This window comes from Quercus robur, chromosome 2, assembly GCF_932294415.1.
Source record: "Quercus robur chromosome 2, dhQueRobu3.1, whole genome shotgun sequence".
Taxonomy (NCBI): Eukaryota; Viridiplantae; Streptophyta; class Magnoliopsida; order Fagales; family Fagaceae; genus Quercus; species Quercus robur.
Genome location: NC_065535.1, coordinates 59,408,674 through 59,522,132, shown reverse-complemented (window position 1 = coordinate 59,522,132; position 113,459 = coordinate 59,408,674). Strand labels below are relative to the sequence as shown.

Below are 113,459 nucleotides of genomic sequence, written 5' to 3'. Positions count from 1 at the left end.
TATGTTCTAATATTACTAAAAGATTTTTTTGTATATAATTTTATCAGTTATGCTTGTATTTGTATATTGATTGATTGATTTTTTTGAGAACGCTCTTTAATTGTTGCTAAGTACTATATCTTGAATAGTTGAGTGTGAAATTGTATTTTAATGTCTTTTATAGCTCTATTATACAAATATTTAATATTTACATAGATGATGAAATAGACAATGATAATTAGAAATTTAGGACGGTAGTTATAAAAATCTTAGAATGGAAATAATTCGATATTCACTTCACCTTAATATTCATCTTGCTTTTAGTTTTCATATTGTAGTTAGCTAGTTTCCATTTGCTAACTTATTTTGAATTTCAACTTGGAACTTAAAACTTGAAAAATATTTTCCATATGTTTTGATAAATATTTTGGTATTTGGTTGTTAATTAAATATTTATTGAACTTTTTAGATGCATTGGGTCAAAACTTATATATATATATATATATATATATATTTGTTTTATTAGTATAAACTTAGCGATGTATGACATACAAATTACATCATATGATGCAAATCTAAATTTTTTTTATAAATAAATTTATAATTTACGTGATTATTCAACATATAAAGTCATTATCAATGTGTTTTTTGCTTTAAATTTGAAAATATGTTGGATCTTATGATTCACGATCCGATCCTATGATCTACAGTCTCACCTACCTTCAACGATCCTATGTAGGATTCCGATTTTGACAACCTTGAACTTGGGTCACTTTCAAGCTAAATCAAATATTTTAAAAAATCTGCAAGAACACGATCATTCCCCTAACATAATTCTGCTCTTCAGACATTAACAATTGTGATTGTAAATGTTCTTTCCAGTGAAAAAGAACTGACATTGTCAAAAGTGACGAACTACAGCAAAAAGGTCAACAAGATAGGCTATCATTTCTTCTTCCTACTGAGTGTAAATTTTTGTGTTTTGTATTGCCTAATAAATGATATTGATACAACGAGCAAAATCGTGCAATTCCTCACTCTTCTTCTTAGAATGGTACGATTAGTGAAGAGCTAAAGATCTGACTTGCTGCTCTTCAAATTCTTTGAACCTGCTGTCTTTTTTGCTTTCCACCACTGCCTAACCCGGTTGGAGACTTTGTATGCATGTTTCTTTAACGAGTCCCTCGCATGTGTGATTCCTGTGGTGATCTTCTGTTTCCAATCGCCTTTTGTACTCTCTTTCTGCCTCAGAACTTTGCCCTGTTTGAAAGGATTATTTTCAATGATGACAACAATATATTTTAGTAGAAACTATAATTAAAGATGAAATTTTCATAGTACCAAATTTGAGGGGAAATGTGCCTCCTCGTCATCATCTTCTTCTTCTTCATCATCACCACCAAAATTATTCATGTTCATCAAATCATCTCTCGAATACATTTTCATGCCAGGAGCTCCTGGCATACCCTGAAGCACAGAAAAGCAGAATGTGAGAACATATAAAGAAAGCACGTTGTCTTAAGCAATGATAAATAATCACCTCCATAGATTTCATTATCTTTTCCATCTCAGCCTCTTTGGATGACTTGGGCACAAAAGGTTCTCCAGGAGTCCTACCCTGGACAACAGAAAGAGGATAATTTAGCACAGTACAAAATTTAACCATCTAGTTCTTTGATCAATTATGTAAAGCCAATCATCTCATTAATGATGTCACACTATGTGATGGAAAAGCGGTTGAAATATGTAATCATAGGGAGAGATTTTTGATGTTCATGATGAGACATTGATGTATCCAAGCAATGTGAACGCTGGATACAATGAGCTTGTACATATGTGACACAGATAGGCAAATATGAAGAGGCTGAACAATTAAAATTTTTAATAACAAATGCACAAAAAATGATTAGCTATATGTTAATGCAAAGATATGCTCTGTCTATGGAGGACTTCATTTGGACTCTTGCATCATTTTCTGTTATCAAGTACAAACGCATTATTACTGGAAATTTTTTTACTAAAAAGCTATCCTCTTCTTTCAAAATAATACTAATGACCTGGTTAGACCACAGATTAATGATAAGGGTGTTAACGCATCTTGGAATTAGGATGGCAGTACTGTTGCTCCATACCATGCATTCATGAATATGTAGAAATTAAATAAATGGCACTACTGCCATGTCAAATATATTGGTGTAAAAATTGTGCAAGCAAACTTTCCTAAGTAGTAAGAATCAGAGTGTGCTGACTTAATTTAATATTATATACCATAGATTCCAAGATGATCTGCAATTTTCCAAAACCTCCAAGCCAACAAATCTTGAAGACATAAAATCATGACAGCAATAGAATAATGAAATCATGTGATTTGATGGAAAAGAAAAGCACAAAGATTGATCCATGTTGCATTATTTAACAGAGAATGCTCCTCAGAAAGGCATAAACAAATCACCTAATGTAGTTCAGAATGCAATTACCTTGGGAACTGGAGGTGGCTTGGTACTGCATGCTTTAGTGAGGTCTTTGCATAAAAAGTTAACCAATGAATCAATTTGAGGCTTAGATGTGTATAGATATTCGGCAACATCAGTATCAGAATACCCCATGACCTGCAAAATACCCAAGTAGCAATAATTATAACAAATCCAGAATTGGGGTTAGTCTAATAATTTGCAGGGGCTAAAAATCATAGATAATATTTATCTACGAGGTGACACAATCTAGAGGTATACAGTAAATTAAAAGATTGGTAAACATTGCTTTTAGTTTTGTTTGGAAGTATCTGACCCTGGGACCTAACCTAAACCCAACAGAAAACTCCAGTCTCCACTCCACCCTTGCACCACCTGAGCCATCATAGGGGCAAACAACTTGGTGCCAAAATTTCCATTAGTTTGACCATAGGATCTCCCTTGTACCATTCATAATTCTCTATCAATAGAAAAGGTTGAAATAGGATCAACAAAAAATGGAAAACAGGAGATATTTTCCATTTTGTCCATAATCTAGCTACTTCTTTAAATAAAAAAGAGGGGTAGAGAATAGAATTCATTGCGAATGACCAGTAACGAGTCACATAATTAGCAACCAGATTGCCAATACATCAAACAATGTACACACCAAGTGCAGTACTAAAATCTCACCTCTTGGCAAGCTCGCTCAATAGTCTTGCACTCTGAATTGCATTGTCCTTCCGATTCTTGTTCCACCAGCTTAAAAGAGACGAAAAAAAAAAGTTAGCAAGTCAAGGCATTGAAAATCAAAACGAAGTTTTTAGCCCACAAAAGTTAGTAGAATGCATCAATATAAACTTGAATTATCATCAAGAAATTACAAAACCATCTAAAATCCTACCAGGCAAACAAACCCCATTAGTTCCATTGATGAAAAACATACTCTTGCCAAACTAGGTGCACAAAGATCCGAAGCAATAACTAATAAATCCAAGTAAAAACACAAACTTTCAAATACCCAATTCATCAAACTGCTCTAAAAACAAACCCAGATAATAAATTATTCTTACCTTCAACTTATTCCCTTGCTCCACTATATCTATCAGTAAAATCCAATCCGCTTCAGCTTTCTTCAGATTACATACATTCTCCGTTATCTCAATTATTTGATACTCTGAGATCTGACCTCCCAAATACACAACAACACACCAAAACCACTAAATCAAATTCAATGCAATAACAAAAACCCACATACACGATTCTTAAAAATTAGCAACCCAGATGAAAAAATACAATAAAGTTACCTTCTTGGGATCGATCTCAGCTTGCTTCTTCTGAACCTGGTGGTACAACTGTGCTGCGAGCTTTTCACAGACCTGGCATTTGATGTACGGAATGTCTTCCTTTCTAGCACTCGCCACTACTTTCTTGGAACCATTGGAGACTGGTATCCATGCTGAGACTAGTAACATAGACACTACAATGAAAAACAGAGACTTTATTTTCCCCATCACACTCTTTCTCCGTCTCTGTGTCTCTTTAGAATTTGAAGAAAACAAGGCCTTTTATCAAACACTTGGCGAACAAAAATTTATATATGGATGCACCAAATTAATGCTGATCTGATCTTTATAGTTGTGAAATGTTCACCAAAGTTTACGTTTAGCTACTTATGTACAGAGTGAGGGACCCAAAAAAAAAAAATTTGCTGTTTGTTCAATTCTGATTGGCTGTTTAGAGCTGAGGGTAGTGGGTTCTCTGGTTTTAGCCAATAGGGTGCGAGAGAACACGTCTTGGGGCTTTTAAGAAATCTCGGTAGGCTTTCCCATTAAATACGTTGGAGAAAGTCCAAAGAGGTCTCCACTCCTTGTCCTCGTGACATTAACCTTTTTTTTTTTTTTTTTTTTTTTTTTTTTCTTCTTTCCTTAAAAAAGAATTGCATTTTGAATTTTATCATTTTTTTTTTTTAGAAAGAAACTTTCATTCAATTATAATAGTGAAGCATCAGTGTTGCACTTTAACCAAAAAAAAAAAAATAGTGAAGCATCATGATACAAGGCTACCAAGGCAGGTGGGGGTCCGAAGGAGAATCCTCCAATCAATATAAATCCTCATTTAAATTTCTAGCATATTGAGTAAGAACATGTGCCACTGTATTCCCTCCTCTCCTAATTTGATTAGGTATAGCCCAATATAACCCATGTATCAAATGACGAATATCATCCACCACATAGACAAGAATGGAATGGTTGGGCAAAGATGAAGAAATGGCTTGTTTGCCAAAAAGAAGAAATGGCTTGTATTATATTGACATTATCACCTTCAATTATCAAGCTTGTAAACCCAGCATCCACAACAAACTCCAAGGATCTTCTGCAGGCCAACAATTCTGCTTCTTCACTGTTTTCTGCACTCGGTCCAATAGCAAACATTGTCACCATAACCTCCCCCTTGCCATTACGAATTATAGCTCCTATCCCTGTTCTTTCCAGCCCCGAAAACACTGCAGCATCAAAGTTAAGTTTGTATATATCAGGCGGTGGAGGTTGCCACACTTTAGAACTGATTTGCTCGGTCTGAGAGACTGTCAACTACACCTGGGCTTGCTGAAATTCCTGAATGAACTCCTCTACTTGCTTGTTAAGGCATTTAGGATCCTTCAATTTTTCCCCATGCACCACACAATTTCTTTAGTTCCATATAATCCATGCCTGCACCTAAAACAGCTCTAACTCCTCAACCGATAATCTGTCCACTAGAAACTCCATTAGCTGAAGTGTATCACGAAAAACAGAGCACCCTTTCTGCAATTTCGAAATACTACCAGCCCATATGTCTTGCACGGCAACACACTCCCACAATGCATGAGTTGTTGTCTCCGACTCTCTAGTACACAATTGACATTTTTCCTTAGTTATGATCCTCCGACGTGACAGATTGTAGTATGTTGCTAATATGTCATGGCAAGCTCTTCACCCAAATACTTTAATTTTATTTGGAATTTTAAGCTTCCACAAAACCAGCCAAATTTTTTCCCAGCACAACCACTTGAAGCCTTGGCCCTATCTCCATGAAATTGAGTCCGTCTTGCAAGCTTATAGGCAAATTTAACAGAAAACTTACCATTCTTGTTGTGCAGCCAAATAATAGAATCTGGAACAGATCTTCGACTAAGAGGGATTCTACATATAGCTTCAGCATCTTCTTTGTGAAACATTGCCATAATCATATCACTTCTCCATGCATGCAACTCCGGGTCAATCAATTCTGAGACTGCTAAATCTCCAACCAACTCATGTCTTGGACAGATGATTTTATTTGTGGGCTGGTTAGGGATCCACCTATCCCCTACAACACTTATTGAAGACCCATTACCAACCCTCCAACAATAACCCAATCTCAGAGTTGGTAGGGCAACCATCAAACTTCTCCACACATAGGAACAACTAGGTGATTCTTTGGCATCAAGAAAAGAAGACCGAGGAAAATATCTTGCTTTAAAACACTTGTATAACAAAGAATCATTCCCTTGAAGCATTCTCCAACCTTGTTTAGCCAACATAGCTAAATTAGAATCTCTCAAATCCCGAAATCTTATACCACCCTCCATCTTTGAAGTTGACAAGTTATCCCACCTCTTCCAATGGATTTTTCTTTCATCACCTACTTGACCCCACCAAAATTTAGCACACATACTATCCAGTTCATCACATAGTTTCATAGGAAGTTGGAAAACACTCATAGTATATGTAGGTATAGATTGGGCCACTGCCTTTATCAAGATTTCCTTTCCAACTCTAGATAACAACATACCTTTACATCCTTGCAGCTTTTTCCAAATTCGGTCTTTTAAATAAGAAAAAGTATGATACTTGGCTCTTCCAGTCAATGTTGGCAACCCTAAGTAAGATTCAAATCTCTCCACCTCCTTCACCCCCAAGATCTGCAGAATCTGTTGCCTTTTTGACTGCTTGTTGTATTACTACTAAAATAAACTAAAGATTTCTCCAAATTTATACATTGCCCTGAAGCCTTTGCATATGTTTGAAGAATTTCCATTATAGCTTGCCCTTCATTCAGTATAGCTTGACAAAACAACAAAGAATCATCTGCAAACAATAGATTAGTAACTCTAGGTGCCCCTCTACAAATAGAAACCCCTTTAATCCTCCCTCCAAGTTTTGCTTTTGCCAACAGAGCAGTAAAGCCTTCTACACATAAAAGAAATAGATATGGTGATAATGGATCACCTTGTCGTATTCCTCTTGATGGGTGTATCATACCATAAGGTTTACCATTCACCAAAATAGAAAAAGTTGGAGTAGTGACACAACTCATCACCCTCTCTATCCACAGTGCTAAAAAGCCCATCTTTTCCGTAATCCCTTGAAGCAACTGCCACTCCACACAATCATAGGCTTTACTGACATCCAATTTCAATGCCAAAGTCCCTTTCTTTCCCTTCTTCCTAGCATGCATTGTATGTAGTGTTTCATAGGCCACAAGACATTATCTGTGATCAATCTCCCTGGTACAAAGGCACTTTGAGTAGGTGAGATAATATATGGAAGTACCTATTTCAATCTATTTGCCAAGACTTTTGACATAATCTTATAAATCACATTACATAAACTTATAGGTCTAAAGTTAGACATTTTTTGAGGATTTTCCACTTTAGGAATAAGAACTATGTTTGTGTGATTTATCTCAGGCAACATATTACCATTATTTAAAAAATCCAAAACAGCTATAACAACATCATCACCCACTATGTGCTAGAATTTTTTAAAGAAAAGGGTGTTCATACCATCAGGTCTTGGAGCTTTTGTAGGTCCCATTTGAAATAAAGCCACTTTAACTTCTTCTGTAGTAAACTCCCCAGACAAAGCCTCCTTCATTTCTTCAGTCACCATCTGTGAAATAGTAGCCAGGCACTCCTCCATCTGATCACATGCTCCTGCATGAAAAAGGCTTTCAAAATAATTAGAAGCTACTGCCACCACCTCCTCTAATTCTTCCACCCATTGCCCTTGGCCATTTTTAATACCCCGAATATGATTCTTTCTCTTTCTTTATGATGCCTTTGAGTGAAAGAACTTAGTATTTTTATCACCATGCTTCAACCATGAAATTCTAGACCTTTGAGCCTAGTAATTTCCTGTTTTTGGAGAAGCTCATCAATCTTTTTATTCAGCTCTAGGTATTCGGCCTTGCTATCAGTAATCATCTCCTCTTCATTTAATTTGTCCAACCTCTTTTGGATTTGTTTAATAGCTTCTTCATCCAGAGTTGTTCTTGTCGAGCCCCACTTCATTAATTCCGATCCGCAAGCTTGTATTTTCTTCAAGGTTGAAGCTAATCCCTGCTCAACAGCCAGCTCACCGCCCCAAGCCTCCTTTACCGTAGCTTCACAATCCTCCATAAGTATCCAAGACTCCTCAAATTTAAATCCTCTCTCACATCTTTGTGGAACAAAAGATTGAACATGTAAAAGAATTGGTAAATGATTCGAAGCATATGCTAATAGGTGTATAACTTTGCTCATTTGAAATTTCCCAATCCAATCTTTATTGGCCATGGCTTTATCCAATCTGATTTTAGTATTTGCCTCACCCAATCTCTTATTATTCCATGTAAAAGGATATCCTTTGTAACCTAGATCTTGAAGTTGACAAGACTCCAAAGCTTCCCTAAATGCATCAACCTGTGAAGATTGTGGTGGTCTTTTGCTTTTCTTCTCTGAAACATGTAAGAAAGCGTTAAAATTCCCTATAACCAGCCAAGGTCCCTCCACAAAGGTCTTCAAATATTCCAACAACCTCCATGATTTTTCATTTTTTGTGCCTCCAGCCATCCATAGAAACAAGTCAAAAACCATTTAAAACCATCTTCCTCCATAACCATAGCCAAAACATGGTTCACAGTATAGTTAATAACTTCCAATGTGATAGAATTTTTTCACAAAAGTGTTAACCCTCTACCCGAATTAGGATGCTTCACAATAATCTTATTCTGATATGGCAAATTACCATATAAATTTTCAAATCCATCTTTATCCAGTCTTGACTCCATCAGAAAACAAACTATGGGAGCTTGTTCCCTCACAATCTTGCGAAGGCTTCAACTTATCCAAAGGTTCCCAAGCCTTTGGCAGTTCTAGCTTAACAGCCTCATTGCTTCCGACAAGGGTGGCTGTCCACCCCCACCGATATTTCTTTTGAAAGTCCTTCCTCATTGATCACCTTCCCTCTCTTAGTCTCGTGCTCATCAATCTGCTCACCAACAGTATCCCTCGTGTCTCTCTTTCCAAGTGTTGGAAGTGTAATTACCCTGGCTAAACCATCAAGGCCAAAGTCCATCTTATTGATCCGAGTCCATGTAGTTTTGGGCTTAGAATTAGACAGCCCAGATCCAGCCATAGATAATTCATTAGTGAAAGGAACGTGCTCTTGAAAGCCATCTGACCTAATCTCTACTTACACCTCATCCATAGTAATATGTGCTAATTCCTTCTCAGTCCACATATTTAAATCAACCTTGCCATTTAAAGTTAGCTTAATATCCGGGCTTGGATTTACTGCCATAGAATTATACTCCTCCACGTTAGTATGGCCTGCACAAAAGACTCCATTAGCTTACATGGAATTCATGACAACTCCTAGATTCTCAACTTTAACCTTATCACTCACCCTAGGGTTTTCATTCCCTACCTCTCTTTTTACCACTACCGTTTGCATGGATTTAGCCACCGAAACTGGATCTTGTACTTGACCACTGCCTGCACCCTCCTCCGTAAAGGATTTTGGATTAGAATATTGATGGACTGGAACCCTTGCTCGACCACTTGTTGCCCTTAAGAAATTTCCATACTGATAGTCAATATTTCCACCATTCTTCTCCACCACATAGTGTGCTGCACAGTATTTTAAATCATGCCCTAATATCCCACAATAATGACAGAACATGGGAAGCCGTTCATACTTAAATGTCACCCAGGAACGCTCTCCATCCAACCTAGCTAGGAACCCTCCTCGTTTAAGAGGCTTTGATATTGTCAAAGCAACCCTAACACACATAAAAAAAAAATTAATATCATCCTTCCTTTTCTTCAATTCCACCTCTTCAACCACACCCAATCTACCCCTAACTTCTTTAGCAACCCAAGGTGAAAGCATATCAAAGGGAGCACCCCATATTTGAACCCATAACGAAGCTGTCTCCATGATTATATTACCCATCGTCATCCCTTTCTTCCATCGTTGGAGCATGAGAAGTTGGATATCAAACGACCAAGGACCACCCTTGAAAATTCGATTAATCTCAAACTCAGATTGAAACTTAAATTGGAACAAATTCGGCCCCACCTCTAGAATTTGCATTGTATCATCAACTCCCCAAGCCCTCCGTATTGTATTCTTGGCTGCCATCTTATTGAAGGGTTTGCATGTTAGGAATTTGCCAATCAAACTCAGATGACAACTCTCAAGAGCTTTTAGTCTTCCTTCATCCAAGATAGCTACGATTTCTTCTTCCTCTGATGTTAGCTTCATTTTTTCCATACTGTCAACGACCTCGTCAACCATGATTTTGTGAAAAAGCAAAAACAATACCCTTTGTACTAGGCCAAGGGAGGGAGGAACTTGTGCTACCACAAGAGAGAGAACTCCACGCACGGGATAGAACTATATGAATTTTATCATTTTAAAGTGTGAGTTTAAATTGGAAAAATTACATTCCATAAAAAAAATAATAAAAAAATAAAAATTTGCAAAATCATAGGATAAGGTCTTTTGTTGTCGAATGAAAATTTTCTATTTACAGTTTTACACCAAAAACCAATAAAACAAACATCGTAAATTGAAATTCTATCATATTCTACATATTAATTATTAAGACAATTTATGGTATATTAATTTCTATTACCTTTAGTTTACACTAACAAAAAACAATTAAAAATTTTATAAAAATAAAATTTTCTACTTCAACTAAAATTCTATTACTCTTCTTAAAAAAAATAAAAAATAAAAAATAAAAAACTAAAATTCTAACACCATGAATTTCAAGAAAAATATTTTCATTAATTATTGAGATGATTTACCTAGAGCAAATTATATTCTCATTAATTATCTATAATTTACTCTACATGAAACTTTATTACAAACTAGATGATGTCCTGTGCGATGCATGGACTATTTTACAATTTCTTTTGAATTCATTTATATATATATATATATAAATATATATATATATATATATATATATATATATATTAAGACCTACATATAGTACTTATTTTGTTATAAAATATTTATATTTGCTCATAATATTATTGAATACTTTAAAACTTGATTTTCTTAATTCATATTTTATTAAAAAATTTGTATAACACTATAAGACTATAACATATTATAATATTTACCGTTAAAATTAAGTAGATTTTATTTTTTAAACTAATTAAATGATTTTGAAATCTATAAATAAGAATTTAAAGCATAAAATATTTATATATTCTAAAATTACATAAATTTAGGCAACCTACCAAACACTTCCTCAACCACTCTATTCTCACAACAAAATATGGAGACCTCAATCGCAAACACCCAATTCATTATCTCAATGAAATTAAGGAAATCATTTTTAAGTATCGACATAAAGAGAATGTAATTAAATAAAGATAAATTAGCTAAAAACACATCAATTTATCAAAATTTAATTGTTTTTAGTTGGGCTCATGCATCCTTTAAAAAAAAGTGGAAAATACTTTGAAATCATCATCAATTTTTATTTTTATTACTATGGCTCATACCACACAAAACAACAGTAAAATAAAAAATAAAAACCTAATAAATAATCAATTAGAATTTTTTTGGCAAAAACCACATTTTAATCCCTACATTTTCAGGAGATTCCCATTTTAGTCCCTACATTTTATTTTTACCGCTTTTAGTCCCTATCTTGAAAAACGCTTCCCGTTTTGGTCCTTGCCGTTACTCATTTAACAGAAATATCCTACGTGGTAAACGGTCCAACAGTAAATGCTAAGGTGTCTATTAAAATAATATTAAAAAAATATTTGCATTTTTAAAAATGCCACGTCAGCAATTTAATTTTAAAAAAAAGCCAAATCAGATAAAAATAATATAAAAATTTCTAACCTAATTATTTTTTAAAAAAAAAGAAAAGAAATTAGCTAAACTCAGCCCAACAATTTCAACCCATCAAAGCCAGCAATCACAACCCCACTGCCAATGCAACCCACCAAATCCAGTAAAGCCACCGAAGCCAACAATCACAAACCTAAAAATTTCAACAATATTTACATACCCGCCGAACCACAAATAAGCATCGAGAAACCACAAACCCGAAAACGACCAACAAACAACCACCAAGAAACCCAAAAGTTTCAACAAAATTTACATACCCATCGAACCACAAACCCAGAAACGACCAAGAAACCACGACCCAAGTCCAAAAACAACCAAGAAACCATGACCCAAGTCCAACAACGACTAATCTTCGGTTGAAAGAGATGAGAACAGTAGCAGCAGCATCGATTCACCCACCCATAGCGATCTAAATCACAGCCACCCAAAGCCTCCACACCGATCTGCCAAGCCGATTTAAAGCCCAAAAGTCGATCTGCCACAATGATCTGCCACCACCAAACCCGGCCATCGATTCAACTCCACCACCGAAACACCACCACTAAACCCAGAAATCACCAATTCAACTCCACCACCAAAACGCCACCACTAAACCCAGAAATCACCGAAACGCCACAATGATCTGAAGAAGAGATAGTTTGATTCTTCATGTTCTTCCAAAAAAAAGGAAAAAAAATAATTTAACTAATTTCTTTTCTTTTTAAAAAAAAATAATTAGGTTAGAAATTTTTATATTATTTTTATCTAATGTGGCTTTTTAAAAAATTAAATTGCTGACGTGGCATTTTTAAAAATGCAAATATTTTTTTAATATTATTTTAATAGACACGTCAGCATTTACTGTTGACCGTTTCCCACGTAGGATATTTCTGTTAAATGAGTAACGGCAGGAGCCAAAACGGGAAGCGTTTTTCAAGATAGGGACTAAAAATGGTAAAAATAAAATGTAGGGACTAAAATGAGAATTGCCTGAAAATGTAGGGACTAAAATGTGTTTTTCGCCAAATCTTTTTTCTTTCTTTAGTTCTAAAACAAAATACATTTATAACTTTCCTAAACCAAAATCTCAAACACCCAAAGACTCAAAGTGAATCACAACCTTCACAAAATCCACAACATCCGACTTCAACATCAACCACTCTATTCTCACAACAAAATATGGAGACCTCAATCGTGAACACCCAATTCATTATCTCAATGAAATTAAGGAAATCATTTTTAATCAACATAAAGAGAACGTAATTAAATAAAAAGAAATTGGCTAAAAGCGCATCAATTTATCAAAATTTAATTGTTTTTAGTTGGGCTCCCGTATCCTTTAAAAAAAGGTGGAAAATACTTTGAAATCATCATCATCAATTTTTATTTTTATTACTATGGCTCATACCATACAAAATAATAGTTATAAAAAAATAAAAATAAAAAACCCTTCAAATTATGAGTTAGTTAACTTCATAAATAATTAATTAGAATTTTTTTTTCCCTTTTTCTTTAGTTCTAAAACAAAATACATTTATGACTTTCCCAAACCAAAATCTCAAACACCCAAAGACTCAAAGCGAATCACAACCTTCACAAAACCCACAACATCTGATTTTAACATCAAAACCATAAGCTACCATCACTGAATAAAAAATGCAATCCCCCTTCCTTGGTCATAGTCTACTCACACGAGTTAGAATTAAATGATACCACAATGTTGAAGTTATGTACGTGTCTTTAAAAGGCTGAAGGTAAATGACATCGTTTTTGTTTGAGTGTATTTGAGATAAGATAACATGAAGGGTTCTTGTGGGCATGTGTATATAAAGGAGTAGAAGTGAAAAGAGTGAATAGAAATGCAAAGAGTTTTTTATGTGAGAGAGAGAGGAAAAATCTTAAAACAATGAACCAAATAAAAGAAATAGTAGTCTTAAAACAATGAATAAAAAATGTAACAAAAAGTAGTCTTGAAACATTGAACCAAAGAAAATAAACAGTCCTTATTTTTAAATTTGTTCTTATTTCTAATATGGTTTAAGAATATTTCAATTCTCTTCATAGAGTATGCCACATGGCAGAACCTCATGCTTTCTCGCATGAGGTTTCTGCTTTTATATATATATATATACATATATATTGATATTGATGATTTCCAATACATTTTAATATGATAAAGATTACACATTATACATCATGCTTACACGAAATGGCATAATATATGTATGTATTATACACCATGAAATTAATATGTTTTTGTCATATGACTCTCTAACTATTTTATTATTATTTAATTGCATATAATTTTAATTTAAACCGTGCATTGCATGGTCAAAAGTTTGGTACTAAAAGTTGTTGTTGCGCCAATGGATTATCTTCTATATATTACAAGTGTAACTCTCATTAATTGTGAAATTGAATTATCTTATTAATTGTTGGGATAATTTACTAATTTTATTTTAATAATTTTTTTATTAATATAATAAAAGTTGTTTTGCATTTAGTGGCTCAATTTATGTTATATTTCGATAGTTAATTTAAAGTTTTGAGAGGCTTACTTATTATTATCCTAGTTTTGATAATGTTTTATAAAATATATATTTTTATGAGTCTGAATTTGGTAAGGATGGGGTGTTAACCCATATTTTACACAATCTAATAAGAAAATACCCATTAGCATTTTACTTAAAAATCAATACATCTAACCACACCTAATAATATATCAATGAACTCCCAGTTTAGTATGGGTATTAGAATTGATTGGGAATAGTTGTACTTATTCTTAAATATCTGATAAGATGATATGTCATGTTGGTATTGGAGGGGTAAAACATGAGTTTTACACTATGTCCTTACAGAATTTATTCTTATTTTATATTTTACATAAACTTTGTAATTAATCTATAATTTGCACAGTCAAAAGTTGAGGCCTAGAAACTATGGTTTCATTAAATGAATATATTAACTAATTTCCATTTATATTGCAATTTTTATGTTATCATAACACCACAACTAAAATACTTCTAAAAAGAAAAGTACTTAGGGTACGTTTGGTACACTGAATGGAGATTATAACATGAATTGTGATTTTTATTACTAGTAATAAAGTGTGTTGTAATGTAATAACTAAATATATTCTTTAGTTTGGTTGTGAGTTATAACATTAGAATGAAACTTAACATTTATTTTAGGAAATATCTTACTCATAAAATTATCTCCTTAAAAATTGTTATTTTTAAATTTAAGAAAGATATGTGTTATTTTTTATGATTTTTTATTTTTATAATTGTTAGATGTATATGGAAAGTTTTTTTATTTGGAAATATATTAAGTTTTAAAATTATTACACTTACGAAGGAATAGCTAATACAACATTTTAAAGAGGAATAGTTATTCCTCATTTTGAAGAATAGTTATTTATAAGTAATAACTATTCCTTGTAATAAAAACATGACCAAACTAAAGAATAGTTAAACCATAGGAATTACTATTACATTACAACGCCTATTACAGTCTACCAAACATGCCCTTAATTATCTACTACATGTATCTTTAAGTTACATTATTCTTAATCCACCCTAGTTCATATGAATTACGTCACTTTTAAACAAGTAGAATTCTAATAGTATTTATTGAAAAAAAAAAAAGAAAAAAGCAAGACTTAAGTACAATACTTAAGTGCTGTTTCTTAGGTTCCCTTTTTAAGATTCTGCCATGTAGATTTTTTCTCATGGAATGGAAGTGTATTTTTAAGTTAAGTAGCCACATGGTTGAGTCTTAAGAGGGGAACTTAAGGAACAACATCTAATGTACTGCATCTAAGTTTTGTCCTAAAAAAATATGTCCAAAATGATATCATATCACGTGCTAATATAATAAAATATTGGCCTTAGAAATTGTGATGGTGCCAAATGAATATACTAGTAGATTGCCTTGCAACTTTTACTATTAACTTAATAACTTTTACAATCAATATTTTATTAGCAGTTTTTTAGTAGATTGTTCTTTTATTCTTATCATATTTTTTTTAATTGAATTATCTTTATGAGTTTTTGAGGTAAAAATAGTTTTATATTTTGGTGATTGCTTCGGCTTAAAGGACTAGCATTAGTGAATACTTGAAAATTGTCACATATATGATATATTATAAAAACATGAATCATTAACATATATAAACTTTTACTTTTACATGTGATTTTATAGTTGAAATAAGATTTTCAATTTATTTTAGGGGAAATTGCACTTTACCCACCTGTGGTTTGGCCTGTTTTAAAAGTATCCACTCGTGGTTTAAAAGTTATTACTTAACCCACTTGAGGTGGCCTCCGTTAGACCCCCATTACCCACCTCTGTCATTTCCGTTAGAAAATCCCTTTTACTATATAAGCCAAAATTAGAACCCAAATAGAACCCTAAAAAGAAGAACAAGCTCTCTCCCTCTCTCTACTTTAGAATCCCTAAAATCTCCAAACCCATAATCCCTTTCTCTCTTTACTTAGATTGCCAAAGTGAAATCTGAACATTTGCAAGCAAGGAGGAGGTGTACTGAAGCTTGGGTTTTCCTCTATATCAGGATCCCTAAAAATCCCCAAACCCATTTCTTTTCATACTATGATTGCCAAAGTGAAATCTGAACATGTCTTCTTCAAGTTATTACTCTGGTTCCAGTCACCATTCATGTTCTGCTGACCGTTGTCAGCTACGGACTGCTTTGACCTTGAAAAATTTTGGGAGAAAGTTTAGTGGGTGCTGCTACTATGATGTGGTGAGTAACAATTGGTTTTCAAATTTTTTTTTTTTTTTTTTTTGGTTTTGTTGGTTTTCTAGTTTTGTTGGTTTTATGAATAACCCTAATTTGATTTTTTTTTTTTGGTAGGATGATGAACCTACTTGTAAATACTTTAGGTGGTTGGATGGTAAAACATGTAAGCTGGGTTTGAAGTTGCACCCATTGTCCTTGCAAGATTCAGTATGTACAAGAATCAAGGAAGAGTTGCACAAGAAAAGGAAAAGGAGGCTAGTGATAGTGAAAAGGCATTTATTGAGAGGGAAAAAGTAGCCAAAGAAAGGGAAGAAAAAGCTAGGGTGAGAGAGAGGATAGTTAAAGAGAAGTTACAGGAATACAAATTTGCACTTGTTATGTCATGGGGGTTTTTTGCTATTTTTTTTTTTATGTTTTCTAGTAGGATGGGAGAATTTGGAACAAAGCCATTGAGTCTGCCCTGAAGGCAAGTTGTTGTAATTATTGTATAATTTTGGGTACTACCACTTTTGACAAGTGTATTCCATGTATTTAGCACTATGTAATGTTGTTGTTTATTTGAATAGAGTATGCAATGTATTCTTTCTGAATGTGTTTTTGTTTGTGTAATGCTGCCTTGTAATGTGTTATTTATGTAATGTATTCTTGTAATTTGAATAGAGTATGTAATCTGCTGTTCATTATATAAGGGGAAATTGCACATGCACCCCACAAGATTCTGTTTACATCAAATGAAGAAGCATAAAGAAGTATGTTTTAATAAAGAAGTATAAAAAAGCATAAAGAATTACCGTTACGTACATCAAATGAAGAAGCATAAAGAAGCATAAAGAAGTATCATTCCATACATATATAATAACATATACAAAACATTGTTCAAAACAAGTGGACTCCACCTAATAGTAATGGCTAAACAATGCCAAAGTACTTCAATAATAAGTGTTTCTATCCCCACTAAGACAATCACAAAATAACTTTACAGTAGAAAGTTATGCACAATAACAAAAAAGTGGTGACATGCTACTATCAGACATGCATAACAACAAAAAAGTAAAGTAAATTTTATGCAAACACATTCTCCAATCTTCATTTCCCAAAGACCTTGCCCTTGCCCTTGCCCCTGCCATTAGACGTGGCAAAACGTGCGGGTCGGGTCGAGTCAATCAGGTTTGTGGGTCAAACGGGTCACGGGTCAAAATGGGTCATTTTTAAACGGGTTAATCGGGTTGCGGGTTGGGTCAAGTTGACCCATATTTTTCAAAAAAAAAATTTCAATTACAAAAACAAATCAATGACAACCTGTTTAGAGAAAATGAATAAAATCAATTAAGCAAATGAATTGCACTTAATGTCACTTGTTAATATCCTTCCAATTCTGATAGTTTTGAGCATGACAAAAATTATTTATAGTTATAAATTCATGATGGAAAAAGTCTTCAATGTTAATAATTCACTGTCAAAATGCATATAATTACAAGTTTACATCTTTAAAAAGAGATAGATTATAAAACAAATAAAACAAGTAAGTCAGCAAAGTAACAAGTTATCGATCTTCTTAAGTGCACATGTTCTTATTGCATTTAAAATAATAGTAAAGTTAGATTACTTAGAAAGATAAACTAAACAAAAAAAGATTAAAAAATAAACATAACATATTAAGTAAAGAAGAATAAGTAAATATTTTATAAAAATTACACATCAATCTCAATCTACTCAACATTGGTAGCAGATTTAGCACTGCAAATATTCATACTTGCAAATTGTAGCACAAGTTGGCCAATTTCATCAGCATCTTCATCTACAATACAATATTTTAATATAACTTAATATACCATGAAAGAAAATCAATAAAGAATTAAAATTGTATAATTATGACTATAAAAAAATTAAATTACCTTCAAATCCATATAGCCAACTTTTAGTATACAACGTAGCTTCCACATTCTCAGGTAAAAGACGTGATTGATACGGAGTAAGAATTTTTTTCCCAGTGCTAAAACTTGATTCAGAAGCAACAGTGGTTATCGGAATGCTCATGAGATCCTGTGCATTAAAGAGAGCTCTAGAAACCGATTGTAATGCTCTTTCCACCAAGAGAGAACTTCCAACTTTGAATTTTGCTTTTTGATAAGTCTAGGCTCTCCAATTGAGATTTTTTTGTTTTTGGCACCACGACCACTTTCATAATGATCAAATTCCTAATCATTAAAAAAAATTGCAATGAAAAATAATACCACACAACATTACAATCTTTATTATTAAAAAATATAGCACAACATATACCAAGCAAAATGCAATTCACTTACATCATCTTCGTTATCTTCATCATCATCAGGATCATCCATAGCACCGCTAGTATGACTAGAACTTTCAACACAAGATGAAACATTTGTAGTGGCCATAGGCTTGGGGCATTCATATTCTGAAAAAAGCTTATACAATGTAGTCTCAATGCGCTCCACCTTCATTTCAGCAATGTGCTCAATTGGCTCCATTTTCTTGAAAATAAAGTCCACATAATCCAACTTATACCTTGGATCAAGAACAATGGCACAAGCTAGCACCACACTATAACAATCCCAATATTTGTCAAATTTACCTTTCATCTGTTCTTCCATATTACTGATAAATGAATCTTGGCTCTCCATTTCTTCAAGTAAGAGCAATTCAATTTGAGACACTCCTTGAAAATATAGATTTACTATAGGGTAATCAGTTCCAGAAAATAGAGTTGTAATGTCATTGAAAGGTTTCAAAAATCGAGTCATCCCTTCAACTCTGTTCCATTCATCCCTTGATGGACAATGCTTGAAATTAGCATCTTCCTCTACTAAACGGTTCAACACAGAACAATATCTCATAGCACTGTCAATCATGCCATATGTTGCATTCCATCTTGTACACACATCTAAACGTAAACCCTTTGTTCTCTTCATACGAAGTATCTTGGCACATTCATCAAATCTACATATCCTACTCTCTGATCCGTTAAGATATTTCATAGTTTCTCGGATCTTAATCACCGAGTCATCTATTACTTTCAATCCTTCTTAAACAATAAGATTCAATATATGAGCACCGCAACGCACATGAAAAAAGATACCATCACATAACAATGAACCCCCCTCATTAAGCTTTTTCTTTGTGTGAAACTAAAAAGGTGTGGAATGTGTGAAGAAGGGCAGAGGCCAGACGCGTAAGAGAAAGAGTAGAGAAACTAAACTGAGGAAAGGAAGCTTTGTGGTTTGGTTTGTCAGGTTTGTCGTTTATGCATTGTTCATTTGTTTATGCCTTTGGCTTTAGACAATGGACTACAGCTCAGCTAGTATTGAATGAGATTTTTTTTTTTTTTTTTTTAATTTTTTATGGTTGTTTTGACTTTTGACAGCCTTGTGTAACGTGTTGTCTTGTCTCATGTCAAGTACTAAAGCTAGCTCTTATTGGTTGTGATGAATCAAATAGTCATTTTCTCATGTCATGTCATGTCTTAACAATAGTTTTAATTGTTTATAACTTTATATCTATAATATATTGATTATTAGTTTTCGTACTTTGTGCTTTATGCACCTAGTATCAGAACGTAATTTAAATATTTTTTTAGCGAATTTTTTTTAACGGGCCAGGTCACGGGTCAACTTGTTTTTGCTTTGGGTCAAAAAAATTGGGTTCGAGTCAGGTATTTTTCAGGTTGGATCGAGTCAGAAAATTCTAACCCGTATTGCCATGTCTACCTGCTATTGCCCTTGTCCTTATCCTTGCCTTGCATACTATCCCATGTTGAGAACATTGCATTAGATGTCTCAGCTCTTAATCCACCTCTTCCATATGAGAATAGATGACTTCTCCCAAGTACCCTTGGTGGTACCAACCTCCTTGGGGGCTGCAAAATATACAACAACTCCATATCAAGATCTAATCCAATGTTTTATGTAAGTATAAAGGGTGGTGTTTGTGTATATACCTGAGATAGAGGTTTTCTTGTGTCTTATATTTCCTTAAGAGTATGAGAGATAGGCTAGTTGCATGAGAACCATTGAGCTGTGGGTGCTTTACTTGGTGGTGGTCTGCTTGAATTTGCTACAAATGGTGATGGTCTACTTAAAGCTGAAGCAGATATTTCAGTTGGCTGTGTGTAAGGTTTGCCTATTAGCTGCCTCAATGGCTGCTTTTATGGCCCATTGACTAGTTGACTTGCTTGATGGATGGTTGGCTTTCTTGTTGGATGACTAATTACCCCACTTGTTACTTGACTGGTTATCTACTTGGCTGCATTGTTTACTGGTCCAGGTGGGTGCCTTGCTTGTTGGTTAGCTACCTTGTTTACTGGTCCAGATGGGTGCTTTGCTTGTTGATTGGTTGCCTTGTTTGCAGATCTAGGTGGCTACCTTGTTTGCTGGTTGGTTGCCTAGTTGGCTGCCTTGTTTGTAAATCTAAGTGACTGTCTTGTTTGCTGATTGGTTGCTTGGTTGGCTGCCTTGTTTGCAAATCTAGGTGGCTGCCTTGCAAACTTCCTTGGTGGTTGCCTAGGTAGCTGACTTACTGGCTGGCTAGTTGGTTGGTTGTCTGGTTTGCAAACCAGGGTGGCTGCCTTGCAAACTTCCTGGGTGGTTGCCTAGGTGGCTAGCTTGCTGGCTGGCTGGCTGGCTGAGGTATTGAAGTTGCAACCTGACTTGGTTGGTCAGCTTGCTCCTTCTCCTTCTTGTCCTTACAAAAAGAATTGCCTTGCATTAGAAATAGATTTGTAATATAATTGTCATTGTGAACACCTTCTTGCTTTACTTACAATTTTTTTTTTAGCTCTCAAGTCTCTGTCTCCTTTGCCATGGTGTCTCACCAGTTATTCCAGCCTTACACCTCCTTGAAATATGCCCCTTCTTATGGAAAAACCCACATTTTATAGTCTATTTGACCTAGAAACTTTGTATGGGTTGTTTGGCTCATCTACATCTTTCTTCCTTTTCATTGATGGCCTACCTAGAGGCTTGTACACAATTGGAGCAATAGGGGCAAGTTGGTTGGTTTCAATTATTAATCTTGGCTAAGTAGTGGGGTAATCATCTCCTTGTATGCAGTCACATAGACATCCTTTCTATAGCATGCATGCACATAATCCTCAGGCCTCCCCAGATTCTTATAGATTGCTGCAACCCCATATTTACATGGGATTCTTGTCAAATCCCAAACTTTACAACCACAACATTTTCTTGTAAGGTTAACCACATGCCTCTCAAACTCATTATTAACCTCATATATAAAGTAACTTGATGGAATAGTAGAAAATGACTTAGAATCAACTTTCAACTGCTCAAGCTTCTGCACTATGTTTGGACATATGTCGCTAGTGAACTTTTCAATCCTAGTCCTTTTACTGTACATTCTAGTCATCAACCTAACCCTAATCCATTCTAGCATGGTAATGATAGGCTTATCCCTAGCATCTAGTATCATAGAATTAAATGACTCTAAGATTGTTCACATAACAATCAAAGATGGCCCTTGGAGTGAAATGTGACTTGGTCCATTGAGTTGGATGAATGTCTGCTAGATACTCCCATGCTTCTTTGTCCAAGTCCTTCATATCTTGCATCCTCTTCTCAAACTCCGTAACTGTTGTTGCTACAGCACACATCCATAATGTAGCCTTCAATTCTAAACCCTTGAAGTTTAACTTAAAGTTGTTATAAATATGTTTCACACAAAACCTATGTTCAACTATTGGGAACAACATCTCCATGACATGTATCAATCCCTGGTTATCATAAAAAAAATCAAAAAACATCCAAATGACAAAAATGAACACCATCTGCCTAAGAACAAAAACAGAACTTTCAAAAAGCAGAAATGTAATGACTAAGAACAAACAGAAATCTCAAAAAACAAGTGAGTATTACCTTCTGCCTATCTTAAATGAACACCAAATTCAGCTCATTTGGCCTCCCAATGTCATCTGCAAATGTTTGTAAAAACCACAATCAAGAATCCTTATTTTCTTGCTCAACTACACCTAATGCAACAGGAAATATATTGTCATTCCCACCCTTTGCAATTGTTGATAATATATGTCTGCCAAACTTGTCATTCAAATGGCAACCATCTAATCCTACAAGTGGCATCCACCCCCCCTCCCCACAAGAATCCAACTTTTTGTGTATTGTATCTCACATATATCCTCTTGAACTTAGGTTGTGTGTTAGGTTCAATAATCTCAGTTTGCAGAATCACCTTACTCCCCACATCAGTTACTCTTATCATCTTAGCATAGTCCCTAAACTTCCCATACTGCAACCTCTCATTACCTAGTATGAACTCTCTAGCTTTCCTTTTAGCTCTGTACACTTGATTTATGCTCAAGTCCACAGACATACCTTGCATAACTCAGTGCTTCACACCAAAAATTGCCCAATCAGGGTTTTTGTTGAAATCATTCAAGTACTTCCTAGCCACATATGTAGAAGTGACCTGACTATGCTTGAATGTCCTCCCACATGTACAAGTTGGAACCATGGTCTTTATCTGGAAGGTTAACTCTCTTGAAATCTGTGATGCATGTACCTTCCAACCACATTCATAACCTTGGTCTTTTCATTAAGCTTGAACTTAATGTCCACAGGCTTTTGCACTGCATATTCCTTCAAGGCAACCCTAAACACCTTCCCATCTGGAAACTTCATACCCTTGCATAATTGAGGGTTACTCATGCCAGTCTTCTCATTGAACTCTAGACATCTCACCCTTTCATCCTCATTCTCAGAACTGTTAATGCTCCCAGTGTCATCATCATCAAGAGCTTTTTCAGCCCAATCATTATCATCAACAGCTTGATCACTGGCAACAGCTTCTGGTTTCTTCCCATTATCTGTAACTTGCTCCTTCAAATGCTTTCTCTCATTTACCTTTTCAGTATCTCTTTGATACTCTCTCATATTAGACACCTCATTGTTCTGAGCACCAAATATATCATCAAGATAATCTGGTCCTTCATACCCTTCATCTAGCCAATTAGGTTCATCCACATGAACATCTTCACTACTAACAGTTTGTCCATGCGTAGCATTGTCATCCACATGCACAGCATTGTCATCCACATGCACTTCTCCACAACCAACAAGTTGCCCACCCCCAGCATTATCATCCATAGCTCCACCAACACTACCATCCTTTAAACCCTCAACAGGTTCTTCACTAGCATCATTTTGGTCAATCACAGATGATCTAGGAGAGACAATATTGTCATTGCCCATATTGTGTTCACCCACTACTAAAGTTAACTCCTCACAATCAGTATCATCATCTTTATCATTCATTTCCCATGGTTGGTCTACTGCAATTGGTTGATCTGGTTTAACCATAGGTTATTCAATAGCAATTGGTTTAGCTTCAGGTTCTACATAAAGTGTGATTTCATTTATTGGCCATTTAGCATGTAGTTCACACATGTAGGTCACATCATCATCTAAAGTAATTAACCTTAACCCTTGCTCTAAGTCACCACCAAGTATTAAATAATAAATCCTACTTTTAATGGGTCCCCTAGCTTCAGTACAAATGTCTTGTATCTCAAAATTACTTAGTAGATCTGGATCAACATTACCCATTACAGATACCTCACCACCTACATACTCTAAACCAAGGTTCCACTCAAAATTCTCACTATGGTGAATAGTAAAATTAAAACGAATTTCAGTAGCCATCTGCAGGAGTTAAAACACATGCACAAACAACAGTAATTAAATACATAACCAACACATGCACAGAGAGCACCAATCATTGACAAAAGCAAAATAATTTCATACAACATAAAATACCATTTAACGTGAGGTTAGGGGAGACAAGAAACACAACCAACTAAGCAATTTGTCTCCATGGGACCACAGACAACCTAAAGATGCATCTACTCAAAATATTCTTAGGAACCACAGTCATCAATGTCAACTATAAAAGCAAGAAATTATTTAACAGAAAACCACTAATTTTATGACAAAAAACCTTTAATCTGAATCACCTTCATCAATTGTTACACATTGAAAAAGAACAAACACAACAATGGTAAACCCTACAAAGTAATTTCATACCTGATATAGGGAAAAACCCAAGCTTTAGTAAACCTCTTCCTTGCTTGCAAATGTTCATATTTCACTTTGGCAATCTAAGTAAAGAGAGAAATGGATTATGGGTTTGGGGATTTTAGGGATTCTAAGGTAGAGAGAGGAAGAGAGCTCATTCTTCTTTTTAGGGTTCTATTTGGGTTCTAATTTTGGCTTATATAGTAAAATGAATTTTCTAACAGAAAGGACAGAGGTAGATAACGGGGGTCTAACGGAGGCCACCCTAGGTGGGTTAAGTGATAACTTTTAAACCAATGGTGGGCCCTGTTAAAATGGACCAAACCACAGGTGGTTAAAGTACAATTTCTCATTTATTTTATAATCTATATTAATTAAGCAGTATATCGCACATGCATAATTATAGTTATTAAAGAAGTTAGGCTTTAATTTTTTTTTTTTTTTGGTGGTAAAAGACAGATAAAATAGCATTAGAAACAAAGGGTACGAATACAAAATAGCTCTCTTTTTTTTCATAAGTTTCAAAATAGCTTAAGATTTTCAAAGGCTAGCACTTGAGAAACTGTGTGTTTTTTGCTAGTTATTTTTTACACTTATATTTGTAGTTCTGAAATAGTACTAATACATACACTTGATTGTTATTTCACAAATGTTTAAACTGCTTCAAACAACACTCAAGTTTTTGTTCATTTGACCAATTTTAGTGCTTTATTATTAGATATCCAGCCTTAAGAGATGTAGTTCAATGTACTATAGTATGTAGAGAAAGCAATTCCTTACTAAAAAGTTTACTTGTACAAATATATAAATGATATCAGTGATTTGCCCAGGAAAAAAAAAAAACATATAATTGCGTTTTTAAAACACGGCTGTAGGTTGAGGACCTATAGCCGCGTTTATTAAACGCAGCTAATGTAAACCTTATAGCTGCGTTTTAAAAACGTGGCTAAAATAACTCCTATAGCCGTGTTTGAGAAAACACAGCTAGGTCTATTGTCACGGTGTATAGGCCACTCTTAAAAACGTGGCTATAGAAAACACGGTTATAGACCAAGTGGACCTATAGTCATGTTTTTAGGAGCTATAGTTGCATTTTAAAAACACGGCTGTAGACCAATTTTTTTGTAGTACAGTGTTTGCACCACATACAATTATGGTGGATTATCATACAAAATAAAATTAGTGACTAGTTGTGCACCCATCTTATTTAAGGAGTCACATATTATTTAGTCTCACAATAAATGTGATCTAGTTTGTGGTTGCTAAAATTTGTTGAAACTCTTCAATAGATTCTTGCAATAAGAGAGGACGAGTTTTCTTCACCATGTTATAACAAAAGTTTCCACCCATAAGATGCGTCAAATTTGACATGGAGGTTTACAAAACCAAACTCTAAAGCTAAAAGGAGTCCATAATTAAATTTTTAAAAAAAAAAATCCTATAACTTTATATCTTGGCCAGATTAAATCCTATAATTATAATGGTGCCCATTTAAATCTTACTTTTTCATTGTAGAGGCAATCAAAACCCTTGTATTTATAATTGTATCCATTTAAGTCTTACATTTTCATTATGGTGGCAATCAACGCCCTTGTATCAGTCCTTCAATTATGTTTATAGGTGAGAAATTCAACACCAATAAACAAAAATGCACTGATTTATTCAACCCGTATATATGGTAGCTCATTGTTCGAAAATTCACCCAAAAGACAAAAACTTTATACTTACGTGGCAAAATCTGGAAGATTCGTACGGCTCTTAAACCCTAAACAATTTTCTCCTAAACCTGACTTCTGTGCTTATTAGGGTTTTTGCTATTAGCCCTTCTTTTTTCTGATCTCTCTCTGAAATTCATCATTTTCAACAACTACAATGGCTCTAGCTCTAATGGAACCCACAAATTCCACAGCCCCACAAAACTTTAAACCCCTTGTAGGCAAAAACTACGAGTTCAAGCTAAACCAATCAATCCAAGACCTTTTAGCTGAAATCCACAAAGAAACCCCCAATTTCTCTCCTTTCATTCACATATTCCACGAATTAATGCAAGCTAAGCTTGACCCACCTCTCGAATCCATCTGGGTCTACGCCGGATTAACCTTTCGTAGCCGAAATTTACAGAAAGATGACATTTTGGATCGGGTTATTGTCTCGAAGGACTTGTTTCAATTGGTATCGGCGTGTTCGGGCTCATGTAGTTCTTCGAAGAGCATAGCATTGCTCGCTCCGGTGGTATTCGAGGTGTTCAAAGTGGTTGTGGAGTTGCTTGGGAAGGACTTGGCTTCAAAGAGAGAGAGGAAAGCAATGAGGGAGGCTAAGTCTTTGGTGGGAGTGATTCTTGGGTATGCAAATGTGTGTTGTTGTAAGGATTCTAGTGAGGAATCCATTGGTTCGAATTTGATTACGCCTTTCGTGGATTTAGTTCGTGTTTGGATGGATTCTGATGATGGAATAGACTCTTTCTTGCCGCTTGTAAGTGGCGAAATTCGTGAAAGGTTTAGTGTAGGAGGTTGTGTTGATGTTGTTTACCTGGCGGGAGTTGTTCTTGCAGAGCTGTTTCTGTTGGAGCTTTGCTTGAAATTCACAGCTGGGATTGCGAGGGAGGAGTTGGAGAAGGAGTTGAAGATTTGGACTGTTGGTTCAATTTCTGGCTTTCAGAGCTTTTACTTTTTTGGTTAGTAAGAATTCACATTTTGGCTTGATATTTGGAAATTGCATTACAAATTTACAATATTCTTTATTTTTTTGTGTTGTTTAACTTGTCTATAAGACAGATATGAATCTAATTGAAAGCATGAACATAGTCGTAGAACTTGAATGACAAAAGAGTACTTGTGCTCCAAATGGTTAAGACTGATACTAAGGCTTATTAGGTCTACATATTGTGTCTATCTGACTGTGTATGTCTGTATGTTAACATTTATGATGATTCTTTTACTGGATTTCAACTTTGATGTGCTTACATCCTAATTTATTTGGCAACCAGAGACCCTCATCCGGATGCTGCAGGAGGAGATTTTGCCTGTGACTTCCCTCTTGGTCAGTATGTCTTTCTTAGAATGTTTAATACTTTAATTTGTTGATATGTATTCCTTATAGGGTGGTAAAATGTAATTTCTCCATTTACTTGCTTCGTAGGTGTGTCAGCATTCCACTAATCATATTATTTGTGCACACAGCGCATTCATGTATGGTTCTGCAATCTAAACTAACAGAAACATCTTAGTCACTCTTTCTCTCTCTAACTCTCACGGTTTACAAATGCACATGCAGGACTTATATAGTGTGGTCTATAAAGAAATCTGTTACCAAACAATTGCCTTCATATATTTAAGCCATTATGTGTTGCTACATGGTGAAGTCAAGAGATTTTTTGCTTGATGGTTTTCACCCTTTTAATTTCCTTGATACTTTAGACATGGACAGGAAATTTAAGTAAATGTGGACCATTAATCTTTTTTTTTTTCTTTTTTTCCCCTTTGTGGGGAGGGTTTGTCATACATATGTTGGGGACGGGGACATAAAAAAGAGGAAGTCACGTACTCTTATTTTCTATGCTACACAACCCACCCTGTCTTTAAACGGATCTGTTCTTGAAAGTGCTGGTGTAATAAGTGTGTTAAACAGGATTTTGGGATGACACTGTTTACTTATCCTCAGAGCATAGCCCACCATTTCCTTAGGATTTATCATAAATTTAGTCATTAACCATGTATTTGCTATTGGGTTGAAGAAATCAACTTTGAAACAATCATTTATGTCATGATTTTTATTTTGAGCTCCTATAGGTTTTCTTTCCATAAAATTTAAAAGTTACCAATTATTTCTTAGGTGTATACTTCTTAGAATATTGAGCTATTAGTTTTGGGATATATTTATTAATCAAAAGTTTCTCAATTCATCATGGATGTAAGAATCTGTATATCCTCCTGGGCATGAGGATAAACTGCTTAGCTCTTGGATTACCTGATAAGTGGTTCTGGTGGCTGGGGTCAGTTGCACATAGGAGTTTGATTAACAGCGAGGATTGTTGTACAATCTGCTCTATAACATGCAACTAATCTGAGTGAAGTTTTCTTACGTCATAAAAAATAAAAAATAAAGTGATGATTCCTAATTCTAAAAACTAATATCATGGAAATATATCTGTGCAGAGATCTGAAGATGAAGTTTTGTTAAGAAAAGTCCTCTATGATGCTGTTATATTGGTTGAGTATTCTTTTCTTAATACTGAGAGAGTGATTAATGTACCTACTGAGCACATGAAATGTCTTGCCATGGCAAGACTGATCATTACACATGAGGCCGTAGAATTTTTCAGGTATTAAAGAATGAGCGATCTTGTTGGAATTCTATTGAAACCTGTACTGCTAAGTCTTATCATTTTGCTTGCTGCAGGGAAGGTGGGAATCAAATGAGAGCTATCTCTTACAACAATGCCTTCTCCAGTTCTCGTCTACCTTCCCAAATTATTAAATGGGTCACTAGCCAGATTGGTTTGGAGGAAAAAGCAAATAGATCATATGGATCCTCACCTAAAGCTCTTATCAGTAAGTAGCTCTAATATTTTTTTGTCCCTTGTATTTAACAAATGCACTCTGTAGTTAATGACCAAATTGTCTATCTAATTTTTAAATCTTAATGATCTCATTCTCCAGAGTGGCTGCTAAACCTTGAAAATCAGGGAATAAAAGTATTTGATGACAGCATTTCAAGACGTCGTACCAAAATAGTACTAGATATTTCCAAAGCAGACTTTGAGCAACCAGCATCTAAGTTGGAGGACATAAGAGTGGATGATGATATTCTCTTTTGTATTGATAATAAGGGTGAAGACAAAGATACAGATGAGGAGAAGATGATCACATCCATGAGTTCTACATTTGTCTCTGCAGCCCACACAATGAAGTCAACAGAAAATGAAGGAAGAAAACGGAAAGAAGGGTTAAGTGCTGAAAAGAAGAAGATCAAATTTGTCAAGTATGATCTGGGTCAAAATTCTGATTCAACCAGAACAAGGTCCGCAGTTGTCAGTGATGATGGTGTCAGTAGTGAGAGTGAAGTTGACAATCCAATCTCCGACGATGATACAGATACGAAGGAGTAGTTAGGTTCTTTGCAGGAGAAAGACCTCAATCAGGCTATTTTTAGCAACCTCACTTTTTGTTGGGTTCATACTGTTTCTCAACGGGAGTTTATAAGAATGTCAATCAATTTTGTAACAAAAGTATGTGCAACTACCCTGTTTTTTTATTAGGCAGATGCGATTTTTAGGTTGAGGGAGATGCCAATGAGAAACAGAGAAGCGACCTTAGCATCTTGTCAGTTTTGCTGATGTTATATATTTATATATAATCAGTTTCCAGACCACCAGTTAGTCTAATTTATGGCAATATTATGAGGAGATTATGTTTCTGAACCAATCTATGGTGTTTGCTGCATGACTATTTGTCCATGCAAATTGCCAAAGATAACTGTCACTTGTATTGGAGCCATTTATAAAGACCAGCCAGTTGTTGAATTTACCTAAGCTGAGCCATCTTCCTCTGGCCACTTTCACCATCGGACAGGCAGGCTCAAGTTCCTCAATGTATGCGTGTTGGGTTGGATTTGTTCAAAAAATTGGAAAGCATTCAACGCGATTTTCTCGATTATTTTTTCTGCTACAATGCTGGTGATGTTGATCACAAACATGCTTTTTTCTCTTGTACGTAAAAATTTTATGTCGAGGAGGGTTACCACTATGATGTCTTGAACAGTAGAAAATTGGAAATCAACCAAAAGCATTTTCTGACTTCAAGCATTGCTCTAGGCCTTTTTCTAGGCAAAATTTGCTGAATAGTACTTTTTAAGGAAAATTTTTGGTGGATAACACGATGGCGAAGTTATTTAGTTATGTAGACTCTTTCTAGAACTCGAGTTTGTCAAACTCGAGTTCCAACCCAAAATCGAGTTTATCAAACTCAAGTTTCAATTAGTTTAGATTGCGTGGCAGTCTAACGTTGAATAACAAATTGAAACTCAATTTTGGGTTGGAACTCGAGTTTGTCAAACTCGAGTTTCAAAGAGAGTCTACATAACTAAATAACTTTAGTCACATGTTATTCTCCTAAAAGTTTCCTTAAAAAATACTATTCAGCAAATTTTGCTCCTTTTTCTCTGTTCATTGTCTATCACATCTAGATGGCAGAATATTTACTTCCAAAATACGTCACTACATCTCATTACATATAAACCTCCAGAATGAACAATCACCAAGCTGCTGCTCAACCATAAATAATACAATGAAAACTAACTTTATTTATATAGAAGCAAGTAGCAACTGGTAATAGCACATTTCATAGAAGCAGGGTACTAGTACTACTACTACCCTCTTAGTAAGGAAGGGTCAGACAAGGACCTGGAGTTGAAAATAATGTAATCTGGACCTTGTGTCTTTATATGTTCACTCAACTCAACAAATCCTCAACCCCGTCTAAAGCTAAAACCAAAAAAATAAAAAAATAAAAATCTTATGAAAACTTCAATTTCAGATGCTGCTACGTGAGAGAATCAAAATCTCAGCCTTCCAAATGTGGAATAGGATTGTTCCATATATCAAAGACAGAAACAGTGGAAGACAGGAGGAACAGGGAGGGATGAAGCAAGAATTCATCAATGTGTCTGGAGGTCCACTCATTGAACACAGATCGAGGTACCCTATAAAATGCTGAACAAGACAAAATTACTTTCTTTGATTGTTGTTACATCAAGACGCTAAGATCAGATGAAGTGGGAATGAGCATGGATGACTATATCGAAGCAAGAATGCATACAAATCTTGGATGCCCTACTGACATTTAATCAACCTGCGCTCCTTGATTGCAAGACAGGAACCCAACAGGGGAAATGTGATACTAAACCAAGTCATCTGCACTCCTGCAAATAGTATTAGTTGCCCACAAGCATAATGAGACTTTGACATCAAATGAAAAATGATGCACACCTCAGGGCGGTGTCATGTTACCATTGAAAATTTGTATCCATCAAATTCTGGACAGAACATACCCACAAATAATGGTCTTGCAAGATCCACATACAACTTTCAAACTTCAAATGGTATAGAAGCCAGGCCAGGAAGTTTCCAGTTCAGTCAGCACAACCACAGTTTTCTTCTTTTACTCAACAGCAGTTCTTGTAAGTTGTCCCAGTGTGCTGTCTTCTCTCTCGGTTCATATTGCCCATCTATTACATATCAAATGTTAGAGAGGTTTCTCAATCCATGTAAAGTTCTGTTTAACTACAGAAAAAAATGCAACTTACTCTCCAATACACATGGTTCAAGAAGCCTTTATCTGGACAAAGATTTGCCAAACACATCCGTACTTCTAAGAAAATGCAAATACATAAGTCCTGGCTCCTGTTGTGGATTAACAATGGCAAAATGGCACAAGTAAATCTAATCATGGTAAATATGCATTAATTATTCATGATTAAATTAACTTAAAATGAAAATCAAGTGTTACCTTGGTTCTGAGAACAAAAATTGCACCAAAAGAATCTAAAACAGCAGCAGCAGCAGCCTGCAGAAATATCAATAAAATTACATCAAGAAAGGGAAAGAACATCTCAGACCCTAAAAGCAAAAAAAAAAAAAAAAAAAAAAAGAAGAAGAAGAAGAAGGGTAAGAACTTACATTCTTAAGGCATTCAAATCTCTGTATAACTGGCGGCACTTGTACCTTTCAGTTTACTCCATCAATCCAACTAAAAGATGGCCTCCATAAAGACAGGGCATTACTGGGAATTTGCACCAAGGGGGAGCAACTACACTGGCATTCCAATATTCATCTTTGCTTAACATAGAAGCTCCATTTGGATTTAGCACCTGGATAGAATATTTGGAAATGAATCACTGACAAATACTACAAGTTCACACTTCACCTTGGTGTATTGTATGTTTCTTGGTGTTTCTAATATTAATTCATCAAGGAAACATAACCTTGCTTGTAAGTTTCTTTCCCTGAATAGTAACCCTTGGGACATGGTTACTTCACTAGTAAGGATTAGACTGAAATTTGAATGCAGATCAACAAGCTAAATGCCTCTGGAGCCAAATCACCAATAATCCTGACAGGAGCAAGTGCCATTCTTAAAATGGTGGAAGCGTTTAATGTCACGAACAACTATTTCCCGATTTGTGATGTCTGAGAGGAACTTCATAACATCATGGCAGTCTTCACAGATGCGTAGGTTTTTGAAAATTCTAATTGTTTTGACAGGGTTGGTGCTTATAAGGGCAAAAGCAAGAGCCAATCTTTCACTATGATGATTAAGATATTCCTCTCTCTCTTTGTCAGTGACATTATGAAGCACATGTTCCGTTTTTGGAATATAACCTACTGAAGAGAGTTTTTGGCTGAGCTCCTCTAACTTTATATATATTTCCCTGATTTTGGGATGTGAACCATCTTGAGACACAAATGTGTGGACTTGACCATTGATCTCTACCCAGCTACATCCAGGTTCCTTCTTAACACCCTGACTGGACATCAATGTCCTGACCTTTCTGACATCATCCCACCTACCTTTGGCTGCAAAAATATTAGACAGCAATATATAATTTGAGTCTATCTCAGGTTGAAGCTCAAAAAGTTTCTCTGCAGCTTTTTCTCCAAATTCCAAATTTCCATGCATTTTACAAGCTCCAAGAACAGTCTCCCAAATCAACGCATGTGGCTCTAGCTTCCTATTCTCGATAAAGCATTTGACCTCATCAAACTTTCCAGCCCGACCAAGAATATCAACCATACAAGCATAATGCTCAATTGTAGGCGTAATCCCAAAAATTTCACTCAGTGCATTAAACTGTTTTTTCCCTTCTTCAACTAAACCCATGTGGCTACATGCAGAAAGAACACCTAGGAAGGTAACCTCATCTGGCATGGTGCCTTCATCTGACATTGTCCAAAAAGTTTCAAGAGCTTTCAGTCCTTGCCCATTTTGCGAGTATCCGCATATCATTGTGTTCCATGAGACAGCATCCCGTAGAACCAAGCCCTCAAAAATAGCCTCAGCATCTTCTAAGCATCCCGACTTTGCATACATATCAACAAGTGCACTTGAAACAAATATATCACTATGCCCACCCTTAATTGCCATAGAATGAAGCTGCTGCCCAGTTTCCAGAGCAGTTAGATGGGAGCAACCACTTAAACAGCTGGCAAGAGTAAACTCATTGGGCTTTACACCTTCTTGTAGCATCAAACTGAAGCACTTAACAGCCCTCTCTGCTTGATCAGTTTGTGCATAGCAAGTAATGATGACTGTCCAAGTAAAGAGATCACGTTTAATCAACCTATTGAAAACTACATCAGCATCTTCCAAGCACCTGCTCTTGGCATACATGTCAATAAGAGCTGTCCCAACAAAATCATTACCATCAAGGGAGTTTTTTATAACATGGGCATGTACTTGCTTTCCAAAGCGTAGATCCAAGAGGCTAGAACAAGACCTTAAAACACTGATATACGAGTACATATTAGGTATGAAACCTTCCAGAAGCATCTGATAGAAGATTCTTGGCCCTAGATTGCAGATTTCATAGCCATGGCATCCAGACAAAAGGGCATTCCACGAAACCAAGTCGTGATCTCCCATTGCCTCAAACACTCGGGTACCAGCCTGTGGAAATCCATTTTTCATGTACATAGTGATTAAGGCATTGTTGACTAACATATCATTTTCAAATCCATACTTGCATATACAAGCATGGATGCTTTCACCATACTGCAGGTCTCCCAAAACAGCGGCAACACTAACAAGACTTGAAAAGCTAAATTCATTTGGTGGGACACCTGCATATCTCATCATGTGAAATAGCTGAGCAGCTTCTTGGCTATGACCTTGCTGATCAAGGCAGGTGATGATTGCACTCCAGGCTACTACATCAGGATCTTTGATTGTCTTAAACACTTTTAGTGCATCATATGCCAGCCCGCACTTAGAGTACATATCCACAAGACTACAACCCAAAAACTCATCTATTTCACACCCAATTTTGATTGCCACAGAATGCACGGCCTGGCCTTCTCTCAAATTCCCTGAGGTGGCACAACCCTTGAGGACAGTAGACAAGGTGAACTTGCTGAACTTCATCTCTGATTCTCTCATTCTACCAAACAGTCTCAATACTTCTTTTCCACCACCCACCTGAGCGTAACCATTAAGCAAGGCAGTCCATGAGACATCATTCTGCTCAGGCATGCAACAGAAAACTCTATCCGCAAGCTCCATCTCACCACATTTTGCATAAAGGTCAACAAGAACAGACCCAACAAACAAATCCAAAAAGCACCCAACTTTGATTGCTTCTGCATGCACCTGCTTCCCAAAACTCAAATTCATGCACAGAGCACAAGCTTTCAACCCAGTTGCCAACGTGAACTCATTCGGTCTCACACCTTCCCTCTTCATCTCACAAAACAAACTAACACCATCACTACCGCATCCTTCAGCAACAAACCCTTGTATCAATGCAGTCCAAGACACAACATCCCTTTCAGGCATTTGATCAAGCACACGACGCGCACACACAGAACTCCCACATTTAGCATAAGCATTAACCAATGAAACCCACAAATGAGAATCCGGGTCAATCCCGCTCTTAATCACTTGCCCATGAATGGCCCTCCCCTCATTCAAACGCCTTTTTGAAGCACAATCACGCAGCATCCCAGAATAACGCCTTAACCTCTCCTTCCTATCCAAATTCACAGGCCTACTTCTCACATTTTCATCAATCTTCTCATTCATAGACACTGAATTAGGCCAATTACGACTCATTTCCTTTCTGGGTGTTCTCTTAAACCCTTCATGAACCTGAGTTGGCGAGTTTCGAGTATCAGATAGATCCAAATCATTGGTGGGGTTCGACTCTACAACACTGAGAGCAGCACAAGACGAAGATTTTGATCGAATAGGAACTATCAGTGATCTAGAACTGGTAGTATGAAGCTTATTGGGGAACTGAAATCGAAAACCAAGCGGCGGGCTACGCATTCTCAGAGAAAGCAATTCGCACTCCATTAATTTTAATCCCAAAGCTTCGGTTCTGATTCTAAAACAGCTTTTGATTCTCAAAAGCATCGAATACACAACCAACACCGCATTCACAGCAACAGAGAGAGCATCAGAGACTGACTGAGAGTTTCAGTCTTAAAAAAAACAATAACAACAATAATGAAAGAACGAAACATAAATGTGTTGGTTGAGCTCTCGATATTTCAGTTTCTTTAAGCTCGATACGGATTCTCGGAAATCGAACAGAGTATGTACAAAGAAAGTAAATAGATAGAATTAGAAAACTGCTTAAAAGTTGGAACCTTGTTACCATGAAAACGAAAACGGCGAGAGAGAGAGAGCGACACAGAGTTGTGGAGTTGTGGTCTGTGGCTCTCAAGAAGCGCCAATATGAATGAATATGTGAATCTTTCGAGGGCTTTTTCGTCTCTATGAGCCAGGTGTGAGTGTGAGTGAAAAATCTGCTGCCACGCTGGCCTAGTTGGGGGACCTACTGATGACATGGGAGTCCTCCATTTGATGTGATATGGATAGGTTTGTTTTTATTTTCTTTGTTTATTATTATTATTATTATTATTTTTTGGAACTCAGTTACAAATTGACATGCATAATAAAAAAATAATAATAAAAAGGCAAAAACTATACTAATTAAAACTTTTTTTTTTGGGGGTCTTAACATTGATTAAATCTAATATGGGTTGTGTTGAAATTATACTTAGTGTAACTCTAAAAATGTTATGCCACTCAATAATTTGTTATTGAATTTATATTTTGAAAATCTTATCATTAGATTACATATTGTATATGTTTTTAACATACACATCATTTGTTTTGAAAATTTGTTATTGAATTCGTGCTAATCGGATGTTAATACTATTTAGTCCTCACACACACATATGTGTATATATATATATATATATGATAATTCAATGGTTACAAGTTTAGAGGGAGGGGGAGTAGGCCTGTAAAGCCCTAATTTATGAAAGTAAATTTTTATTATTATTATCATTTGACAGAGTCTAATTTTTAAAATATTTTATTATTTTTATAGTTTTGCTGACTTTGAACTAAATTTCTAAATATTCATATGGAATGGTGACAAAAAGATATTGAGAAAGAGATTATGACTGTTTTTATCATTTATCACAAGCATTAACAACAATAACAATAAAATTTTACCAAGAAACTTGTGACATAATGTCATTACTCAATTTTTTATGCAAAACAACCCTAACCCCCCCCCCCCCTCCCAAAAAAAAAAGGGATCATCAACAAAATAATCAAAATCGTTCTCTTGTATCATTCTTTGTCATTTTATCATATCAAAAATCATACCTTTTGTCTTTTCCTTAATTAAAGTGTAATTCCTTTACTACTTCTAGTATTATTTTATACCTTCATCTACTTCTTTTCATTCCCTTTACTCAAATTAAATCTCTTAGTTACTAGTACATCAATCAATTACCTTTGCACAGTCCCATTTCAACTATTTTCATTTTATTAACATATTCTTAATACCCCAACATTGAGTACCATAGTACCATATAGCCTAACTAGCTTTATTGTAGCAATATTGTAATCTATTTTTAGTGTCCATTTCAGAATTACTTATTTCGGTAGTTTATTTTCACAAAATTTATCAAAAGATATAATTTTTAGTAACTTTTATGTTAAATATGTTACAAAAAATTAAAAGCTAGTTTATTTATATAAAAAAATTAAAATAAAATAAAAGTTAGATTATTTATAAAAAATACTAAGACTAAAAAGTAAAAAAGTTAACTTTTTTTAAGAATTCCCAAACGCGAAACATTTTTTAAGGATTTCCAAGCACACACTAAAAGTCATACAAACTAACGAAGATATAAGCATCCATTTGTTTCTAGTCTTGTCTAATATTTTTTAGGTATGGCCGGTAAGGAAACTAGGTCAAGGCACTAACATGAACATAATTGGAAAAGTATTATAATTTATTGTTGAATCATTGATGGGGGTATGCCAAAAAAATTTAGAACCACAATCTTTTATGTTGCAATTTGCCACAACTTTTATGTGACAGACTATAAGTGGTAAGTTTATGTGAGAGTAACAAGTAACCTGTCAAAATCTGTGAATAGTTGTGAAAAAAGGTGTGGTAAATTTTGTGATCCTATAATAGTTTGGGTATGCTAGAGAATCTGTAGCTTACAGCTTAAAGAAAGTTATCACATCTACAAAGCTCATCTCCTGTCACTCAACATTAGCCAGCATTATGCGCTCGCTCACTGCACATATGAAAAAATTTTGGTGGCATTTCCACGATAAGAGTGCCACTTCAAAGTAGGGACACTGTTTTCCTCAAATGATCTTATGGAACGTATCAAGCCAATTTTTTTTTTTGCCCAGCTTAGCTTTTTCTTTATCTTCGCATCATAATCCAATAATGTGTCGCTACTTATAATTATATACCAAAAGTATGTGTTATCCATTGTTCCTAACTATCAGGACCAACAAGCTTGCATATGATTTTAACAGAATGTGCCAACACTATGACTCCCTGCCCCATCCCAATGAATCCTGAGTTTTCTGCACTGAACTATCATCAGATCATACGTGATTTACATGTCTAATATGACAAAGGCATAAAGCAATGCTTCTCTTCTTGAAATTATTGTTAGAAAGCTATTATCTTTTGTTGGGCATATAACCCTCCATCATCTCCTATTCAATCCTTAGCCTATACTCAGACTCAGTTCTTCCCCTTGAACATTTTGATTGCGGATCTGCTTATTTTAGGTAGATGTATGGATCTCTGTAGTGATGGCATTGGACAGGCCAAGAGCAGCCAACTCCTCAGGTTGCAACTTCTTTACCAACTCAACCAATTCACGGAGATGAACGTCTTTCCAGGTGGCACAACCCATGAAATGTGCTCAATTCTCATAGAAAGTCTTCAATCTGCAGTCAATTTTCACCGTGATAGCCCCTCCAACAGTACACAGATTTCCCTGATCTTTGGATGTGAAAGATCTTGAGCAAAGAACGTTTGGGCTTCACCATCAATCTCCAGGCAGCTGCAACCTGGTTCTTTATGGATTCCTTGTTTGGACATCAATGCCCTAACCTTCACAACATCATCCCACTTGCCTTTGGCAGCATAAATTTCAGATAACATTACATAATTATAGTCCACACGAGGTTCAAGTTCAAATAATTTCTTTGCAGCTCTTTCACCAATTCCCACATTTCCATGTACTTTAGAAGCCCACAAAATTGTCTCCCAAATCAATGGATTGTTGGTAAGCTTCCACTTCTCAATAAATCTTTCAATCTCAATAAATTTGCCTGCCCGACTAAGGATATTGACCATACAAGCATAGTGCTCAATGGTAGGAGTGATTCCATAGTACCTGCTTAAAGAGTTAAAATATGTTTCCCCTTCTTCAATCAAACCCACGTGGCTGCATGCAGAAAGAACTCCTATAAAGGTAATCTCATCAGGCAGGAACCCTTCATCTAACATAATCCTGAAAGCCTGGAGAGCCTCATTTCCTTGCCCATTTAGTGAGTATCCACATATGATTGTGTTCCATGAGGATGCATTCTGTGAAGCCATGCCCTTAAAAACAGCCTCAGCATCTTCTATGCACCGACATTGCCCATACATATCAACAAGTGCAGTAGCAACATACATGTTGCATGAAAGTCCAGATTTTATGGTCAAGGAATGGAGCTGCCGCCCACAGTCTAGCAATATTAAACTGGAGCAACCACTTAAACAGCTGGAGAAAGTGAATTCGTTGGGTTTCAAGCCTTCTTGTTGCATCTGAATGAAGCACTTAACAGCCTTCTGCCCTTGATTGCTTTGTGCATAATTAGATATAATGGCTGTCCAAGTCAAGAGGTCTCTTTCAGTAAGTTCATTCAAAATTACATCAGCATCTTCTAAGCACCTGCATTTGGCATACATGTCAAGCAGAGCAGTTCCTACATGACCATTACTGCTAAGGTCATCTTTTATGATATGGGCATGTACTTGCTTCCCAAAACCTATGTCCAAGATGAAGGAACAAGATTTTAAAATGCTAATAAATGTGAAAATGTCAGGTTCTAAACCTATCACAAGCATCTCTCTAAAGATTTTTGGTCCCAGATGACAAGCTTTGTTATCATGAAATCCAGATAAAAGTGCATTTAATGAAGCTGTATCCCGAATACTCATTGCATTAAAAACCTTCCAACCATTATTTACAAATCCAGTTTTCATGTACATTGTAACAAGTGCATTGCTGATGAAATTATCAGATTGAAAACCATATTTATATGTACAGGCATGAATACTTTCACTGTACTTCCAGTAACCTAGACTAGTAGCAGCACTGATCAGGCTAGCAAGAGTAAACTCATTTGGTGACACACCTGAATGTCTCATCATACAAAACATTTCAGCTGCTTCTTGGCTCTGGCCTTGTTGATGAAGACAGTGGATCATTGCACTCCAGGCCACTATTTTGGGACTTCTTATCCTCTGAAAAACTTTGAGTGCATATTCTGGAAACTCACACTTGGAATACATATTAAGAAGGCAACAACTCAGAAATTTATCAAGCTCACTACCAATCTTGATAGCCTGAGCATGCACTGCCTTCCCTCCTCTCAAATTTCCCAAGTGTGCACAACTCTTAAGAACAGTCAATAAGGTGAACTTACCATGCTTCAATTCTAATTCTCTTATTTCACAAAACAAGTTCAGAATCTCTTCCCAGTCACCCATTAGAGCATATCCATCAATCAAGGCATTCCATGACACAACACTTTTCTTAGAAATGTAAAAGAATGCCATACTCGCAAGCTCCATCAAACCACATTTTGAATAAATTTCAACAAAAGCAGACCCAACTAAAAACTTTGAAAAGAGCCCCATTTTAATGACTTCTGCATGCAACTGTAACCCAAATTCTAGTTCCAAGCACCCTAAACAAGCTTTCAACACACTTACCAAAGTCTCTCCGTTTGGTCTAATACCATCTTTCCTCATTTCACCATACAATCTAACACCATCACGGCTATATCCTTCATCTACCAACCCCTTAATTAGCACAGTCCAAGACACAACATCCCGTTCAGGCATCTCATCAAGCACCTGACGTGCGCATTGCAAACTCCCACATTTAACATACAAACTCACCAACAAATCCCAAAAATCCAAATCTGGGTCCATCCCATTTTTGATCACCTGCCCATGAACTGCCTTACCCTCATTCAAACACCCTTTTGAAGCACAACTACGCAGCACCCCGGAAAACAATTTTAGCCTCACATTGCTATCCAAACTCACATCAGCTATTGAAGGCACCGTTTTATACACATTATGCTTTGATAACTTATTGAGTATGTTCTGAAAGTGCCCATCAAAGCAAGACTCCAACTTTTCTTGTGTATCACTGAAAGACGAACTGTGCTGTGAAAAAGAGCGAAGTTTCTCTATGGATTGGCGTGTTGGTATTGGGCTAAACTTTCGCAATAAACGACCTTGAAAATAAGTTGCTGGGCTACGCATTGCATTCTATTTGAACTGAAAGGAACAGACAAAAGAAAAATGAAGCTTCAATTCTGAACCAGTTCGTCTCGCCTCAGACGGAAAAGCCGGCGTGAAGTCGATGACTTTGAAATGTATGCTATAGTGTAAGAGCTGTTACAACGAATAATTATCGTGTTTACAAGCTCTAAATTTCGTCTTAATAACTAAAAGGGCTTTTTCAAAATTTAGCTTTTAAAATGGGCCGAATTATGTAATTTACCATCCTTAGTCCTTTATTTATTTTGTCTAAATCATAATTTAGTTCATAAATTTTCAGTCGCTATATTTGACACATTAAGATTTGGACTAAAATGAAGTTAAGAATCATCTAAAATATGGTTTATGATTTCAATTTTTAATCCAAACTTTAGAACAAATATGACAATTGAAAAGTTTGTAGAGCGAAATTGGGATACGGCTAGTATTAGAAAATTGATGCAAACATAAAATACAAAAATAATGTTTCTTCATGTAACTTTCTTGGATTAATTTCACTAACAAATAAATAGGATTGTTATAAGTGTTTTACAATTACTTTTACAATAGCGTCTGTTAAAAGAACAAAAACACAACATCCACAGCCTAAACACTTCAATGAGAGAGAGAGAGATTATGTTTATGTGTTATTCTTAAAAATTTATTGCATATAAAATAATAATTACCTTCGTTTTTATTATATAGACAACCAAAAGGTATGTCCAAAAGATAAAAAAAAAGATACAACTCTTTAGTAATTGGCACAATTTTTAATAATAGATTGGATTAGCCCCACTATTAGGCAAATTCTATTTGGATTTGGATTAGCCCAATATTTCTAACATCTCGCAAACACTCTATTTTCTAACATCTTGCGAACACTTTATTTGGGGTTGGGCTCATGGTGAGTTTTATTTATTTGCTAAGAATATTTTAACTACAAAATTTGAGATTTTGATTCTCTCAAAAAAATTATAGAGTAATTACACTTTCTTCCCTTAAGATTTGAAGAAATGACACTCAACTCCAAACCTGAATGGAAAAAACCTCCCATCTTTTAAAACTTGAAAAAATTAACACTCCTCCCCCCCCCCCCCCCTCCCCCCCCTCTCCTCTCTTTGTTTATATTAGTAACGAAATATTCTAATTTTCTATAAGAATTTCTTTACAAAAGTTTAACCATGGTTAATAAATAAAAAAAATTGATAAATTTAGAATAAAAATGAAAAATTTATCAAGCATCAAAACACTTGCAACAGCAAATCTCTCCATAACTCATTAAAAAAAAAAAGTATACTTAATATTTTGAAATGGAGGATAATTCTTGAAACTTGCCCTTAAACAAAGGACAAGTTCTACATAATATTTTTAATATTAATTTAACAAAGTTTGGTCAATCAAATGTCAAGAAGGGAAAATGTTTTTTTTTTTTTTCCTTTAAGTTTGGGGTAGAGTGTAATTTCCCTAAATCTCAAAAGAGGGGAGTGTTATCATCCCAAATATTATTTTGACATTTTGGATTTAAGGTTTACCATCAAAGAATTTTTTTTTTTTTTTTTTTTGTTAAGCAAAAAAAAAAAAAAAAAAGGAAAAATCCAGACATAATTTTGGCGTAAATGCACTTTTAGTCCCTAAATTTTGACTTTTTTCCATTTTGGTCCCTACATTTTAATTTTACAATTTTTAGTCCCTAAACCAATTAACGCATGTTATTTTCGTCTTTTCCGTCAGTCAATTGATGGAAATATCTAAGGTAGTTGCCGAAGGAATTAAAATATTATAAAAAATGCCACATTAGCATCTAATTTTTTTTAAAATAATTTATCAATTTTAACTAAATAAAAAAAGAAAAAACAGAATTAAAAACAATAAAATACATAAATTTAGATCTAATTCATTTTGAACAAAAACACACAAGAACATAAGAGCACAAACCCATAACCAAGCACAAACTCAAATTTAAAAACATAAAAAACACAATAACAAACATAAACTATTTACTCTCAAAATAAATGTCAAGTCAAATCCAGAAAATCATACACACTAAGTCTGAGCATCCACACCACCACAGGCAGTGGTCCGACCCTAAGTCTTAAAATAACTCTCACTGAGCCCTCTATCTCCCACTCTAAACTCGAGCTCTCTCTCTAATCTCTGAATCTCTCATGGCCAAAGCTCAAGCTTCCACCATCGTTGATCCTCATCACCACCACAAATGGTGGTTTCACGTCTTAAACGCCTTAGACCTAAACCCGATCTAGGCCTATTCTTTCTTTCTACTCCTCAATTTCAACGATGTAAAGGAATCGAAACTTCCAAGCTCCACCATGACACCCACAGACTGCCACCACTTCGAGGATGCTCATCCCCTCTCTACATCTCAGTCTAACCCGAGACCAACATACACATCTGTTCTAAACCCAAATCAAGATCTTGCCGATACTCTCTTTATGTTTGTTATTGTGTTCTTTGTGTTTTTAAATTTGAGTTTGTGTTTGGTTCTGGGTTTGTGCTCTTATATTCTTGTGTTGATGTTTAAATCTATGATCATGTTCTTGTGTGCTCTTGTTCAAAATGAATTAGATTTAAATATATATTTTTTTAATTCTTTTTTTTCTTTAGTTAAAATTGATAAATTTTTTTTTTTTTTTTAAATTAGATGCTAATGTGGCATTTTTATAATATTTTAATTCCTCCAGCAATCACCTCAGATATTTCCGTCGGTTGACTGATGGAAATGATGAAAATAACACGCGTTAATTAGTTTAGGGACTAAAAGTGATAAATTTAAAATGTAGGGATCAAAAAAAAAAAAAACCTAAAACGTAGGGACTAAAAGTGCATTTACGCCTAATTTTAACTTCTAAAATTTTGGTGAACAACAATGCACTCTCTAAAGTCTAAACCAAACAAAATGACAAACGATGCAAACTAATGATTGGCAAATTGGATTGATCATCCTAATTTTTATGGCTTGTCCTAGTCAATACGAAGTCCTATAACTCTTTCTCTTTTGAAATTTTTACTTTCCAATACTCCAAACTCCAAGAGTAAAAGAATGATTCCCTTGCTGCAGCACAAACACTTGCAAGTTGTATCCTCCATTTGAGACACATTTTAACAGGAAGCATATCCCCAAACTCCAATAAAGAATTAGGATCTTGCAATGCAAATTTGACTTTATACCTCATGTGGATCACTATGACTTATATCTATGCCAACATTGATGGTTCCGGATTTTCATGTTGCTGGAAGTTCGGGAACTGATCAAATTATAGCAGAAGATATGGTCTTAACTCTTGGCAGATCAGATGCATGTGATTTTGATTATGAAGTCAAAGAGTTTTACTAGTTGTCCGAGACGAATTAGATGATGCTCTGACCTCTTTAAATATTATTCTTTCATTTTTTTTTTTCTACAACTATAGTTTTAATATTAAACTTGGACCAACGACCAAGACACATGATACTTAAGAGTCAAGATTACACTTGCTTAATTACTAAAGTTTAAAACCTATTAGAACATAGTCCCCCTTTATGTTAAAAAGAAAAAAAGTATGCTATCTAATCTTTAACCCACCAATTTGGATAGTGGTTCAGCGCAAGAATTGGCAAGTAGGGTTGGTATTCTTTCATTATTTAGTGAGATTTACACATTATTAAACTTTCATCTTGTCTTTTTCAAAGCCGTGGGCTAACCATCTTCGGTTTACCGTTGCCATATACATAAGTTACATTAAACATTAGAAGAAGAAAAAACCCTCAAACAGAGAAGAATATAACACGTTATGACCTATCAACTTTGCGACAAGCTTTAACAAAAACAAATTGTGCATTGTGCAAATCAATCGGGTGACTTGTATGAAACATTGAAACATGTGCTAAAATCATTAATATGATATGGAACTATTAGACCATTGAACCTACAACAAACCCATGGAGCTATCTAACTTATATGACTGAAAGCTATGTGAATTTAGCTTCACATAATTAAAAGATAACTTAGAAGGTGGTTAGTAAGTACAGGCGTGCAGTGGTGCCTCATTCACTTTCCAAGAGAGTTATATATATTTTTAATTCTGAACAATGAAGTTGTAATTAAGCTTCCCAAGTTCGTGGCTCCGGAAAGATCTTTGTGCTTCACAAATCACAAGAGTTGCTGCACTTGCTACTAATTTTGCCCTCCAATAGTCCAATTATCATATTTATCCATTTTAGAATATTTTGAAGTTACTGTTAATTTAGTCCATACTGTTAACTTACAACTTTTCTTGCACATTCTTGGAAATTAAACACAACAACAAAAATCAAATTTTCCAATCTCCAATGGTCATTGATATTACAAATTTTGAATAAAAAAACTTCATTATTAGATTTGTATCCAAAAAAGTGAGAAAAATGGATTTTAAATATATATATATATATATAAAAAGTATCATATAAAGAGTTGAATATATATTATTTACTTATTTTATATAAGAAAATTATTTTAAGGTATTTTCTTAGGCCTTAAATTGTAATGAACCCGTCATAGTTGAGGTTTTTGTTAACATGTGCCTTGTGGACTTGATAAGGAGACTCTAAAAGGGTCTCACTTGTATTGAGATATAACAAAAAGTAGTAAAAATATAAAATTTAAATTGAAAGTAAATTGATCGTATTATAAAATTCTACCAAAGCACACGTTTATATCACCCTTGAATAAATTTGCAAACATTTCTCCGGTGTGGCATGCATAGTATTCAGAGGACAAAGTAACATGCATAATTAGATTAAGAAAAAAGTCAACGAATGCCTTAAAATTATTTGTTAGCAAACTACTTTAAGAAAGTTTTTTTTATAAATAAAGAGAAAAACAATTAATATTTTGATAGCATTTTCTATTTCTAATATTTCTTAATGATTCATTAATAAATACCTTAAGGACATTTATTAACCGAACTTTTACATTAAATGCATAGATAATATACTGGGATTTGCAAAATTTTGAGTCCACGCCAGCAATTCGAATCTGTCGTTACTTGTTATCAATAATTCAATATAAAACTAAGCCAGTAAGCCATGTGAACAGTGAACTTGTGGTTAGCTGGATTCAAAAAAGAATAAAAAGGAATTCATAGCTGGGAACTTAAGTAGTAGGCCAAGCCAGCTGAAGAATTTTAGTCAACTTTATCCATTTGATTTCCTTTATTTAATTTTTAAAATAAGTTTGCAACCGAATTGATTATCATTTTTTTTTTTAAATTATGCCCCTGAGACAATAATGGCACAAGCCTTTGTTTTGATTTCTCAGTTCAAATATGAAATTATAAGGCCAAGAATGAATACTATCGAATGCTCATACGTGTCTTTCTTTTTTTATGAACAAAAAATAAGTAGGTGAGCGACTTAAGTTGACATTTTCTATTTAAGCGTGATCATAGATCATAGTGAATTGTTTAAGATCAATTTCAAGGTGCTTATATTGAAGAGCTACAAATTAATGCTCTCATCAATTGATAAAATGTGTTAAAAAAATTAATTGATTTCCTTAGCGATTATAGACCAAATTTTGTTATTGAGCAACCACTTTCTAATTAATAATATATAAAATTATGATTTTTCTCTAAAAATTAAAAGCAAGACATTAAGTTGGTAGTTGTTTTGTTCCTTTTCCCCCATAAATAAACGACATTAATTTGGTAGTTAAATGAACTATTAGTAAATTTGGCATCAAAATGAGACCCACCAAGTCTAAAAATTAGATTTCAGAATCTCCTTTATATGCTATTTTATTGAGTCTTAATCATTACCCATTAAACATAAAATGAATTCTTCCATGTTTTTTATTTTCAATTTTTTTGGGTACTACTTTCTAAAAAAAAAATAAATAAATAAAGAATTTGGGTACTAAGCTGGTACATTTAGTGGTAGGTGAAGATGTGGGGAGAGAATTCCACAAAGGAAGAAGCATACCTACACATTTGCCAAAATGAGATCAACACTATATATCAGCATGATTAAGATGTTATGTATGATTAATCATTGAGTCAAATGAAAGGCAAGCAACCCACAATTTGTAACTTCTAAGGCCTTCTTTCTTTCAAAACATGCCAATTTCTCAAAAGAAAAAAAGTGGGATCCCACATGGGGACCCTCCAAAAAGGGGCATCCAATGACAGGTGTACACATCACTAAGACACCACCATACACTCACAGTCAAAGAAACCAAAAATGATAGGGCCATGCCACCCCACCACATCAAAAAAAGTTGAACCGTAACTAAAAACTTGAAGAACCTTTTTACAAAAACCACACAATAAAGCAAACCATTTGTGGAATAGTCCATATTTGAGTCGACGTCATTTTGCCTTTATAAGATACATGATAATGAAATGAATCCCATCTTTGCAATTTCCACATTTTGCTTTAAAATGGACAAACTTAGTAGGTGTATCAGTATCACATGATCGTGAAAAGAAAAATGCAAATACCCCGAAATTGTTATTTTCTCAGTTAAATCTAACAAATTTTTTGAAGAAATTATTAGTTGTACACTATAAGGAAGAGAAAAAGTTGAAAATTGCACTATTATTTTCTTAGATTGCATTTGTAATCATTGTAATTGTATTGGATTTAACTGAAAAAGTAACGGATTGAAGGTATTTGTTCATTTTCTAAACATAGAGGGAGAAATTGGTTGGTTTCAAAGATAAAGGGGGAAATTGTGAACTACCCCTTATATAGAGGGGAAAAAATGCTTTTTCCCAAAAAATAAAAAATGTATAATATGATGAATAATTCTAGTGACACAACTTTGTCTACAACTTTTTCTTAAACTTGATAAGTTTACAAGTTGTGAGCAGTGAAATTCAAAAGTAATGTAATTGGTAGGTTTACATGAACAAGATTGTTCACCAATCATAAATTATCATCTCTACGAATTGTAAAAAAAGTTATGTCAATGGTAAAGTCATAATAATATAACTAGTGAGCCACCCCACCTTCTAAATAAAAACCACCCACCACTAGCAAGTGTGGCTCAGCAATAGGAAACCCTCGAAAGTCCCATTTACTCAAAGGTTCAAGTCCCAGCTCATGCAACTTTGGGTTGTGGGCTGCTTTGGCATTTGACCCAAGCTAGCTCAACGGTATAAAACGTAGGTGCGAGTAGTGGTATGCCCTGTTATGTGCTGGTGGTATCCTTGGGTTTACCCAAATTGTACTTTGGGGCATGGGACAATGATTACATACGTGAGCCCTCTTTGTTTTTGTTCCTCAAAAATATTAAAAAAAAAAAAAAAAAAAAAAAAACCCACCAAACCAATTGCAACTTCCTTAATAAAAAAAAAAAATAAATAAAATAACAACCATATCAACAAATAATTCACCTTTGCCAAATAACAAACTTTTTATTTATTATTATTATTTTTTTTATGGTTGTTACATCTTGGCTACATTAGTTGAGTACTTGACTACTTGGGTTCCCATTGAACACAGAAGAGATAAGCCTATAATTAGAATGCAAAATTTTTATGTTTTAGCCAAAAGAACTCAAGTTTTATTATGTTACATTATTAATGAAATTTTCTACTAAGAATTTAAGAAAATACCTATTTTTCAATGAATTGTTTGGGTCTTAAATTCCTTTGCATTAACTTGAACTCCACCCTTTCATTGCTATACAGAAAATAGAAAATCAACTTTGCTAGAATATAGTTGCAAAATACAAATTTAAATGAGAAAGAAAAAAAAAATGTACCAACTGCTCATGTGAGAATTCTGTCAATGAATTTTCTGGTCCTTAAAGTTTCTTAAATTCCTTTGCAATTACTTAAACTTCACCATCTCATCGCTATACAGAAAATAGAGAATCAATTATGTTAGAATATAATTGAAAATACAAAGTAAAATGAGAAGGGAAAAAAAAAAAAAAAAACCAACTGTTTATATGATGATTATGTAAGCAATTGTTATATACGTAAATTTTGAAAAAGAAAAATGATACTGGGGATGTTTTCTTTAAAGATAAAATTATAAAATCAGAAAAATGATATTGGGGAAGTTATCTTTAAAGATAAAATTATAAAATCTTGTAGGAAACTACTTCTAAATAATAGACTAACTTTTAGGGGTAAAAACCTAATTTTTTTTTTCTCTTTTCTTTAAAGAAAAAAAATTATAAAATCATGGAGAAAATTGCTTCTAAATAAGAGGCAAACTTTTAAAAATAAAAATACCTAAAACATGGTTTTTTTTAAAAAAAAATTTAAGACGGTGTTTTTGGCAAGCTATTAGTAGAGGATTCTAAAATCCTAAAATTTAGACTTTTTTTGCTTGAAATTGTAAAATAAAATAAAATTGTGGTCCTATTTTGTAGGAAATATTTTAGTAAGAGTTAGAAGTGTATTTTTATTGGACTATCCTTTAGTTTTACCCCTACTTAAACATAAAGTGTAGGGGTATTTTGGAACAAAAAAAAAATCGGTCCAAACAGAAGAAGTCCCTTAAATAGTAGTATAGATATACTCATTTTTGTCCCAAATTGTTAATTTTGTCAACAAAAATTTAACTTTTTAAGGAAACATAATTTAAATATATCAATAATTTCAAATGAAGTCACAATAAAAATATGGTTTTCATGTAAACTTTTACTATACTTCTTGTATGTTTGGGTATTTTATTTATGATCATTGTATATCTTTCAAATTTTTATTTTATTTTTATTGTCTATCATTTCTTCACAATGATAACTCTTTACCATCAAATTAAGACATGAATTGATGTTTAGTGTAAGAAAAAATTTGAACTTTATCCCCTATTCGAGAGTAAAAGAATTTACCAATTGAGCTCTCGAAATCACCATATTAAAATAATTAAAATAAATGATTTTAATCATAATGGGAACAATATTGAAAAAGTAATAATAGAGCTCATTTTTGTCCATCTGAAAGCGCATAATATGTCATGTTATTAAAAACCTTATTAAATCAAATAAACAATGTACTTATTTCTAAATAACGCGATTCTATATTTAAAATTTTTAACTTCTAGATATTTATTAGAAAATAAAAAGTCAAAAGCCTTATAATTTAACAGATACTTCTAAATGTTCCCAACGAAAACACAAAAAAAAAAAAAAAAAAAAAAAAAAATTAAAAATGAGAAAGAATTCTTTTCCCATTTAAAATAGTAATAACACTAAAAATAGATGAACTAATTTTAAACGAGCAGACATTATTTACTATTTCTTAGGTGAAACGAGCAAATTGGGATTGTATCGTATCAAGACTCAAATTCAAGTTAAGCTCTTCTAAAAAACTAAAAAATAAAAAAGTTAAGGTAAAAACGGCAGCGTATTGGGGTTGGATGGTAGTGAAAATAACAGACAGCCTAGGCTACGTAGTGGCTACTGGGAAATATATATATAATCTACGGTAAAAAAGAATATTGACCAAAGGTCACAGTAATTCAGTTGGTACGGAAGGTCTTACATAGCATCGGTGGTGCTTAACCGTAGGATAGTTTTTTTTTTTTTCTTTTTTAGTCAGAGAGAGAGAGAGAGAGAGAGAGAGAGAGAGAGAATCGCTTGGTATATAAGCCAGCGAAGCAAAAGGCCTATGCTCTCTCAAAAAACACAGAGATAGAGAGAGAGAGGGAGAGGGGGAGGGAGAGAGTTTTTTTAGAGAGAGAAAGCCTGTGAGGGGCTTTGAGACAGAGAGAGAGAGAGAGAGAGAGAGCTAAAGCCATGGCTGATTCAAACGAATTCGTTTCCATTGATGTGGAGAAGATCCATCTTGGTGGGAAGGTTCGTTTTTTTCTCTCTTTTTGTTTTTGCATTGTCTAAAATTTAATCTTTTATTTCTTTTTCTTTTCTGGGTTTCTTGTGCTTTGTTTTGCTATGCTGTGCTGCATTTGAATGAGTTTGTGATTAGAGGAAATATGTTGGAAATGAAATGGGAACTGATATTTGTGAATGTTTCTTCTGTTTTCTTTTTGGCTTTTTGTCCTTGCAAAATTATGGTTTTTTTTTTTTTTTTCTATAGAAAGATTTGATTTTGGGGTATTGCAGGTTTGGAAATGTTACATTCAAAATCTGGGAAATCATTATTCACTAGATTTGTTTTTGCTGCCATTATGGTAATATTGATTGATTCTTTTATCCATTTATGGACCCTGTTGTATTTTTATGATTTAAATGCTCCTAATTTTGCAATCTCATAAACCCATTCTTCTGGTGAAGCTGTTGTTGCAGTTTCCTTTTTTTTTTTTTTTTAAAAAAGAAAAAAGATTTATGGTAAATGGTATATCCTTTAATATGTTCATTTTGTACCTTTTAATGTATTGAATATTTTTGGAAAAATGGTTTGTGAACCTTCCTTTGATTTTTTTTATGGTATCAATGAATTGGGTTATGGGGATTTTTATCTTTCTCCTTTTTATCTGTTGATGTTGATAGAATTTTCTTTTTTGGGCTGAGATTCTTTTCTTCTTGTATGATGCTTGTTAGGGTCATAGAAATTTGATGCTTTGAGGAATGCATTCCTTGGATCAATTTGTGATTACAGTTAATTGAAGAAACCTAAGCCTAGCTTTCCTTGTCTTACTTCTTTGTATTATATGGAGAAATCTAGCTGGTTCTTTGTGTTTCGGTCCCTTTTACTATTTTTTATTGGAACTTTGATCAGTCTAAAGTCAAGTCAATGTCTTCTTTAAGATATGAGATTCCGTGCCTCCCTTTTTAACTGTCACCACATTTTTTAATTTAAAAAAAAAAGATACAGTGATTGAATATCAGGTATTACTCGTTTGTTTCATCTGTCTTGTATCAATATGATGTGGCAGGTTAGTTCTGGGGTAGCCTGAAAAAGGTTAAATGCACATGGGGAAGCGCTTTTAGGGAATTAAATTCTCTGGATAAGGCTGCTGTTTTACTCTTACTTGTAGGGTTTATATACAAAACAAATGATTCTTCTTAATGAACTGAAAGCTTTTTGTTTTTTTCCTTCACAAACACCTACCAAAGTCTGAAGATATCATGGTGATAAAACAGTTTTAAAGTGTATCTGTTTGATGATTTCTTGGAATTGTACCTCTACCTGTTGATTTGCATGTATGCAGTAGCTCTGTGCTTACTTCTCTGTTTATAACACATTTAATTGAATTCCTCATCTGCAGGAACATATTATACGGACTGGCTGTGGTTCTGTGTCTGTCATAGTCTATGGAGACCAAGACAAGCCAGCGCTAATCACTTATCCAGATTTAGCTTTAAATCGTAAGTGCATTGTGGTCGGTTGATGTGGCCTTGTAGTTGACCCTTTAATTGAAATTAGTACTTAACATATAATTGAGTTTTTGTGAGTTTGTTTCCTTATCTACTCAAACGCTTTTGTTCTAATTAGCAATATTTTTTAGCAGATGTGTCTTGTTTCCAAGGATTATTTTTCTGCCCCGAAGCAGCTTCTTTGTTACTCCACAACTTCTGCATTTATCATATCAGTCCCCCAGGGCATGAGGTCTGTAATTGGTTGACTTGACTGCATCTTTTGATAATTTGGCTGATTTTTTATCTGGAAAATATATTGCATGCACTAAAACTGATAATTCACATAGTTTCTCTTCTGGAACTTTCACAAGAGTTCTTGCAGTTAGGAGCAGCTGCAATTTGTCCTGAAGATCCTGTGCCTTCTGTTGATGATTTAGCAGATCAGATCATTGAGGTTCTCAACTTTTTTGGGTAACTATTGTTCTAAATTATTTGTGATGGTTTGCTGTTAACTTATGATATTTAAAACTCTTAATTTCAAGGCTTAAGTAGTATGCAAGATGATATTCTCATTGTGCCTGTGTTAGTGCTGCTTGTTAACAAGACAAGGTATAGAAGGGGGCTTTTGCATAGAATGTCTTCACTGTTGTTTTCCCAGACAAGATCCTGTCTTTGTAATTTGGTTTCTGATTACATGATTACATGCTTGTTCAGGCTTGGTGCAGTTATGTGCATGGGGGTAACGGCGGGTGCCTACATCCTAACCTTATTTGCAGTATGTATCCTTCTGAATGGTGTGACCAGTTTGTTTTCAAACATTTCTATTATTTGGTCCACTGATCAGAGTTTCATGTTACAGTTAAAATATAGGGAACGTGTCCTTGGTTTGATTCTCGTGTCCCCTTTATGCAAAGCACCCTCTTGGTCTGAATGGTTTTATAATAAGGTTCTTCTTTCATACCTTACTGTTACTCTTACAATTAAACATGCATAAATTTCAATGTTATATATAAGGTTGCTTATTATCTGTAGGTGATATCAAATTTGCTATACTTCTATGGCATGTGTGGTTTACTGAAAGAGTGTTTGCTTCAGCGATACTTCAGCAAGGTATTCCACTGCTTCAACTGTGACCATATGTAATTTATTTGCTCATACTATGTGGTTTTGTTGGGCTGGGTAATTATTGATGTTGCTCTAAATTATAACAGGAAGTTCGTGGTAGTGCAGGAGTTCCAGAATCAGATATAGTTCAAGCATGCAGAAGAGTCAGTGTTATTGCTAATTTTCAAATTCATTTACTCAAAACTATACATTTTTTTTTCTGGAATTTGATAGCCTTTATTTCTTCCATCCCATTTCCTTTTTTTTTTTTTTTTTTTTTTTTTAATCAATGGAGTTTTAAAAGATGACACTTGTTTAATTCCCATGCCTTATTTGTTTCTTCAGTTGCTGGATGAGAGGCAGAGTATAAATGTTTTTCGGTTTCTTCAAGCAATCAATAGGTAAAAACTATGCCATAGCTGCTTCTCTACTGGTACTTCTTTGCGTGCATGTTATAAAATCTTCTAAGATAAAATTGACTGTATATGTTTATGTTCTGCAATTTTGTTTTGCCAACCTGCAGGCGACCAGACATTACCGAAGGGCTGAAGAGTCTAAAATGCCGTACACTAATTTTTGTTGGGGATAGCTCTCCTTTCCATTCTGAGGCTCTCCACATGACCTCAAAGCTGGACCGGAGATTTAGTGCCTTAGTTGAGGTATGCAGCACGAAGTATTATCTAGGAATATTAGTATGATGTAATATTAACAACATCTGAGACTTTTTTACTGATTGATCAGTCTTTTGCAAACTAATTATGATATCTTTTACTGCTGGGAATTTAATATACGATTTTTTTTTGGTTCAGAATATACCAGAGTTCCACATTATTCACAATATCCAAATCCAATGCTTAGCATGAATCTGCAAAGGCTGTGTATATTAAAGGATGTGTTGTTTATGCAGGTCCAGGCTTGTGGGTCAATGGTGACAGAAGAGCAGCCGCATGCAATGTTGATACCCATGGAATTCTTCTTGATGGGATACGGTTTGTATAGGCCAAGCTACTTCAGTGACAGCCCAAGGAGCCCTCTCAGTCCATCTTGCATCTCTCCAGAACTCCTTTCTCCAGAAAGCATGGGTTTGAAGCTAAAACCAATAAAGACCCGTGTTTCCCTCGAGGTTTAAAGCAGGAGTGAGGTAGAGTTGGACATAATATGAGTCGTATGATTCAAAAGATGTTCAATTTTTTCGTTCGTTTTTGGTTTTTGGATTCAATTATAGTGGGTAGATTGGTTGGAGAGGTTGTAGATAGAGAAGGAAGAATATTACAGAACATATATATAGGGAGAGTCTTGCATTCATTCATTTGTAGTAAAAAAGAAATCATTGAGCTGTGTCTGTAAATTCTGTAATGGACTGAGATTATTTATGATGACGAGCAATCAATAACAGAGAGGAACTCCCCGATTATTATTTAAGGTCTCAAGTCTATCACGAAGCAAACGTGTATGTTAATGCCCTTGCAACGAAATAACAACCTTCAGTTCCCAAACAAGTCTATTACACATCCAAAATTTATGTTCTATGCAATTGACTGCCTTCCGTTTCAAGCAGTAACAATAATAATAAGTTACGAGCTTTACGGCTTAGTTGTATTGTCCATTTTTTCCTACTTGTTATAGAATTTGAGTTTCGGATCCGTTTATTTTGCTGAAACTAAAAACTTTTTGCTGAAAGTATTAGGTTACTGCTTTTATTTTATTTATTTTTTTTTTTATTTCATATGTTAGCATAGTTAGGAGTTAGGGGTTTGTTGTAATGGGGGTTGGTTTAGATGATTAGGGAAAGTTCTTTGTTTCGATGAAAGTCCAGTTAGGGGAATTTTGACTTTAGTGTGTGTTTGGTTCTTTGTGCTATAGACTAGAAAGCAAGATAGTGTTCTTTGGTTTCTGGCTAATTTAATTCTTTTTCTCTATTGCTTGGATTGGATTGGAGATGATGGTGGATTGGGGAATTTGTGGATTTCTGAACTGGCTCCTCTGATAAAGGTAAAACTTAGCTGAAAACTTAGCTAAAATAGTACAGTGAGACCTAAGAATAGTACAAAAAAATGCAGGAGAATTCATGAATAGTAACAAAAATAAGCTGAATAATAAAATAAGCTAACAAAAATAATCTTTTCCTAATAGCGTTTCCCTCTTTGCATTTGGCATTTAAAAGGTAGGTCTCACAACAATTGTGCACTTGTTAGCCAACTCCACTTTAAACGTAGATTATATATTTTGCTGGGACCCACATGGTACTATTTATATTTAAAAATTATTTTGCTACAGTGTTTTCAGCAATAAGTTTTCAGTTTTCAGTTTTCAGCAAATAAGCGGTATCCAAATAGACCCTGAATCTTCCCTTTTCCACTTAGTGTAAGTAAAAAAAGCTAAAAAAAGAATGATAAAAAAATGGCTCAATAAAAAAAAGAATTATGAAAAATAAAAACATGGTTCATGGTTCACTTGGTTCTTATCAAAGATGAGTTTAGGCTGGACCTTGGTTCTGAGCTTAGGATAGATAAAATGACGTTTGTTTCAATAGAAAATGGATTTTTTTTTTTTTGGGAAAAACGACTCATTTTCTGTTATGATTTTAATGTTTCACACGAATTAAATGTAAACTTAATCACGTGTATATAGGCTTTTGGGTACCCTCCCCTTGCAAGTCAATTTTCACGAATGAGTTTTACTGAGTATGAGATCAAACAACTTGTGGCTTTGTGGTTATATCTCAGAAGGGTGACTTAGAGACTAGGTGAACCTTCGTGGAAACAGCCCTCTTTGAAGATGGTCATAGCAGCACTTCTTTTAGTATATACTGTGTCATAATAATTGAACAAAGCAATTATAATTACAAGATTGCATCACAAACAAGTGGACTTGCGAGATTACCACAAGGCACTTTTTAAATGGCCCTCTTGTTTTGGTTGTGGCATTAAGTATAAAAGATGATGATAGTAACTCCCCTTCTGTCTATTTTATCAAAATTTTCGTATCATGGAACAGAAGATTTGATTTGTTTTGCTGCTTGTGTAGGATCAAATGAATAAAGTTTGGATGTTATTATTATTATTATTTTTTCATAAATAAAATATCAAGAAGCAACAAGCAATGTTCAATATGGAGAAGTGAGGATTAGGGGGTGTAGCCAACCCACCAACCTGCTAAAACCGACCCAACCCAACCTGTCATTGGGTTGGTTTTTAGTGGTCAGTGGGTTGGATTGGGTTATGAAAATTTTTTTAATGGCGGGTCAGGTTGGGTGCGAGTCATAACAATCACAAACTCGCTTAGCCCAAACCGACCCACCTATATATTTAAAATTTAAATCATATATTTAGAAATATATTATATAATTAATAATGTTTTCTCATATTCGGCTTTTCCTATCTAAAACCCAATTACCTTGCAAACCCTAACAATCTTATTTCTCTCTCTACTACCTCTCACTCCCACTCTCCCATTCCACTTCTATTTATTTATAACTGAGTTGGAATATTAGTTCATGTATATTTTGTTTATAAACTCAGTTGGATATGTTTTGTTTATAACTAAGAATACTAGTTTATGAATATTTTATTTATCAATTCAGGTGGCAGGTAGGATATGTATTTTTCTTGCTCAAGTTAATAATAATAGTAATAAATAAAATAAAAAATAAAAAAAAACTGTCCAACCCATGGGTTCAACCCGATCCAACCCAATTCGTGTGAGTTGGGTTGGGTTGGGTTGTATCCCTGTGATGGGTTGGGTTGGGTTGGATTTTTTTTAACCCACCATAGTGAGTTGGGTTGAAAAATCCTCTCAACCCGACCCATGCACACCCCTAGTGAGGATTGTAGTACACTATCAACAACATATGGTGTACTAGACACGAGAAAGTATCTCATAAGACCTATGTCTCAATGACATGTGGGTCCTAGAGTATCATATATATACATATATATATATATATTTAAAAATTGAGGCATAACATTTATTGTTCCTATACTCTTGTTAAGACACTTCATCTGTCACGTCATTAACCACATCATTATTCTTTTTCTTATTTATTTTTTATTCCTTAAAATTTCATTTTATTACTTTTTATAGATTTTTAAACTTTCTCATTTATATCTTCTCAAATTCTATCATTTCACTTTATTCAAAATTTCATCTACTTCCACCCTTCCTCTTCCATCTTAATTTTCATATAAATTTCTTATCACTTCATTTCCACCTCTCTCCCCTATTCATTCCAAGTTGTTCATGACAAAAAAGGTCAAACTTCTCTCTCTCTCTCTCTCTCTCTCTCTCTCTCTCTCTCATTCATTTTGTTTCTCTTTTGGTAGATTTATTTTATTGTTTCTAATGCAATTCATTTTTAAAGCCAGCTGTTACTAGTGCTTATGTTGTATGATAAGTAGTTCTCTTTACTTTTAATAGCATTTATCACTTGTAATAGAAAGTTAGTTAGCTCATAGGTTGTTAGTGACAAGTGCAATAACCTATTAGTTACTTAGAGAAGTTTGTTAGGTTTTGGCCAATCAAATGACAGCCACATGGTGAGTTCTTATAACTAACTCAGCAGCTTGCTTATGTAACTATAAATAAGCAAGGCTATCTTCATTGTAACTAGTTGATTTTGAATCCAAGAAATCTCTACTTATGAGGTATTATTCCAAGAGTATGACTCTTGAAAAGCAAATTCATTCTTTCTTTTCTCTAAGCAACTTAACTTTCTAAAACATCTTTCCTTTTCACCATTTTTCCTCCATTAGTTTCAACTTTCAACCACTCTTTTTTCCACCAATGATAATTTTTATTATTGATGATTTAATTGTCACATCATTTTTTTTTTTTTTTTGCATATTTATATTGAATTTTGTGTATATTTAGGTATTTTGGTTCCAATTCCTAATCACAAGTTCTTTTTCTTTAATTCATTGGTTTCAAACCTTGGGCAGCTCTGCTCAAGGGAAAATTATTGAATACTCCGGAAGTACCACAAATGCGTACTCTCCCTTCTCACATGAATTGTGGGTTCCACTATAAATTTAATTAGTGGGACCCACAATTATATGAGAGGGAGGAGTATGTGTTTATGGTACTTCGAGAGTACCCAATAATTACCCCTGCTCAAGGGGCCTTACTTTGTACACTTCTTTTAATCAATATAATTTCTATCTTTAACCTCCAAAAAAAAAAAAAAAAAATGGTAAACTCTACCTTGCCATGACACTCTGCCCCCCGTTTCTTCTATTTAAAATGAAAAGTTGATACATTCCAATCAGTGATCTATCGGTGTTCAATGTTCATATAGCTATCGTGGTAGCTCTATTTTAAATCTCTTAGTGATCACTTTGTAATGTCTCAAACAAAAGATGACAAGATACTACATAATTGCGCAAACTAAATGGCTCTTTGTAATTGTAATAAAATCCGAGGCTATTTGGTGGATTCTTGCAACCAATATGTAAGAAAGATGTTAGGGCTGTAGAAGAGTTGGTTGCCGAAGTCTATTTCTCCAGTGCAGAATCTAGCATTCAATGTTTGTGGAGAATATCTTCGGAGTTATTTTCTATAATCTCCAAAGAAAATTATTAATTTTTCAATTAATAAATAAAAGGTTTAATTACCTAGGACATTGATAATTTGATACAGCAATTAGTTTAGTGCTGCACCTTTTGGTTTTCTCTAGTTTCGCAAAAGATATTTTTATAGACTTTCAATATATGACGTATGTTTCCGATGATTGTGTTCTCTATTATCAGATCAAGACACCAATATTTTGGTGTAGACAGGAGATTGAATCTCAAATTTCTTATTCAATCATTAGAGATTTTGTCAGTTAAGTCACTATACCTTTCTCTCAAATGAGATTTCTCTCAATGGTGCTTTCCTTTAGCTTTAGGAAATTAAAATATGGCTGGTTCATTTATTTAGATAAATGCAGCAGAGGAACTATGGGAAATTATTATGTACTCCCAGAATACCATAAATGTGTAGTCCCTCCTTTCACATGAATGGTGGGTCCCATTAATTAAATTCATAGTGAGACCCACCATTCATGTGAGAGGATGGACTACGCATTTATGATACTTCGAAAATACCTAATAATTTTCTAGGAACTATAGTGAAAAAGACATGTTAGGAAATTTGGACAATTACTTGGGATTGACAATATGGAAGGTTTACACTTTTTCTACCCTTATTTAACTGGACAATATCTCCAACATTATATTGGATATGAAATAGAACTTATCTTTTGCTGGATAATTGGCATCTTGAGGGTCCACTATTGCTTAACTATGGACCTTGAATCATTAATAAGTTAGTCCGTTTTGTAAATGCAAAGGTCTCGAGAGCTCTCAGTACAGGAAACTGAAGTTGGCAACCAGCAAGATATGCGATCAAGTTTCGTATTCAAGACAAGTCCGCTGAGGTGAACATTGAATAAGATGTAGAGGACAATGTAAAAAATTTGGGAATTTCGAATTTGAGGCAACAAGGAATGCTATTAAAGTTACTCTACATAAATTTGAGTGGTGTTAGAGTATTCACATCAATCTCCTCAAACTTTTAGTTAAACTAACTCAAAAAACTCAACTTTTTCTAGTTTAGCTATCCATGTTTTTTATAAATATACATCAACTTCAATATTCTATCACTATTCCAATTAAATATTATTTCTTTCTTTCTTTTATTTATTCACATTCACGATCCAAAAAAAAATATTCACAACCGACCCCAACCACCTATCAAATCTCTTTAACCATGTCTTATATCACCAACAAATAATTTTACATAATTTATATTTCAAATCAAATAGTATCACCTTTATTTTTCCTTTGCAATTTCAATTAATGTATACAAACAAAACAAAACAAGGATAAGACATTAAAATTAGTTTATAAAACTTGCAAAGTCTAACAAGTTCTCCACACTTTTAACCTTCATTTTCTTGATCTCCACAAGTTCTTGATACTTCATTTTCTTAATCGAGTTCTTACAAGAATGGTTACAACCATTCTCACCCAACAGAACTCTTGCAGTAATTAAGGCTTTACTTCCAAATTTCAGACTAAAATATAATAAACTTCAGGCCCTTCAATTATTAAAGAAGAACTTCAAGCCCTTCAATTATTAAAGAAGGGGTATAATCTGACAATGAGGGCCGATGCTCAAAAATCCAAAAAATTCTTGTGGCACAACATTGGCCACAACTTGCTCATGTGGCGAGTTGTGGCCAATGTTATGCTACTTTATGTGACACAAGAATTACTCCAAAAATCCATTATATTTGTTTGTATTGGTGACATAAGCATGACATGCTTTGAGCATCTACCCCCATAAACAAATTGGAGTTATGCTAGTGCCACAACTGTCGAGTTGTGCCAGAAGTTGTGGCACTAGCATAATTCAACAAATTGTCTTAATCTTAACAACTTGTCATGTCATATGAATCACTGCAAATCAAATACTGTCATGGCAGAGAAAGGTTAAGAAAAACAAATACTTTTTCATTTTTTAGTCTGGCGAGGAAGAATGAGTTGCCAATTGTGGTGAGGGCACTGCACAAAGTTAAAATTTAGGATAAAATATTGAGATTGATGCGTGATTATTATTATTTTTAAAAAATTTTAGCTATATACTTGCTAAAATATTAAAATAGCCAATGCTCTTAGCTTATCTAATTTTCTAAATCTATTCCCAAGCATAATTTCATAATTTCATAATGTGGCACATTCTATGAAGAGAATTAAAATACTCTTAATCCTCATCAGAGATAAGAACAAATTTAAAAATAGGGATTTTTAATTTCCTTTGGTTAAATGTTTCAAGACTACTTTTTTGTTATATTTTTTATTCAATGTTTTAAGACTACTATTTGTTTCATTTGTTTCAATGTTTCAAGACTTTTCCTCTTTCTCTCTCACACATAAAAATATATTTGTATTTCCATTCACCCTTTTCACTTCTACTCCTTTATATACAAATGCCCACAACACTTCATGCCATTCCATCTCAAATACACCCACAGACCAAAATCGATGCCATTTATCTTCAATATTTTAACGACACTTACATAACTCCAACATTACAGTACAATTTAATCCTAACCCGTATGAGTAGACTATGACCAAGTAAGGGGGCTTGTGTTTTTTATTATTTAGTGACAGTATGTAGCTTACGGTTTTGTTGTTAAAATTGGACATTGTGCATTTTGTTAAGGTTATGACTTGCTTTCAGTCTTTGGGTGTTTGGGATTATGGTTTAAGAAAGTCATAAATGTATTTTGTTTTAGAATTAAAGAAAAAGAAAAAGAAAAATTCTAATTGATTATTTATAAAGTTAGCTTCTTCTTTTTTTGGGTGCTAGAACTCATAATTTGTAGGGTTTTTTTATGCTATTTTGTGCGGTATGAATTATAATGAAAAAATAAAAATTGATAATGATTTCAAAGTATTTTTCACTTAAAAAAAAAATTATACGGAATCCCAATTAAATACAATTAAATTATGATAAATTGATGTGTTTTTAGCCAATTTCTCTTTGTTTATTCATGTTCTCTTTATGTTGATACTTACGAATAATTTCATTGAGATAATGAATTAGGTGTTTGCGATTGAGGTATCCATATTTAGTTGTAAGAATAGAGTGGTTGAGAAAATGTTTGGGAGGTAACTTAAATTTATGTAATTTTAGGATATAAAATAATGGACAAAGTTTAGCTACAAAATTGGTTGTAGCCTAAGGTTACAACCTTACTCAATATCATTCACATTACTGCATATTTTAAAAATCTAACCGTTGAATTGCATGTTCTTTATGTTCTTAATACACATATTAAATTTTGTGCCAATTAAATATTATTTATTATATGATCTATAAGCTTACATTTTATGCATAATTTTAAACTATAAAAACTTGCAATTTAAACAATTTATTAATGACATAGTTACTAATCTTTAATTTTATAGAAATTTTGCAAGTATAGAGGATATAAGAAGAAAATGTAATCCAACAGTGGATTTGTTAAAATTCACCTCCAATAAAAAGATATTAAGTAAGGTTGTAGCCTTAAACTACAACCAATTTTGTAGCTAAACTTTATCCTAAAATTATTTTATACTTTAAATTCTTATTTATAGATTTTGAAATCATTTAATCAATTTAAAAAATAAAATATAATTTTAACAGTAAATATTATAATATGTTATAGTCTTATAGTGTTATACAATTTTTTTTTATTATAAAATATGAATTAAGAAAATAAAGTTTCAATGTATTCAACAATATTGTGGGCAAACATAAATATTATACAAATGGTGCTTTAACAAATAAAGTAATTGGAGCTTATTAATGTAAATTATGCTGAAATTATTTCTAACAAATGAACTCTACTCATTATTTCGTTGATATCTTTCAGAATATTTTTTATTTGTGAGTGAGGTTAATTTTTTCAGAAACTAGGCATTTAGGGCTTCAAGTTGAGTACAAAAATGAGGCAATTCCGATCATAATTAAGGAAGATATGATTTTTCAAAGTTAGCTCTAAAAATTGTTATAGGAGTTACGGGAAAAACCAAGGTTTTAGACATTTGGCTTACTTATCACTCCCACCAACCTTCAAATTTAATGCATCAGTTTTCTCTAAATATTGAAATAGCGTCTAGATTCATGATTCTCTTTGATCCTTTGTCAACTCTCATTAAATTTCATTCCATTTATATTTTCTCCACCACTACTGTATAAACTCTCCCTCTCCTTCATTCCAAAGCACAAAGAAACACCTTCTCTTCTCTCCTCTTGAGTTCTATTGTAGTAGAGTAGTCTTGTCATATCTTTGTCTTCCTAAGACTCAAGATATTGAGTGAGACTCCCTCTCCCTCTCCTATTTTTTCTTTTCTACTAAACCAAGAGTCTCCTCCTCCACCATGTGGATCTTGCATGCAAGTATAATCCATTTCCCTAACTTGATTTTTATATTGCTATGATGAGAATATAAGATTAAAGGATGCTAGTGATTATTTAAATTTATTGAATATGTTTGAATGTTCTTAAATGTTTATATGTGTTCTTCACATGTTCTTGGTTGTTCATCACATGTTCATGCATGACACTAGTTTTGATTTTAAATCCACATCCAAAATATGAAGAAAAAAAAATGTTAGTTTCATAATTCTCTCAAATTCTTGAATCTAGGACATCACCATCCACACACATTCATTAGAATTTATTTTTTCAATCAAAATGCAATGATTAATAAGTGGAAGTAAGGTTTATCACATGTACACACATTAAATTCAACATGCAAATTAATTGATAACATATTGGATCATATGATATAAATGTTGGCCACCATAGTCTAGAAGACCATTGTCACCTAGAAAAGTGAGTGCCTAACACCTTCTCACCTTGTAACATATCCTCCAAACTTAGAACAAGGGTTGATAGATCAGTGCTTAGCTATATAATTTTCAATTTTTAGATTGTAATTAGGAAACAAAGCCATGTACTTTATATTAGATTGTATCTATGACCAAATTCATGTAGATTTCTTATGATTAATGTAAATTTAGTTTCAAATTAATAAAATGATGAACTTTTCAATTATGGTTTACTTATTTTTTCCATTAATTAAATAAGTAGAGACGTCATTGTAAAACCATTAATTTAATGGGAAAAATATAACCAGTCGAACCTCCATTTTAAAAGGCAATAACACGACTCCACCCATTTAAGTTGGTTTGGCCCAATTCCAAAACGGGCTGGGGGCTCGGTCTCTCACACTCGAGTTTGCTAACATCAAGTTCCAGTGTGTAAAGTTATGTATTTCTCATGTTCAGTTTTGTTGGTTTTAATTCCGTGCCAATTTGATAGTAATTCTTTCAATTATTTACATGTACTTAAGTGGGGTTTATTGTATTGGCATGGATTTAGAATTCAAGTTGGTGAAGAATTGCTAAAGTCAGGACTAGCAATTGGCTAACGATTGGGTCAACTCACCAAATGAAGAATTGCTCAAGTCAGAAGCTCTGGCTACTAGCTGGTGACTAGTTCAACCCACCAAATGACATGTGAGGACCACATGAGACACATGGGGTTCGAAAGTTTGTTATGGCAGGTGGTTGGCGATTGACTCGCGGATAGGCCAACTCTCCAGTGAGTCACCAGACTCTCTGACAGTCGTTTTCTTGAGTGTCTCCTATGTTCCTTCATCCACACTACATATACCCTCATTATCCATAAAATTTACAAAGAGAGTTTCAAAGAGAAAACTCTAGAAATCCATTTGAGAGTTAGAGATATATTGACATCCTTCAATCATCTACACAATTTTCTTAGTTTTCTTCACTCTCTTTCCTCTCAATTTCCATATCCTATGAGAGGAACTTAGCCTAAACACAATCCATACACATTCTTAGTTTTCTGGGGTTAAGTATTAATTAAGACTTATTTTAGAATATATATATTTTTTATTTTTCAAGTTTTGCGGAGCCTTTCAATTGGCCTCCAAATCTGTAAACGTTTTGGACTATTATTTCAAATTTATATAAAACAAAGGTTTTCTCAATTTTCACTAGTGAATTTTAGACCTATCACCTTGCGAATTCAAGGGACACATCATGAATTAGAGTTTTACTATCAGAAATTATCAGTTTAGTTTATGTTCTATAAAAAAGTGCATCATGTATGTTTTCTTCAGGCTTCCGTGACATTAGTTGGTATCAGAATCTTGAATTACCCTGGTCTAATGGCTAATCAACAAGATGGTAACTATCACAACATTGACGACAAAGTTGAAGACCTGGTCCTTAGCCATGTATGGGATTTAGGATACATGCAATTAGCATTTTTTTTTGCCTATATGCTAATTGAATTTGAATATCGTTTTTTTTTTTTTTTTTTTAGCATTTGTGGACAACAACAAATGGTTGTGTAACATGTTATTAAGTGGATACATTGACACTTATTGTTATTGACACTAACACACAGAATGATACTAATGATATTATATGCTACATTATGGTGTTTAGGAGTTAAAGACTTTTGCTGAGGTAATTCCAAAACTTTTCAACTTGGTGAATAAAATGATGAATAGGTTTATGTATGAAGATGTTTTATGAAATGTATGGTAGCTGATTTGATTTGAGCAAAAAATTGGACTTTTTATGTATGATGTATGGACAGTTGGACAATGAATAGGTTGCTTGCTCATTGATAGCATGATTATAGATATTTTTTACACAAGTTGGCAAAATGGCAATTGGCAATTTGGCAGGTTAATTGAAATAAAATTTAAAAAAGTTGGCAGGTTGATGAAATCAAATTAGATATTGGGCTTGAAAAAAGCCCAAAATTAAAATAATTTTTTTTTTTAATTTCTAACCCAATTAAAAAATGTTTCAAACTAATTAAACCAATTGAATTAATTGTGAAAAACCGCACCACTATGGGTTGGAAAACTGACCCTTGCGATGTGCAGTGGCTCTAATTGTGGAGAAAACTATCCCAATAGTTCGGTGACAAATTTGAAAAAAAAAAATTCGAATCAAATGAATCATGAACACTCCTAACTTTGGGAAAAGATTTTTCAGTAATATTTATTGTAAAAACTAAATATTTGAAATAATAATAATAATAAAAGCCCATATATCTTAAAGCATTCGCATCAGTCAGTGGAAAAATTTCTATCTATTTTAGCATAAAAACCTAATTTTTCTATTTTATATACTCACTTTTCAAAACACCCCATCTGAGATTATCTATTTTATTATACTATATTTCATTAAAATATCAAATTTTCTTAATTTTTTAAATTTTTTTTCTTTTTTCACACACAACAACCACAATTCACTTTCTTTTTTTATTCTCAAGATACGAAAGAAATAATAAACTAAATACAAAATAAATAGTGCCAATGTAAATTTACACTATTATTGTAGCAAATTTATAAATTTACACAATTATACATGAATGATGTAAGTTATTTTTAGATAAAATTGTGTAAATTTTACAACTTTTTCTATTATACGCAGATTGATGTGAATGCTCGTAGACTTTTAGTACACCCACCAAAATTTCACCTAATCAGCAAAGAAAACCTAGTGCATACAGTATTAGATGCCGATGTTTCCTATTCCATTAACTAAATTCTTCACAAAAATATTTTTTGTCAAGATTCTAGGACCCCACAACCACGAGTTTTAAGGGATGTTTGGTAGAGTAGTTTGAGAAAGGTTGTTTGTAGTTTTTTGAAATATGTGTGGGTGAAAAAGTGTGTGAAAAAGTGTGTAATGTTGTTTAAAATGTAAAAATGTGAGTTTGAGATGGGGGTAACAAACAGGCCCTATTTTCCTTGAATGACATTCCTAAAACCAAAAGACACGGAGAAAAATGCTAATAAGTGTAGGGTCCAGTTAATGAGCTTTACTTTTCTTTGAATGAATGACACTTCCCTAAAACCAAAAGACTAACGGAGAGCATTCACACCTTTTGTATGATAAATACTAAAAAGCTATTTTAGCAACAAAATCACCAAAATCCAAGCAACAACAAAGATGTTATAGTTTAAAAAAAAAATAGCAATAGAGCTCTAGTAAGTTATTATCTTTGACAACAAGCATTCATAGTAAGATATCTAAAAAATATGGTTTATGTATGAAGATGTTTTATGAAATGTATGGTAGCTCATTTGATTTGAGCAAAAAAATGGACTTTTTATGTATGATGTATGGACAGTTGGACATTGAATAGGTTGCTTGCTCACTGATAGCATGATTATATTTTTTTTTACACAAGTTGGCAGAATGGCAATTGGCAATTTGGCAGGTTAATTGAGATCAAATTTTAAAAAGTTGGCAGGTTGATGAAATCAAATTAGATATTGGGCTTGAAAAAAGCCCAAAATTAAATTAATTTTTTTTATAAAAAATTTCTAACCCAATCCAAAAATGTTTCAAACTAATTAAACCAATTGAATTAATTGTGAAAAACCGCACCGCTATGAGTTGGAAAACCAACCCTTGTGATGTGTAGTGGTTCTAATTGTGGAGAAAACTATCCCAATAGTTTGGTGACAAATTTGAAAAAAAAAATTTGAATCAAATGAATCATGAACACTCCTAGCTTTAGGAAAAGATTTTTAAGTAATATTTATTGTAAAAACTAAATATTTGAAATAATAATAATAAAATCCCATATATCTTAAAGCATTAGCATTCGCATTAGTCAGTGGAAAAATTTCTATCTATTTTAACATAAAAACCTACTTTTTCTATTTTATATACTCACTTTTCAAAACATCCCATATGAGATTATCTATTTTATTATACTATATTTCATTAAAATATCAAATTTTCTTAATTTTTAAATTTTTTTTTCTTTTTTCACACACAACAACCACAATTCACTTTCTTTCTTTATTCTCAAGATACAAAAGAAATAATAAACAATTAAGTACAAAATAAATAGTGCCAGTGTAAATTTACACTATTATTGTAGCAAATTTATAAATTTATACAATTATACATGAATGATGTAAGTTGTTTTTAGATAAAATTGTGTAAATTTTACAACTTTTTCTATTATACGCAGATTGAGGTGAATGCTCATAGACTTTTAGTACACCCACCAAAATTTCACCTAATCAGCAAAGAAAACTTAGTGCATACGGTATTAGATGTCGATGTTTCCTATTCCATTAAATAAATTCTTCACAAAAATATTTTTTGTCAAGATTCTGGGACCCCACGACCACAAGTTTTATTTTCCTTGAATGACATTCCTAAAACCAAAAGACATGGAGAAAAATGATAATAAGTGTAGGGTCCAGTTAATGAGCTTTACTTTTCTTTGAATGAATGACACTTCCCTAAAACCAAAAGACTAACGGAGAGCATTCACACCTTTTGTGTGATAAATACTAAAAAGCTATTTTAGCAACAAAATCACCAAAATCCAAGCAACAACAAAAATGTTATAGTTTAAAAAAAAAAAATAGCAATAGAGCTCTAGTAAGTTATTATCTTTGACAACAAGCATTCATAGTAAGATATCTAAAAAATATGGTTTATGTATGAAGATGTTTTATGAAATGTATGGTAGCTCATTTGATTTGAGCAAAAAAATGGACTTTTTATGTATGATGTATGGACAGTTGGACATTGAATAGGTTGCTTGCTCACTGATAGCATGATTATATATTTTTTTACACAAGTTCGCAGAATGGCAATTGGCAATTTGGCAGGTTAATTGAGATCAAATTTTAAAAAGTTGGCAGGTTGATGAAATCAAATTAGATATTGGGCTTGAAAATAGCCCAAAATTAAATTAATTTTTTTTTATAAAAAATTTCTAACCCAATCCAAAAATGTTTCAAACTAATTAAACCAATTGAATTAATTGTGAAAAACCGCACCACTATGGGTTGGAAAACCAACCCTTGCGATGTGTAGTGGTTCTAATTGTGGAGAAAACTATCCCAATAGTTTGGTGACAAATTTGAAAAAAAAAAAAAAATTGAATCAAATGAATCATGAACACTCCTAGCTTTAGGAAAAGATTTTTAAGTAATATTTATTGTAAAAACTAAATATTGAAATAATAATAATAAAATCCCATATATCTTAAAGCATTCGCATTAGTCAGTGGAAAATTTTCTATCTATTTTAGCATAAAAACCTACTTTTTCTATTTTATATACTCACTTTTCAAAACATCCCATATGAGATTATCTATTTTATTATACTATATTTCATTAAAATATCAAATTTTCTTAATTTTTAAATTTTTTTTTCTTTTTTCACACACAACAACCACAATTCACTTTCTTTCTTTATTCTCAAGATACGAAAGAAATAATAAACAATTAAATACAAAATAAATAGTGCCAGTGTAAATTTACATTATTATTGTAGCAAATTTATAAATTTATACAATTATACATGAATGATGTAAGTTGTTTTTAGATAAAATTGTGTAAATTTTACAACTTTTTCTATTATACGCAGATTGATGTGAATGCTCGTAGACTTTTAGTACACCCACCAAAATTTCACCTAATCAGCAAAGAAAACTTAGTGCATACGGTATTAGATGTCGATGTTTCCTATTCCATTAAATAAATTCTTCACAAAAATATTTTTTGTCAAGATTCTGGGACCCCACGACCACGAGTTTTATTTTCCTTGAATGACATTCCTAAAACCAAAAGACACGGAGAAAAATGATAGTAAGTGTAGGGTCCAGTTAATGAGCTTTACTTTTCTTTGAATGACACTTCCCTAAAACCAAAAGACTAATGGAAAGCATTCACACCTTTTGTGTGATAAATACTAAAAAGCTATTTTAGGCTGCGTTTGGTTCAATGTAAATCGAATTCCGAGTGTAAAATGAATGCAGGGGAAAGTGAATTCCCGTAAGGAAAATGAAATCCGGGTGTTTGGTTCTGCAATGGAAAATAGTCCAAAAAATGATTTCCGATGTTTGGTAACGTTATGAATATGCTATTTTCCTACAATTTTTTCACATTTTCTCAACCATTTTCTTAACTCCCAAACAAATTTTATAACAGAAAAATTCAAAATATACACTTAACATAACCAAAAATTAAAATAAAAACATCTTTTATTCACAAACTCAGTGAGAGGAGGAAGAAAGAGTGAGAGATTGAGGGAAAGAGAGATAGATCGAGAAAGAGAGGATCGGAGTGGATGGAGGCGGCAGCGGCTAGTGGGGGTTTGAGAAATGGGTTTGCGGAATGGGTTCGTTGGAGTGGTGGGTTCGTCGTAGTGGGTTTAAGGAATGGGTTTTGTGTGGGTTGAGGATGAGATCGGTTTGAGAAATGGGTTTGCGAAATGGGTTCGTCGGAGTGGTGGGTTTGTCGGAGTGGAGGGTTTGACGAATGGGTTCGTCGGAGTGGGTTTGAGGAATCGGCCTTGGGTGGGTTGAGGACGAGATCAGTTTTGGGTGGATCGGTCTTGGGTAGTGACGATCTAGATGGTGGCATCGATGAGCTTCCAGCGACGACTATGGGTGCAATCTCGCCGATGCTGGGTGCGATGACACTGGTGCTTCTGGTGCGATCTCCTTGCTGTTTCTCTCTCTTTCTTCTATTTTCCTGGGGTGTAATTCATTTGAAGGTAAAATAAAACCTGAAATGGTTTTACACCCTTCAAGCCTTATTTTACAGTCAACACAGAAAACCAATTTCGTTTGACCCAATTTTTTGTACCTACCAAACACATATGCTGGTGTAAAAGCATTTCCGGAAATGGTTTGAAGCCAAAACAAACACAGCCTTAGCAACAAAATCATTGAAATCCAAGCAACAACAAAGATGTTATAGTTTTAAAAAAAAATAGCAATAGAGTTCTAGTAAGTTATTATCTTTGACAACGATCATTCATAGTAAGATAGCTAAAAAATATAGTTTTTAGTAACTCAAAATACTATTTTATCTATTTTAACACTATACTTTATAATATACCCAACATCAAAGGTTTTATTTTGACATTCAATACATTAAAATAATACATCCAACACAATAAATAACAATCACAACCATCAACACATTAAAATACTATTTTTTTAACACCACACACTATTTTTTTTTTTTTTTTAAGTTTTAAGCTACAGTGAGCAGCAATTTATAGCAGCTCATTGTAGCTAATACTCAAATTATTTTGAGTTTTGCTTCTTTGCTGTACAAGACATTTTGAGAGTATTGGTTACTAAATTGACTTTTTAGTCAATTTAGCAACCTTATTGGGATGTCCTTACAGTAGCACAAAATTAAAAATAAAACTAATATTTTATTCCATAAAAGTTAAACAAGCAAATTTGGTAGTTATGGTTGTTGTTTATTATGTTGGATATATTATTTTATTGTGTTAAATGCTAAAATAAAACCATTGATATTGTATGTTTTGTAAAGTGTGGTGTTAAAATAGATAAAGTAGTATTTTAAGTTACTAAGCATTGGCATTGGGTCTTGCAAATGGTATATGTTGGTGAATTTTAGCATTAAAGCACAAAAGAAGCCCATTACCCGGTCTTTTTACAATAGTGCTATAGTACCCTCAAAAATTTATGATGGTACTGTAGTCTCTTTCACTCTTTGCATCTCTTTCACTCTCTAGGAAAATAAAATTTGTGTTGTATATTTGTGTAAATATATTATTTTAATGTATTGTTTAGTAAAATAAAAGTTAGGACGTTGGGTGTGTTATAAAATGGTATAGTATAATTGATAAAATAGTTTTTGCAATGGTAAAATAGAATAGTTTGAAGATAACAAATATGAATGCTTAGCATTCACAATGAGGTTGTTAAAATGACTAAAGAGTCATTTTAGCAACCCAAACACTAAAAACACACTTACAGCAAAGTTGTTATTTTGACTCATTGCTATAATTTTTTAACTCATTACTACAGTGGGTTGCTATCTCTAGCAACCCACTGTAGCTGAGAGTTATTTGCTACAAATAATATTTTATTAGTCTCCCACACGCTCAACCTCTCTCACAGGAAAGAATATTTTAGATGAAAAGTAATAAAACAGGAAAACAGGAATTAAAAAAGTAATAAAAAATAATATTTAAATGAAAAGCTAAAATTTTTAGATGCTTTAATTTTTGTTATATTGTAAAATGAGTTGTTAAAATAGATAAAGTAGTTTTTTGAGTTGCTAAAAGTTATAATGTTTAGCAACTTTACAGTGAGTGTTGTAAAAACTATATTTTTTTTAGCAATCTTAGAGCATTCACATCAAGGGTTTTAAAAAATTTAGCATTTAGCATCTAAAAAACCAAATTTATAACATTTAACACATCACTTTACAATATACCCAACATCAAAACTTCTATTTTTTTTTTTACCACTTCATTTAAATATTCTTTATTTATTATTTTTTTATACTTCCTCTCTCTCCCTTTGTCTTTCTCTCTTTCTCAACCCACCACCCATGCCACAACCACTACAAACCTACCACCCATGCCACAACCAACAATAACCCACCACCACCTCCACCAGCCACATCCACCCACCACTACAAACCACAAAAAAAAAAAAAAAAAAAGCCTCCACCATCACCTCTACTAGTCACATCCACCGTGTCTCTCTTTCTCTGAAGCAACCCCACCACTTCTCAATCCAAGCAGACCCACACCCACACCCACCCCTAGCCACCGCTAACCCAACCAACAAAAAAAAAAAAAAAAAGCAAAAACCACCAGCCAACAGCCACCACAGCTACAACAACTACCACTATCACCACCACCCACAACCCCTAACCTCCAAAATCACAACCAAATCACAAACGCACAACCTCATCACCATCAACAACCGGAAAAAGAAAAAGAAAACACAACCCATTATCTGTGCCTCTCTCTTCTTTGAAGCAACCCAACCAATAAACTCACCTATTTCTTCTCAACCCAACAAAACCCACATCCACACACCCACTGCTAGCCACCACCACCGGGGAAAAAAAAAAAAAAAAAAAAAAACAACAACAACAACCAACCAACCAACCAACCAACCACCACAACCCACTAACCACAAAACCCACTCAACCACAGCCACTGTCACCACCACCCACAACCTCAACCCCCAACCACCAAAATCACAACCAAATCTCAAACCCAAACCCACAACCGCATCACTAACAACTAGTGGCGGAGTGATAACGCCTAAAAATGTATACTTGTTATATATTTATGTGGGCGTTATCTCCTTATTACTATGCTTAATTTGTATAATTAATCCATGATTTGCATTAGTCTCTATTATTTATCTTTACATAATTTCTTGAATAAGATGCTATTCATTGTGTGTAATTTTCTACTTTTAGGAAATCATGTGAGAAAGATGAGTTTACAGGAATTTGTGAGAGAATAGAGGCCAAACTAGAATTAAAGAGGAGCTAAAGGACTATGCTTAAATGTCTAAGGAGGTGCAGCTGGAGTGCTTGGATCGTCTACCATGATTGGAAGCTTCAAATAAGGAAAGAAATCAAAGAGGCCGAATCTGAAAAGGAAAAATCTAATTTGAGCACTGATCAGTATTTTGGGTATATCTCTCTCCTCAAAATTCCAATTGACACAAGGCTAGATGGGTTGGAACCATGACTTAAATATCTACAACTTTTCAGTTTTGAGTTTTTTCGTAATTCTCAATTTTTGAAGGCCGAAACCAACTCACAAGTTACTGCTGTAAACTTGGACAGAAGTTAAAATAGTAAATGTTTTATTTTCTTTGGACACTTTTTACATTAGGGTTTTGGAAGGGAGGCTGCGTAGAATGAATTTTGGAGAGAAAACTTTGTATTTTCCTTTCTCTAATGGCAGCCTAAACTCTTTGCTAGGGCTAGGGGTTATGTTTCTTCTATACGGTATGAATATTTAATGTGATTCTTTCTAGGATTTTATCAACGACATATTTGATTGTTCAATTAGATTTCTTTTGATGTATTAGTTCTTCCATGCTTTCAATAAGTTCAATCATATTTTTCTTATTGTTTAGATGAATTTCTAATAATTTCAAATAGAAATCAGGTTTTAAAGTGAATGTGTTTTTCTAAAAAAATTTCTAACCACATTATCAATCGAGATTATCATGCGTTCTTGAATTGTCTCAGTTCAACTGAATCATAAGTGTTTAATTGTATAAGAACAATCAATTATGAAATATATATTTTCTTAGATCACAAGGAATTTCATATCGATATAGGGAAACACCTCGATGCCCTAGTATTTACATTATTGATTTGAATCAATTTTTATTATTATTCTTGTTAACAATCACCAAAGAAAAGTATTTTTCTTCTTCACCCAAATTATTGTTTAAATATATTGTCTTTGAATTTACCCCGCTCCTTGTGGTTCGACCTCGGTACTCCGAGAATTATATTGCTACGATCTCCTGCACTTGGGAGTGAGCAAGCACGAAGCCAGGATTTTGGTTCAGAGGAGGCAAAATTAAAAGACAACATTTAAAGTGAAATTAATCTAAAAAATATTAATCGATAATAATAACAAAATAAATAAACAATTATAAGAAAATAAATATATTTCATATCATTAAAATAAATAAACAAAATTAACCAATTCATAGTTACTACAAAATCTACAAAAAAAAGTTTACAAACTGATGTGATAAAAATGTTATTAGTATTATTTAAACAATATAATGAATAGATGTTTGTGATTATTTTTTGTGATTGGTGAGATGTCAATTTGTAAGATATAAATAGTAAAATTTGCAATATCTCTAGCATCCCTTAACAATAAAATACTGCAAAAAGTATCATTAATAGTGAAAATAATGATAGAAATTAACAAAGAAAAAAAATTGTGAAATAGGTGTCAAACGCGGAACAAGACAAAAGCTTACAAGAACAGTAAAATAGGTAAAAAGGGGATATGATTTGATGTTTGAGAAAACTTTTTTTTTTACTTTCTTTTTCTTGTGTCAGATTCACTTTCAAGTTTCAACCTATGGGAGTCATTTTTTCCTTTCTTTTTCCTGTGTTAGAGTCCCTTAAGATTACAATTACATATACAAGGAAATTTTAAGTGGAGTCAGAGAAGGGGGGGACCCTCGCCCCCCTCTGGCTTCGCCACTGCTAACAATAATAAAAAAAACAAAAACAAAAACAAAAGCCAATCAGAGATCAAACCACCGTCGAAAATCAGAGAGAGAGATGTGGGTCGATTTGGGTTTCTAGAGTCGACAATCTCACTATATGTGGGTCGGATTGATGGAAGTGGTGACTTGATGGAGTGTGTGGTGAAGAAATGGTGGCTGAGAGAGAGAATTGTGGGTCGGGTTTTGAAGGAGAGAGGTGGCTGAGAGGGAGAGAGTGAGAGAGAAATTTGAGAGAGAGAAGAGAGTGTGTGAGCAGGGCTGTAAACGAGCCAAGATTTGTCGAGTAGTGTGTGTTTGAGCTTGGCTCGTTTATAAAAATCAAACACTCAAGCTTGGCTTGAGCTTGGGACAAGCCTAAAAACAATGTTTGAACTTGAGCTCGTGAGAGTGCCTAAAAGCTTGAGCTCGGCTTGCTCAAGTCAAGCTTTTTAGCTTGGGATCCAAAAAAATTGCATCATCAAATGCTTATATCACCAAAAATCAAGTAAACAAATATATATATATATATATATATATATATATATAATATACTCATTTTATCATGCTTCTAACACTCGTGATTAGAAATTGTTTAAATTACAACTTTACATAGTTAAATCCATCCATCATCATTCATTGTCTATAGCTTGAGTAATTGTTCAAAATACAATTTTTACATCCACATTTGTCATTCGTGCAACTATAATCTTTGCAAATCTAAATAAATTAACATTCCAAAACATATATGAATAAACAAGCTACAAATTAATATTCCAAAGCATATGTGTAATGTCATAATAATGAGTTTATTTAGTAAACATGTATCAAGCTATAAATGAGCCTAAACTCGGCATGTTTTGTATCGAGCCCTATTGTTCACAAGCTTGGTCATGAATAATTTTTTTTGCTTGAGCTCGACTTGTTTATCAAACAAGCCTAAAGCTAAGGCTCAAGCTTAGCTTATTTGTAAACAAACGAACATGAACAAGTTTTTTATTGAGCCAAACTCGAGTTGTTCATGAACGGCTTGGTTCATTTACACCCGTAAGTGTGAGATTTGAGAGGAGAGAGAGAAAGGGAATAAAAAATAATAAAAAATGAGTAGCAACTTGCTACAGTAAGGTGTTAGTAATAACATCTTATTGTAGCAAAGTGCTAAAAATTTAAAGTTTAGCACCATTGATGTAGGGTTTTTTTAGTGGTTTTGTTGCTAAAAATAGCTTTTAGCATTTATCACACCTTTCGTGTGAATGCTCTTAGAGGTGAATGCTCAAAGAGGCGTAAGGTCCAGTTAATGCGTATATAGGTGTGGAAGGAAAAAAAATTGGTTTTTTTTTTTTTTAGAATACTAAGTATTTTTAACACAAACGGAAAGAGAGAAAAAAGTTTTTTTAAAGAAATTTACAATGGTATATATCCAAAATAGTCTTGAAAAAGCTAGGCCTCCTACCTTGTTTGATACGAAGAGTCGAAGACCGTCCAAGAAAGTGGAAAGTGAAAGGACTCAAGTTGCTGAAGTAATAATGTAATATTGACTTCAGGTCTCCGACTGCGATAGTCTTTGGTATCCAAAGGACTTGCAAGTTGCTGAAGTAATAATGTAATATTGACTTCAGGTCTCCGACTGCGACAGTCTTTGGTATCCAAAGGACTTGCAAGTTGCTGAAGTAATAATGTAATATTGACTTCAGGTCTCCGACTACGACAATCTTTGGTATCCAATACATATTGGGTCCGTTTGGATTGAGCTTATTGTTACTAAAATTGAAAACTGAAAACTGAAAACATTGTAGCAAAATAATTTTTAAATGTGTAAATAGTATCGTGAGACCCATTTTTAATATTTTTTTAATACGTGAATAGTGTCAGCACAGTGCGTAAACAGTGAATTCACTGTTCATAACAGTAAAATTTGTCTCCCAAAGTCAACAAATGCGGGCCAAAAAAAAAAAAAAAGGAGAAAACGTGAACTGGAGAAAATGCGGACGCACAGATGCGGAGCCCAAACGCCTTCATTATAGAATATAGACATTAGTACATTGAGAAAAACCTATTGACTCAATGTAAAATTAGTGTGAACGGGAATAGATTTGGAACTAGTAAGAAGCTGCTTTTTTGAGAAGTGCTTTATGGAGAAAGACTTCTCCCACAAGGCCCTTACAAAATCGAGGGTCCTACTTAGAATACTTCAGCCAATGCTTGACTCCTGTGCAAAGTCGGAGATAATGTGTTGTAGAAACTAATCAATACAAGACTCTCATCAGTCTTCTATAAATCACCATCCAATTAGTATCATTTTCGTGGGTTGCTGCTATTTTACATAATCTTTTAGTTTAGCAACTGATCATGGACGGTTCCTTAGGATCCATTAGACTCCTTTTCCTTGGCTTGCTCGTTATTGCAAGTATTCATCCCAACTTCTTCTGCAGCGGAGATTATGAGGTTCATTGCATCGAAAGCGAGCGACATGCCCTTCTCAAGTTCAAGCAACATCTTAAAGATCCCTTAAACCGGCTCGCCTCTTGGGCTGGTGATGGGGATTGTTGTCAATGGGCGGGTGTTGTCTGCCACAATGTTACTGCTCATGTCCATGAACTCCATCTTAGAAGCTTTCCTCCTTCGCGTGATTTTCTAACTGATGAGGGCCAACACGAAGTACAATATGAAGCTTACGTGCAGTCAATGTTTGGTGGTAAGATAAATCCTTCTCTACTTGATTTGAAGCATTTAAATTACTTGGACCTGAGCAACAATGATTTCAGTGGTACTCAAATTCCCAAATTCCTCGGCTCAATGGGGAGTTTAAGATATCTTAATCTCTCTAATACGAGATTTGAGGGTGTGATACCTCATCAACTAGGAAATCTCTCATATTTGTGCTATCTCGATCTTCAAGGTTATGGTTTATATGCCAATAACCTTCAATGGCTTTCTGGTCTTCCTTCACTACAGCATCTTGATATGAGTCATGTAAATCTTAGAAAAGCCTCTGATTGGTTACAAGTGACAAGCAAACTCATGTCCTTGTTAGAGTTAAGGTTGTCGGATTGCGAACTTCGTTTCATTCCATCCACACCCAATGGTAACTTTTCATTTCTTGTCTCCCTTGATCTTTCAGGGAACTTTTTTGAGAACACTTTTATTCCATTATGGATCTTCAGTCTTCCAAATCTAGTTTCTTTTGATCTATCTGACAATGGCTTTCAAGGTCCAATCCCTGATGAACTCCAAAACATGACCTCTCTTAAACACCTCCATCTATCGGGGAACCATTTCAACCATCCAATTCCCATTTGGTTGTATAGTTTTAGTCATCTTAAGTTTCTTGACCTTCACTCCAATAATTTGCAAGGTACAATCTCTAGTGCCATTGAAAACCTAACATCTGCTATTAGTATTGATTTTTCATACAATGAACTAGGAGGAAAGGTACCAAGATCGTTGGGTAATCTTTGTAACTTAAGGGAAATCAAATTGTCATCCAACAAATGGAGTCAAAAGATATCTGAAATCTTAGAAAGTTTATCAGGGTGTCTTTCCGAGAAACTAGAGATCTTAGAATTGACTGATGCTCAACTTCCTGGTCATTTGACAGGTGAACTTGGGATGTTTAAAAATCTAGTCAAACTTACTTTTGTGTATAATTCAATTTCAGGACCAATTCCAATGTCTCTAGGAAATCTCTCATCTTTAAAATTCCTAGATCTTTCAAATAATCAATTCAATGGAATTCTTCATCAAAACTTTTGGCAATTGAAAAATCTAGTCAAAGTTACATTTTCGAAGAATTCAATTTCAGGTCCAATTCCAGTGCCTTCAGGGAACCTTTCATCTTTGACATTCTTGGATTTTTCACATAATCAATTCAATGGAACTCTCCACCAAAATTTTGGGCAATTTAAAAATCTTGTCAGACTTTCTATTTGGAATAATTCAGTTTCGGGTCCAATTCCAGTTTCTTTAGGGAATCTTTCATCTTTGAGAGTTCTGGATCTTGCAAATAATCAATTCAAAGGATCTCTCCCTCAAAATTTTGGACAACTTTCTAAACTAGAGACTTTATTTATTGAATCAAATATGTTGGAAGGTGTTGTGTCCGAAGTTCATTTTTCCAATTTGACAAGATTGACTGAACTTTTTGCATTTGGAAACCGACTGACTTTAAAAGTAAGTCATGATTGGATTCCTCCTTTTCAGCTTGAGAAATTAAACCTGCAATCATGGAATTTAGGGCCAAAATTTCCTCAATGGCTTTGTTCACAAAGATATCTTCTTCATTTGGACATATCCAACACAAGAGTTTTAGATGTGGTTCCTCTTTCATTTTGGGACTCATCTTCTCAGTTTGAATATCTAAATCTTGCAAACAATCTATTCCATGGAGAGATTCCAAATTGTCCCATGATTTTGTCTACTTCTTCAGTGATTGATTTCAGTTCAAACCACTTCAACGGTCCATTACCTTGTGTATCCTCTAATGTGATTGTGCTAGATCTTTCTAACAATTCATTTTCTGGATCTATTTCACACCTTTTGTGTTTCAAGGTGAATGAGTCCAAACAATTAGGATTTCTCAATCTTGAAAAAAATCACTTATCAGGAAAAATACCTGATTGTTGGACAAAGTGGAAGAAGTTAGAGTTCTTAAATTTGGGGAACAACAATTTTACTAGTAGCATTCCAGCATCCATTGGATCCTTGGCTCTTCTAAAGTCTTTGCGCCTACACAACAACAAACTCTCAGGAAAATTACAATCATCTTTGAAAAATTGTGAAAAGTTGGAGTATATTGATGTTGCTGAAAATGAGTTTTTTGGAAGCATACCTTCATGGATAGGACATAAATGTTCAAGCTTGATGATTCTCAACCTTCGCTCAAATAATTTCCATGGTCACATACCAGAAGAACTTTGTGCTCTAACTTCACTCCAGATTTTGGACCTGTCACATAATAAGCTATCTGGAAGCATGCCTACATGTGTTAAAAATTTCAGTGCTATGGCCACAAAAAATAGTTCAAATCATGACATGAGTTTTCGCTTCACATCTTCTTATGATGACATTCTCCCTCGTGAAAGTGCATTGCTTGTGATAAAGGGAAGACTTTTTGAGTATAGCACCATTCTCCAGCAAGTCAAAAGTATAGATATTTCTAGTAATTGTTTATCAGGAGAGATCCCCAAAGAAGTGACCAATCTCCAAGGATTACAATCATTGAATCTATCAAATAATCTCTTAATTGGAAGAATTCCAGAGAATATAGGTAATATGGGATCATTGGAATCAATCGATTTCTCCACAAACCAACTTTCTGGTCAAATTCCCTCAAGCATATCAAGTTTGACATTTTTAAATCATTTGAACTTGTCAAACAACAATTTGATAGGGAAAATTCCTTTAAGCACTCAACTACAAACCTTCAATGCATCCAGTTTTATTGGAAACAAACTTTGTGGACCACCACTTACTAATAATTGTACTATAAGTGGTGTACAACCCAACAATGGATACATAGGGGTTAAAGATAGGGGTGGACTTGTAGTAGATTGGTTCTATGTGAGCCCGTTACTCGGTTTTGTGGTTGGGTTTTGGGTTGTATGTGGTCCTTTACTATACAAAAAGCAATGGAGAATGATGTACTTCCAATTTCTGGATCAGATGTGGTACAAGCTCAAGGATGTTGTTTCATTGTAAGTATATGTTTAAGATTATTAATATTTTGTGCAAATGTCATGCGATGATGTTAATCAATATTTTAATGATTTTTATATAACAAATGTGCTAGTTAACTTATATTATTAGTTAATTCACTTCATTGGCATATATAAATATATGGTGTTTTTTCCCATGAACGTTGAAGGCAATATTTGTACTTTCATTTAATCCCTATAGATTTATATTGTAAAATGAAATTTCAGTTCATACAAATAATTGATTCGTTGCAATCACATTTTTAAAGAAAAGATATATTCCCATAGGCGAGCTCTGTGTTCATCCCGCTATCATGGTATCTCTCTTTAGAAACACTGATCATTTTGTGAAGTCTCAATGAAAGACAACCAAATCAATATATATATATATATATATATATATATATATATATATATTTATATATATATAAGCAAAGACCTCACGTGAGAGAGTATGAAGCTCTACCATATTGATATGGTGCTTTTTCTTACTTTCCAACTTCCATTCATGTAATGAAACCATACGGGGCTGAATAATGACTATCCTGGGTTAAAAACTCATTTCAACTGCTGCTATGCATTAGCCACCTACTGTCACTACGGTGCTCAAAGGCCCTATAGGGAATTTTTGGTTTAACTATATATTCTTGCTAGATATCAACATAACACTATCGTGCACATTTTAATTTAGTCTTCTTTTTCTTTTGATTTTAACTAGCTCTCAATCAATGTTCATTCTTTGTTGTTAATTAGTGATTCCATAAAACATTTGGATATTAATGTTTTTATTCTTGATCAATTTTGAGTGTTATTTGGATGTAGTTAAGCATCAATGCAGTAGACCTCGTGTTAGTTTATGTGCTGCTTAATGTACTTTGTGCAAGAAGGTGAATTAAAAGGTCTGAGTTTACATGTGCAGGAGATGAACTTTATGCAATCTTCTGTAGGAAGTGGATTATTCAGACAATGACACAATAAAACATTAAAGAATGTAAATTCCATTCATGTTTTCCCACTAGAAGGAACTTTGCTTTTATATTTAATAATAATTTATAGTTCTAAGGCATGGAAATGCTTATATGTGGCAGTTTGCTATGTAAATTTATGAAGTTTTCTATGTATGATGAAGAATTTTAGAATTGAAAGCTTTAAGGGGGCATCCAAAAATATATGTTCTTGGAATTACTTTTTAACCATTGTTGTCTGTGACTTTTAAATGACTGCATATTGCAAATGGTTATGTTGACATTAGTTTGAGATACTTACAAAAAATAACATAGAATGTTGCCAAATCTAAATTTGATGGATTTGACTAACTACGACTCACTAGAATCTTTAATTTTAATATTGAGCTTTAATAGGATTTGATTAAAAATTGATGTTAAAATAGGAGTACGTTTTTATATTTTATTTTATGTTGATGTCTATGATTAATTAAACATTTCAAATATATTTGTCTCCTTACCCTTCTATTAGTACTATTCATGAAAAAGGATATCAGGGCTTGGAATCAATAATATGACTAGGACTAGGGTTTGGTTTGAATTTAGTTTTATGATTAAAAGTTTGTAAATTAATCATGACTAACAATAATAATATTGATGAACCCAAAAGGTTATAAGATATTTTTTTGATAAAATATTTCAAAATGCACCTTGGGATATTGGCTAGTTGTGTATAATTGTCCAAGGCTATCGGTAGGATCCCTTCCAAGTAGTTTCTAAGTTGAAAGCTTAAGCTACAATACAAATTAGTGGGTCTCTAAAATCGACTTCTCATTCCCAAATTTGGCATTAAATATCTAAGGAGAATATCTTAGGGCTATTTTCTGTAAATCTTTAAGAAATAAATAAAATTAACTTGGATCTTGATTTTAAAAAATTTTCACTTTTTTTTTTGAATGTTAATTGTAAGGACTGAAATTGTATTGGCCCCAAAACCGGATTGGGTTCAAACGCTAACGGCCCAAACAATAAATTTGTAGAGCGTGGGCAGAAGAACTAGATCTATCCTAGAAGAAAAATGATTAGATTTAACGTTTCAAGACGATTTTACACAAGTATATCATCAGAAATCTATCTTCGCCATATCTTAAGTAGTTTGTTTCATATGGTTTTCTTCAAAATAAAATTGTACAAGAGTTTCCCCTTTCCTCTTTCAGTGCATTTTTCTACGTTATATACTGCAGTCCTGGTGTCATCCTTACCACACACGTGTAGGTTAGATTCGAGGGATTCCTCCCAGTCCCATCCAACACTTCCTAGAACCATCATCCAGTAGCTGTAAGGCTGCTTGATCACTGTTTAAACATTACTTCCACATTAATGCGGCTAGAGAGTTGGTTGAGACGCAATTAATGCGGAGGTAGCAACTTTTGAAGATATTTATCTACCTTCTTATTCTTATCCCTGGTCCAATGTCCTACCCTTAGTTATGATGTAACCCCGAAGTAAGTCTGCGATGATAAAGCACTCAGATTCACCTCGGACACATGTTACCGAGAAGGTTTTTATCCTCGGACAGTTATTGGGCCCTATCTCACATTGTCTCTACTCCTCCCTCCATTTCATTCCCCTTATGACCTTATTTGGGTCTCCTCGGATGGTCTAACATCCTCGGATTAGGCCATAGACCCAATTAATACTACTTTAACAATACTTCCTAATTATCTGTTCCCCACATTAATTAAATGTACAGAATTTTTTGATGCAATAGTAAATTTACTGCTATGCTTTTGTTTTCTCAAGTTTTTCAAATGACAGTTAATTTTATGACATTTACACTAAATATTAAAACTAGATGGTTCATTTATTTAAAATGTCTCTCAACTGTGCTTTCTTTTAGTTTAGGATTTTTAAAACTAGATGGTTTAATTATTTAGAGAAATATCATTTATTTTATGTCATGTTGTGCAGGTGGAGGAGCAATAGAGAGAATATTGTAAGGGTCTGACTTACCATAATGTGAATCACATCAAAATTACATCACTGTAATGTAAACATTTCAGTGTTTGATTCATTTTATTATTTACAAGATTACAGTAATCTAAGATTATAAAATTCTTCACGTTACGCAAATCTCATTACCTTATTAAATAGGGTAATCTTATATTAAAAATTAGTGAGGAATATATAATTTGTTCAATTGACAAAATTGACGACACTAATAAATTTTATTAACAAAATTGTCCTAATATATAATTTTTTTTCTATCTCTCTCTATGGACCAGATCCTAGCCCCTCTCTCGTAGTAGGAGCCCTAGCCGCCAGAAAACCAAGGCTCGTTCGCCGAACTAGTCGAGTGAACTCACTGGAACCCTAGACGTTTGATCGTTCTCAAACCTAAAGCTATCATACTACAAACCAAGTCGACCACTTAGCTTAAGACCAGAAAATCCAAACCAAAGAGCAAGATCGGTGCCATTCGTGGTTCTCCGACGGAGGCTTTGACTTGGTAGCGAGATTTTTCAGGTCGGAGAGATGTGGAGTTGGGATCTAAGTTGAGTCAGATCAATGAGTCGAGACTAGGCTAGTTGGGAATTGATGTAGGTGATCTGAATTTGGTGCTACACAACGGATCTAATTTGAATTTGCTTTTGTGGATTCAAGTTGTAGTGTGTATTCATGGAGCTTTAGTGATCGAAAGGTTCAGAATTTTGTTTATTTTTGGTAAAACCAAGTGTTTGGATGGTGAGAAAATGGAAGAAAGTTGTCTTGTTTTAGGTGTATTTGAGTTGTTTAGTTGATGAGAAAGTGAACGAAAGTAAAAAATAAAAAATTATTTTGTGGTTTTTTATTTAAAAAATTTTAATAATTTCAAAGGTACATTTTTGGAAATTCATTGTAAAGAACACAATCACATTCTTAAAATGTTATGGGAATATATTAGTGAAACAAACATTGTAATGTTATATTGTCGTAATGTAATTCTAAGGATATTAAGGATACTTGAATATGGACCTTGAATCATTGATGAGACTGTCAATGCAAAGGTCTCACCAGCTCTCAATGGAGGCAAGGGCGGAGGCCGGAGGTGGGGGTCGAGAGGGGGCACTAATAGTTATCTCTGTTTTTCTTTTTTAGCTAAAGGCACTAATAAGTATTGTACATTTGGCACTGCCTAATGATAGTTTGATTTTCTCGTTTTCTGTTGGAGAAAGTAATAGAACCCAAATATTTGTTGGCCAACCTGAATTTTCCCAAACTGAGAGTGTAAGAGTGGTGTTGTGAGATAGGGGGCAGGTTATATTGTCAATTTTAAATTTCCTTAAGAGAGCAGCTCTAGTTGGGAGGATAACCCAAGCAATTTTCTAAATCAGAATTTTGTGTCTCTCATTTAGTTTTAATCACCATAACTTGATCCACTCAGATTTTTGGTGAGGGACAATGAACTGAGGAAGTAGAGACGACTGTGGTGGTAATAGGGGATGGCGGTGGCAACAGATTTGATAAGGCAGTGCGGGCATCCTGTGACAAGTGTGGGTAGCTAATTGATGCGGTTAGAATGGCCATGGGGTGGAATGGAACTCCGATCTTGCCCCAGTTACGATGATCTGTCCTTCCTCGGTTCTTTTATCATTACCATTGATACCAGAGTTCCACATTATTCACAATATCCAAATCCAATGCTTAGCATTACATCTAAAGTAATTGAATAAATGCGCATGAATCTGCAAAGGCTGTGTATATCAAAGGATGTGTTGTTTATGTAGGTCCAGGCTTGTGGGTCAATGGTGACAGAAGAGCAGCCGCATGCAATGTTGATACCCATGGAATTCTTCTTGATGGGATATACGGTTTGTATAGGCCAAGCTACTTCAGTGATAGCCCAAGGAGCCCTCTCAGTCCATCTTGCATCTCTCCAGAACTCCTTTCTCCAGAAAGCATGGGTTTGAAGCTAAAACCAATAAAGACTCGTGTTTCCCTCGAGGTTTAAAGCAGGAGTGAGGTAGAGTTGGACATAATATGAGTCGTATGATTCGAAAGATGTTCAATTTTTTCGTTCGTTTTTGGTTTTTGGATTCAATTATAGTGGGTAGATTGGTTGGAGAGGTTGTAGATAGAGAAGGAAGAATATTACAGAACATATATATAGGGAGAGTCTTGCATTCATTCATTCGTAGTAAAAAAGAAATCATTGAGCTGTGTCTGTAAATTCTGTAATGGACTGAGATTATTTATGATGACGAGCAATCAATAACAGAGAGGAACTCCCCGATTATTATTTAAGGTCTCAACTCTCAAGTCTATCACGAAGAAAATGTGTATGTTAATGCTTTTGCAACGAAATAATAACCTTCAGTTCCCAAACAAGTCTATTACATGTACAAAATTTATGTTCCATGCAATTGACTGCCTTCCCTTTCAAGTAGTACGTAGAGAGGGAAAATTCCCGACCTATCACAAGCTGACACGTCACATTACCAAGTCCACAAAATACAGCCAATTACAAAGCACAACGTATTGCTGCTAGGTTTTGCTATCGCTATTCAAAAGCTAACGGAAATTTGCCAAGTGTCATGCAAAAACCAATCACGCATCAGCATACGTGTAAGCAATGACACAAGAAGTCTCGCACGTGTAAGTGATGACACAAGTAGTCTAACACGTGTAAGCGATGACATAAGCGGACCAATCAGGCTGTGATATGTGTCACCAATCAAACTCCGCCACGTGTTGCTCACCCACCTCCAAACTCCTATAAATAGAAGCCTTCCTAAGACATTTAGGGAGACCAAGATTCAGAAGTGAAAAAGCTCTGCTGGAATCAAGCCCTGAAGCCTCCAGGAACTTCAAGAACTTCAACCCCAAAATCGGAGAACATTCGAAGCAGAATCATCCAAACCATCTACCTAGATCCAAAAGTTTGCGGGAATCAAGCTCAAAGGTCCGAAAACATCAACAAATCACAAATCAGTGAAGCTCTACAGATTCAAGCCTCCAAAGCCCCGAAGAACTTCCACCACAAACCTTCAAATACAAAGAACATTCGAAGAGGAATCATCCAAATCATCTTCTTAGATCTCAAAGTTCACTGGAATCAAACTCAAAAGCCTCCAGAAACCTCAAGAAATCACAAATCAGTGAAGTTCAACGGATTCAAGCCTCTAAAGCCCTGAAGAACTCCACCACAAACCTTCGAAGACGAAGAACACACGAAGAACATGAAGAACGTGAAGAACAAAGGATTTCCAACAAGCTCATAGCCAGAGATTCATTGTAATTCTGTTCCAAAGATCTTCAATCCATTCTTCAACCAAATTGAGGTACATTGAGTGTTCGAATCAAAATCACATTACTACAAATCCAATCAACAAGTCTTTTAAGGAGATCGAATCAGATGATAACTCTTTTGTAATTACAGAAAATTGTACCACACAATCATCAATACAAATTCGCATTTGTGAAACAATTTCACTTGTTTGACTTATTTCCAACTGAGAAATTTAGTCGCCTACATAGCAACAACAACAATAATAAGTTAAGAGCTTTGTTTGTATTCTCCAGTTTTCATCTTCTATCTCCCACTTATTGCAAGTAAAAAAGGCTGAAAAATAATAATAACAATGGCTCAATCTAAATCTAAATCTAAATAATTATTAAAAATAAAAACATGGTTCATGGTTCACTTGGTTCTTATCTTCCATATAAGTTTTGAAACCACATAACATCACTATTCTCATTAATTAATTTATATAATATATATACACACACACGTCAGAAGCTTTGTAACTCAATTGACACATCCTGAATCCCTAATGTTTCTAATGAAAATAATCATGATTCAAATCCCCTCCGTTATTGTATCTATCAAATTTATCATAAAGAAAAAGCAATCCATATACCAACACAATCTTAATAAATGACTATTAATAAATTACTTATTCGTAATAAATTACTATTAATAAAAATCATAATTATCAAATTTTATATTTAAACAAAAATAATAATATAAAGAGAAAATTCTTATTACATTAAATAATGCATGAGTTACCGATTAGTTAAAGGTGAGTTTAAGTTGGACATTGTTTTTGAGTTTAATAGAAAATGTTTGTTTGTTTGTTTGTTTGGTTTTTTTTTTTTTTTTAATTCTCTATTTCTAAAAACATTCTTTTAGAAAATAGACTTGTTTTCTTTTCTTGGACTATATCTAATTTAGCATTAACAAAATTATTTATGTGAGTATGCACACTGGACTTATTTTGGGATGTTCAACTTATCTTATCAAACATTAGAAAATATGAAAAATAATTGCATTTTTTTTTTGGGACAGAATAATAATAATTAAAACACTGGAATTTTGATTTATTTTATAATTCAATATTTGGGAATAGAGGATTTGGATCTTAGATGTAAGGACTCAATTTGTAACGGTCCCAAATTGGTATTGGGTTCGAATGTTAAAGGCCCAAACAATAAATTTGTAGAGAGTTGGCTAAAAGGCTAGAGCTTGGTCATCGGACAGTAATTAGTCATGGTATTCATGATGATTGCATAGAGGTAAACTGAGTTTGTCCAAGAAGACTTTTTCTCTGGCACGGCCTAAGTGGCTCCGGTCATTGGACCTCGTCCGAGGAGCTTAATGTTCTTATTATTCTTTTTACCTTAGGTTACAATGGTCCAAGAGTCGATACATAATGCTCTTGTTTTTCTCTCCCCCCCCACCCCCCTTTCCCGTGGACGAATTCTTACATTATATAGCCCCTCTCAGTTGATCCTGACCTTCTATCTGTTAATCAGGCAGGTAACTACTCGAGTGCTTGTCTCATTAGCCGCCTTCCTCCACTTTCTGTTAGTTGCAATAACCGAAACCACACTATTTAGGGGTCTTTTCCCATTAATGTGGTCAGGACGTTTGTTGGCGCATTTAATGCGAATGTGACAGTTTTTCCTTGAACCGCTCCCACACTATACCCCCGTGCGAGTCTTATTGTACTCGTCCTTTCTTCTAGGAGCGCTTTGGGGGCTGCCTTTGATGGCGTGTCGTTCTTCCCTTCTAGGTTTTGGGATGCCGAGGACAGGATTGTCCTCGGCTACATTTCTAGGCCATTTGGACTTTCTCTGCATGTCCTTGGCAACGTCTCTCCTTGACGCGAGCCTTGGGCCCTGGGGTAAAGTGAGCCGGGGTCACAAATTCTCTGACCCCACATTAGATATCTCTGTTGTAAACACAATACTAAATGTACTCTTACCTATTAAATTTTAGAAAGGACTAAAAAGAAAGACATTCTTGTCAAGTTGTTTGACGTTGTTCTTTGGGTTTTGTTTTGTTTTTTGTTTGTTAAGCTAATTTTGCAAACATATTAATTACATGGCCAAAATTGAAACATATTAGTTATGTAATCACTTTTGGAACTTGAGTTCCAATGTGAAGAATTCAAGTTTCTAAAACTTGAGTTCTATTAGAAATTAAAATATATATATATATATATATCATCTCATAATTTTCTTCAAAAGTGTCAAGTTTTAAAGGTGAAAAGTGGCCACATAACTAATATTATGGTAAATTATAACTTATCCACATGTGGTTTAGCCGAAATTTAAGTTATCTACCTGTGATTTGAAATTTGATACTTTACCCATCTAAGATTTTATTGAAATTTAAGTTGTCCACATGTGGTTTTGAATCTCATGATGCAAGTGTTTCGCTAGATTGTTTTTTATCCTATTTGATCTTGTATTTTTATGTTTTTAGAAATGAGAGATATAAATGTGGAGTAAAATTACATATTTAAATTTTGATCAAACTACCCAAAAAAAAGTGGTCAAACTACCGATGGATTCTATAAATAAATAAAAATACAGGTAGATAAATTGTAATTTGCCTCTAATATTACTATGTTTCAATTTTAGTGACATGACTAATATTTTTGCAAAATTAGCTTAATGAACAAAAAAAAAAAAAAACCATCAATCAAATCCAACGGCTCATATAACTTACAACACACTGTTATCAAACCAATACATCCAACTACCAAATTTCAAAAAAAAAAAAAACAAAAAAAAAAAAACCTACCAAATCTCATAGCAAAAAGTCAAACAGTGAAGATAAGCTAAAACCCGCTCTTTTTATCTGGTAGCGGGAAAATCCAACTCCGGCGCTCGGGATGGCGGGAGATACAGTTGTGGTGTTTGACTTTGACCATACGATCATCGACGGTGACAGTGACAATCGGGTGATCACGGAGATGGGTCTCACTGGCCTCTTCAATAAGCTTCGCTCCAACTTGCCTTGGAACTCTCTCATGGTTTCTCTACTTTTCACTCTTTTCATTCTTTTTCAAGTTTCTTCGTTCCATTTATCATAAACCCATCTGGGTTTTGTTAATTTTTGTTTTGTTTTTTGAGATGCATGAATGAATTTCATAGCCTATGAAATGAAAAAAGAAAAAAAAGAAGTGGGTTTGTTCCATTAATCATAGACGTACATGGGTAGAACATAGCCATGATACAGTGTGAAAATTATGTTGTTAGGCTAAGGTTCTTAATGGCTGCATATTTGTTATTAAGCATTGTGTATTACAATGAATTCATACCAGAGAATTTATTTACAGAAGATGGGAACATTTGAATTAGCTTTTTCGAAAATTTCTCTAAAACTTACTTCTTATATTTTATGCAACTACTTTTCAAAAACACCACCATTATATTATCTATTTTACATTACATTTCATTAAAATAGTATTTCTTTATCAATTTTTTATTACTCTCAATATGAGTATTATTAAAAATAGATTTGGATGTGAATAGTATGTGTATATTTATGCTGTTACTGTAGTAACAATCCATATTTACACAAGTTTATATGAACGGATGTGGGTATATTTTGGAGTTGTATGTGCAAAATTTACCCATGATGCTTTTATACATTGGCTGATGTGAGTGTTCTAACTAATTAGTGTTGTGTATTACAATGAATCCACAAAGGGTATTTATAGGCGACTAAACTCTAGGCGAATAGGTTTATAAAAAAACTCTAGGCTAATAGGTTTACATGATTGGCAATACAAGTAGAATTAAGATTTCTTCACTTGCACACCAAGTTAGACTAGGATTTCTTTGGTTGCACACCAGGTTGAATTGGACTTAGGTGTTAACTAGGAATTGGGCTTTGATATCTTTAACATTCCCTCAAACTCGAGTTGGAGACTTGAAGACAACTTGAATTTGAAAAAAGAAAAAAGAAAAACTAAGACCTTGATGAAATTCATGACCAAATTTGAGGTAGACCAAATGAAGTGTTGATAACAAGCTAGGAAGGCCAGATGCGCGCCATGATTAAGGCTTGAATGATGAGTACAATGCATGTGATACATGTGGAGGCTAATGATCAGAGGCATGATTGCCTGAAGATGATAGAGACGCATGATAGAAAGTAGCCAGTAAAGATACTGATCAGAGGTGTGGTCTGAGTAACGTGGCCTAAAGATGATAGAGACGCATGATAGAAAGTAGCCAGTAAAGATACTGATCACAGGTGTGGTCTGAGTATTGTGGCCTAAAGATGATAAAGACACATGATCAGAGCGAAAGCTGATAAAAGAGGCTACCAATCAGTGTGGCTTGTGATACTTAGCCAAGATATTGCGGATGCTTGATCAGAAGCAATGCTGAAAACCAGGTGCAAAAGAAAGATGCACGTGCACATTTAATATAGTTGAAACTACCAAGATTGCCTTGTGAGAGAATATCATATTTCAAAAGATTGTTTGAATGTCCACGGTAGGTAAGAAATTAGGATGATCTGCAGAGTGGCCAGTAGTGTCATAGCAATGGTGAAAGAGAGAACCTTGATATAATGGTTTAAAGATGTGAACTAATAGAGTGTTGTACTATTGTACTAGAGTTCTTAAATACTTGAAAAGATGCTCAGAAGGCAAAGATCCAAGAGGAGTAGTGCTTAAACAACTATAGGATTACCATTGGAGGAGACACTGCTGGGAAGGAAGGCTGAAGAAGTATAGATACAATTGCGTTGCATGGAAGAAGAGATTGTTATACTTGAAGATAAATGGGTGTGCTCATTGGCTTTTAATATTGTTTCGCTCCAATGTTGCGTGGGCTCAAAGTCAACTTGGCTTTTAAAAAGGTTTGATTTTGTATGATTTTAAATGCAAGCATCCACATATATAGTTTTACTAACCACATGAACTTTTGTCAAACTGAAAGTGGATTGGCGACAATTAACTTGAAAAACTGTGGTAGATATTTACATTCACCGTCACCATCATTGTACAATGCAGTGCAGACCAGTGTGTGAGCTCCAAGTTCCTTCAGATCACACTTTACAAGGAAATCATAATGACCTCCTAGGCATATCAATTCAATAGGTGATTTCCATGTATCCAAAAGCAAGATCCTCTGCCTCTTCATTTGAATTTCAGCCTTGATTATAATGTCCTTAACTTCCCAGTTGAAGCTATTTTTAATGCTAACATAGGCTATTTAGCTCTTCCACCACAAATCATGTGCCACCAAAGAACTTGCAAAAAAGAACCACACAGCAATGCATTGCTTGGACATGTCAAGAAGAAAGTTGTTCATTGTAAGATGTATGAACAAGCTGCTTGATGCCAAGAACTTTGGAGACATTAATGCAGCAACACTTAGGTTAGAGGATGATGGTATTGCTTGCAAAAAAATTGGATTGTGAATTAGGGTAGATGATCAAATTTTGGATTTGATATTGTGTTAGAAAAGATAGAAAATACAACATAACTATGATATCATGTGAAAGTAGAAAGAAGGAAATAAAATAATGTAGCAAGCTAAAGCATAAGAAAGAGAAAAAAAGAGAATTTATATGGTTCAGCCCAACGGCCTACATTCATAGCAAAAAACCCTTGATGGCTATACTTCAACTATTAAGCATTGTGTATTACAATAAACCCATATCAAGGTATTTATAGGAGGCTAAACCCTAAACTAATAGGATTACACGACTTGCAATACAAGTATAAGGATTTCTTTGCTTGAACCCAAGTTGGATTAGGATTTTTTTTTGCTACACCAGAAGGATTGGACTTGGACCTTGACTAGGTATTGAGCTTTAATATCTTAAACAGATAATTTTTTTTTTTAATAATTCAATGAATTTATTAGCAGTAAAAAGAAGTGGGTTTGTTTAATTATCATTAACTCATTGATTTATTTAATTATCATTAACTCATTGATTTATTTTGTTGTTTTTGGTTAATTATTTGTAGGATAGGATGTTGGAGGAGCTTCATTCACAAGGCAAAACCGTCGAGGACATAGCAGAGTGCCTGAAAGGAACTCCATTGGATCAGCATATAATTGCTGCTATTAAAGCAGCTCATGCTCTTGGGTAAAGTTTTCTTGACCAGCTTGTAGCTTATTTGTTGTTATTAATGAATTGCTATTTGTTGCTGATTGATAAAATGGTTGTGGGTGGCAAATAATGTATTTGTTTCAGATGTGAGTTGAGGATAATTAGTGACGCCAATTTGTTTTACATTGAGACAATCTTGGAACATCATGGTGTGTGGGGTTGCTTTTCTCGGATAGATACCAATCCGAGTTTTGTTAATGAGGAGGGACGGCTTAGAATCTTACCTTTTCATGATTTAAATTCAACTCCTCATGGTTGCAAATTGTGCCCCCCAACTATGTGCAAGGTATTATAACAATGTTGGTTATAGCTAGAAGAAGTGTTTTATTTTAGATACTTGATTGAAAATGGAGAATTACATTCTGTCACTGTGTTGCCAAGTTTATTGACCATGTGATTTGTTGGCTGTTGTAATTGAAGCTTGTTTGATAAAACATAACAAGGGTGAGTTTGTGTCTGTACTGCTGAGAAACTATGGAGAAAGGGCTCTCGTTGACATGGAGAGTCCAATATGGCTGATCTAGTTAAGAAATACTTTCAATCATGGTTCTTTCCACATAGAGGGATTTATTTTAATCAAACCTGCATATGCCTCCGAGGAATGAACCCCTTTTTCCTTGCTATTTCTCTTTTTAACTTGAATTAATTCTTTTTGGTGTAGTAATTGTGGACCAAATGGCATAAAGGTGAGGTTATGGGTACAATTCATTATAGTAGCTTGTGTTATATTTACTTTTCAAAAGTTTTTTTGGTAAAAGATTAGGATGCATAGGAGGCCAATGGAATTGTGGCCATTAAATTTTGTTTTCAGTGGCATTTGAATACCCAAAAATTCATACATTCTGACTGAATATCATCTATTTGTATAAAGTCCATTCCTAAAAGAAATAGGCCTGCAGTGGGTTGACATCATTTCTATCGTCTCTCTGGCAAGTAGTTTACTATCCACAGTTGAAAAATAATGTCATATGATGTTACATTTAGGCTAAGTTCTACTTTTAGTCCTCATTGTTGCCACCCAGATTCTTATTTCCTTTTCTTTTGGTGCTGGGGGGTTGGGAGTAGGGGCTTTATTTTATGATCATAGTATCTTTATTTCATTCATACTGTTTTTGATTGTGGCCTACACTACTATAGGGTCTGGTGATTGACCAAATCCAAGCTTCTGTTTCTGATTGTGGGAAGAAGAGAATCATCTACCTTGGAGATGGAAAGGGTGATTACTGCCCAACTTTGAAGCTAGGGGAAAATGATTTTGTGATGCCAAGGAAGAACTATCCTCTGTGGAAGCACATTCATGGCAAACCAAAGCTAATCAAGGCAAAAGTCCATGAATGGAGCACTGGAGAGGAGCTGGAGAGAATCCTACTACACCTTATTGATACAGTTCCCATTCAAGATAAAATCAGTAGTAGTAACACCAGTCGATCTAACTGATTCGATTGCTAGTTCATCCAGGACGCATTCCCTCAAATTCTCTGTATTCATCACTATCAATTGGACTTCTGAATTTTGTCAATGGCAGTCAAAGGCCATTTAGTAGTAGGAGACCGTTTATCCTGTTTAACTCCATTGTTCGATGATTAAATCACAGAAAGAAGTTATAATGTCATTTATTGAACTTGTTAAGACTTCAGGATTGTCTTTATAACAGCCTATTGTTACACTATTCATAAGAAGATGTTTACAGAAAATATATGCTAAAGCAAAACAAAGCTCTAGAGGCCACTCTTTTCACCTTAACTTGTGTCAAAGAGGAGTTGAAATAGCTGTAGAAGCAAAGAGTGGTACTTATTTCCTTTGTTAGTTTTTTAAAAAAAAGTTTTGCAATTGTTACGAAATCTCTTGTTAAAGAGATTTGGTTCTTTGGTGTTTGGTACCACATTTTTCTGGAGAATCTGATAATGCCAACGAACTAGTTGAGTAGGTTGACAAGTCCTACCTTAGCCTCTTTGGCAGAATTTTTGGAAAGTCCTGGCTTCTGTAAGTTTTGATTTGTTGAAAAACTTATTTGATTATTTGTTGAAAGTTGGCAAGAATACAGTTGTTAGGGGATTTTTTTTTTTTTTTTTTTTGAGGTTTTTTAAAGAAACTAGTGGGTTAATGGAAAAAATCTAATGCAAATGCACTATTAATTTTTTAATGTCATTGTCAAAGCATTTACATTAGTTCGTGTATAATAGAAAAATGTATAAAATTTACACAATTTTGCCTAAAAATGACAAATATCACCATGAATAATTGTGTAAATTTACAAATTTGCTATAATAATAGTGTAAATTTACACTGATACTATTTCTTTTGATTTATTTATTTTATTTTATTTTTTTACATATATTGAGAATGAAGGAAGAGAGTAGATGATAGTTGTGTGTGAAGAAAGAGAAACAATTAAAAAAATCAAGAAAAATTGATATTTTAATGAAATGTAATGTAAAATAGATAATTTGATGTATGGTGTTTTGAAAATAGAGTATGTAAAGTAGAAAAAGTAGGTTCTTATGTTAAAATAAACAAAAAAATTTGCACAAGCTACGAATGCTCTTATCATCTCCGTTGAATATTAAAGTCTTTTTGGTGTGAAGATTTTACTTTACATGCACATTAAAATTTGAAAGGTTAAATATCATCTACATTTCTAAATTTTTAAAAAGTAAAATTTTTAGGATGAAATGATTCATTTTCATCTTAAAGGAGATGATGTATTTATTTATTATTTTTGTTTACAATAAGTAGGGAAGAAAGATTGAAAGACTTGCGTGTTTGGTTAAAAGTAATCAATTTTTATTTTTGTCTCACATTTAATAAATAAATTAATAAAAATATGAGATACCAAAGGAATCCGAATTTTTTTTTGAGAACAAGGGAATCCGAATTGGATAAAACCTAACTACGGAACTTTTTTTCTTGATAGAAACCTAATTACGGAACTTATTAGGTTCTTTTTGCCAATAGAGAATTGGATAATACCGACTGACCTCAAGATTCTTGACTTTTGTTTGAGCCAAAAAATTCTATTGTGATTGCTACAACTACATAGCACTTGTTACTTATACGAAAGGAATTTTGCGACAACACATGCTTTATTGGAGGAACCCAATCAGCACAAAATGTTCAAGGGTCCCAATTTTCTTTTTAATAATTCAATTAGTAAATTATTTCTGTCAAATAAGAAATTTTGGGGTGAAGCTTGTTGGATGATAATAAACTATTACTAGATCAACTATGATGTAACAAAGCAAAAGCAGTAAAAAAAGATGGACGGCTGAGATTGTTAGATCCTTCACTGATTCCAATCAAGGAGGCCACTATAATTGTAGGCAAAAATTAGAATAGGAACAAAAAAACCTTAACAACCAATGAGTTGTCTAAAAAAATAAAATAAAAAGAGTTGTCATATTTTGACGCAAAATAAAATAATGTAGGAAGCCGTGGTGTGCTGCTCTGAAAAACTGAACTTAAACTAAAAACTTTGTCAGATGTCCAAAACATATAAAAACCACAACTTTTCACACGCCTTATCTTACAGATACGTTTCATCAATCCTTCTTTTCCGATCCTCTGTTTACTGCCACTGTTCTAAACTCTCTCTCTCTCTCTCTGTGTCTGCCATAAACAATAATTGGTGAATGGAGAAGAAGAGAGAAGAAAGAGAGATGGGTATGTTCTTTGATGGGGTTATAGAGGCCATGCCTGTGTTTGCAAAGGAGCTAGTTGCTGGTGGGGTTGCTGGTGGAATTGCCAAGAGTGTGGTTGCACCTCTCGAGCGTGTCAAGATTTTGTTTCAGGTTTGTACTTAATTGACTTCAACTTTTTTTTCTTCTCTTTGGCAATGGGTTTCATTATGATTCTTTATTATCTTGTGTTGTGTATGGGCTGTTAATAATGTTTATTTTGCTTATTGGGAATTTGGTTTTCTTGTTTTTCTTTATATATATTTGGTTTTCTTTGATGGGTTTTTGTCTGAATTTCTGACTCATGTTTGACTATGAATATGAGTAGGTTTGACTGGAGTTGAATTGAGCTAATGGAAACCGGGGGATTCAATAAGTTAAGAAGATGGATTATGTAGGGGGTTTGTTGAAATTAACTGATGGTGTGTAATTGAGGTAGTAATTTTTTTTTTTTGGAATAATCTGATTCTCTTTTCAAATATATATATATATATATATATATATATATATATTTTTTATTGAAACGATTACAAGGGGGCAACTACATTGTGAGCATTAACTAGAATCAAGCAGAGAAAAATGCAAAAACAAAACAATCCAACTTTACAGCCTGGCTGGATTTTTTTTGGGGGGGGGGGGGGGGTGGGGGGATTATGTACTTTCTTTGTAATAAAATAGAGGCTGATATGCAAAATTTACTTTTTAAGGATTGTCTATGCATGAGCTGCTCAATGAAGTCCTGGAGACTGTAATTCAAACCATATAAGTAAAATGTGCTTTACTAGTTTTAAAGCTTAATCGGGCATCTCTCTCTCTCTCCCTCTACCTACTTCACCCATCTTCTGATAGATATCAGGATTCTTTCATTGATTCTTCCTTTTGGGGAATGTTGGATCCGGTGATAGATAGATAATCCTTGAAAGTGAAAAAGAACTTATTCATTGACCCTTTTTCAGACCAGAAGGGAAGAATTCCAAAGCATAGGGCTTTTTGGTTCCTTTAAAAAGATTGCAAAGACGGAAGGGGTTAGGGGTTTCTACAGGTGGATCTCTGAGTCATTGTCATTTTGTTGTGGAGGGTGTTTTCTGAATTGCTTTGTTTTGAACAAATTCTTTTGTGGTATTTATCTACAGAGGGAATGGGGCTAGTGTTGCTCGAATTGTTCCCTATGCGGCGCTGCATTACATGACTTATGAGCAATACCGCAGATGGATAATAGTCACTTTTCCTGACATAGGGAGAGGCCCTGTGCTTGATCTCGTGGCAGGATCATTTGCTGGAGGAACTGCTGTGCTTTTTACCTATCCCCTTGATTTAGTTCGGACTAAATTGGCTTATCAGGTAAGTAATATAATTAAAAATAAAAACTAAACTCTCTCTCTCTCTCTCATGCATGCATGCACATGTGCACTCTTGGAAATTGACTCAATTGACCTTAAATGACTTGGAGGTCACTGGAGAGGTGCCAAAATCCTTTAGCACAAGTTCTGGGACTTAAAATTGCTGCAACAGATAACCACTGTGTTTGGCTCCTCTCATGTGTATTTTGGTCAGAAGGACAACTGGATTATATAAGGAATTAGTTGCTCTTTACACTCATTGTGAAAAGAAGTCAACCATGTTGTATTTGATGATGTAGGTTGTTGGTTCATCGAAGTTGAATGCTCAAATGTCAATTAAAAATGAACTAGTTTATAAAGGAATTCTTGATTGTTTCTCAAAGACATATAAAGAGGCTGGGATCAGAGGTCTATATCGTGGTGTGGGTATGCATTTCTAAACAGCTTGAATTAAGTTATAATGCCATTTTCCATTTCTCAGCTTAATTAACATCCTTAGGAGGTTTTTACATTTAACATGTGAACTGCATTGTCAGCTCCATCACTTTATGGAATCTTTCCATATGCTGGTTTGAAATTTTACTTCTATGAGGAGATGAAACGCCATGTCCCTGTGGAGCAAAAGAAAAATATTATGGTGAAGCTTGTATGTGGATCTGTTGCAGGTTTATTGGGTCAGACCTTCACATACCCCCTTGATGTTGTCAGGAGACAAATGCAGGTTAATCACTTCAATGCTCTTTTGAATTATATCTGAAAGTGGGACATAAATACTAACTATTGAACAATCATTATAACAGGTTCAACGGCTCTCGGCATCAAAGAGTGCTGAGATGAAAGGAACAATAGAAACCCTTGTTATGATTGCTCAAAAACAAGGATGGAAGCATTTATTTTCAGGGCTGAGCATCAACTACTTGAAGGTGGGAAACCTTGTCTTTGTGTCTTCTCTATCATATCATGTCTCTCAGGATACTTAAGTTTTGGTATTCTCTTCAGGTTGTACCATCTGTGGCAATTGGATTTACTGTTTATGATCTTATGAAAGCATACCTGAGAGTTCCATCACGAGATGATGTAATTGAAGTGGTTTCCAATAAAAGAACTAGCCGATCATCATCACTTCACTCGTGATAACATTCTTAGCCATTTTAAACTTGAGACCAGTCTTTCTCACACAGGTTATCAGGAGCTTCATAGGTCATTTTTCATCCATACATCCCATTCTTTGAAGATGTATAATATCATATAATGTGGATTAATCCCTCAAAATAGACCTCCTTCAAGGTCTATTTTCACAGATTATATGAGGGTATGATCCTTAAGGTAGCTAACATGATTAGAATTCAGATTACCTCAGGTCTATTTTCACAGATTATATGAGGGTATGATCCTTAAGGTAGCTAACATGATTAGAATTCAGATTACCTCATGCACTGTTTCCATAAAGCATGATGTATTTTTCAATAACAGAATCACTATACGGTGTACATATTAGAAGATCAATAAAAAATCAACTCTGATGTAGTGCTATAAATGAATAATGATAATTCTCTTGAGAAGTTTATTTCTATTCAGTAATGTTTCTTTTTCAGTCATTAGTCTATTGAAACCAACGGATTCAATTGCCTGTATGACTTTTATCTATTTATTTTTTTGGCCAAATGTATTAACCGCTATCTTTTAGCAATAAAAATCAACTGTTGCATCCTTGGTGCTGGAAAATTGACAGATACTGGAGGCAATCATTTGAAGGGGTAATTGAAATCTAGGAGGATGATGTTTAATTGTTTATGTTCATTTGAAGGGACAGCAAAGAACATACCTTCTGATTTCAGTACCCTTGGAACTCCATAGGGAACATTTATGATTTCAGTACACATATAACTCTAATTGATCAACTGTAATTACTGCCAGTATGAATGGTACCGTCCCACTGATGAAATATGGATTACTGAACAATCATAAAGAGCCAACATTGGACCAGATGATGGTGAATGCCCAGTCTGAATCTTATTAAAAAGTCTGATAGCACCATCTCAATTATCTGCCATCCTAAAATATCAGGTGGATAAATAGGGTGGAGCAGAACAAAGGAAAACAGGATTCATAAACGTTAATATATGGCATGCAAAGACATGCTACTGCAAAGTTAACATGTGACAGATTGGTCAATTCGAACTTGGTTCTAGTTACAAGGCAATTGAATCTCAATACAAACATAATGTACAATGAAAAAAAATGCATTACATTTACAAGCAAGTCTCCTATCAAAATTTTCTCCAATTTTCTCGCTGCAGCAATGAGCTTTACAAGGAACTTCAATTGTGTGTTGAAGGAAAACCTGGTAGCCAACCCATGAGATGAGCGCTGACATCAAGGTGTTAATAACTTTACCAGTAATCCCCACAAGAGCACTTGCCATCCTTGAAATGATGGAACCGCTTGTTATCCCTAACAATCAACTCCCTCCCAACAATTCTTGACATAATTTTTATTGCATTGTGGCAGTCACCACAGATCCTTAGGTTCTTAATGATCCTAAGAGTTGTCCGTGGCGGTGTACTAATCAGACCATAAGCAATTGCCAAACGCTCACTATGATATTGCAAGGCCTGCTCTTTTGCCTCCTCATCAATGTCATGAAGTACATATCTTGTATCTGGCACATAACCTGCTTCCCTCATCTGCCCATTCAGACCTTTCAATTTCTCATATCCCTCTCCTTTGTAAGAGCCAGTACTCCGATGCTCACTCACCCTATTCTTCTCCTCAAGCATATTAGTTGCAGAATGCTTCTTCCTAGGGGGGATTCGGATCTTATCAGCAATGGCCTTAGAAGGATCAAGACTAACCAACAACTCATCCACGTGGTCTTCAAGTTCTATATCTCCATGAATTCTTGCATAATTCCTAAGAGCCTCCCAAACTTCAGCTGTAGGTTCAAATGGCATCTTCCCAATGAACTCTTCTGCTTCATTCAAATGACCAGAAGTCCCAAAAACATCAATAACCCCTAAATAATGTTCAATCCCTGGAACAATTCCATACTCATTCTTCATCAAATTAAAGTACATCAACCCTTCTTCCACAACTTCTACACTAGCACAAGCCGCCAATAAGAACACAAAGGTCTTGCCATTGGGCTGCAACCCCGCCTTTCTCATCTCCTCGAACAACAACAATCCATAATTACCCCGCCCATTCACTGCATATCCATTAATCATCAAATGCCATGAACACATATTCCGCTCGCACATTCTATCAAACACTCGGCGTGCATCTCTCATACTCCCACATCTCCCGTACATCCCAATCAATTTGTTATTCAATTCGACATCACCACGAAACGGAGACCTTTTCAAGAACTCATTCACCCTCTTCCCAACTTGAAGCGACTTCGAATCCCCACATGAATCCAACAACGCACAGAAAACACCATAATCAGCACAAACACCTTGACCCATATACTCCACAACTCGTTCAACCTTTCCCTCCTCGCACAAACCCATCAAATCAACATTTGGTGGGTCACCGCGCAATGGGTCACTCTCATTTTCATCGTTAAGCTTATCACCGTTCATTTTTTGCTCATTCGAGTGGCTCTTCTTCCTGTTACTCTGTGACTGTAAAGAAGGTTCAGGGGGGGATTTGTACTGAGTGTTGGTGCTTTGGCGGTGAGAGACGCCACCACTGTTGCGGCGATAGGCCTTTGAGTTGTTGGCATTGGGTAGTGCGTAGGTGCAGAGAGGTTTGGATGGTGTGGGGTTGAGAGAGAGCTGAGCCAATGGTTGTGGTGCTATTCGAGGTCTCAAGTGGGAAGCGATAATGGAGTTTCCAGAGCCCTGAAGAGATATCAGAGAAGCCATCGATTTGCAAAGTTTGAAAATGGAAGAGATATCAGGAAAGAGAGAGAAGGCGTTGGAAATGTAAAGTGGATAGTTTCTGGAACAGAGCTTGTGCAGATATATTGCTTGATATCAACTCTCAGTCATAACTGTCTCAGTCATAGGTCAGGATCTTGAAATTTTGAGTAAACGACAGGTCGCTCATTGGGATGTATATATATATATATATATATATCTTCTTTGTTTTTAGTTGTTGTGCAACTAGACTATTATATAATCTCTATTTATGAGATATCCTGAAAATCCCATAATTTGATAACGTATGGGACGAAACTCGGGATCTTTGAATTTATGACACGTCTTTCAAGTTCATTGAACCTATTATTCAAGTATTTACGAAGGAACAAAAGCTTACAAATTTTTAATGTTGCATGTAGTTTATAGATAACATCATAAAATATAGAAAACAATTTTCATGAAACCATTCCTTACAGGATTTATTTTCAGAAAAGTTGTTCTTGAAAACATGTTTTGACTTTTGATGATGATTCTTCATGCATTCGAGAATAGTTTAGATACAATTTCAGGAAATGTCTTATTAGATGTCGTCTATTGTTTAAATAAAAATTTTGACTAAAAATTTGATGCCTTAATTAACCATTCAAAAGGGAAAAAATTATGGATGGCGTTTCTGCAAGTCAGTATCACACCAGTAGATAGATGAATGATAAACCCATCACTCATCTAAGAAGCCTGTATTTCAATACAAAAGATTTTTGAAGCTCACCAAAAAGCCTGCCTCTTTCACAACTCAGCCAGCAAAATGTAGTGGGGTTCAAATAAAAAAAACTACTCATGGAACTACATAACAGCTTAACTAGAACAAAGCCACAAATTATGTAATCTGAGCACTCAGAAATAAAAGAGGTGTGATCCATGGACTCTTCAGGCACATCCTCATGCTTTCCTCCCACCAGCCTTGCCGGGTTCCCCTGGTGGCATGTCAATCAGCGCCAACCCGGCCCCAATCTATGTGCCAGTGCTAGTGGCCGCCGTGATTCTGTCCACGGCTTTTGAGCCTAAACAGTACATACTACATACATAAACAAAATCTGTACTAAAGAATCAGATTATTATAATCACACACATTATTAAAGAAAAAGAAAGATTTTAAAAAATCATCATTTGCTTGATGTCATAGAAAACTATGATTTGGATTTTAAAACAAACCTACAAAGAAAGAAGAGGTATCTTCTATTCTGCACTAAACTAACAAAAAAACCACATACTCTCTTGTTTTGCTTCAAAAGCAAAATCAACATATAACTGAGTTTTCTCTTCTACATTCCCAATCAATAACCAGTATATATATCTGACTAAATTTATTTTCTACCAAGAGATTTCCTCATTATAAAAGGTAGTTATCATTGTAAATGATTATTTAATTTTTTAAAGATGGACAGTAATTTATAATTAAAAACCTGTTTTAATTTATTTTTATAATTGGATAATTACAACAATAAGAAGGAAGATTTGAAACCCCATTAATTCCTTATATGATACAAAAATTACTTCTTTATAAGCCAAAATGGAAAAAAGCTCTCTCAGGGGATGAACAGGAGGAATTGGCACGTAGTAAGAAGAAAGTGAAGGATGTTAATCATGCAAGTTTTTAGGAAGGGCAGGATTTGGGTCCATCATCACCCAGCAATGGGTATGGGCAGTGGAACAGAATGGATTCCTTCAAGGACAAACTTGTTGGTGAGATACCAAGTGCCTATATGCAGGCCTTTAGTTTTGGAGATCCCATGAAGGATGGGGAGGATTCAGATGAGGAAGTAGAGGCACTGCGTGAAGGATTAGTTGCGGTTAAGTTATCCAAAGATTTTAAACAGCACATTCGCACTCCATGGCTAAAGCTATCATTGTGAAGGTCTATGGCAAGTCGATTGGATTCAACTTTCTCCATAATAGGCTCCTATCCTTGTGGAAACCTGCGAGCAGATTGGGCTATGTGGCTTTGGGGCATGGTTTCTTTCTAGTTTGGCTTTCACTAAAAGAAGACTATGAAGCTGTTCTCATGAATGGACCTTGGTTTATTGAAGAGCACTTCCTCCATTGCAGTGTAAGTAAGGCTCAATGAACTCCCGATTGAATACTATAATGCTGAAGTGCTTCTGCATATAGGAAAAGCCATTGGAAACGTGTTAAGAGTTGACACCCATACAGCCTCTGAATCTAGAGGAAGGTTTCAGGGCCGGCCCTAGGCCTAGGCCACTTAGGCAACCGCCTAGGCCCCCTATTAGAGGAAGGCCCCAAATTTTGGGGCAAAAATTGATATATTTAAAAAAAAAAATGGAGATATAGGGAAAAAAAAATAGTTTGATCATTTTTCTCTACTTTGCAGCAGTCTCAAAATATTGAGGAATGTTAGAGACAATACCACTTTAAATACATGGGTCTTACAAATAGAGTAATGCTATAGTTTTACAAACTATTTTACAATATTTTTACAAACGGTTGTTATAGCCAACTTTTTACTGGTTTTCATCTGGACCCATCAATAAAATCACTTTTTTATTTATCTATAATCATTCTTCACATCATCAATTTGTAAAAGTTTTTGTAAAAGAATTTGTATCTCAAGCATTTTCCCTTACAAATATTTGTGTCACTAATTGCAAGAAATAATTCAGATAGAAAAATGCTAGAAATATTATTAATTTTACTTGAAAATTTTATAAATTGATGTGGCAATTAAAATGATATGTGGACGTCAATAACCTATTAAATGCATCTTTGAATTATTTTTTGTGATTAATGATACATCTTTGCAAGCCTCATGTTGTAAAATTTATAATATCCCTAACATCATTCATTTAAATACTTGTTTATTATCTTCTTGAAGTATCACTAATCGCATTCATTTCTATATCGTTTGAAAGCTTTTTTTAGTAAAATTTGTTATATCTTTAGCATTTTTCCAAAAAAAAAAGCATATTACAAAATAAAAGGATAGATTTTTGTTATAAAAAATTATGATATTAAATATTAGTTAAATATTATTTAAGAGATAACAAAAAGGCCCTATTTAAATATATCGCCTAAGGCCTCCAAATTTGTTGAGCCGCCCCTGGAAGGTTTGCTAGGCTCTGTGTTCAAATTGATGTGGAGAAGCTGCTTGTCACAGCAGTGTTGATTGGTAGGTTCGAACAAGCGGTGTACTATGAGGGCATTCAAAAACTTTACTTTGCTTATGGAAGGATGGGCCACTGGAAGGAAAATTGCCCATACACTATCCATCGAGAAACACCGCCAAGAGTGGCTAACATGGTGGAAGTTGGTGAGAAAGGAGGCTAGTCATGCAAAGAGTGTGGGACAAAATCTGCAAGGGCAGGTGGGGGACCAATGACGTCATGCATGAGAGTGGGCAAGAATGTGTACAGGAAGGTACATACAGACCCTGGATAGTGGTAGGCCGAAGGAAGAGTGGGGCAAAGCACCAAAGAAATGGTGGAGACCCTATTGTACTGGATAACAGTCTAATGAACCAAGCACGTGGTGGGCACGGGTATGAGACTAGAGGAAGTAAGGACTCAGAGAGACTCGATCTTAACCATGGGCCAGTAAGAGAGACGAAAAGAAAACTCTCTCAACCAAGGCCCATTGAGAGAGCCCAAGTGGCAAGCGTCATTAAAAATATTAGAGAAGAAACGCATCAACAAGCCCAACCTACCTCAGACATGAACCAAGGGCCTTTGACGCAGCAACTGTAAGCTTTCGGGCTGGTAAGGACGTGGCAACCCATAGGGATGGCCATGGGTAGGGTATGGGTAGGGTATACCCATACCCAACCCAATTAATTTATCCATGGATATCCAATTACCTTACCCAATTAGTATCCATATCCAATTGTTACCCAGTTTGTTTACCCATGGATATCCATACCCTACCCAAATCCAATTTTTATAAAATCACCAAATATACTCAAAAATCACTAAAAAGACCAAAATATCCTCAAAATCTCTAAAATGAGCAAAATACCCATGAAACCTCTAAAATGGCCAAAATACTCCTGATATCTCTAAAATCACCAATTATGCTCAAAAACCACTAAAATGACCAAAATATCTCAAAATCTCTAAAATGAGCAAAATACCCATTAAATCTCTAAAATGACCAATATACCCCCAAAATTACCAAATATGCTCAAAAACCACTTAAAATTACCAAAATACCCCCTAAATCTAAAAAAATGACCAAAATACCCCTGAAACCTAAAAAATGACTAAATACCCACGAAACCTAAAAATGTCCAAAATACCCCCGAAACCCAAAAATTATCAAAAATACCCCCTAAACCTAAAAAATGACCGAAATACCCCCGAAACCTAAAATTTGACTGAAATACCACAGAAACTTAAAAATTACCAAAATACCCCCGAAACCTAAAAAATGACCGAAATAACTCCTAAACCTAAAAAAAATGACTGAAATATCCCCGAAACCTAAAAATTTACTAAAACACCGCTGAAACTTGAAAATTACCAAAATACCCTTGAAACCTAAAAATTGACCGAAATACTCCGTAAACCTGAAAAATGACCAAAATACTCCCGAAATCTATAAAATGACAAAAATGCCCCTAAAACCTATAAAATGTCTAAAATACCCTCAAACCTATAAAATGACCAAAATAAGCCCTAAACTTGTAAAATGACCAAATATGCCCAAAACCTCTAAAATGACCAAAAATAACCCCAAATCTCTAAAATTACCAAAAATACCCCGAAACCTATAAATCGACCAAAATAGCCCTAAACCTCTAAAACAACCAAATACCCCCAGAAAATATCTAAAATGACCAAAACACCCTTGAAAACTTTAAAGTGACTAAAGTACCCCTTAACCTATAAATGACCAAAATACATTTGTAACCTTTTAAATTACGAAAATAGAGGTTTGGGGTATTTTAGATGTTTCGAGGGTATTTTTGTCAGGATTAAAGGTTTTAAGAATATTTCAGTCATTTTTTAGGTTTTGAGGGAATTATGGTAATTTTTTTGGTTTCGGGGTTATTTTGGTCATTTTTTTAGATTCTAAGTGTATTTCAGTAATTTTTTAGATTACGGGGGAATTTTTTTTCATTTTTTAGGTTTTAGGGGTATTTCGGTAATTTTTATATTTTGGGGCTATTTTGTTAATTTTATAGATTTCGGAGGTATTTTGATAATTTCAAGGTTTCAGGGGTAATTTTTAATGTTTCAAGGGTATTTTGGTCATTTTTTAGGTTTTGGGGGTATTTTGGTTATTCTTTAAGCTTTGGGGGTATTTCAGTTATTTTTTAGGTTTTGGGATCTTTTGGTCATTTTTTAGGTTTCGAAGTTATTTCAGTCATTTTTTAGGGTTGGGTGTATTTTTATCATCTAATTGGTTTTAGGGGCATTTTTGTCATTTTATAGGTTTCGGGGTATTTTGGTAATTTTATAGGTCTCAAGAGTATTTCGGTCATTTTTTAGATTTAGGGGGGTATTTCAGTTATTTATAGCTTTCGGGGGTATTCTTGTCATTTTATATGTTTAGGGGGGGTATTTTGGTAATTTTAAGATTTTAGGGGTATTTTAGCATTTTTTAGGTTTAGAGGGTATTTTGGTAATTTTAAGTTTATAGGGGGTATTTTGGTCATTTTTAGGTTTAAGGGGGTATTTCAGTAATTTTTTTTATGTTTCGAGGGTATTTCGGTCATTTTTTAGGTTTTGAGGGTATTTTGGTAATTTTTAGGTTTTGGGGGGTATTTTGGTCATTTTTTAGGTTTCAGTGGCCTTTCAGTCATTTTTTAGGTTTAGGGGTTATTTTGGTCATTTTTAGTTTCGGGGGTATTTTGGTCATTTTTAGGTTTCGTGGGTGTTTCGATCATTTTTTTTAATGTTTCGGGGGGTTTTTTGCTAATTTTTAACATTCGGGGGTATTTCGGTCATTTTTTAGGTTTAGAGAGTATTTCGGTAATTTTTTATATTTTGAGGGTATTTCGGTCATTTTTTAGGTTTAGAGGGTATTTTGGTAATTTTTAGGTTTCAGTGGTCTTTCGGTCATTTTTTAGGTTTATGGGGTATTTTGGTAATTTTTAGTTTTCGAGGGTATTTTGGTCATATTTTAGGTTTTGGGGGTGTTTCGGTCATTTTTTATGTTTCGGGGATATTTTGGTAATTTTTAGATTTTTGGGATATTTTGGTCATTTTTTAGGTTTGGAGTGCATTTCGGCAATTTTAGAGGATTTTATGAATAATTTGGTCATTTTCAAGTTTTAGGGGCAATTTGGTAATTTTGATTATTGGTTAATTGGGTGGGTTGAGGTTTACCCATAATAATTTGGTTGAGTTTGGTTTGAGTTAGATCTAATTAGTTAAATGGGTAATAATGGGTAAATGGATAATATCCAAACCCTACCCAAAATATTTGGATAATATCCAAACCCTACCCAATTACCTTCTACCCATTAAGAACTGGGTATTACCCAGAATAATTGGATCGGGTAGGGTTGGATATCCATTACCTAATGGGTATGGCCATCCCTAGCAACCCATTCACCAAGTCAGAAGGCCTCTGTTAAGGGAAAAAAGACCTTTGCCTGTGCTAGAGCACTTCAAGTTTCATCCTCAAGCGCCGTGGTCATTGAGAAGAGTGCTCCCTCTCTTACTGTCAAGGTGAATAACCCACCTCTTTTCTTATCTAGTGCTCAAGCTACCTGCGGTGGGGTTTCAAAGTTAAAAATCGATGGAGAATCTAAATCGAGAGTTGTGTTTGAACTTCATAAATTTGGAGGAAGTTGCTGTGGAGATTCTAGAGTTTATGCTAGCCGAGGTACGAAGAATGCTGGTGAACCACCCAATCTCAACCTTCCTAATGGGAAACAAGCACACCACGAACCTGAGACAAACCTTTCATCCATCAGTGAACTTCAATCTACTAATCTCGTCTTAGGAGCTGGAGATGGATGTACTCCAACACAACTTGACAATGTTGCCAGGAGAGGGGCAGACGAAGGAGATGTTGAAGTGGATCGGATGGAATTTGAGGGAGGAGGCAAAGTTGCCGCCACCCTTCGATGAGTGTCCCACCCCCTCAACACCGTTTCCTTATGAATATTATCGTGTGGAACTGCAGGGGCGCTCTAAAACCCTCTTTTCAGAATCATATCAGAGAATTGGTTAGGAACCACAACCCGGCAATACTAGTGGTGATGGAAACCAAGATTTAAGGTGACAGGGCAAGGGAGATTTTGGATAAACTACCCTTTGATAGTGCCATCCATACGGACACCATCGGGTATGCTAGAGGTTTGTGGATGCTTTGGAACTCAGACCGTGTGGAAGTTACCTCTCTTTCAAGCACTGAGCAAGAGATACATGCTATTGTCAAGGTATCAAATTCTAATAATAGCTGGTTATTTACTGCAATTTATGCTAGCCGTAGAAGTGCTGAAAGACGCATTCTATGGAATAATTTAAATAAAGTTGCAGATATTCATAATATGCCTTGGGTGTTAGCCGGGGATTTTAATGAACCTCTGTAGGAGGATGATAAGTTTGGGGGAAGGGCAGTAAGTGTTAATAGGTCCCTTTTATTTAAGGAATGTTTAGATAAATGCAACATGATAGACATCGGGTTTTCTCGGCCTCGTTTCACGTGGATCAATAGAAGAGAAGTTAATGCGTTAATTCAAGAAAGAATTGGCAGATTTTTTGTTAACCCGAGTTGGTGTCTGTTATATCCAGAAGCCAAAGTTGTCCATCTCACTAGATGCCATTCAGACTACTGTCCAATGATGTTGGAAGTGGTACCAAGGGCTCTTATAGGAAGGAAAAGAGTTTTTAAATTTCAAACCTGCTGGTTATTGGATACCACATTTCCGAAGGTTGTCACTCATGCATGGGAGCAATCCCATTCTCTTGTGAGTGCCATAGATAAGTTCACAAAGGATGCTATTACCTGGAACAATGTGCATTTTGGCAATATATTTGCAAAGAAAAAGAATATCATGGCTTGTTTGAACGGTATTCAGCATGCGGTGTCTATTAAGCCTTCCACCTTTCTTTCAAATCTTGAGATTGACCTTTTGAAAGAGCTAAACATGGTGCTGGATCAGAAGGAAGAGCTTTGGGCTCTAAAATCCCATGTAAATTGGTTGATTCAAGGGGACCAGAACACGGCATTCTACCATGTTTCAATGTTGGTTAGGAGAAAGAGAAACCAGATAATGGCGATTAAGAATGTAGTGGGGGAATGGATTTCTGAGGAGCAAGAAGTGAAAGACTATGTTAGGAATGGTTTTGAGGATATTTATACTACCTCCTTTACATGTGTCAATTGGGCAACCCTATTATCCTCTCAATGGCAAGCAAGGCTAACTAAGGAAGAAAAGAATAGTATCAATGGAGGTGCTTTGGATGAGGAGATTAAATCAACCTTATGGTCTCTTAAAGCTTTCAAAGCTCCCAAGCCGAATGGACTACATGCAGGATTCTTTCAAAGGTTCTGATTGACTGTAGGAAGATCATTGATTGAAGAAGTGAAAAGGTTTTTAGGGAAAGGAAAATCCCTGAATACTTGAATAGAACTCACATTGCTCTCATTCCAAAAATCCAAGGCCCAGAGACTTTAGGCAATTATAGACCTATAAGCTTGTGCAATGTTGGGTATAAAGTGGTGACCAAGATAATAGTTGCAAGGTTGAGGCCATACTTGGACAAACTCATTTCCCCACTTCAAGCAGCCTTTGTGCCAGGCCGGAAAGGTATAAATAATGCAATAATAGCCCAGGAAATTATCCACACCCTTACCAAGAAGAGGGGAAAGGTGGGCTACATGGCTTTGAAGATAGACTTAGAAAAGGTATATGACAAGCTTGAGTGGAACTTCATTAGGGACACACTCATTAGAGTGAATATGCCTGCGGACCTCATTGATATCAATATGAGTTGTATCTCTATGGTCTCAACTTCACTTTTGTTTAATGTAGAAGCCCTTGATCTGATCTACCCCTCTAAAGGAATAAGGCAAGGAAACCCTCTCTCCCTGTATTTGTTCATCCTATGTATGGATTTTCTTGGCCAACTCATTGAAGAGAAATGCAATGACAATCTTTGGCAGCCAGTTAAGGCCTTTCAAAATGGCCTAGCATTCTCCCATTTGCTATTTGCGGATGACTTGGTATTCTTTGCTAGAGCGGATTATATAAATTGCTTAGCCATTAGGATGTTCTTGATGATTTCTGCAGCATATCAGGACAGACGATTAGTGAAGCTAAATCGAGAGTTTATTTTTTGCCCAATGTTGATAGGGACATAAGGGAATCGCTTTGTGACATTCTTGGCTTTGCTTCCACCCCTAACCTTGGGAAATACCTTGGAATCCCCATAAAGAAACCTGGTTCCTCCTCCCAAGATTTTAATTTTATCTTGGATAGAGTTAAGAAAAAATTAGCAGGTTGGAAAGCTAATATGTTGTCTTTGGCTGATTGATGTGTGTTAATTCAAGCCTCATTAGCAACAATTCCAACTTATGTAATGTAGTGTACCTATCTGCTGAGGAGAATTCTTGAGGGGATAGACCAGGTGAACCGCAATTTTCTTTGGGGCACATCGGATTCTGTCAAGAAGATACATTCGGTGGGCTGGCAAAAGGTGACTAAACCGAAAGATGAAAGAGGGCTGGGTCTGCAAACAACGAAGGGAAAGAATGTTTCCTTGCTTACAAAACTCAATTGGAGGCTTTCTACTAAAAAGGAAGCTCTATGGGCCAAAGTTTTAAGACAAAAGTACTGCAACTATCTGAGAGAAAGGGCTATTAATGCTGATAGACTCCCATGCTCACAAACTTGGACAGCAATTAAGAGAGGTCGAGAAGTTTTTTCTAAGGGTAGCATGTGGATGGTTAGTAGAGGCAGCAACTTGAACTTTTGGCTAGGAAATTGGACAAAAAGAGGGCCCATTCGTCACCTGATACACAGCCCTTTAGCTCTAGAAGCATTACATTAGGAAGTCAAGGATGTTGTGATGGACAAGGGCTGGGATTGGGATAAAATCCCCTTCGACCTTCCTACTGATATCAAGTTATTAATCCAAGCCACACCTATTTCATTGACAAAGAGAGGAAGTGATAGATTGGCATAGATGGATAATCCAAAGGGAAACTTTGATCTGAAGAGTGCCTACAATATCGTAATGGGCTCTAACTCTAGTCAAGCCTTTACAGCCAATTGGATATGGAAGGCAAAAACTCTACCTTGAATTAAAACCTTCTTGTGGAAATGTACACATGAAAGCATCAGGGTAAAGCACTGCCTCATGCGAAGAGGGGTGATTGATGATGACCTTTGCCCCATTTGTCAAAGAGAACCAAAACCAGTGTTGCATGCACTTAGATATTGCTCTCGAGTTAAGGCAATTTGGATCCAGTTAGAAGTGAAGCTAACAAATCTGGGTTTTTGGATGACTAATCTGCAAGATTGGCTGAATGTTAATGAGAATACTAGGACCAACTATGTTGCTAGGAAGCCCCCTTGGAACGTGGTTTACTCTTTTGCAGTTTGGAATATATGGATGAGCAGGAACAATGTCATTTTTAATAGGAAAAGCCAAAACCCAAGGCTGGCTGCAAAGATTACTCACCAATCGCTGGAGTTTCTATACTATGTAGCTTCCTCTAGAGGTCCAACTCGAAATATAATCAAGAGAGTACGTTTGGAGAGGCCTCCAGAAGGTTGGTGCAAACTAAACACTGATAGAGCTATCTCGGGTAGCCCAGGTGTAGCAGGTTGTGGTGGTCTTATTAAAGATGAGCATGGTGGGTGGATTAAGGGTTTCTCTAGGCGCATTAGGATAACTTCCAGCTTTGCAGTTGAGCTTTGGGGGCTTAGGGAAGGGCTGCTGCTTTGTAGCAACCTTAACATATCCTTTCTTATCATTGAGTTAGATGCAAAAGCCGTTGTAGATGCTATCCAAAATAGCCAATATGATAATAACATAATTTCCTCTGTTTAGGATGATTGCAGACAGCTAATCTCTAGGATTAACCAAATCAAGTTCAATCATTGCTATCGCCAATCAAACCGCTATGTTGATGTACTAGCTAAGATGGTTGCTGACCAAAGTTCAGATGTTATTTATTTTGAATGTTCGCCTATGGACTTGAGATGTGTTTTTGAGGAAGGCCTCAATGGAATGTACTTGAACAGGCTCTGTCCTAATACTGATGTAGTTTCCTAGTTTTTTAATGCACCGTCTTTTTACCAAAAAAAAAATTTACTTCTTTATATAATACATTTATATTTTTATATAGATATAATAAGATTTCAATCTATGGTTTAGACCTCTTACTCAACTATAAAAGACAAACAATTTTTATGAGTCGAGTCTACATTTTTAAATTTGTGAAAAATAAAATATTCACTCTAGAGTGGAGAATAAGACAAATATACAATTTATCATTCCTTATCTAATAAATCTATATTTTTAGGTTACGAAAAATAAATATTCACTTATATATATATATATATATATCCCAGACCTACACCCCCTGACCTCCAGTTCAAGGAAAGGAA

At 34.5% G+C, this 113,459-nt stretch overlaps 9 protein-coding genes across 26 annotated transcripts; 5 read left to right on the top strand and 4 right to left on the bottom strand.

Annotated features, from left to right (window-relative positions):
- Positions 1-799: 799 nt before the first annotated feature.
- On the bottom strand, positions 800-4,204 carry LOC126714264 (uncharacterized). Its single transcript, XM_050414334.1, has 7 exons — positions 3,737-4,204; positions 3,503-3,613; positions 3,123-3,191; positions 2,457-2,588; positions 1,520-1,597; positions 1,321-1,446; positions 800-1,239 (listed from the first exon to the last, which is right to left on the bottom strand). Exons 1-7 carry the CDS (start codon positions 3,941-3,943, stop codon positions 1,051-1,053), a joined length of 912 nt encoding a protein of 303 aa, XP_050270291.1. The 5' UTR covers positions 3,944-4,204; the 3' UTR covers positions 800-1,050.
- Positions 4,205-26,035: 21,831 nt separating this feature from the next.
- Positions 26,036-29,925, top strand: LOC126714263 (uncharacterized). Its single transcript, XM_050414333.1, has 5 exons — positions 26,036-27,074; positions 27,387-27,439; positions 28,555-28,721; positions 28,799-28,950; positions 29,059-29,925. Exons 1-5 carry the CDS (start codon positions 26,273-26,275, stop codon positions 29,505-29,507), a joined length of 1,623 nt encoding a protein of 540 aa, XP_050270290.1. The 5' UTR covers positions 26,036-26,272; the 3' UTR covers positions 29,508-29,925.
- A 752-nt stretch (positions 29,926-30,677) lies between these two features.
- Positions 30,678-35,826, bottom strand: LOC126714261 (pentatricopeptide repeat-containing protein At3g24000, mitochondrial-like). Of its 16 annotated transcripts, none has more exons than XM_050414330.1 (6): positions 32,076-35,826; positions 31,906-31,962; positions 31,703-31,799; positions 31,386-31,624; positions 31,216-31,318; positions 30,678-31,109 (listed from the first exon to the last, which is right to left on the bottom strand). In XM_050414330.1, the coding sequence occupies exon 1, from the start codon at positions 35,524-35,526 to the stop codon at positions 32,497-32,499; it is 3,030 nt and encodes a 1,009-aa protein (XP_050270287.1). In that variant the 5' UTR covers positions 35,527-35,826; the 3' UTR covers positions 30,678-31,109; positions 31,216-31,318; positions 31,386-31,624; positions 31,703-31,799; positions 31,906-31,962; positions 32,076-32,496. The 16 variants fall into 16 exon arrangements, with proteins under 16 accessions (XP_050270287.1, XP_050270285.1, XP_050270286.1 ...); XM_050414328.1 differs by having other exon boundaries at positions 31,448-31,624; XM_050414329.1 differs by having other exon boundaries at positions 31,238-31,318; positions 31,448-31,624.
- A 1,818-nt stretch (positions 35,827-37,644) lies between these two features.
- LOC126714260 (pentatricopeptide repeat-containing protein At4g39530-like) lies at positions 37,645-41,152 on the bottom strand. The gene has a single exon (XM_050414315.1). It carries the CDS (start codon positions 40,997-40,999, stop codon positions 38,411-38,413), a length of 2,589 nt encoding a protein of 862 aa, XP_050270272.1. The 5' UTR covers positions 41,000-41,152; the 3' UTR covers positions 37,645-38,410.
- A 9,444-nt stretch (positions 41,153-50,596) lies between these two features.
- LOC126714259 (protein NDL1-like) lies at positions 50,597-85,872 on the top strand. 3 transcript variants are annotated; one of them, XM_050414313.1, is made up of 12 exons: positions 50,597-50,783; positions 52,154-52,253; positions 52,394-52,494; positions 52,627-52,715; positions 52,959-53,019; positions 53,104-53,190; positions 53,277-53,354; positions 53,456-53,512; positions 53,694-53,749; positions 53,872-54,007; positions 54,256-54,489; positions 85,592-85,872. In XM_050414313.1, the coding sequence occupies exons 1-11, from the start codon at positions 50,724-50,726 to the stop codon at positions 54,475-54,477; spliced, it is 1,047 nt and encodes a 348-aa protein (XP_050270270.1). In that variant the 5' UTR covers positions 50,597-50,723; the 3' UTR covers positions 54,478-54,489; positions 85,592-85,872. The 3 variants fall into 3 exon arrangements, with proteins under 3 accessions (XP_050270270.1, XP_050270271.1, XP_050270268.1); XM_050414314.1 differs by lacking the exon at positions 85,592-85,872 and having other exon boundaries at positions 52,397-52,494; positions 54,256-54,770; XM_050414311.1 differs by lacking the exon at positions 85,592-85,872 and having other exon boundaries at positions 54,256-54,770.
- LOC126714258 (receptor-like protein EIX2) lies at positions 77,194-81,796 on the top strand. The gene is made up of 2 exons (XM_050414310.1): positions 77,194-80,644; positions 81,564-81,796. Exons 1-2 carry the CDS (start codon positions 77,301-77,303, stop codon positions 81,568-81,570), a joined length of 3,351 nt encoding a protein of 1,116 aa, XP_050270267.1. The 5' UTR covers positions 77,194-77,300; the 3' UTR covers positions 81,571-81,796.
- A 3,763-nt stretch (positions 85,873-89,635) lies between the features above and the next one.
- Positions 89,636-94,626, top strand: LOC126714257 (thiamine phosphate phosphatase-like protein). The gene is made up of 4 exons (XM_050414309.1): positions 89,636-89,891; positions 92,850-92,971; positions 93,080-93,281; positions 94,133-94,626. The coding sequence occupies exons 1-4, from the start codon at positions 89,751-89,753 to the stop codon at positions 94,430-94,432; spliced, it is 765 nt and encodes a 254-aa protein (XP_050270266.1). The 5' UTR covers positions 89,636-89,750; the 3' UTR covers positions 94,433-94,626.
- Positions 94,627-96,399: 1,773 nt separating this feature from the next.
- On the top strand, positions 96,400-99,582 carry LOC126714255 (mitochondrial carrier protein CoAc2). Its single transcript, XM_050414308.1, has 7 exons — positions 96,400-96,783; positions 97,626-97,711; positions 97,803-98,010; positions 98,309-98,435; positions 98,546-98,730; positions 98,810-98,932; positions 99,009-99,582. The coding sequence occupies exons 1-7, from the start codon at positions 96,625-96,627 to the stop codon at positions 99,141-99,143; spliced, it is 1,023 nt and encodes a 340-aa protein (XP_050270265.1). The 5' UTR covers positions 96,400-96,624; the 3' UTR covers positions 99,144-99,582.
- Positions 99,583-100,096: 514 nt separating this feature from the next.
- On the bottom strand, positions 100,097-102,015 carry LOC126714254 (pentatricopeptide repeat-containing protein At2g15690, mitochondrial-like). Its single transcript, XM_050414307.1, has one exon. It carries the CDS (start codon positions 101,876-101,878, stop codon positions 100,403-100,405), a length of 1,476 nt encoding a protein of 491 aa, XP_050270264.1. The 5' UTR covers positions 101,879-102,015; the 3' UTR covers positions 100,097-100,402.
- Between the last annotated feature and the right edge of the window lie 11,444 nt (positions 102,016-113,459).

Coding starts and splice junctions, on each gene's coding strand:
- LOC126714261 (XM_050414317.1), bottom strand. CDS start 35,526: ATGCTTTTGAGAATCAAAAGCTGTTTTAGAATCAGAACCGAAGCTTTG.
- LOC126714258 (XM_050414310.1), top strand. CDS start 77,301: ATGGACGGTTCCTTAGGATCCATTAGACTCCTTTTCCTTGGCTTGCTC.
- LOC126714257 (XM_050414309.1), top strand. CDS start 89,751: ATGGCGGGAGATACAGTTGTGGTGTTTGACTTTGACCATACGATCATC. Junction 92,972..93,079: donor AAAGCAGCTCATGCTCTTGG/GTAAAGTTTTCT, acceptor TATTTGTTTCAG/ATGTGAGTTGAGGATAATTA. Junction 93,282..94,132: donor GCCCCCCAACTATGTGCAAG/GTATTATAACAA, acceptor ACACTACTATAG/GGTCTGGTGATTGACCAAAT.
- LOC126714255 (XM_050414308.1), top strand. CDS start 96,625: ATGGAGAAGAAGAGAGAAGAAAGAGAGATGGGTATGTTCTTTGATGGG. Junction 97,712..97,802: donor GGGGTTAGGGGTTTCTACAG/GTGGATCTCTGA, acceptor ATTTATCTACAG/AGGGAATGGGGCTAGTGTTG. Junction 98,933..99,008: donor TGAGCATCAACTACTTGAAG/GTGGGAAACCTT, acceptor TATTCTCTTCAG/GTTGTACCATCTGTGGCAAT.
- LOC126714264 (XM_050414334.1), bottom strand. CDS start 3,943: ATGGGGAAAATAAAGTCTCTGTTTTTCATTGTAGTGTCTATGTTACTA. Junction 3,192..3,502: donor AGCAAGGGAATAAGTTGAAG/GTAAGAATAATT, acceptor GTCTCTTTTAAG/CTGGTGGAACAAGAATCGGA. Junction 1,598..2,456: donor AGCCACCTCCAGTTCCCAAG/GTAATTGCATTC, acceptor TCTGTTGTCCAG/GGTAGGACTCCTGGAGAACC.
- LOC126714260 (XM_050414315.1), bottom strand. CDS start 40,999: ATGCGTAGCCCAGCAACTTATTTTCAAGGTCGTTTATTGCGAAAGTTT.
- LOC126714254 (XM_050414307.1), bottom strand. CDS start 101,878: ATGGCTTCTCTGATATCTCTTCAGGGCTCTGGAAACTCCATTATCGCT.
- LOC126714263 (XM_050414333.1), top strand. CDS start 26,273: ATGGCTCTAGCTCTAATGGAACCCACAAATTCCACAGCCCCACAAAAC. Junction 27,440..28,554: donor TGCCTGTGACTTCCCTCTTG/GTCAGTATGTCT, acceptor ATATCTGTGCAG/AGATCTGAAGATGAAGTTTT. Junction 28,722..28,798: donor GAGGCCGTAGAATTTTTCAG/GTATTAAAGAAT, acceptor TGCTTGCTGCAG/GGAAGGTGGGAATCAAATGA.
- LOC126714259 (XM_050414313.1), top strand. CDS start 50,724: ATGGCTGATTCAAACGAATTCGTTTCCATTGATGTGGAGAAGATCCAT. Junction 53,020..53,103: donor ACATCCTAACCTTATTTGCA/GTATGTATCCTT, acceptor TTCATGTTACAG/TTAAAATATAGGGAACGTGT. Junction 54,008..54,255: donor GATTTAGTGCCTTAGTTGAG/GTATGCAGCACG, acceptor TTGTTTATGCAG/GTCCAGGCTTGTGGGTCAAT.